Raw genomic sequence first — 144,179 nt, forward strand, 5'->3', positions numbered from 1 at the left:
TCCTGACTTCTCTGCATCCTTTATGGCCACTAAAGCATCTTTAGCATTCATGTACTTTTGTGCTTTCAGGAGCATTTCTGCCATCATCTTTGGTGGATTCTTCGCGAGGGAAGCCACAAGATCTCTGGACCTCAGTCCCGCTTTAAAGATCGTCAGCTGCACCTTGTCATTGGCTTCATCCACCTCTAGAGTCTCTCGAGTGAAGCGTTTGACATACGACCTCAGAGTTTCCTTCTCTCCCTGTCTAATGGTGAGTAAATAGTTTGCCGGCCTCTTTGGACGTTGCCTCCCTATGAAATGGCGCAAGAAGGCATTGCTCAATTGCTCGAAGTTGTCTACGGACGAGGTCGGCAACTTCATGAACCATTCCCTTGCAGCTCCTTTGAGAGTGGTGGGAAAGGAACGACACAGTATCTCGTCAGGTGGTTGTTGAAGACCTAGAGTCGTCTTAAAGGTATTAAGATAATCTTGAGGGTCTCTGAGTCCGTCGAACGGCTTAAGTTGAGGTAAGCGAAACTTTGATGGTACAGGGCATTCAAGCACCGCCGTGTTGAAAGGCGAATCAGTGGCCCTTACCATCCTATCCACGCTTCGATCCGTCTTCTCCTTAATGGCGTTCCTCAGTTCGTCCATCTCCTTCCTCATTTCTCGAAGGAGATCTGAATTCTGCTCGTCCGGAGTGGTTGGCCTCTGATAGGTACTCCTCTTGTGGCTGTCCCCTTCTCCCTTCGGGTTACCCTTGGACCTGTTCTCTTCCTGTTGGGCCTGTTGGACCTGTTGGAGTCATAGCTTCATTTCCTGGTTTTGCTTGGTGAGTTCTTCAATGGTGGCTGCAAGGGCTTGAACTTGCTGGGCCAAGGCTACTGAATCTGGATTGGGTTCCATCTGAATGTAGAGGGTTGATGGAAACTGTGTTTTCAAATATAAATCTGAAAATGTCGTTCTCCACAGACAACGCTAAACTGATGAAGCGTGACTTCGTCAGTCGAAATGGGCAGATGAAACCCCTCGTCCACACGAATGTATCTTTTAAGAGGGTCACCGGTGTGGTGCCTGCCACAATGCCTTTAATGCCAAAGTTAGAATAGAGAAGCAAATTATGAAATGGAAATGAATGAACAAGAATAGTAATGGGTGCTTTCTCAGAGTGTCAGTATTTGTACCTTCTGCAGACAAGGCGAGGGCTTTATATATGTGGTTTTGGTTGCTAGCCGTTGGAGTGTTAATGCCTTTCTTAGTAACGCCTCCTGCCCAATAATGGGGCTTTTAATAGGCTCCCAACGGTCTGTTTTGCTGGTTTCGTAACTGCTCGAGTTATTGGCTGGCTTTATTGAATGATTTTCCTACACTCTCGTCACTCCCATCACAGACCATGCAAATAGTTCATCCATCCTCTACCATCACCAGAGAAGGGGAACTCAGTGGCCTGAGTAGACGCAATCAAATCACGAGGGAGAAATGCACTCGTTTGCCTATCAATGAAATACCGTAGATGGCTACAAAACCAGAGCTGAAGGAGATGAACACAGCAGTGAGGTGAACCATTCCCCTTGACCCTGATGAAAGACAAAGATTGGATGGTTTCACACAAGATAGCAGATACAAAAGAGTATGAAGGTAAATGACGCACCAAGCTGACGACTGCCAAATCAATATGACCAGTAACTTGTGGGAACACGATTAGCCCAAAGATGTCTAGGAAGAAGCTCTAGTGACTGTGAAATAGCCAATCAGATTTAGAGGAGAACTCATGAGAAAGATGCAAAGGTTCCCTCTCCAAGGTAGACCGATCCAACAAGAAGCTTAGAGGAATACCCTTTAAAGAGATGGAAGGTTGAAGACCCTCCACTATACAGACCATCAAGCCCAAGAGGCAACTCAAGAGGCTCAATAAGTGAGTCGGGACTGAAGAGCAACAGATATCTCCAAAAGAAGAAGGTAGGCCCAGAAGGCTGCAATACTCCTCCATCGTGGGAACAAGGTCCACACCTCCTATAGTCACACATCGTAGGGAGGGATCCCAAAAGGAAAATATGGCCTACAGAAGCCCCACATTCAGCTGAAAGTGCATCAGGAGAGAAGGAATGTTTCTGCTCACAGCTCGTATCTCCCTTTGTTTCGTCAGGTCAAAGAGGTTCCACCACCGCTGAAGATCGTCGGTGTCTTTGGACTTAAGGCGCAACACTGAAGCAAACTCAGCCATAATGCGAAGGAGCCACTAAGAGCTACACAAAAGCCACTATGGCAATTTTTAATTTGGAATCACCCCGGCTTGCCTACTTTGTTCCCAACAGATCTGTAAGTAAGCCAAAGTGCATACTGGGGTAGTTATATTTTGGTGCCATAGTTCACCTGCAAAATAATTCACACATTAAACCAACAAGGTATACACATGGTTATTCATTCATCATATTTATGCAATGTAACACATATTTCTTACACATCTCACATATCCATGCATAATTATTCCTACATGTTCGTGCTTACACATTTCACTTGTCCATGCATAATTCTTGCTATATGTTCATGCTTACACATTTCACATGCTCATGCATAATCCTTGCTATATGATCATGCTCACATATATCTCACATTTCCTTGCATAATTCTGGCTATATGTTCATGCTTACACATCTCACATGTCCATGCATAATTATTGCTAAATGTTCATGCTTACATATTTCACATGCTCATGCATAACTCTTGCTATATGATCATGCATTTTTCACATGTTCATGCATAACTCTTGCTCTATGTTCGTGCACACATTTCACATGCTCAAGTATAATCTTTGCTATATGATCATGCTTACTTATATCTCACATGCTCATGCATAATCCTTGCTATATGATCATGCTTACATATATCTCACATGTTCATGCATAGCCTTTGCTATATGGTCATGCTCACATATATCTCACATGTTCATGCATAACTCTTGGCATATGACCATGCCTTTTCCTCACATGCTCATGCATAATCCTTACTATATGATCACGACTACATTTCACATGTTCCTGCATAATGCTTGCTATGAATATATCACTCATATCACATGTTCATGCATAATTCTTGTTATGACTATATCATCCATGTCACATGTTCATGCATACTTCTTATGCATCCATATTCATCCACATATCCATGATCATAATATTTGCTCATTCATATACATGTTTATGCATGATTCTTGCTATGACCATGTTTATGCACAATGTTTGTTCTCATCTATGATACCTACTTGTGCATGATGCTTGCCATATGACCATGTTCATATATCATACTCCCCCCCCCCCCCCCCACGATACATGTTCGTGCACAATGCCTGCCATATGATCATGTTCATACACATTCATCCCATCATCATAATTTAATCATGCTCATCTTGCTACACTTGTCCTTTTTTTTTTTACACATACATTTACCTTTTATTTTCAAGTTTCCATCATGAAGAATAAAAAATAAAAATGCCCATAATAGTAAAAATACAAAATAAAAAATCTGCCCATTTTCCTAGCATGTTTTCTAGCATCTATATATACACACATAAGCACACACATAAATATTGTTCTTGCAACTAACAAAAATGTAGGAAAGTTCAAGAATTACCTCAAGGATCCAAATGGGCAAAGGTTGGAAGAACAATGGTATGAGGAAGCCTCCCTCTAAAGACAAAAATTTTTGGAAAATTTTCTTGGGTAGTGTTTGGTTGGTGACAAAATGCGAGAAAAAGCAAGAAAATGGAAGAACTTGGAAGAACAAGAGAGAAAAGATGAGAGAAACCAAAAAATGGAGAGGAAAGAGAGAGAGGGGTTTAGCCAGATGGCCTTGGGAACCCCTCCTCTTCCCCTTTTTTAGCTACATTACTCCACTATCCCACTCACTTTTTGAATTTTGAATTTTTCTCTCCCATGTCCCCCATTTCGTCTTTTAGTGCAGTTTTACTTAATTTTGCCCAATGGAATGGGATTTTTATAAAACGAAGTGCTACGAGCTCTATAAAACTTCAAGAAAAATATTTTTAAAATAAAACTCATATGGGTTGGCCCAATGGTGATCCAAAAATGTCCAAAATGCCCTTGCACCCATTTTTAGCCAAAAATCAGAAAAAATGGATTCATTTACGCTAGAATCGGGAGGGAAAAAAAATACTTTATCTAATTCTTTGTCTAACATTTATTGTGCTAATAAATGTTAAACAAAGAAGTGGCAGCTATTGATATCATATTTTGTGTGACTCCTATTGACTTGTCAAAATAAAGACCAAAACCAATATTAATTAAAAAAGGTGAAAAATCATAAATTCAAAGCCAAAAAGGGTAAAAATGAGTACAAAATGTTTGAATGGTAAATCAAAAAGTCACAACATTTGAAAAATCCATTTTACAGCAATTAAGATCAAAACCCTAATCGGTATGGTCAAAAAGTTGACTTTTTGATCCGACCGTTGGATTGTGTGGAATTTTCGACCACCTTGTAGGGAAAGTTTTTCCCTTCGAAACGATAGTTAACAGGACGAAATTGGAGTCAAAACATATGAGATATCACAAAAATACCGAAAGCCTAATAAAATCTTCACTATATTTTTCAAGAAACTGACAGTTTTTTACCTGACTTCGCACAATAAACTGAACCGATTGGGTGAGAACTGGAACAAGCAGGTTGGACCATTTTGAAGAACAAGGTCTTAGCTAATTTTCACCAAAAGGGCTCAACAATATTTGCTTTAGATTAGAAGTTATGAATTTTCAAGAAAAAAACGTCCAGAATTTTTCAGCTTTGTGTCACCTTCCTTTCGAGCGTGATATCTCAACAATCGTAGCTCCAAATCAAACGAGGCTAGAACCGTTGGAAAATATAAATCCAGATATTTCCGTGCATGTAAAATTTGAAGAAAATAGAGCCCGGAAAGGCCTCCAAACAGCTGCATGAAGATCAGGCTAGAAGTTAGAAAAATGCAAGAAAGGCTGATGACGTGGCAAAAAGTGGAGGCTAGCATTGGTGTATCAGGATACACCAATGCCCATTCTTCACCTCTCCCTATAAATACCCCTCCCCCCATTTTTGTGAAAAATAAGAAGAAAAATAGGATAAAAAGTATGGAAAATTAGAGAAATAGTGAGGAAAATCAGAAAAAAAGTGAGAAAATTCTGAAAAATAGCCTTAGAAAATAAAAAATTCTCTCTCTCTAGGAAACCCTGTATAAAAAAGCCTCATCCTTTTTCTTTGTTGTAATCTTTGTGCGTAAGGCTTTTGGGATGGGTTAGTTCCTTAATAACTAAACCCACCACCCCTTTTACCATATTGTAATCATCTTTTCCATATATATAAAAATCTTTTCTTTACTTTGTTTGTGTTCATAGTTACTTTATCTCTACCATGTTCTTGTACATATTGTATTTATATCTATCTCATTATTTCAAAGTTCATATTATTATTGTTGCTTTATATTATTGTGTTGGCATCCCTAGATGAGTATTGGACCATCTCCTAGGCTATGTAGGGGAAGTACCCTTAGGGGGAAGAAATCTCATCCCACCTAGGCATCTAGAGGTTTTACTTTCAATGCTTTTATTTTATGTCATCCCATTTACTTTCAAGCAATCCCCATCCCTTTTTGTTTTATGTCATCCCATTTACTTTTAAGCAATCCCCATCCCCTTTTATTTTATGTTATCCCATTTAATTTCTTGCACATCCCCTACACACACACACACACACACTATATCTAGACACCTAAAAAAAAGATTTCTACTATCTCTATTAAATGGTTTTCAAATCTCCATTAGAGCTCAATATGCGTATGTCTCATAAGAATGGTGATGGCTTAGAACTCCCATTTCTTTATGTTGAAGGATCCATAAAGCTTGAAAGAGATTAAAATCTATTGAAGAGGGAAACAAAAAAAAAAAAAAAAAAAAAAAAATCAATCTTAACAATATTCCAAGTCTTTACTTTTATGTCATTTAAATTTGGCGAAAATACACTTTTGGTCCCTACATTTTGGGCCAATTTCCATTTTGGTCCCTAAATTGATTTCACTACTAATGTAGTCCCTAAAAAAAGAAATTCAGTTTTATTTTGGTTCTTGCCATTAACCCACTAACAGAAATATCCTACATGGCTGACGGAACGCCACGTGTCAGGCCCACCAATTTAAATAATAATAAAAAAATCCTATGTGTCTAATGAAAGTCATGTGACTAGCACGTGGCTTACACCTCATCATCCACCTCAACTTCCCACCACTCAGCCCCACACGTGACCCCACGTGACCTCAAATCAAGAACTACCTCACACTTTACCTTACCTAGACACACTTGAAGAACCCTAAAAAAAAGCTTTGCCTCTACATCACCAAGAAGAAGGCACTCCAAACCGAGACGAAGGCACTCCAGACCGAGGGAAGAAGAATGGAAGCTAGCTCTGCCTCTGCATCATCCAAGGAAAGCTTGAGGAGGAGAGCACCATGCATGTGCTTTTGCCCTTCCCCTCAAAAACCCATGCTAGTGGTGTCTTGGATAGAGAGCAACCTAGGCAGAAGGTTCTATGAGTGTCCCAATTACTGGGTAAATGGGGGTTCTTTGGGTTATTGTTGGTTTGGAAGTAAATGGGGATTCTTTGGGTTTTTTTGTTTGCTAATTGTGTATGTTGATTTGATTTGAATTTGGGTTTAATTTCAGTTTCGTAGGAAATGCAAATTCTTCCAATAGGTTGATGATGAGATTTGTGAGTGTGGTAAGGTGCTTATCCTAGAAATGAGGTAGACTATTCTCAGACTACAAGCTGAGATTTCAACTTGCAAGAAAAGGGAGAAGTTTTTGACAGTGTGTTTAATATTGACACTGGTGCTGTGTGGATCTGCCTTTATGTGATTCTAGCTTTGGTGGCTTAGATGGGTGGATTATGGTGTAGCATGTTTTGGTCAATGTGGCTTTAGGCAGGGTTAGGGCAAGGTTATGGTGTATGGTGTAGTGTAGTATGCTTTAGTAAACTTTTGACCATTTTGTTATCTTATGTATCCTAATCACCTTGTAATTTTAATATGAATGAAATATGCAATGAGATAGTTAGCTTGTTAAATTGGTGTGTAATGGATTGAAGTTAACATCTATATGGATTGTTGTAGACATCGTATTTTTTTTCCCTCGATTTGAGTGCCAGACCCTAAAAATTCAAAAAATATTATCTTTTCTCCACAGGGCTGCGGAATCATCTAGATTGACATGACATAACCTGTTCAGGCATTGGAGCACTCGAAGTGTCATTTCAAGTCAAATTGACCAAAATGCCCCCGGTCAACCTTGGGTTGATGTGGACACCACATTTTGTACCCCTTACGACTCGGGCCCCCGTTCCCCAATGATGTTCAAGCTCTAAGGCCCAAGGCCAGTTTAGAGCCCAATTAGATATTAAATTGATTTCAGAAGTGTTAAAATAGAAAATATAACCTTTTAAATGAGCAAAAATCTATTTTTGGAAATAATTGACCAAAGTAGCCCTCAGCCTGCGTACGCGAGCCAATGCATGTGTATGCAAGCACATTCCTACGCACGCAGCTAGGGTTTCAAAAGCATAAGAAAGACAAATTTTCTGCAATAATGGATGAGGTTTGGAATGAATCTCACATCGTCTGAGAGCCGTTCTAAACCCCATTTTTCCACTATATAAAGCCTTACATGGTACATTTTCAAAACACATAGAAATCCCATGGGAAAAACCTAAGATTCACTAGAAAATAGAGAATCAAAAGGGAGTTTTTCACAAAACACCATCAAGTCATTTTTTATTTGATTAGGACCTTTTCTGGCCCAATCCTTCAAGTTTAAGATTGCTAATCACTATTTCATTGAATTGTGATAGAGTCCTCTGGAGATTAAAAGTGCCAAGTAAAGTCAAGACTTTTGCTTGGCACGCTTGCACTGAATCCCTCCCTACTCTAAATAATTTGGCTAGGAGAAAGGTAGTTCAATCCAATGTCTGTATCAGCTGTAAGAGGGAGCCCGAGACAGTGGTTCATGCCTTGTGGGGTTGTGAGAACATACGAGTGGTCTAGGGAACTAACTTTGATGAGTTGCGTAATGCGACAAATCAATTTTTTTCTTTCTGTGATCTTTTCAAGTTGGCATTGTAGAACCAAAAAGGAGTTGAACTCTTTATCACCTACTGTTGGTTTATTTGGAATCATCGAAACAAGATAAGAGTTAAAGAAGCAGTAATGCCTCTGGAGAAGATTGCGGATTAAGCTCAACAATACCTCTTGGAATTCCAGCAAACTCAAAGCAAACCTACCACCAAGAAGTTACCGAAAAAAATCATTTGGAAACCACCTGATCCTAGTACCCTGAAAACAAATTTTGATGGTGCTGTTTTTGAAGATTTGGGAGCAGCGGGCATTGGCGTTGTGGTCCGAGATTCCTTCGGTACAGTCATGGCAGCCTTATCCAAGATAATTCCTTGTCCATCATCAATATTGGCATTGGAAACTGTAGCAGCTCGAAGGGCAGTCCACTTCCTCCAAGAACTCAATCTACATGGTTCAATTTTGGAAGGTGATTTAGAAACCTCGATCTCGGCAATCAAAAACCAATGTTTCCATCACCCAGACGTGGGTCACTTGATAAAGGACATTATGTCTTTAGTTGGTTCCTTTCAATATTTCTCTTTCTCTCATACACGACGGCAAGGCAATGCTCTAGCCCGGAGAGCAAGACTTTCTTTTCCTATTTCAGTCTGGAAGGAGTCTGTTCCTCCTGACATTTACAAGGTGTATGTTTCAAATTTCCTTGCAATACAATAACGGTCCTACTTTTTGACCGGTTTCTCAAAAAAAAAAAAAAAAATCTAATTTATGTGAGAAATATTAGAGTGTGGCTTGGACTTCATAAGGACCGTGCACCCAACCTAATAAACATTAATAATTGATAATGTGTTTTTTTTTTTTTTTTTATGTTAATAATTGGCAATGAGTTTTTTTTTTTTTTTCTTAAATGTTTGTTTAATTAATCCAATAAATTATCATCAGTAATTTTATTGTGACTTGTGCGATTTGTTTGGATTTTTTTAAGACTAATTTATGACACAATAGAACTATTTAATATAGAATAATCAACATTTATTTGATTTGTATTTGTAGATTATGAGAAAATTAATTGCAATGTTTGATTTTTTTTCAAAATACAAAATAAAAATTATTCGCAAGCCAATTTTGATGTTCGAACATTGCCAAACTCTATTATTAATGTCCCAATTTTTGAAAATTCTTCAAAGAAAATTGAAAAATCACCACGGCACCAAGTCTTAATCTAACTTTTGTCTATACTTAATTCGCCCCCAAATTCAAATCCTAGTTTCGTTCCCGCTTGATTGTCTTGTTATATGGGAGGGAGGATATGAGGTATGTTTTAGGCCATGACATTTTTGTGCAATACGTCTAATTAGTGATAATTAATCCATTAATCCACGAGAAGTCTCTTTACCTGAGGTTACAAATCAAAAATTAGTTGAAGGTTTAGGGGGTGTTTGGTTTGTGTGTTTAAACAACCATTTTCAGTTTTTAAACAACATTTCACGCATTTCAACGCACTTTTTCACCCACACGTATTTCCACAAATGTTTTTAAACAACAATTTTCAGTTTTTAAACACATGTACCAAACGGGCCCTTATTTCTTCCTTCTTTATCTGACCTGAATTTTCGGCCTAAAACTTCTTTTACTGATAGACTGATCATACAAAAGGTTTGAATGATGCACATATGGAGAGTCGCAACCAACTTCATTACTTTCGTTGTTTTCTATTTCTCTTTGCTTTGAAGCAGTTTCGTTCTTAGCGTATTGTGATGATTATGGAAAGGGAAAATACTAGTACAGCTTGTTACACACATTCTTATATACACACTTGAATTACATTTTAAATGTGTGTAACATGGTGTATATAATAAACAGTACATGACATGTCACACTATAATCATCACCATTAACAATGGGCAATCTACCACCGTGCATCCTTAGTGCGGTAGTCACTCCACAAATATAAGTGCTTGTAAGGTGTGGAGGGTAAGGGCCGGGGTTCAAGTTTCCAGGAGAGAGTTTCACACACATGTACATTTAGATTAGGTTAAAGTAGAATTTCTATCTTGTAAAAAAAAAAAAAAAAAAAAAAAAAAAAAAGCAAAACAATGGGCAATCTCCATAGCATTAAAGAGCACCAATAAATTCTTCAGTAAGACAATAGGCAACATACGAATGACCAACATAAGCCATCAATAACCTTTAATCTAGCCTGAGGTCTAAGGTGAAAATTTTAAAAGAATCTTTCTATATCTACATATCACTTAAATAATATTTAGTTTAAAAAAAATATATTATCTATCTATCTATCTATATATATATATATATATATATATATATATATATATATATGTATGTATGTATGTATATTTTCAAATATTTTTTTGAGGGGAAAATTTATTATTAATTCTTACTTATTAACATTACTAATTCACCCAAAGTGAGCTAGTGATACTTACTATACGGGTTTTACAAATTGACGTGTCACCAATAAAAAAAAGTTATTCAAATATTCATTTATTATATTATTTAAGTGACACTGATCATATTTCTGCCAAATCAGTTTATAAGTTTTTTGTCGTAAAATTTGTATTAGCTTTTGCAGTTCTCAGTCGCTTAATGGTGATTGGGTTGTATTTCTATTAATTCATAAATATTTTTGGAGAAAATATTAAACTTACTACAAATTTTACTACAAAAAGCTTACAAATTGATGTGGCAGTGAGGTGATACTTCAAGAAAAGGATAAATGAGTATTGAATTACTTCTTGTGATTGGTGACATATTAATTTATATGATCTATGTAGTAAAACTTGGAATATACTAGAATAACTCTAATATTTTAGGCCTTTTTAAGAGTGGGAAAAAAAAAGTACACCTTTCTCACATTTTTTTTAATTAAAAAAAATAACCCTTAAGGCATATTTGGGGGCTTTCTATGTTAGGGGGCTTTAGATTATGGCTTAAATGGCCTAGGCCTAGGGTCAGCCATGATCACCACGAACGTTACAACCGCCATATAAAAACAAAATAGTTATGCCTCTATCGGCTAACCAAAACAAAAGGCTTTAAATACAAGCTTCCATAGATAGAAGGAGGTACACAAAAACACTATCACTTAACAAGTATATTTGATACCCTATTCTCTTACTCCTAGAGTCTAATTCTACCATTGGAAGGTTTTTGGCCGACACCACACTAGCGTCTCTACCCTATAGTTCTTTTCTTTCTTGCAGGTCTCATTTGGTCTTCCAAACAGTCCAAACTAGGAATTCAAATGAAAATCTTTGACATCATTACTACTCACTCCCCGTTAAGAAAACTAGTGTGTAACCTTGTGCGTATGCACGAGAACATTTAAAAACAATCACAATTATATATATACTAGAATTATGCTTGTGCGATGCACGGCTTAATAAAAAATATTTTGATAATATAATTAAATTTAATAACAAATAAAATGAAAAAAGAATTAATTCAAAATTTAAGATTAAAAGATAAATTGTACTTGTACACTTAAAAGAAATTTAATTTTTATTTCTTAGTTTGATATTTAAATCATTTGTTTCAATGTTGATTTCATTCAAATAGTTATAAGTTATATCAATCCAAAACTAAATTAATAATAAATAAAAATATAATACTCTAACTTAATGTAACATTCTAACTTACTAATAAATAAATATAATACCCTAACTTAAAGTAATGTTTGTAATTGTATTGTGTTTTAGCTTTTAAGAACACACACATATATATATATATATATATATATATATATATATATATATATATTTTTTTTTTTATCATTAAAAAAACATAGATGTTATTATTACACATGAAAAAATAATGAATTCAATAATTGAAATGGTTGAAAACAAAATTAAGCCAAAACCTCAATTCATTAATGAAAATATATCCAAATTTTTTAACCTTAAAAAAAAAAAAATAGAGTTAAGTAAAGATAGACTTATATAGAAATTTGGACAGATAGATTCTCTCGTATCCAATTTCATGTTTGATAGCAAATTTTCCATAATAAAATATTGATGTCAACAACAAATAATCATGTAATAAGAAATTAAAAAATACAAAAATATTGCTTGCTATATTGACTTCTAAAAAAAACACTAAAATGTGTGATCAAACATAGAATTTCAACCTATCTATAAAACTTGTTGATAAAAATCATATTATATATAATAAAAAGGCAACAAATACACAAAATCTATTCAATTTGATGAAAGAAAAAAAAAATACCTGCAAGGTTATAGGTAGGGTAGAGAGGAGAAAGGAAGAATATAGCAAATAATTGTAAAGTACATAGTAGAAATAATGAAACACCAAAAAAAACTGTGTATATATAGTGGGAATTTTAGGTTGTGAAGAAGATATGAACAAAAAGAAGTAGTTTAGATGAAACTCAAATACTTTTTTTTTTCTTTTTTACTTTTTACTTTATTATTAGGAAAAAGATGACATAAGATGCAAATTTATCCAAAAAAAAACAAAAACAAAACGTAGGGAAAAAAAAAAAAGCAAGTTCCATCTTCTTTTTTTTCCTTTTACGTTTTTTAAAGAAACATAGGAAAATTTTTTTCATCAAGATCAAGATGGTGTCAACTAAAACCATAGATGGCAACAGTAACCTCTTTCTCTCTTTTATATATATTATAAACAATCTCTTTCATATATATATATATATATATATATATATATATACATATTATAAACAATCTCTTTCTCATTATGATGGGATTTGGATTTTACGCGTGGGAGCTGCGATCATTTATTAAAAAAAATATATACATTTTATTTACTCATTATTTGCTGTGATGTACTGGCATATGGAGTTTTCATCATCTTGGCTGGTGGAGTGTCAATGTCAACACGAATCTGTTTCGTACTCATTAAAATTTCAACAAATTAAGAAGTTATATCCTTATCAAAAACAAAGATTTAAAATTGATCTCTCTCTAGATTTTAGAGTCCTTATTTAATTATTCTTTCACTTAAACTACTTTAATTTACCTACTCTATGTATACACTAAATTTTTTTTATAGAAATTATAGATAAATTAATAATAAAAGGATTATATGAAGAATTTAGATTGTAATCAAATTAAAAATTTTATCAACTTAGAAATTATAGGAGAAAAAGATAAGGACAAAAAATATATATCTATTTTTTTAATTTAGGGTTTGTTAATAATATTTTAGATAAACACAACTGTTATATTTGTAAATCAAATACTAATTTCTTTCATTACTTGATTTGTCATATTTATCCAATATATATATATATATATATATATATATATATATGTGGGGCCAGAGAGTTTGTGACCCCAGCCCATTTCATGTTAAGGCCCAAGGCCTGCGCCGAGGAGATACAGGGCCGAGGACGCACCATGAGAGTTGAGGACGGCCTAAGGAAATGGCCGAGGACGAGCTCCTGCTCGGCATGCCATAAAGGCCCCTAAAAGGAAGAGTGATCATAGTGCGGAAACAACACAAATAAAAGGCTGTCAATACTGCAATAAAACATTCTGCACCTGATAGGACCATACTCTTCAGCTTTTTGCAACCTTCCCCCAACCACTTTGGATATGGGCTGATGGGACAAGTATCAGTCCTGGAAAGTCGATCCTACACGTGGACGTAGGGTAAGGGATACAGGCTACTATAAAAGGAAAAGCAAGCAATTCGAAAAAAGGGGGCTGGGAAAAAAGGCCAAGAACCAGAGCCTCCCAGACCGCCTCAAGGAGAAAGACTCCTCGAGCGAACACGGCCTAATTCTGTACGAACAAGACGACTAACCCTCGTCCGGTGACCAAGGCTTAGCCTTTCAAACCCACGCTCTATAAGTGATATTGTTTGGGCCCTCTTTACGTACGAGCCCAATATTATCTTGGGGTCGTTACGAATTGAGTCCTTACAATTGGCGCCGTCTGTGGGGAAGACTTGTGTGTTGGCACAGGTGGTAGGTTGAGACAGTCCCCTTGTCATTTCCAACAGCCGGTTGTAGTGTTCTAGCATAAAGTTCCACTAGGGGCTACGTTTCTTCACTAGGGGCTGCGCTTCGTAGCGTCAGCAGCACAGATGGTTCTAGGGGCTTGGCCGAGGAGGTAATCCCCCTAAACCAAGGTCCCACGCCACAGCCGAGGGGTTAATTCCCCTAACTACTTAAAAAATTGAGTTTTGGACAGAATTAAGGTATTGCATGGTCCTCAGACTCAAACCTATGGGGAAACCAACTACTTAAAAATTAAGTTTTGGACAGAACCAAGGTATTGCATGGTCCTCGGACTCAAACTTATGGGGAAACCAACTACTTAAAAATCAAGTTTTGGACGGAACCAAGGTATTGCATGGTCCTCGGACTCAAACTTATGGAGAAACCAACTACTTAAAAATCAAGTTAGGTTACTCAGACCTACAGGAAGATCATTTACTAAAAGTCGGATTAAGTCTTAGGCATAATGAAGATCCCGATCTGTCCTTAGAGCCTCAGCTCTAAGGGAATTGATGCAAACGAGCGTTTGAACTCGGCATGATCGTACCTCGGTCCTCGGACTGGGTACCAAAAAAGGACCAAGGCTACAAAAGCCATTAGGAAGGCGGCGAAACACTCTAAGTACTTGGCGGCCCACATGGACGGTCCACCTTTGAACCACCCATCCTTGGATGGTTACCTCCTACACCGCACCGAGCATTCAGCTGTCATCTCGGCTGTTTTGGGGTATGTACCGCTTTCTCAGGTTGGCATTGTTGTGCCGAACAGCTCTATTAAGTTCATAATAGCATCTTTTTCTTAGCAAGGGTTTCGACCCTAAGTATCGTTTTTTTTAGGTCGGCATTATTGTACCGAATAGCTCTACTAAGTTCATAATAACATCTTTTTCTTAACGTCTTTTCCTTAGCAGGGGTTTCAGCCCTAAGTGTTTTTTTTTTTTTTTTTTTTTTTTTTTTTTTTTTTTTTTTTTTTATGACGGCATTATCAAGCCGAATAGCCCGATAAGTACAGAATTACATCTTTCTCTCAAACAAAGGTTTTTTCCCTAAATATCATTTGTTCAAGTCGGCATTGTTGTGCCGGATAGTTTCATAAGCACAGAGCAAGGTCTTTTTATTAACTAGGATTTCGGCCCTAAGCATCGTTCAGAATATAAAAATAAAAAAGAAGTCATATGGTAGTACGTCTATTCACGGCATAACCATTTCTGAAAGAAGAGGTAGAATATACAAAATAAAGCAATGTTGACTTTTATTAATATAAAGAGGTATTACAGCGTACAATGAAGGGCTTAAACAAGCCTATACAGAAAACGAATTGCAAAAATAATAATAAAAAAAAAAAAAACAAACAACCGGAAGTCTTTTTAAGCTCTGCTCCAAAGTCTTTCCAAATTCTGCCCCAGTAGCACCCATATTGAGAGGAGGACCTCCCTTGGTGGAAGAGGAGAAGAAGAGGAAGAAGGAAAAGTACCAGGATGGATCTGGTGATGGGAAAGAAGAAGAAGGGGAGGCAAAAGGAGGCACCAGTAAAGGAAGAGAGGAAGAAGCAGGGATACTTTGTCCCTGCGTCAGTCCTGATTCCTAACACGCTGGTGCCATGTTAGCTATGCTCATAAGAGAGCGGCTGGTACTGATAATGGGTGACCCCAGCTCAATCGCACTAAAAGTTTGACGCGACGAGCCCTACTTCGGATTTTGACTGAAGGGAGGATGAGAGGTATCTTGAGTCTCTGTCATCCCTGCCCTAACCGAGCTATTTTGAGTTTCAGAAGAACATGGCATTTCTGGGAAGGGTATGGTCTCTTCATTCCCGCTCTTATCTAGGACATATCACGATTCAAGGTGTAAGCGAGCGGATAAGGGAAACTCTGGGGGAGGCTAAGGGTTTCAAACTTTAAAAGGATTAAAAGGTCTCTGTATAAGAGAAGTAACCTCTTGTCTTTCTTCTTATATGAAGGGCAAAACGGGAGGCATTTAATCTATCCAAATTTCCAAGAAAATCTATAAATGAGAATATACCCACTCCACTTCCCCACGCCGTCAATAACCATCGGATTTAAATGGTCTCGTAAAGGGAAATCATTAAAGACGCGTCTCGAATACTGAAACGGCAGGAGTGCATCGTGAATGAATTCAGAGGAATGTCTCGTAGTCCGGCGTGTTTCCTAGATAGATGAAGAGACACCCGCATTGATGAAGGGCAGATCTAAGCAAACCGCAATAAAGGCGTGGCATCGCCAAAACCCTCCTCTCCGACCAAGAGGTCGGACAGCAGGATTTTGAGGGGCTATTGTGGGGCCAGAGAGTTTATGGCCCTAGCCCATTTCATGTTAAGGCCCAAGGCCTGCGCCAAGGAGATACAGGGCCGAGGACGCACCATGAGAGTCGAGGACGGCCTAAGGAAATGGTCGAGGACGAGCTCCTGCTCGGCATGCCATAAATGCCCCTAAAAGGAAGAGTGATCACAATGCGGAAACAGCACAAGTAAAACGCTGCCAATACTGCAATAAAGCATTCTGCACCTGACAGGACCATACTCTTTAGCTTTTTGCAACCTTCCCCTAACCACTTTGGGTATGGGCTGATGGGACAAGTATCAGTCCTGGAAAGTCGATCCTACACGTGGACGTAGGGTAAGGGATACATGCTACTATAAAAGGAAAAGCAAGCAATTCGAAAAGAGGGGGCTGGGAAAAAAGGCCAAGAACCAGAGCCTCCCAGACCGCCTCAAGGAGAAAGACTCCTCGAGCGAACACGGCCTAATTCTGTATGAACAAGACGACTAACCCTTGTCTGGTGACCAAGGCCTAGCCTTTCAAACCCACGCTCTATAAGTGATATTGTTTGGGCCCTCTTTACGTACGAGCCCAATATTATCTTGGAGTCGTTACGAATTAAGTCCTTACAATATATATATATATATCTATCTATTCTTAAAATCTAAAAATTTATTAAAATTTCTACAATTTGGTGCGGCCACTTGGCACAACCACGACGTCTAAGTTCATCAAGATCAAGATGGTGTCAACTAAAACCATAAATGGCAACGGTAATCTCTTTCTCTCTTATATATATATTATAAACAATCTTTTTCTCATTATGATGGGATTTGGATTTTACATGTGGTAGCTACGCTTATTTATAAAAATAAAATAAAATAAAAATAATATAAAAAAAAAAAAAAAAACATTTTATTTACTCATTATTTGCTGTGGTGTACTAGCATATGGGGTTTTCATCATCTTGGCTGGTGGAGTGTCAGGTCTACACGTAGCTGTTTCATACTCATTAAAATTTCAACAAATTAAGAAGTTATATCCTTATTAAAAACAAAGATTTAAAATTGATCTCTCTCTATACTTTAGAGTCTTTATTTAACTATTCTTTCACTTTAACTACTTTAGTTTACCTACTCTATGTATACTCTGAATTTTTTTATATAGAAATTATAGATAAATTAATAATAAAAGGATTATATGAGGAAAAAGATAAGGACTAAAGATAAGGACAAAAAATATAGGAGAAAAGATAAATTAAAATTTTTATCAACTTAGAAATTATAGGAGAAAAAGATAAGGACAAAAAATATATATCTATTTTTTGATTTTAGGGTTTATTGATAACATTTTAGATAGACACAACTGTTATAGTTGTAAATCAAATAATACTTTCTTTCATTACTTGATTTATCATATTTATCCAAAAAATATGTATATATTTATTCTTAAAATCTAAAAATTTATTAAAATTTTTGCAATTTGGTGTTGCCACTTGGCGCAACCACGACGTCTAAGCCCAACTTTTATTATATATAATATGATATATATATATATATATATATATATATATGTATGTATACTAGTATTATGCCCGTGCGATGCACGGCTTAATCAAGAATCATGTGTAATCTAAAGAAAATAATAAATATTTTTTAATTTAATTAAATTTAAATAATAACATATATTTAAGTGGTAAACTCAATTTAATAGTTAAGGATTATGAACAACCCAAATTACTAAACAAAATAAATGAATAAAAGTAGTGAGATTTATATAAGAATTGAATTTTTGTATTTGAAAGCGATGGAGGAGGCACCAAATTTCAACCTATCAAAACAAATGTGTAAATATAAACTTCAAGAAATATTTTTGAGAAATACTAAGAGTTAAGATCTTGGCAATAAATTTGCATTGATAATTGAAAATAGCTTCATTAGCATTGAGATGTCATAAGAATTAAAAAGAAATACCTTTTTGTGAGGTTTGCACATCCTCCTAGGCTATAACTTCAAGGTGTTTAAAACTTTAATGGGTCATGCCATATCTTGACCAATATCCTTTTTTAACCCTACACCTTCAATAAATCTCATTTTAGCAATTATTTTCTTATCCAATTCCAGTGTATATTTCAATTGACCCAAACTAGCTAAGCCAACTGCACCTTAATTTTTGAGATTTTTATCTCTCTTGAGAATCCTTTGTTGTGATCATATCCCAATAGATTATGGTTGATGAAGATCTAGTTAATTAAGTTCCGACAATTCAAGCTTATTGTAAATAATCACTTTCAAAATTCTAATAACATGAATACTTCCATTTTTTTCTCCTTAGAAAATTTAGGTGAAAGAATAAAGAATACATACCAAAAGTAATGAGGATTGATCATACTTACCAATTATGGAATAAAAATCTTTATGATACATGAAAATAGCATCCATGACTCCACAAATGAGTACGTGCCTCCCTCCATGGCCAAATAGAGATGGTCAAAATAACTAAGCTTTTCAAAGTTCCCTTCAAACTCTATAGCTTTAAAGAGTTCCAATATAGTTAGTTGTAGTATAAATAATATGATGTATTTTATGAACATAATGAAACAAAAAAGGAAAAAAAAAAATTACAAGATAGAGTTAAATAACCTTGGAGAGGAAATAGAACCTGTAGCTTTCATTGTAGGCATCCTTAAAAGTATCCACACAATTTGACCTAGTACAATACACTGTGGTACTTCCATTATAGAACAAAACCATACATCTAAAAATATATACAAAAAAAAAAAAAAAAAAAAAAAAAAATAAGAATAAAAAAAATATAAACATCATGAACAGTCCGAATGAGAAGTTTGAGGGAGGCGGAGCAAAAATATTTATGATTTTTTTTCCCGATTGATTTTTATTCCCTATGATCTAATCGCAAGTTTTAGATATACTTGAAGGTAAGCAAAAATTGCAGCAATTTTTTTAGATACACAAAATCTTAATTGTTCTTATCAACTTTTCCTCTACTAATCTTTGGATAAATACAAAATTTTACTTTTTCTTATCAACTTTCCTCTATATAGCTTAATATTGATATCAACATTTTTTTTCCTTAACTTTATGAATAATTGTAACACGGTGGGAAAGATTAATTATTAAGAGTTTGAGTTTGAGACAAAGAGTTTAATTAGAATTAAGGATTTCAATCTTTGTATATCTCCATATAAACCACAACATATAAAGCACTTCAATTATAACATACAGATTCAATGAAACAACACATGTTCATAATTCCAGATTGAAATCTATTCAATCACACGTATACGTCCAGCCAAAAACAAATTAAAACAACTGAAAAATGTTATAATAAAGCTTTAATAAAACATCAATTCTACACGTCCCTTGATTGGCAATGTTATAGATTTCAATCTATTCTATAATTATGGTTTGACAATGTTGGATTTTTATCCACTTAGAAATTATAGTTGAAGAAAAATTATATCCACTTAGAAATTATAGTTGAAGAAAACTTATATATATTTTTTCCTTAAAATCTAAAAATCTAAGAAAATTTCTGCAATTTGGTGTCCCTTGATTGGCAATGTTATAGATTTCAATCTATTCTATAATTATGGTTTGACAATGTTGGATTTTTATCCACTTAGAAATTATAGTTGAAGAAAAATTATATATTTTTTTTTCCTTAAAATCTAAAAATCTAAGAAAATTTCTGCAATTTAGTGTCACCACTTGGTGCAATCACAACGTTTAAGCCCAACTTTTATTATATATAATATGATATGATATGTTCAAATTAAACTTGGTGTAAGAATTACTACTTACACATTTTTTAAGCCATGAATTTCTATATATGTGTGTGATTTAGAATCTAATTAGATCTAGACTTTTCAGTTTTTGCATTCAATAACTCACTTGCCACAAAAATTAAAATATTAGATGAGACACATGACGCAAAATTGAACTCCAATTAAAATTCAATTTAGAATCTAATTGAGTTTAGACTCTTTGATTTTTGCACCTAATAATTCATTTAACACATAAATTTAAAAATTAGGTGAAATACGTGGCGTAAAATTAGATTCTAATTTATATTTTAATTGAATTTTCTCTAAGTTTTGATTATTAATATATATATATATATATATATATATATATATATATATATATATATATATATATATATATAGAAAAGATTTACGTCTGCCTCTAGGGTAGAAATAAATAAAGAAATTTATTTTCATCAAAAAAACAAATAAAATGTTGATGATGAGATGGATGGTAAGACAAAGGTGGGAGGCAATCCAAAAAGGTCAGTATCATAGTGTGTTCGGTTCGGTCCCAATCCGGATCATGAAATCTCACTCCCATATTTCTAGCACTCGGCCTCGGGGTTGTCTTATCGTTTGGGACTCTGTTATTGGTTTTTGCTTTTGGACACAAAAACAATGATTTGATTGGCTTAATTGCCATTGGTTGGACCAATTAATATTTGCCCTTGTGTTGGCGTTGTTAAAACTTTTCTTTAAATTCCCACCAATAATGTACCATAATATACTCTATATATGTAATGACTAATCAGCACGTGTAATACACTCGAAAAGAAACCCTATCTATATCCACACAAAAAATGGCTGACAAATGTGTAAAAAAGAATCCAACTCTAGAAAGTTATGTTTCTTTTAATCTATTGTTCATTTTTCATTAGATTTAGAGTACGGGTACGTCTAAATAAAGAGAAAAGAAGCAGAATATAATACCGCCCCACTTAATTCTGCTACGTGCCCAAGATGGTCCTTGCCGGAAGCTTCGCCTGAAACTCGATCAGTCCTTATATTAGTGGCCATTAATTAATTGACCTTCATATTTAAATTTTTAGCTATATATATAGTTCGAGTGGTCTTTTACAATTGCTGCAACATGCTGAACCACGAGTATCATCGTGTCCATTAGATTACAAACTATTGAGATTAAACTATCGTTAAAGGGTTTCTAAAAAAAAAAAAACTATCCTTAAAGTTGACATATACGTTATCATCTTCATGTTTATGTGATCTTTACAGAATTACGCTTAATTAATTGTTTGTGAAGACAGCACTATAATGTCACATTTCATTAATCAAATTCATACTTAAATTAATTCTTTATATAATATATATATATATATATATATATAAAGACTAGAATTTTTGGTGTTTTTAATAGAAAAGTTCAGCGTTTAAATCATCTCTCTTCACTTAAGATCCTCCAAGCTTAAGATCATGCCTGGTGGAGGAAGGGACCCCTAACATTTTAAAAGTCTCTCTCTCTCTCTCTCTCTCTCTCTCTCTCTCTCTCTCTCTCTCTATATATATATATATATATATATATATATATTTTTAAATAATGAATAAAAATTTAACCATTGCCCCCCCCCCCCCCCAAAAAAGTGCATGCTACATTTATATAAATGACTAATACATCATTTTTTTTTTCTTTTATTACTCTTATATAATACATAGCTCATCAAATAAAAATGTATTCTAGATTTTTTTTTAATGTAAGTTTAAATAAATAATTAATGCATTATATTTTCCTTTGATTAATTCATTAAATTAAATTAACATTTAAGGTATATATGTTCCTAGAAATAGGTAAGTAAATCTTTTTCATTTTTAATAGAACTTTTATTAATTTATTCTTATTGTTATTTTGAATTTGGAGAATTAGAGATATGAAAATATATATATTTTTAATTTTTTTTTTTTTATAAAAATTTAGATGAATTGAAAATTATGAATTTTGAGGTCAAGAGTTAGAAATCCATATTATATTTGGCATCTAGAATGACATTTATTAATTTATATTATTTACTAATTAATGATTAAATTTTTATATGTATCATAATTTTAAGAACTATTATTATATTCTAAATGTGTAATCTATAAATTATTTTTTTTTTAAATTTCCCTAAAAAAATTATGTTGTTACAGTAAGACCCCTTCATTGACTAGATTGGTGAAAGATAAATTCAAGGGATGCATCTACACTGGCTAAAATAAAAGTTTAGGAATATAAATGCAACTACTTCAAAGTTGAGGGCGTGTTAGGGCATTGTCCCCAAAATCTTGATCTAATGTTTAAATGATATAATCCCCCTCCCCCAACTATCAAATTATCCCCCCAAAAAATTATTATTTAAAAGATAGTTCATAGTTTTCAAATTAACAAGATGAAAAAATAAAAAAAAGTTAGGTACATTCTTTATGTATGACTAATATATATAATAGGTTATTCTTTGGATTTTTCCTCTAACATTTAAAAAAAAAAAAAAAAAAAGTTATTCTTTGAATTAAAATTTTTTGCCCCACTTATAATTTTTTTTTTTTGGGTCCACCGCTACTTAAAGAAGTATTAATATGAAACAAGAATTCCTATAAAAAAAAAAAATGAAACAAGAAGAAAAAAACTTCAATAAAATTGAAAAGATTATACTCTATATGATACAAATTGTGAACCTTAAACTTTTAAGTATGTTTCATATAAAATTTAAAGTTTTTACAAAAGTTTCATCTAAACCTTATACTTTGAGAATTTTTTTTTTCTTCTAAATCTTAGGATTTTTGGGCGTGTTTCATTTAAACCTCAAATTTTGAGTCATTTGACTGAAAAATAATATGTTAATAAAATAGATTGAAAATATTGGATTTTCTAAAACTTGACTAAAAATTGGCACACTTAAAAATTTGTGTTGAACTTACAAAATCTGAACTCATGGGTTCACCTCATGAATTTAAGTGAAATCATGAGTTGAACTTATGATTTTGGACTGATATCATATGATATATGATGAGTTTCAATTTCACAATTTCAGCTTTATTTCTTAAAATATAGTATTTTCAATTTTTTATATACCAAAAAAATTTTAAATACAGTTTTCAGCCAAAACAGAAAACGCAAAATATTAATTAACAAGACCCCATATATATATTTTTAATGAATAAGAATATATTAAAGAGAAATAGGAAACCCCCCCTCCCCACAAAACCATCTCCAATGAGAGGGACAAGAACTCAAAAAGGAATAGAGACTCTGATGATTTATATAAAAATGAAAAGGTTGCTTATTCTTGAACATCAACAAAGTATTTGGGTAAGCGAATTCATTTTCATAACCAAACATATTTCTCATATAAAATTTTCCATACATCTCTAATAATATTTTTAGTCAAATTATGATTATCATACATTATTAATTATTATTATAATGTAGATATACATATACACGTATAGTCTACCACCTTCGTAAAAGAAATGTCCTATCTGGGAGGAAAAAAAACAAAACAAATTTAATGGAGACTGAACTGATGGATTTTCTTTCTTTTGTCTGGATTTATATTGGTGTAAAATTATGAACCACGCAAATAGTGAAGAAACTTGTTTGCATGAAAACAGAAAAACGTAAAGGCTTAAGAGAAACGTGTCACGCAACAACACAAAATTCATGGATGGGCCACCAATCCTTTGATCAAGTAGCCAATCTGGCCACAAAGCATATCAAATCAAAGATTTTGCTTTTTATTCAATTGTGCATTTTTGTCATTATATATTACCGTGTCTGAAAGCAAAAAGTAATTTGTGGGAGATGACTTTAAATAATCAAAATTCAGAATTTCAAAAATCAATTAATTAATTAATATGAGGATGCTGGGAATTGAAGGGTCTGTGTCAAAATTATCCATTGAACTTTGAACATCAGTCTCAGGGAATTTGGTGGTGGGTTATCCACGCATTTGGTAGTAGTAGTACACGACTCATTCTATAGTCTCTGAGAATGTTCATGCTGAATCTTTTGTCTCTGTGTATATATTTATTTTCTATCGCTGAATTATAAAATACATATGCAAATGAAAATATTTGATTTGTGTTGATAATAAATACAGATTGTGCAAGTCAAATATTTAAATAATTTAAAACAAATAATAAATCTCCTTTTAAATACAATATATTTCTAAAAGATAGCGTTTCAATCTTATGAAGTCTACTCCATAAAAACTATTCATTATCATTAAGTCAATAGGATATCAATTAATTTTTGGTATAAGTGAGGTCCGAACTCCATATATCTTATTTAATAATTTTTTTTTAATCAAGTGAGCTAATTTTTTGTGTGAGAAATATCGATAAGAACAATTTTTTTTAGAAACTATATATATATATATATATAGAGAGAGAGAGAGAGAGAGAGAGAGAGAGAGAGAGAGAGAGAGAGAGAGAGAGAGAGAGAGAGAGAGAGAGAGAGAGAGAGAGAGAGAGAGAGGTTTTAATCAATAGCAAGAGCTCTCATTTCATAATTGGAATTCCAAAATTAGGGATGCCAATATTTTATAAGATCAACAAGATAAAAAAGTTAGTAGGTTAGGGGTTTAAGCTTAATGGATTTGTGTCAAATTCGGTTTGACTCCAATTCGCTTGTTTAATAAGTAAAGGGTTTAAGCTTAATGAGTTTGTGTCAAATTTGAGTTTGACTCCAATTCATTTGTTTAATAAACATGTCAATTCGAATTTGACACGCAAAACCTGTTTGAGCTTGTTTGACCCATTTTACACTTTTACTAAAGGTAAAATTTTATAATTCACACTTCAAATATTATGGTTGTAATTATATTTATCATAATTGCTAGCATGTCATTCATGTCAATTAAACGTGTTAAACAAATTACATTTCCTATTATCAAATGGGTTGTGTCGACTCTAACACGACTTATTTCTTAAACGCGTTATGTGAGTCGTCTTGTGTCAGCCTGTTTAACAAACATGTTGTGTGAGGTTTGAGGGATCTTGACATAAGTAATAAACTTGTCATGTTCAGTTCGACTTATATGACATACTCATGAATCAACATAGCACAAATATGACACGTGAACATGAATTGCAACCCTTGTCTAAAAATTGACTAGAGAGTTATTACCTTAGTCATTAATTATTATTTTCCCACTTTTCCATTTGCTTGAACTGAAAATTATCTAATACTTTTATATTTTATATTTATATTTTATTTTATGTTAAATACTATATAATTTCAACCTATAACATTCGCTTCATAGTAATTGCTCTTATTTCTTCTTCACGCATTTCCTGCCGATGTTGCTTTGTCTTATTTCTTCTTCATGCATTTCCTGCCACTATTACTTGGCATTATTTCACCGTGTTTGCCTTTGCAGAATTGGAGTTCATCCTTATCCTTTTCAAAGAAAGAGAAGAAAAGAAACCCTAACCTACCATGTGAAGGAAAAACAACAAATGAACATGGAAGGCGGAGACTTATAGGCATGAAAACAACGCAAAACAGAAGCATATTGTGTAAACAGAATAAAGAAACAGAAGCAAAAAAGTCGGATTAGGGTTTCTGGGCACAAGTATGCGTGCGCATACATAGTGCCTACATATGCAACCTAGTTGTATGTGTACACATACTTTGAGTATGCGTGCGCATGTAAAAAGCATGCGTATGCATACATGCCTTAACCCTAATCCAGAAAACAAGAACAAAACAAACCAAAAACCAAAAACTAACAACCTAACATACTTAAAACAATAAAGCAAGGAAAACCTAAACTAAACAAGCATGTTAAAAATATATATATAACAAAAAGAACAAGGGAAAAGAATATCAAAAAAGAAAAAAGAAAAAGAAAAAGAGACTAGAACTTATACCTCAAAGCAACAAAGCTCCTTAGCTTGATTTTGACCGTTCCCCCCATCAATCTATTCACAATCAAACAAAAGATGATCAATAAACTTGAAACTCGAAGATCAAGGTTAGAAAAGGCCTCAATTAGAAAATTACTGACTTGAGGATGTTTTGTGAAAAACTCCCTCTTTGATTCACTATTTCTAGTGAATTTGATGTTTTCCCTTAGGATTTTCTTTGTGTCTTTTGCAAAGATACTATGTATGGCTTTTTATAGCTCAAAAATGAGGGTTTGGAATGGCTCACAAATGATGTGAGATTCGTTCCAAAACCCAAACTTTAATATAGAAAACTTGTATTTCATAGTTTCTGGAACCCTAATATGCATACGCATGCCTGTGTATGCGTATGCGTGCATGAAGCCTGCGTACGCAGAGCTTGAGTATTCATGTGCATACGCGTGTATGCGTACGCATGTCTTAGGATTTCCGTGGTCTTTATTTTCCAAAAATAACTTATTTTATTCATAAAAAAAGTTATATTTTCCAAAAATGCTTTCCTCAAGTTAATTTCAATTTGATTGAGCTTTAAACCAATCTTGGGCTTTAGAATTTTAACATTATTGGAGAACGGGAGCCCGAGTTGTAAGGGGTACAAAATGTGGTGTTTATAAGCCCTATTTTATTTCTCTATGTAGACACCTCATTTTGTACCCGGTTAATAAACTTTAGTCCCTCGTCCCAATGATGAACTTGCTATGTCTACAAAAGGTAATTGAAATTATTTTGACATTTTGGAGATAATCACAACTCAAAAGTATTCAAATTGCTCTGAAAATGATGTTGAAAAATGACATTTACTCACTGTTTTGAGCATAACTTTTGATCACAAATAATTTTTTAGTAAGGTTTATTTTGTTGGAAAGTAGATATCCTGGGCTTAAATTTGAACATAAATTTTTCCTAATTTAGATTTATATTGAGTGAATTATAGCCGTTTGAAGTCGGGCCATCAAAGTTGTCAAGAATTAGGGTTTTTGGGAACATGCGTACGCATGGCTCAAGTGTGCAAGTGCATCCTTGAGTATGAGTGCACACACTCAGTTCTGAAACCTTAGAATTTAATTTTTTAGGGCCCAAAGCTTCCCTCTTTGATGGACTCGGCCCCTAGACCCTTTAGAATGTCCAAAACCCTTTAAATGAGTTTGATAACCCTAGTTTTAATATATAAAATACAACCTTATGCCTCCAAAATCAAACCCTAGCTAGAGAGAGACTATTTTTCACTAAATTCATCCAAGAACACTCTCATCTCTAAATCTTCTGCACTTATAGCCACTATGCATGTTTTTGGTTCTTCAAAACCTCTCTTTGTAACTCATTAGGGTACAAACTACCTATCTCTTTCCAAGAAACGTTTTTCAAATATTCTTTCTAAATCTTTTCAAGAACAACTTTTTATTTTGAGTTGACTAATAGACTGTTATATATTTGATTACTCGTCACGGGAGCTTGCGTCCACACTCTACCCAAGCTTTTCTAAGGGCCATTTTACCCTTCAAGAAGGGTCATTTTACCATGGTTACCTCTTTTGCTTTACTCTTCTCCCAAAAAGGGCCCGTGAGCCAACTTTGGGCCTTATTCTCCATTCTAAAAAAAATACTCTTCTTTTTTGGGCCATTGCTTGGGCCTTGTTTATGCGTTCTTTCCTCTTCGGGCCTTTGGAATATGGCCTAATTGCTATTTCTTTGCTCATGCCCCAACCCGTCTCTTGGGGTCTTCTTGGGCTTTCCTTCTCATTGGGCTTTTGGATATGAATTGCAAAAAACGGGTATCAACAATTATTAGGATAGTCACTTGGTGAAACTACAAGTTTTATTATAGTACATGATATGATATTGAATACAAGATATTAATACATAATACATAACATCAACCTAAAAATTAATTACAAGCAAAATAATTTTAAAATTATACGAATAAGCATAATTGAAGTAAGAGTATAATGACAAATACAAAATAATTAACATAAACCATTGGTCGTGTCTCATCTTTTTCTCGAGGTTTCCAAAGGCTCAAATCCCAAAAATTAAAGTAGCGAGTCTAATAAAACTTGGGGAAGGAAGCTCAAGTCTAATGAAACCTAGGGAAGCTTGCCTAAGTCATGCCATGGGACCAAAGAGACAAGTCCACTAAAACTTGGGGAAGCCAGCCTCGGTCATATCGCAGAATCGAAGCCATGGGCCTAATAAAACCTAGGGAGGCTAGACTAGGCCATGTCTTTTAGACAAAGGAACCCAGTGCGGCAGAACAAAAGGGACACATCAAAGGGAATCCAACCAAAGGAGAACCCAATGGTCTCAGATTTGTCACTACTAGGCCATAACAATACCAATACAAACTCAAATTGGGAGTCACAATTAGTAGCCCAAACTTGCAAAAGGACCTAACCCATAACCATTGAACCTAAAGGAGGTAAAGTTTAGTAGAAAGGGAAGGAGAGATCCGAAGAAGTGGTAACCTGTCACAGCTTTCGGGTGTTGTGTTTGTTGGGAAACACACACACACACACACACACACCACCACCACCACCACCACCACCACCACCACCAACCCCCAAAAGGATGATGACAAGTCTATCACAAGATACATATTAATGGCCTGTTTGGATTGAGAGGGTGGGGCCCCCCCTCAATCCAAACGGATCATAAATCTATTTTTACTCAGTTAAACAGATTTCTCATTAAGTTGGCCCTATAATCATTTATGGCCCTCGAACACCATTTCTCTCTACCAAAGTCAACCCATTTGAACATTCTACTACAATCAGCCTTCCATTTTGCCTAGAAAATGAATCTTCCATTCATGGATAAAACAATAAAAACACTTTCCTTTCTCTAATTATCAATTCTAATTCTAATTTCCAAACACCTGAATACTTTTGTAAAATGCATTTGAAAGCCTCTCAATTCATCTTTTTTTTTTTTTTTTTTTTTGGTTGTAAATTATGAAAAGAGTGCATTTAAATGCACCTAAAAGAGTGCATTTAAATGCACCTAAATGGTAATGAACTCTGGTAGTTTGGCTCAGATGCAATCTTTCCGCCTATAAGAATATGGAAGTTGGTGAAGTTTTGGATTGAAAATCTATTAAGTTGTAGTTGCACAATTAACTTACCAATAAACTTATTAAGTTATACTAGGTATTTAAAGTATTTTTGAGGACCATTAGATTAGATGAGTGCCACAAAAACTTATACTTTTAACTTTCATTACCTTTTTGTAATGAAAATTTTGTTTTTCTAGGTTTGTATACGTATTACACAAACTTCTTTTAGGTTTTTTTTTTTGTTTTATAGGCTAAGTATTGCACAAATTAACCTATCGTTGGTCAAAGAAAGTACTGAATTTGAGGTATGTGATTGAAAGCCGCATTTCAAATTGCAGCTTGTTTAAGCACTTACAATTATGACATAAATTTGCTTGGAACTTAAAAAAAAAGCTGCGAATATAATCGGCTGCACTTAATGAGATTTTGGACTGTAGAATTTGAATTATCATACCTCTTTCATCGTGATTCTTGCTGATGGAATAATGCTCACCATGCTATAATTGCTTTGATGTGTTTGTTAATGAGTAATGACAAATTGACAATACGAGAAGAAAAAAAAACCCAGGCCTAACGTGTACTATGTTACTTTCTCTTCCGTTTGAGAAACACATATTTGAAAATGTGATTCTCGAGTAACGGCTAGGCCGCACAAAAGATGCTTTTACACATGTTTATCAAGGGTTTCCCCCAGTTCTAATAGAATTGACGTATGCCTATTCTTTTGATATGACCTGCGACCCAAATTTCTGGATAGATACATGGGTCCAGCTAGAGCATTCCCATCAAACATGTCAAAAAATATAGCATTTAGTATCTCAAAACGCTACTTTATCAATTTTAACATTTCACTTTATATACACCCAACTTCAAAAGTTTTATTTTTTTTACCACTTCATTAAAATATTATTTATTTATTATTTATAATTTATTTTTATTTTTCATGAGACATATTTGTCTCTCTTTTTATGTGTCTTTCTTCTCCAAGCAAAAACAACTAACCCACCACTCATGGCTACCACCAGGCACCACCCATCCAATGTCACCACCCTCACCCACAACCACGGCCTCAACACCTAGTAATCCACGGCCACATGGCACAACTCATGGCCTCAACCCACGGCACAACCCATTACAAATCATTGGAACCAACCACCGAATCAATCAACCCACACACAACCCAAAGCCACCCTAATAAACTCACACCCAGACCCAGGAAAACCACCCAAGGTTGCCGAAACCCACCCACATCCTAGACCCGATTCTACGACCTAGACCCGATTAACCCACACCCACAACCACAAAACCCACAAAACAAGTCCCAAACTCCACCACAACCCAAACCCTCCACAATCCACAACCTCCACCACAACCCACAAAACCCACAATCCAACCCACAAACACCACAAATCACAAACGCACCTCACAAATCACATACTCACGATGACAAATAGGGAGAGATGAAAGATTTGGCAGAGAGAGAGAGAGACAAAACGAGACGAGATCCATCTCAAAACCAAAATGATGAGACAATGCTCATCTCTATGTAGGCTTTGGTTGGAGTGCTTCGACATTGTCCTCATTCTCCTCCTCTAGCACCACCGCTCCGCTTGGTCCAAGTGGCGTCGGAGGTTGTTGGGTTTTGTGGAACCTAGTTATGTTTGATCCAGTTGACGACCTAACTTGACCTGAAATAATGTTGCGTGATTTTTAATGGGAGATTTTTTGAGACTTAGTCCATGGAGAGTCCGAAAAAAATGCCTAAAACTAGTCAAAATTAGGAACCGGGGGTAAATCTGATTTTGTCCTTGATTTGGTTTTAAAAACCATGAATGCATGTTCTTAGGGTATACGCAAGTAAAACCCTAGATACATTATCACTTGCACATTACCTGCAAAGTTTGGAACAAAAATAGTACTAGTGCACAACATTTTTACAACAATTATTGGTTTTCATCGAGACTTACTATTAATATAATTTTTTTATCTATCGGCTACCATTAATAACTTTCCACTTAAATTTTGTTGTGAAATTTTTGTACTTCTAGTTTTATTATTGGAACAAGAGTTACTATCTATTTGCCACGAAACATATGCTATGTGATTTTGAATCATGTTACTACCACGGTAGGAAAGATCACATTATTCAACAGCTAAGTTCTGTTCAATTCACTTATTTATTTTTGAAAATGATATGTTCACAATATTCTTATAATAAATCTTAAGTTAGAAGTTGTTGATTTTAATTTCAAATAAAATTACTTTTTTTACCCTTAAAAAGAAATTAGGAACGGCGATTGTCTGATTAATTACGGGCTGTCCCAGTTTGTATGGACCCCATGCAGGCAGTGGTCCCCCAGTCTACGCCTTTCCTTTTCCATATAAAGAATAGTGAAGTTTTCCTACCCCAAAATAATTAAAAATATTATACAATTGAGATTTAAAATAATAATATTATTATTATTATATAAAAAAAAAAGAGATTCAAAATAATAATTGAAATGCAATGAAATGAAATAAAATAAAATATCATAACAAAATGATAATCTCTGTGTAGAAAGTAGAAACAGCCATAAAACGCCATATATCATTCTGACTATCAAATCTCCACCCTTCCTTCCTTATCACACATATCTCTCTCTCTATATCTTTCTTCCTCTCTCATTTTTCTTTCTCACTATCTACTGGATAAGAGAGCTCTCAACTCAAACCACCACGTTAATGCTTATGCCTTCTTCATTATCCAATTTCTGATATGAACTCCACCGCTCCCAACACCATTACTTGCACCTTCTTCTAATTTACATTTTTAATTTACCTTATAGTTTTTCACATTGTTGGTCTAGCTTATATTACTAGCTCTAAATTGGTGCTCTTTTACTTCATAACCTTAAAAACTGCATTAAATAAAAGACCCTTTACTCTCAATACTTATAACAAGCTCTAGAGACTTTCTGTTCTGCTACCTGGTAATTACTCCTAAGCTCCATATATAAGCTTTCAAAGAAACTTCCTCCTATACTTTTATTTTTATTTTTTTATATTATATATTATCTTTGAGCTAACTTAATTCTATACTATTTTATTTTGGCATATGACACTGAATATGTTTTTAAATATTATAGGTTTACTTATAGAGTTTCAACTTCAACCCTTCAGCTCCTTTAGTTGAACAGAGGTCGAAAATGTCGCCCAGAAACAGTCGTGGAAAGGCCAAAGGAGAGAAGAGGAAGAAAGAAGATAAGGGTATTATGGTTATGGCTTCTGTTATTGTCTATTGATTGAATTAACTCTTTGCAGTTTTTGAACTAGCCTAGTTTTTCTTGCAGTTCTTCCAATCGTCATGGACATCATCGTGAACCTTCCTGATGAAACTTGTGTTATTTTAAAGGTTTGGTACTTTTTAAGTTCATGTTCTTTCTTCTTTTTCTTTTTGGTTCAATATATTCATGGCTTTTTAATTTTGAATTTTGATAATTCGATAATTGGAGGAGGAGGATTTAAATCGTGATGATATCTGTATTTTTGTTGAAAACACTAAATGTTAGAAATACCAGTTGAGTTACAAGACTACTGGTGGATGTTTTTTTTTTTTTTTTTTTTTTTTTTTTTTTTTTTTTAATTTATTTTATAAAAAAATTGATAATTAGTGGCATGTTTAGATGGAGGAGGAGTGGAGGGAAGTAGAGTAGAGTTGGCTAAAAATAAGTTAATTTTGTGCTAAATCTACTTTACTCTCACTTTTTCTCTCTCAATCCAAACGAACCATAAGTTTTCCAAAAAGGTATTTATTAATTGATATAAGTATCCGTCACTAGCGCTTACTTTTTGTGTATGTTTTATCAATTAGGAATCATTACTGATTGGTATATTGAATGCTTTGAATTTGTAGTGTTATCAATTGAGACATACTGTTGCTTGACTACCTTAATTGGTTAATTTAAGAATCAAAACTAAGCAGTCATAAACTAAAGTCCCTAACCAACTAATCTGATTTTGAAATAGGTTGTTAATAGGTACAGGTATTAATTAATTAATTATAAGTAGTAAACAGAGTTAGCAGCAGCAAATGAATCCAAATTGCAATTTGGCAAATATTAGGTCGGAAAGCTGAGCAAGTTGCAGTTGCACTCCAACACCATGTATGATTGAGTGGTTAAGAAGGTTCCGTAATTTGACCATATAGAAAGAAAGAAAGAAAGATATTTGTATTAAAAATAGCTGTCGTTTTTCTCATATTGTGAATTTTATCTTCTATGTTAAAGATAAACGCTAGCTTATTATTAGTCTTTGATATTAAAATGTTTATATTTATTGACACTGACAGGGAATATCAACGGACAGGATCATCGATGTTCGTCGCCTTTTGTCCGTAAGGACCGAAACTTGCAACATCACAAATTTCTCGCTATCGCATGAGGTAAAAAATTCCATACCAAATGTTTTTTTGTTTTTCCTATTCATCAAATTATATATTAATTACATTTAAAGCCAAATTTGAAAATTTAACCTGAGAGTGCAAAAAATTTAGCAATTTGATATTACACAAAAAATTATTTTATCTATCTTACATTGTTTTACAAAATACCTAACATTAGTAGTTACATCTCAACAGTCAAATTTTTTGACTTTTCTTTTGCAATTACAGCATACTTTTTAATTTTTAGCACCATTAATCACAATGCTAAATAACGTATATGACTTTTTTTTTTTTGACTTTTCTTTTGCAATTACATCATACTTTTTAGTTTTTAGTACCACCAATCACAATGCTAAATAACGTATATGACTTTTTAGCACCTCCAATCACGATGCTAAATAACGTATATCGGGAGGTCGGATTCATCATGTACAAGACATGTTTGTCTGCCATATGTGTTTTTTTTGGGGACAGAATCAAAATCACACGTCTCCATTCCACCGATGGTCTTTTGGGACATCATAATAACTTTGCAGTCACCCCTTCCTAAGAAAGTATCTAATTTTCGTGGACAAACTAAAAAAAAAAAAAAAAAAAAAAAAAAAATTAACATATATATATTTTAAAATTTTAATAATTAGACTGTATATTTTATATATCCCTAATATTTATGTTAATTTTTGTATCGGATGTCATTTGCCATTCAATTCATAAATTTATTTTTTATGCATAGTTTTAAATTACAAAAATTTATAATTTAAACACTTGATTGATAATATAGTTATTAATTTTTGACTTTTTAAAAACTTGCAAGTAAGGACGATATAAGAAGGAAATGTAATTCAATGATGGATTTTGGCAAACTTCTTACCTAATAAATATATATATTCAGTGGAGTTATAACCATTGACTATAAATTAGTTTGTTGCAAAACTTTGTTCTTATTGTGAGTACGATATAACATGCATCCAACTCATATGATACCACTTGCCTGTCCATACAAAATTTTATTGGTTGTTTAGATAGAATCAAAGCCTCCAAATTTTATAAAATGCACTTTTTCAAGGAAGTCTAGACCTACAATTTAGACTAACTAACAAATTATTTTTTTTTGAGAATCTACTAACTAGCAAATTATGACTATTCATGTGTCTACATTGAAATTTATACAGGAACCTTGAATGAGATAAAGATAAACTCTAGCTTCTTGGAATTTATCAATTAAATAAATCATCATAATCCAAATTAATTTAACTTCATCATAATTCAAATTAATTTATTTGTTACAACTTACGACATAATATATTCACCCAATACCAATGAAAATAAATTAGAACCCCACAACTAAGTTCTACGATTTTGTCAAAATACTCATTCTTAATTTGTACTAAGGATCATGCAATGGAGTTGAGTATAACAAAATTTTAAAGGTTCATAATTTGTTCTTTTAATTTCTTTTAATTTTGTTTTTAGCAGTTTTCAAGTTTAAGCTTAATATTGTTGACCTAAATTATGTGTTTAGGCTTGATTTATTTTCTGCCAAACAAATTTGAATTTTAATATGACCTAATGGATTAAATTCTCTTTTTTTTTTTTTTCATAAAAAGTAAATATGACAAAAAAAATTTCCAGTCTATTCATAAATATACACTATTGATTAATAACTAAATTATAGTGTAGATTATCTTATGTAACTAATTAGATAGATTAATTTTCATTTGTTACTCTATGAAAAAAATTTCATTTATTACAAAAATTAAATTTATCAACCTTATATATTTAATATATAAATTCCATAATTGTATTTGTATTATCAATAACTTAAAAATAATAAATTTATATTTATAAACGTTATCAAACTTAAAGAGTATTTGTGAGTATATTTTATACATCTAAACAAACAAACAAACACTGTATATACCCCCTCAAAAAAAAAAAAAAAAAACTGTATATATATATTATACATACATACAAATAGAGTTTGAGGTTTTTTTTTTTTTTTTTTTTTTTTTTGTGTGTGTGTGTGGGGGGGGGGGGGGGAATGAAATAGAGTTTGAGTTTGTTCATGAGTTGTCATATTTAATAATTGGGCTTAGACATGGACTTAAGCTTGGTTTATTTGCTAGAGAAATCATCATAAACAAGGTTTTTATTATTTATTTATTTTTTATTCTTTTTATTTTTAAATTCAAATAAAATTTAAATTATTTATAAACAACTCAATTAATTTAAAGTCTTAAATGTTGGAGTAAGAATGCACTCATAACTAAATAAGCAAATAAGCATAATTATTTTAAAAAAGAACCAGATATTTATTTATTTATTTAAACTTTTACTTTTTGTCACACCTTTAAACAAATAAACTAACAGTTAATAAGTTTAACCAAACGCAAAACCCACCAGATTTTAGTACCAGAAAAATATTTGTGTACCTTAGTTTGTCATTAGTATATGGTTGAGGGGGAAGAGAAATAAGAAATGAGTGCTAATGTTTTTCTTTTTCTTTTTGTGATCATGTAATTTCTTATTTCTTAAAGTGAACTTAAAAATAAAAAACCAAATATATATATATTGATAGTTATCTTTAGAGATGACAATTTTTTCCCGTCCCACTTAACCCGCCTCTCCCCACTTCGCCCAGCGCGGGGCGGGGATGGGGCAAGATTTTAGCTCCGTCCCGCATTGTTAAGGGTTATAATTGTAAATTTCTCATATCTTAAAACCCTACTATTTAAACAAATATATCAATATTATCTTATTTTATTCTATCCAACGTGGTTTTCTCCGTTTATTATATTATGTATTATACTATGAGATTTTTAAATTTTTTTTTTTTTTAATTATGATTGTCTTGTTAAACACTTAGATATATTATTCAATTTTTTCTAAAAATTGATTTGATTTGATGGGATAAATTTAGTTGTACTTTTAAATATATTTTTATTAATGAAATAGGTTTCATTAAAAAAATTATACTAGTTGTAGAGCAAATTAACAAAAAGTAGAGTTTTACGGGGTGAGACGGGAATGAGAGAAGATAAAACCATACGGGGTGGGGGAGATATACCCCATCCTTCGGCCCCACCCCATTGTCATCCCTAGATATCTTTTTTTTTCTTTTTTTTTTTTAAAAAAAGAAAAGAAAAGAAAAGAAAAGACAAGAAAAGGTAATTAATATATATATATATATATATATATATTATATTAGGGGTAAAATAGATATTTGGTAGTTAATCTTTTCGAGCTTGCAGGTGAGGGGGTCACATTTAAAAGACACGATGGACGTTTCCGCACTGAAGCCCTGTGTACTCACTCTGGTCGAAGGTAACTAAAGGAACTTACAAAACTCCAAACGGCGCCGTTTGTCTTTGTTTTACAAAAGCGAGAAACAAAAAAACGACGCCGTTGGTATTATATATAATTATATTCGTGTGAACTGACCGGGGGGGAAATTGCAGAGGAGTACGATGAAGAAGAGTTGGCAGTGTCGCACGTTAGGAGAGTGTTGGACATCGTGGCCTGCACGACCAGCTTTGGCGCGTGGGGGTCGTCGAAGAACAACAGCCCTAAATCCGATGAAAATGCAAATGCAAATAAGTCGAAATCCGATGAAGAGGAAGAGACGACGAGGCATTCGTGTCCAAAGCTCGGAACCTTCTATCACTTTTTCTCTCTCTCCCACCTCACCCCTCCTCTCCAATGTACGTTATTTTATTACACTACTGCTTTACTTACTATGTAACTCACTCTTTCTTTCTTATTTTTTAGTTTGAGTTTCTCTTAATTTTTTAAGATTAAACTACACTTCTTCTCACCTTTAAAAGTTTGATGTACCACCGCCGTGACTTTGGACGACACTCACTACACAAGTGTTTATGGGGGTGTGAGACAAGGTCCGGTGCTTAAGTTTCTAGAATATACATTTAGATTACACCGGAGAATTTCTATCTTGTATTTAAAAAAAAAAAAGTTTGATGTTTTTATTTCATTTTTTTTAATTAATTAATTATTATTATTATTTTTTTAAAGTTTGATTCCGTTTTCATATTGCCACTTGCGGTAACCTTATGTTGACATATAATTAAACCATGGTCACCCATATAAGAGTAATGGTGTCACCAAAATTGGTACAATTTTGTGCCACAGGGGACTCCCCACATGGCGAGTTGTAATTAGTGAAAGTGTGTTAGTGGGTCATATGGGGACAATATGAAGATGCATTTTCACCAATCACAACTTGCCATATGGTGAGTTGTGGCACAAAGTTGTGCCAATTTTGGTGATACTAGCATTATTCCCCATATGATATGGAAAAGGTTTTGAACTGCTTATATATATCTTTATCAGACGTGAATTTTGAAATTTCAAGAAGATTAAAGATCCTAGCAATGTTATTAATCAAACGTTTCAATTTCAAGTTTTTGTAGTATAAAATTATGCATAAAAAGTAATTTTATTGACTGAATAGTAAAAAACATCCGATTTGAACAAAATTTGACATATATGTTAAGAACATAAGAAATATGTAATCTAATAGTTAGATTTTTAAAATTTACATCTAATAAAAAGATGTATGAGATATTTGAAGGGTTTTTCTCCAAACTAGTTTGGAAGAAACTTTGTTCATAATACCGAGTATCACGAGGTTACTAATGGAAATGAACCAATATCAATCTGAAAATGGAATCAAAATGTAAAGAGGCCAAAAGAAAACCAATCAAAGGACAAAAAGTGTAATTTAATCTAATTTTAATTAATTAAAGAATATTGAAGATGATGTGATTTGGCATGAATAATGTGAATGCTGTTGGCTTGGGTGCAGTTATAAGGAGAGCAACAACGAGACGGCAAGTCAATGAGATTAATTCAGCTGCTGATCATCATCTTTTCTCCTTTGATGTAACACTTTCTTCCCATCTATCATAAGTATAGTGTTGCATATATATATTTTTTTCCATTTAGTTTTAGATGTTTGTAAACTTGGATGGGGTTGTGTTTGTTTTGGTTTTGTTATTGGTCAGGTGAAGCTTTGCAATGGGAAGTTGGTTCATGTGGAAGCTTGTAGGAAGGGATTTTATAGTCTTGGAAAGCAGCGAATACTAACTCACAACCTTGTTGATTTGTTACGACAGCTTAGTAGGGCCTTTGATAATGTTAGTTCAGTTACTTTATTTTGCCAGTTCAATCCTTTTTTCATGATAATTTTCTGTTACTTTTATTCATTTTTAGTTTGATTATGTTTAAAATTCAATAACTAAACAAAGAAAAAGATAAAACACGGATCACTCTCTGAAATAGATATAAGCTTTGCAATTGCATCTTGTTGGTATATTTGAACAGCCTATACGTGTTCCAAGTCTAACTTGTTGAAACAGAAGAAAGAAGAGGCTAACAGGAGATGTGCAACTCTCATATATTCGAAAAAATGCTGCAACAATGAGCATGCTGCATTTGAGAAGCTTTTGCTTGATAATGTCAAGTAATAGTGCCTCACTAAACAAGATATAAATATTTGTGTAGTGTTTCTACCAAGTATAAGATGGTGTTGAATTCTCTGTCAAGGATGTTGGGATTTTTTGAATTATAACCATGCATTGTTTGAATCTAAAGGAATGTTGACTTGGTATTTTTTTGGTCATATGTTTTTCATAAATGGAATTTCTGGCTATATAGTCTCTTCTTCAACTTGCAATATATTTTAGTTTATTCTTTCCTTTTGCCGCATTCTTATTCTTTTGAATGGTAAAGAATTTGGTTGTTGCTCATATTACAGGCTTACAATGATCTCATGAAAGCATTTTCAGAGCGCAACAAGGTAACATTTTGAAATTTATTTTCTATTTCATACTTGCTTTGACTGACATTGCCAAGTTTAATGACTTCTCTGCCATTATAGTCAGTTGGTTCCCATATTCTATAAATGAATTTTCTTCTACCACCTGCAGTTTGGGAATCTTCCGTATGGCTTCAGAGCCAATACATGGCTTGTTCCTCCTGTTGCAGCACAGTTGCCCTCAGTTTTCCCTCCTCTCCCAGTGGAGGACGAAACTTGGGGAGGAAATGGAGGTGGTCTAGGAAGAGATGGAAAAAGTGATTTGATTCCTTGGGCTAACGAGTTTCTGTTTCTTGCATCTATGCCTTGCAAGACAATGGAGGAGAGGCAGGTTCGAGATAGGAAGGCATTCCTTCTTCACAGCCTATTTGTTGACGTTGCCATTTTCAGAGCTGTCAAAGCTGTTCAGCATGTAATGGAACAGCCGGATTTAATTTGTTCTGTTTCAAATGGCGAAATTCTTTATACGGAGAGGGTTGGGGATTTGAGCATCATGGTCATGAAAGATGCATCCAATGCGAGCTGTAAGCTAGATACTAAAATTGATGGAATTCAAGCAACCGGAGTGGATGAAAAGAATCTAGCAGAACGAAACCTACTAAAAGGGATCACTGCTGATGAAAACACTGCTGCTCATGTAAGATAATTTCTAAAAAATGTAATTGATCAATAATACTTTGTAAAATTGGTACAATTCAGGTGATTTTTGCTAAAATGATTGAAGAATGGGTTGCATATGAGTGCAGGACATTGCCACTCTAGGTGTTATCAATTTACGATATTGTGGTTATATCGCAACAGTGAAAGTTGAGCAAAGAGAGAATGTCAAGGGCAGCAATCCATCTCAAAGCATTGAACTCCTTGATCAACCTGATGGAGGTGCCAATTCTCTTAATATTAACAGGTACTTTAGCCTTAAAATGTTTAGTACTATCATAATCCATGAAGCCTGTTTGGTACAACTTGATTTTCACCTTTTTGAAAATGGGTTGTTTATAAAAATTGGACCTAGTAAAAAGCGAGGATTTAAAAAGTTGTAATTTGAAAGAGTGCATTTTCAAACTGCTGAAACAAATGGGCCCCATATCACCCTTACACAGTTTTTTACATACCCACAAGTGGAGAATTCATGATTTTTGTTGTGAGCTAGAAGTTCTAATGCTAATGAACTCAGCTATTCCTTCTGTTGAAACATCATGATGGTCTTATATATGAATTAAGGTCTATCCAAGGTTTTGAGGTTATTTATTTAGATAATGAAGGCATGGTAATTGTAAGCCAATAGAAGAAACTGACTTTGCACATATAGCACTGGTCAGTAAAACCCATGCCTCTCTTAATGAGATTAGAGAATTATTACTAACTCTTACATCCTTTAAGGCTTTAGCCTATATTACTTTATTGCTTTTTTTGATTGCTATGTATGTTTAATATACATATTCATATTCTTTATCTCTCTGTCTCTCTCTCATAAATAAAGAATATTTCAAAAGATTGCAAAAAGGAAACCCCTAGTACATGGGATAAAGATGCATATTTGTTCATTTTACAGCTACAGTTCCATATATTGAACCGTACTTTATTATCTGATGGCATATGGTCCTTTTGTGGCTCTCTTTCAGTCATTTGGATGTTGTACAGAGTCTAATTATTACTTTGTTCCTTACAGTTTGAGATTGCTTCTTCACAAAACTCCACCTCCAGAGTACTATAAGCCTGCACCACATATGCAAAGTTTGGAGCATGAAGAGATCAATGCTTCCCGATCTTTTGTAGAGGGGCTGTTGGAAAAAAGTCTTGCTAAGCTTGAAGAGAAGGAACTAGGATTGGACCATGTTGTGAGATGGGAGCTTGGAGCCTGCTGGGTACAACATTTGCAAGACCAGAAAAATACAGGTAAGGATAAGAAGCCATCTGGTGAGAATGCAAAGAATGAAATGAAGGTCGAGGGACTTGGGACAAATCTTAGATCCCTTAGGAACAACAGGAAGAAAACAGATGGAATCAATCTCAAAGGGCAGTTTGAAAACTCTAGATCGAATGCAGAAGGTGTTATTGGGGAAGCTGAACATTCTATATTGCCTTCCATAGAATCTCAGCTTGAAACCAATGCAAAAGAAAATGAGCTTGCCATGAAGAGGGTGTTGTCTGAAGCAGCCTTTGCTCGATTACAAGAAACAGAAACTGGCCTTCATTGCAAGGTAAAATCTTGTACGTGTTTTTGAAGAGCATATCTCTCCTTGTTTGTACCTTAGGGTCTGAACTAATCTACAATATGTCATTGACAGTCTTCTCAAGAACTGATTGACTTGTCCCAAAAATATTACACTGAAGTTGCTCTTCCAAAACTGGTAATTACTGAATATTATTTGTTTGATTGTTCTAATCAATCTGCCTATTAATATGGTTATGGTGATTTACTTCAAGTGTTTGTCATGCAATTCAGGTAGCAGATTTTGGTTCATTGGAACTCTCGCCAGTTGATGGCCGAACTCTAACTGATTTCATGCATACTAGAGGCCTTCGAATGCGTTCTCTGGGGCATGTTGTAAGTGCCTTATTCTGACCCAGGCTTTTGATGCTTTTCTGTTACATTTCTATCTACCTAAAAGGGATCTATATCCTTCACTTTGTTCGGTATCTTGGGTTCCTATTGCACTTTGATAGTACTCGTTGTACTTAGGGTAATATCCACTTCAGCTTTTTGGAAAATGTTGTGAAAGAATTGAAAAAAGAGTAACAAACCTTGTCTTGGTCTGTAATTTATGTTTGGTCCTCTCATTGCTGCATTACTGACTGTAGAAACAATCTTTACTAGCCTGTTGATGTCTAGACTGCACCAGAGACTGATCTTGCTTCTTCTATTTGCTTCAAAATTTAGCCTTTCATTTTCCTTATTGCTACATCCAAAGTCATTTGTTGTTGTTGTATTTTATTATTATTATTTTTAATCTTTACTCTGGAACTGTTAGAAGATTTTGTATTCTAGATAAAAAAGAGAATTTGACTATAATTTATAACTTTGAGATCAAATTCTACATGTTTTTCCTTACTTAAAGATGCTCGCCTCTTTGTTTTCTTTGTAGGTCAAGCTTTCAGAAAAGCTACCACATGTGCAGTCACTGTGTATTCATGAGATGATAGTACGAGCTTTTAAGCACATTCTTCAGGCAGTGATTGCTGCTGTTGACAACACAGAGAAAATGGCAGTATCAATAGCTGCTGCATTGAATATGATGCTTGGTGTTCCTGAAAATGAAGAGTCAAACAAATCGTGCAATGTCCATTCCCTTGTCTGGAGATTGCTGCAGGTCTTCTTGAAAAAGAGATTTGAATGGGATCTTAGTAGCTTGAACTACAAAGATATTAGAAAATTTGCAATTCTACGTGGATTATGTCATAAGGTACATAACACTAGACCATAAATTCCAGAGTTTGAGCAATATCCAGAATTTTATTTTATTGTCTGTGAATTTGCACTTCGTTAATTTATAAAAGGTTCATATATTTTTGGGATTTTTGCGGTTGCATTGGATTGAATTGTATGATATATCGTTGGCAATTTACACCTTTTTTTTTTTACTTGAATGCTTCAATCAGTAACAGGGGGAATGGAAAGAGTTGGGACACGCATAGGTCTGTTTGATGTGCATCATGAATTGATGATTGTGATTGCTTACTCTTAAAGCCTTTTAAATTATTCATTATAGTGTAGTGCAAGAAAGCACGGACATGGCAATTTGCCTGCCTTGCCTGTGTCGGATGCATACGGGACATGGCGTACGCCTGGGACACAGCTGCACGCGTGCCCTTTTTATTTTATTTTATTTTAATAATCAGACACTGCTGGGACATGGACAGGACATGGCGAGGAGGGGAAAAGAAAACAGAAGTAAAAACCCTAACTTGAATTTTCTTGATCTCTTGATCTCTCTCCTTCTCTCAGTCTCACACTCTCACGCTGATCTCCTCTTGCTTCTCTTCTTCTTCTTCCACTCATGCCGATCTCACCTCTCTCAGCTTATTCTTCTCTGCACATTGTTTCTTCTTCTCTGCCTCACTTTGCCGTTGCTGCTTTTTTGTCTTTTTCATCCCATCTGTTCCTTCTTTCTTGTATTATCTTTCACTAACCCATTTTCTTTGTTTTGTATGCCAGCTACCCTCTGTCCCAGCATGTGACTGACAATTTATTAAATAACCTTAAAGGTTGTGTGCAAAGTTTGAATATTTTCAAAGCACAGAAAAATCTGCCAAAACATTAATTGTTTTCTTTCTTTTCCTATAAAAATTTCCTGAAAATGGTTCATTAAAAAATGCCCTAAGGGCATCTGTTAACTATTCTATTTTTACTATTATTGAATTGAAATGTTGGGTTAAGGCCTGTGTAAAAATAAACAAAAACATTGAAATGATTTCAAGAGAAATAAATAATTTAATAATTTGATCAAATAATAAGATTACCATGGTTCAAGAGAAAGTAATAGTATTGACTCGGAGACTTTAATATTTTAAATGAGACATAAATTTATAGGTTTATATATCCCTGTTGCACCCGTATCCTACTTTTTCAAAAATTTCCGTGTTGCTGTACCATATCCGCACCCGTATCCGTGTAGGTGCTTCCTATACGTGCTACTGAATTTGATGGCCATGTGCATCTGATTAGATTATTTTTGGCTGGGTGGAATGATGGCTACCAACTACTGTGATGTGTTCCTTAATTCATGAATTATGTTAACGCATTTTTCTCCCTGACTCCATTTTTTATATGTAACTTTCTATAATGCTTAGGTTTTATCTAATGTATAAATAATGCAAAAAAAAAAAAAAAAAAAAAATTGATATTTTGATCAAACTTGGGGAAATCATGGCTGGAAAACAATAGGTATAGTATTTTCCATGTTTCTAGAAGTTGATAGATCATAGGTGTTATAGATATCAATGGAAGATGAATGCTGCATCACTAACAGTTCTTCTGTCCCTCACCCTCCTTTTCTCTCCCTTTATAGGTGGGTATTGAGCTGGTTCCAAGGGATTTTGACATGGATTCTCTGAACCCATTCCGGAAATCAGATATTGTCAGCTTGGTCCCAGTGCATAAGGTGATGAAGTAGACAAATAATGGAAACATGTTCTCTTTTATTGTGTGTCAGAATTGATTTTGTTTCTACAGATTTTGTATTCAAGTGCATTTTCTGCTTCTTTGCAGCAAGCAGCATGCTCATCAGCGGATGGGAGGCAACTCCTGGAATCATCAAAAACAGCTTTGGATAAGGGAAAGCTTGAAGATGCGGTTTCCTATGGGACAAAGGTATAAGGTTTCCAAAAGCACATGGATATACTTTTATTGCATGACACTATATATAAGGTGTATCAGAAGCTATTCTTTGTCTCTTCCGTATCAGTATTGTAGCGTGTTACCTGCTTTACTTTTCTGATTTTTGCAGGCTCTTACAAAACTGGTAGCAGTTTGTGGTCCATACCATCGAATGACAGCAGGGGCTTACAGCCTCCTTGCTGTAGTTTTGTATCACACTGGAGATTTCAATCAGGTCTTTTTGTAGTCCCTTTTGTTTTGCTTTTGCTGGGACATCTCTGCATATGTATAAGTTTAGTGTTACTCTCCCAAAACATTGTTGAAAATATTCTTAAATGCCCATAATAAATTTGTGCTTTAGTCTCTGGTATACTACATACTCACCTGAACTACAAAACACTTTATATATACATTTCTTTATAGTAGTGGTTTTCAAGTCATGTTAATTCAACAGTTTGTCCCAATCTCAGGCCACAGTTTATCAACAGAAAGCTCTGGATATCAATGAGAGAGAACTAGGTCTTGATCATCCAGATACAATGAAGAGTTATGGAGATCTTGCTGTCTTCTATTACAGACTTCAACACACAGAGCTGGCTCTAAAGTATGCTTTGATCTTGCATATTTTGATATTAATGTCTAAATCTATGTTATAATCTTTGTGGTTTGTACTTTTCAGTTTTCAATCTGGTATCTGACTCACTGTTGTGTAATGGTTACCCTTCATGGTCTATGTGATGCATTCTCTACTTTCTTTCTTATGCTGATAATGTATAAAATTACTATAATAATTATTGGAATTGTCATTTCCTTTTTTAGTGATTTATGCCCTACATGTTTGGTATAAATTAGCTGTTTGGGCTGGTCTCTATCTGTTATGTTAGGTTTTGTCAAATGTCAACATGGTTTACAAGTGTTGTTCATCAGGTATGTAAAGCGAGCACTGTATCTTCTACATCTCACATGCGGTCCATCTCATCCAAACACTGCTGCAACATACATCAATGTGGCTATGATGGAGGAAGGCCTAGGGAATGTGCATGTAGCCCTCAGATATCTCCACAAAGCTCTGAAGTGTAACCAAAGGTTACTTGGGCCAGACCATATTCAGGTTTTGTTTGTTTATTTTCTTTCTTAATCTTGGCTGAAGCGTAAAGTTCATTTAATATATAATTTCTTAAACCGATGGCAATATTAGTCTATTTAATGAGATATGGTACACCTGTTATCTGCAACAATAGTCTATTTAATCTTGGATTATTCTGATATCTGCAATGAGATATGGTACACCTGTTAAAATGTGTCAACAAGGGGATAGGCTTGCTATTCAAGTGAAGATCCTAATGCAAAGTAGGTTCCCTTTCAACCTATCAAACATGAATGAAATTTGTTAATTATCATCATTTGCTAAACCTGGTGTTTCTCCGCAAAAGGGGCATATCAACTCGTTTAGGTACATTGGGCAATCTTTTCGAAAACAGAGAAAATCATTTTTGTGCCTTAATATTCTAAAATGACAACTATTACATTTTTCAAAACCTAGATTGCGAATAATATCTGCACTGGTAATTTTTTTCTTAATAAGTTTTGGCTCCAAGGGGAGGGGGAAGGGGAGATGTGAACTAGCGACCTCCGCTTTATGAAGCAAGATTCTTATCTCATTTAATGATAGCCCCATCTAGATACCTTTTAACTAGCGCCATTCAGCATTAACTTGTATTTTTGATTGTTTTTCATTCTTATCAATGAAAAAGCATCTCTTATGTGATCAAAATCATGTCAAACATTTTTCTACAAGGGGTTTCTGTTAAAAGACTACTTAACTGGACAACAGAAACAGAGAGAAATTCATTACGGGCACTCAAGTAGTAATAATCTTGATGTCAGGTGGTAGGCAGTTGAACAACATACAGGGGCTATTTCTACTGGAAATGCATATTTTGTTGTGGACTAATGAATGGCCTCTGAAACTCCATTTACACTTCATCCATGCTTGCAAACTAATTGTTTTACTCTACCTCTGGAAATTTTATTCTACACCCAAAATTTACATAATATTTTCTTTATACCTTTTGAGAAGTAATTTCCTCTTTTGATTTCACTCCAGACTGCAGCAAGTTACCATGCAATTGCAATAGCACTCTCATTGATGGAAGCATACCCTTTGAGTGTTCAGCATGAGCAAACAACCTTGCAAATTCTGCGAGCAAAGCTGGGTCCTGATGACCTTCGTACACAGGTATCTTCTTAGGTTCTGGCCTTTCCCCTGTAGTCATTTAGTCATTGTGGCTACTTTAAACTGCAAGTGCTCATTGACTTAGAACATCTTGGCCACATTTCATAACTACTAAAATATACAGGAAATTTTACTAGCATCCATTATTAGTGAATTTTCTAAATTTTCTATTTAGTTATTTAATTATTTTAGTTTTTCCCTTCTTTTCTCTCTGGTAAACTGTTTTATAATTTGTTTATATCTCAATTTTGTTATCCATAGTAATTTTATATTTTGTAATCAAATACTGCAGGATGCTGCTGCTTGGCTTGAGTACTTTGAGTCCAAGGCTTTTGAACAACAAGAAGCTGCACGAAATGGTACTCGGAAGCCGGATGCATCCATAGCAAGCAAAGGCCACCTTAGGTAAGTTAGCATTGTCCTTGGATACTGATAATTTGACCCATGCCAATTACTATTAATGTGTCATGCATGCAGTTTACTCTGCTACTTTATTGACTAATCAGTCCCTTGTGATGCCTGCTATTGGTATGGTTGCTTTCTTAATTACACCATTGGTATGCAGATTCCTTGATAACATTGAGCTTTATGCAGCTGTTCTAGTTTATTGGCTAGTCACACTGATTGGATGCATTGTTATCATGTAGTTGCTTTCTTAATTTTCCAATATATATAAATTACAAGCAGGAACTTTAGCCATAGTGATAAAAAGTTCTGCCAAGTAGCGTATTCCTAAAAAATTCTTTTCATTTAGTCTTCAACATCATCAAACCTTTGAATTTATGTCAAAGTATTAATTCATTATCATGTGTTAATGGCTAGATAGATGCATTTATTTCCATGAGTTAATTAATTTGTCCAGGTATACATGCCGAATTTCATGTTAATCAGATGTTATTTACTATTTAATCAAATATTTTACAAAATAAAAAATATAGATATTTTTTTAAATCTCTAATCGTCTTAATATTTTTTTGCAACTATGGAGAATATAAAGAGGCAATGTAATATCTAACCAAAAATTTACATTTTTTTAAAACTCATTTTAGTGACAAATAATATACAATTGAAATTCATTTCCCAAATATAATTGATGACATGTAATATAATCAAAATTAATTTCTGAAATATTATAACACATAATGAGTATTATTGAACCATAAAAATAATTTCTTATTAAGATTTAAAAAATGAACTAATAGCGTACACGCACATTCCGCAGAACATCAGCTAATTGATATTAAAAAGTAGAATCTATTCCAAAATCTTAACTTTGGAAATGTAAACATGGAAAAAGAGTGGGACCAGGTAATCTAACAGTCAATTGCTTCCTCGAGGATAATCCAGTCACAAGTCTTTCATGTTGAATTGATTGAAAATTTCCTCTGTACATTACTCATTTCGGCTTTTCTGTGAATAATATACTTTTGAAATACATATTTAACATAATTAATCAGGTCAAGATGCTGCACTGGAATATTTAGCCAAGCGAACCTGTTGAAGTGTCACTATCATGCATATGTGCTATAATGAAGTTTGCTAGAGACTGATTATATGACACTTTCTTTGCTAACACACACATATTCTTGTTAGTAACTAATGATATGATTTATAAATCTGGCAGTGTGTCAGATTTGCTTGACTACATTAATCCAAATCACGATGCCAAAGGGAGAGATGGAGCAGTAAGGAGGAAAAGCTATATTGCAAAGGTATGTTGGAGCCTAGATCATGTTTGGTCAAAATTAATTTAACCCATCATTGAGCAAATGAAATCTGGAATAAACTTAAACCTGTTTTCCTTTCCACACTGATAGTACGTGAAGAATTCTCCTAGTGGTGCTGTTGACAGATGCATTTTCAAGGAAATGATTGCTTGTCATGTTAACAGCACCTTTCATTGAATGGTTAAGACCCATTAAAAAGGAAATAACGAATGTATCTGGCCCAAATCTTAAATTAACCAAGCAGCGGTAAAAATTGAGTTTCCCAGAAGTGAGCTTTGGCTGAAGCTTCTCATCTGGCCTAACCCATAGCACCAAACTTTAGTGGTCTGAATCCTGAAATAGATGGCTCTCTATTGTACTGTACAAGCCTGTGAATTCTTAAATTTTACACCCGGTGATGTAGAGGAAGGATATTAGGAGGAAACATTCTCTTCCACAAATAGGTACCATCTCTTTTGGCTAGAAGGGACAACTTTTCCACCTTTTAGGTACAATAGAAGTTGTAGGAGGCAGAAATTTCCCCTAAAAAGAGATTCTTTTCTTGCTCCTGGGCATGAGCATAAACTTCTTAGCCCATCAAGGGTGAATGCCTCTAAATTACCCAGCTAGCAGGTGGGGTCAGCTGCCCATGGTTTTATTGGCTAGAGGTGAGTCCAAAGAGCTCTTCTTTAGAAAGGTTCCCTACATTATTAAAAAAAAATAAAGTAAAACCTTTTTACTAAAAACAGATGAGGATGGGAATGCTCCAGTCTAGATTGAATGAGCTTCAAAATATATTTAGCTTCTATCAAAAAAGAAGCCACGATGGCTCATAGATTGAGGGGATAGTTTACTAGGCAGACTGACTCATCTGTATGGGAACCCTCTGCCTGTACCTAAGATGTATTTGCATTCTTCAAATGACTGCCAATATGCAATGTCCCTTGTATGTATACACCTCTGTACTCACCTGTCATCAATATATTCAAACAAACTCAATTTTCTTTTGCAGGTGAAGGGAACATCTCATCAAGATTTAAGCCCACGAAGTTCTGATGAAACTACCAAAGAGGAGATTTCAGATGAAGAGACGCCTATACCTGAAACGGAAGTTAGTGCAGATGCTAACCAGGAGATTAGCCCTGTCCCTGTTGAGTCCCAACAATCTGTCATGGAAAAGACTGTAGAGGAAAATCCAAATATTGCCCACGAAATCTTTTCTGAAACACATGCTGAAGGAGAGGATGGATGGCAACCGGTTCAAAGGCCAAGATCAGCTGGCTCATATGGTCGGCGACTGAAGCAGCGGCGTTCAACTATTGGAAGGGTCTATAGTTATCCAAAAAAGAATGTGGACACAGATATAGAGTATTCTCCGGTCAAGAATACTCATAAGACCAGTAAGTATTACCTATTAAAGAAACGAACAACTTCACATGGGAGTTATACAGATCACCAAACATTGAACCCTGCCCAAGGCACCAAATTTGGACGGAGAATAGTCAAAACTGTAACATACAGGGTCAAGTCAATGCCTTCATCTACCAAAACTGCTACAACAGAGACCCCTGGAAATAGTGGTGAGCTTTTCAGTTCTCCGTTATCTTGTCCAAATTCTGCGCCAAATGATGTTGGCCCAGTGAAAAATTCAATTGTCAGTCTTGGAAAATCACCTTCGTACAAGGAAGTAGCATTGGCCCCACCAGGTACCATTGGTAAATTGCAGATCTGGGTGCCCCAAAGTGATTTTCCGGATAATCGAGAACTTGTCTTTGGAAAACATGAAGAGGAAATGAATGACGTAAAAGGAAATGACAAATTAATTGGATCAGAGATGGAAAGTGTATTTGAAGAAAAAAAAAAGAATTCTATACCAAATTCCACAGATCACTTAAAAGAGGAAATTGTGGTTGTTGAGAAGAAAGAAGACACTCTGTTAACTGATGCAATGGAAGATAATCCTTCTTTGGTGGCATCAGAGAGCGTGGAAGGACTTGAATCTGGTAGAGTTGAGGTTCAAGAATTGGTAGAGACTGGCATAATTGATGGCATGCCAAATGGTATTGATTCTCTCAAAAGGGAGATGAGTGAGAAGGATTCATCTACCAGTTCTGAAACCCAACAAAATTCACAATCTACCTGTCAAGGAGTAGAGGATCTGCAGGAAAAACCCTTGATTCTAAATGCAGGTGATGTAAGAGGATACCCCAATAAGAAGTTGTCTGCATCAGCAGCTCCATTCAATCCGTCACCAGTCATTACACATCCGGCAGTTGCCATGAATATCACTCTTCCTTCTGGTCCTCGTGCTGTTCCAGCTATTGCACCCTGGCCGGTAAACATAAATGTTCACCGTGGGCCTGCTGTCCTACCCACAGTTAATCCAATTTGCTCCTCCCCTCATCATCCATACCCGTCACCTCCACCAACCCCAAACATGATACAAGCATTGCCCTTTATGTACCCTCCATATACTCAAAGCCAAGCAGTACCAACCAGCACATTTCCTGTGACGAGCAGTGGCTTTCATCCTAACCATTTCACATGGCAGTGCAATGTGAACCCCAATGTTTCAGAGTTTATTCCTGGTACAGTTTGGACTGGCTGCCATCCAGTGGAGTACTCTGTTCCTCAACCTGTTGTTGAGCCGATATCTGATCCCATGTTGGAGACAAAACTGCAGCCTGATGATTCTGGAAGCCCAAGCTCATCTTCGATCCCGCCAGTGGACATTGACAATGTGGGGGAAGCTAGGAAAGAAGTGAATCTTCTAGCATCAGAGGAAATGCAGAATGGAAATGAAGTTGCTGAAATCGGACTGGAAAATGATAAGGAAAATGGTCACCCTATTCTGTCTAGGGTTGAAAAAAATGCTCTGAGTGAACCAAGTCAGAACAATAGCTCAAATGATGATGCTGGAAAAAGCGGTGAAAGTAAGATTGATGGTGAAAAAACCTTAAGCATTTTGACTAGGGGGAGAAGAAACCGAAAGCAGACTCTTAGAATACCAATAAGTTGGCTCAATCGACCATATGGCTCACAGTCTTTTAAAGTTATTTATAACAGAGTACTCAGGGGAAGTGATACCCCTAAGTCTTCCAGCTTTCCTTCAGGAGATGATTGTACAGCTAGTGCCTCATAACCCCATCTTTTCTTGTTTGTCAAGTGTAGCAGGATTGTTGAGAAAAAAGAAGATAAAGACCTTTGTGTAATACATGAAAGGGACAAGAGTACCTTGGATCTACTCTGGCTCCTATGATCACAATATGCCTTGTCTTATCAGTTCCTGATTGCACCACCTTTCCAAAATAATTTTAGGTGAGTTCCCAATGATCCAGATTCATAATTCTATTATTATTAATTTTCTATAATGCTAATTTATTAACACTTGGGAAAAAAATTTCCGATGCTTTTATCTGAGTCAAGTCTACTGCCTACCTTGGATCTACTCTGGCTCTTATGATCACAATATGCCTTGCCTTATCAGTTCCTGATTGCACCACCTTTCCAAAATAATTTTAGGTGAGTTCCCAATGATCCAGATTCATAATTCTATTATTATTAATTTTCTATAATTCTAATTTATTAACACTTGGAAAAAAATTTTCCGATGCTTTTATCTGAGTCAAGTCTCCTGCCTGCAAAAGGACATTGATGATGAAGGAACAAAGGCTAATTCCCTACATAGGTATTGTCTCATCAATTGTCTAGTATGTATGGGCCTTATTGAAGAAATGAAAGCCATCATAGGCTAGGTCTTCTCATTTGGTGGAAATTAGTTTTCATTCTTCTATCCTACAAATGATTCCATAAAGCATTATGAATGTATCACGCTTTTATGCTTCTGTTGAGACCTAACTCATGTCATTTGAGGTAGCATCCTGTTAAGTTTTGTTAGTCTTGGCCAAATGCAATTAAATTATAACAAGAATGGAATCAATTAAGCTTTTTTAGGACTAATGTATTGTTTGAATCAATTAAGCTTGTACTTTGTAATATTGAACTTGTATTTTCATGGTCTGATCATTGGTTTTGCTTGACATGCAGGTTTACAATAGGAGAAATTTACCTTGGGAATTCAATGGGCATTTTTTTGAGGTGACAATTTTGGTTTCTAATATAGTTAGGAAATTTTGACAAATTTGGTTCACAGCATCTATAGACAGAAATCAGTACTTTTGCCCCTCCATTCCAAACAGCAATGTTTTGATAATTAATTTGGTAAATTATATATGACTTCATTTTTTAATGACTGGGTTTTACTATTGTATTTCTTTATCTGAATTCTTAGTCTCTATTTCCTTTAGTTCTTGATTAGATTGTATTTGTTTCTTGTTCACAGTGTTCACCATTGTGAACATGATGTTCAATTATTTTCAATAAAAGTCTTATTACCTATCAAAAAAGAAGAAGAAGAAAGATTCCAAACTTCTAAATAGAATCAAACTCATTTAGGGTTTCTAGACTGCATATTCTCCTCATGAAGATCATAGTTAATTAGAATTCTTTAATTGTTCACAATTTGGTCCCATGCAGTTGAAATTTTCTGAAACCAATCCCCTTCTATCCCTATTTCTCTTTGGAAATCATTTCTTTGTATTGAATGTGTATACTGGATAATTGACTTCACAAATTTTATTGTCGGTGAAATTTATTTTATTGAAGTAGTTGACACATCATCTTTTGAAGATGGTCATTCAACCAATCTTTGCCTAATGCCATTACCCCTCATTTCTTCTCCACAATGAAAAAAAAAAATTTATACGGCCTGTGAGGAAAGAAGCACTCAAAATGGCCATACATAATAACTCTTGCACTAGCAACCAGGCTTTCATAATAGCAAACACTGACAATGACAAGGAAGGAGTATATGCTCACTTGCTAATTACATGGTATTTATATAATTTGTACAGAAAAAGAAAAGAGTAAAAAAGCTCAATGTATCAAAATCAAGACCCTCTATTGGAGAGAATACAACGACATAATATCAAAAAACAAGGAGGGGTGGGTTCATCACTCTGTTAGTTTTGGTTGAGGGGGAAGCTGACATTGGTATCCACACATTAATCCAGCTCTTAATCAATTCTCTAGCATCCGCACACATTGACTGACTTGTACAATAGGATCAAACTCAAGTTAGGACCAAGTTCTGTAAAAGTTGACCCAGAACGAGATTCAATTCAACAAGCTAGCCCCTTTTTAAAGAGGCAAATCAGCGCAAGTGCAAATGTTTTCAGACCCTTTTCTCAGAGATGCAACATATAGCATCAATTATCAACCCGTTTCAGTATAAAGGGTTCTTGAAATTTTGGAACGCTTTTATAAAGAAAACAAATAGAAAGAGAAAACCAGACCTTTAGTCAAAGTACTTGAATGTAACTTATTCAACTGGATTCATTTGGAAGGATGGATCCAAGGGAGTAGGCTTCTCAGACCTTCTCAAATATGCTAATACTTCCAGAACAATGACCGTAACAATAACTATTCCGAGAAGAAATCCATAGCCAATCTTCCAATCACTCCCTGCACCTGCAATTTGGATTCCCAATACTATGTTCAAAGCTCCAAAGAAAAGGGCAAACCTTCCAACCCAGTGGTGGTACCAATTCCAGAACTTGCGAGTCTTGGCGTCCTTGTTCGGGCGGAGAAAGAATGCTAGAATCTGAAACTCAAGTATATAATACTCAGTTAGATTCTTGACATTTAATGTATGAGTTCTATTTTACATAAAATGGTTGCATGAAATTTGCATGTGTAACTTGATATGTTAACGAGTAGAATAATAAGTGTCAATTGATGGGCGAACCTGAAGAATACTAAGTACTAGAACAAAAATTCCTATGCCTCTATGACTTGGAAAATCAGCATGTATTATATTATAAAGTCGTTGTCCAAGTATCACGGTAGCAAGTCCGATGGCAAACCCGATGAATTGAAGAACTGAATGAAGGTAGTACCAAAGGGGGTCCTTATGCTTGAAGTATCTTGGGACAATTGCCCCAATAGGAAGGATTAGACCCCATCCGATTATACCCAATACACCGTGATTCTTTTTCATCTGGCCAAAATTAGTGGATGCCGCAGATACATGTGAACCTGTGGAGTCGAAAGAGTAATATCATATCAGTCTTGTGTGATCTGTACTGGAAAAGGAATCAGCAAAAGTCAGCAGGAACAAAGAGCTAAACCTGCAGAGAAGTCGAATAAGATTGTTGTTTTGTCATCGTGGTGACTTAGGTGGGAGTGCTTTGGAATTCTGGTTCCGAAAGCCAATATAATGGGTTGGCGAGCAAGGTGATTTTCAAATTTCAACTGAAATGCCAAGTAAATTGAAGGTCCATGAATCACAAGAGAAGAAGGAATACCAGTGAGTGGCAATTCACCTTTGTCTGGTATGACTTCCCACTCCTTGGAACCTTGCAAATAGAACTGCTTTATTTTTGCATGACCTTTTCTATTGATCCATCCCACCATGGCACTAGAACCAACCATCTTACCATCTTTGGAAAATCCTATTCCCACCCATCCAGTGGTGTATACAGAAGATAATATAATGTTCACCACATTATCTTCATCATGGGAGTACTGCAACATGTGAATATTATGTCACTGTGTATTAGTATTGTTGTGAATTTTTGTCAGCATCTTACTAACATTCGATGACAAAATGAAACCATTTGGAGAAACCTTGAAATTATTAGTGTTTCTTTACTAACAAAGCCTGACACGTTTAAATACTTGCAGTATTTGTTATATAAAACCAACAAAGAGGGGAAAACAATTCTAAATCATATAATCATTAAACCTCTAAATCACAAGTTGACATTGCTCAAAAGCTGATTGTTACATAATAAAAATGATATCAATGGTGGTTCTAAATGAAAGTAATATTGTTCTAATCACACAACATGTTATATCCGCAATTGTGAAAAAAATTGTGTCCCGAACATTATTTCTATAAACCCAACAAGGTTCAAAATAAAACTTACCCTCAAGATGAAAGTATTCCAGATAGGCTTGCAGATGACACTAGATAAATTTCCATATGGGGGAGGAAGGAAACTCCTGGCATCTATGTTACAAAGCTCTGGTACTCCACCACCTCTGCCACTGCCTATGCCGACATTACCACTGTCATCGGCTAATGCAGGAAGCTTAGGTTCCAAGACAAGAATCAAAACACAAAACCCAACAAAAGATCTCAAATTGGCCATGTAGAGGGAGAAAGAGAGTTGAGATCTAAGGTTTCTGTTCTAAGAAGCAAGTTCCAAGGAAGCACAAGAAATGGAAACGGGAATGCGAATGTGAAGGCATGCATATGCAGAGGCTGTTGAGAGGTCGAAATCCCTTGGGTTTTAAGATTAGAATTTGGTAGGTGGGTAATGGTGGGGATGGTAGTTGGTACTGAAGGCTAATCATCATTCCCGCCATTTCTTGCAAGTTCCGCACTCCATTTCTCTCATTCTCTCAACCTTTTTAAAAGTTTTTCTCACTAAACTTAGCCCTGTAAACACTCAACAATTTTTTCTAACTTATCTTAAAAGAAATTATTTTCTTCAGTGGGTTTCATTAGTTTAATTGGTAAAGTCTCTTGTTACTGAATAAAAAAAATCTAGAATTCAAACCTTGCTTGTACCAAAAATTAATTAGTATTTTAATTTGATGACAAAGTGCAATTATTTCTGTCTACATAAAAAATTAATTAATATTTTAACCTTGATGATAAAGAGCAATCATTATATTATGGAATTGATATTATAGGTTGAAATTCTATGGTATCTATAAAAATAAAATAAAAAAAATTTCATTTTCTATCATTATATCATACGGACATTATTGCTACGTTAGTTTTGTATAACTGTTTTTGGAAATTTATATATATATATATATATATATATATATATATATATATATTTAGGGACACTTTTGGAATTTTCATTTGAAATCAATTACTATTCTTATAATCTCATTAATTTATTAGCTTCATATTAAGGTGAACCTGGCTCCTCAAAAAAAAAAAAAAAAAAAAAAAAGAAAAAAAAAGAAAAAAAAGAAAAAGGTGAAAATTATCGAAAGGCTTGATGCACACACTATTAAATGCTATCATTAGTTTTAATCTCTCTCTCTCTCTCTCTCTCTCTCTCTCTATATATATATATATATATATATATAAATAATATTAAAAATAGATTAATTAATAACATGAAAATGGTAAAATATCCCAATTAGTAGGTGGCCTATTATAAGATTAAGATTAATATGAGTCCAAATCTTCTATCCCACGTTTTTTACTTTACTATATACTCCACAAATAAAAACAGACCACATGTCCATCTAATTTATTAAATGCTAAATTTATGCCTTCTATTATTTCAATTACCTAAATATGATGGGATATTTATTTATTTATTTATTTTAGGAAATAGAAAGAACATAAGGCATAATAAATTTAGCATTTAATAAATTAGCTGGACATGTGACATGTTTTTATTTGTGAAGCATATAGTGGAGCAGGAAAAGTAGGACAGAAGATTTGGACTCGATTAACACAACTTGCAAAAGTTCAAATTATTAGTTTTGTATAATTATTTTTGGAATTTTTATTGAAATCAATTACTATTCTTATAATCTCATTAATTTATTAGCTCCATATTAAGGTGAACCTAAACAGTAGATCCAAATTATCGCAAGTTAATATCCAAAGGCTTGATGCACACACTATTCAATAAATGCTATCATTAGTTTTAAATTTTAATCTCTCTCTCTCTATATATAATATTAAAAATAGATTAATTAATAACATGAAAATGGTAAATATCCTCTTCTCAAAAAAGAAAAAGAAAAAAGAAGGTAAATTTCCCAATTAGCAGTTGGCCTATTATGAGATTAAGATTAATACAACTTACAAAGATTCAAATTAAATAATTCATACAAATTACAACCAATGAGAAGAATGCCTTGAATATTTACAGTAGTAGTTGTGAAAACATGAATTGTATTGTAGATAGATCTTTATTTATTTTTTGGTTTTACTCTATAAAGTTTATAAAAATAATTATATATAAATTTCATGAAACCGTGAAAGCAGAAGGAATAGAAATAAGAGATACACACACCAAAGGGTTGAAATGAAAGAAGACAAAAAAGAAAAAGAAAGTATTCAGGTGTTGCAGCTTGTAAATTCTCATAAAAAGAGCAAATCACACATTTTTACTCGAATCTTCACTCCAAATGCATTTAACTTCTTGAATTATCGAAACACACCATTTACAACCCATGTATGTATGACTGAATAGAAGATAAACACATATAAAGTGATTCAACACGATCCATATAATATACACATGAGTTGTACGATACATTTGCATCCAAAATATAATACATCTCTTTTTGCTCCAATTCAAATATAGTATGATAGTCATGGCCACAAAAAAATAAAAATATTTATGGTCTATCGAGTGGGGTCCTGTGTTGACCCTTTACATAGATTGGATTTCCTGTTGACCCTTTTCATGTGTTGGGTTTCACTCGACCCTTTTTTAAATATGTTATTGTAAACACAAAATTTTCTCAAAGTTTGAATATCAAACAATTGAAATGTGTTTTGCAAATATAAATTTGTATTGATTGAATAATGAGAAAAATTCTATGTTTTTGATTCTTTTACAAAAGAATAATCCTCTAATTCTATCTCTTTTGTAATCTTGACTCAAACTCAAAATCTTTTTTACTTTGATTGGAAGATGGATTGAACGATATTTTGAATGAATCTTTGGCTTTGAGCTTGTTAGGGGTTTGTTGTTCTTCAAGTTTTCGAATGTTCTTCAAGTTCTTCGAATTTGAAGGATTTTAGGTTGAAGTTCTTCGGGGCTTTAGAGGCTTGATCTGTTGAACTTCAATGATTTACGGCTTTTTGAAGTTTATTTAGGCTTTTGCAACTTGAGTCCAATAGAACTTCAAATCTTGGAACTTCACATCTTGGAAGAAGGATTCAAAGGATGAGTCTCAGTTTAAATTGATCTTATTGAAGATAAGTAGTAGATTTTAATTGGCTCAAAGTTAAAGAGTCCCCACTAGAACTTGTTACTTGTACAAAATTATCTATATTTTTATTTATTTTAATAGAGATAGTTATTAACTAATATCATTCCAATTTAACTAGGATATTTATCTCTATTTAATTAGGATAATTATCATCTTGAATGACACATGTTAGCACTTGATTTATTTAATTTAATGACACATAAATTTAGAATTTGTCACTAAGTTTTGATGTGGCATTTTATAACTGGCTTAATATTTTACCTCCTATAGTCATAATTGGCTTAATAGGTCTGAGTTAAATTTTGTGAACTATTGATCACCTTGTTCTTTATTAATTAGTTTTTCTATTTACAAATTTGAGTTGCAACAACCAAAGTCTTTGATTCAAACATTACTATAATTAGTTATATATATGAGTACCAACGTGCACCCTGTTGTATATATGTGGGGTGTGTGGGGTAAGGGTCGGAGTTTAAATCTCCAAGAGAGTTTCATACACATATACATTTAGATTATGCTAAAGTAGAAATTCTATCTTGTATATATATAAAGGTTATATATGTGAGTATATAATGTTTGGGTTATTCATTTATTTATGGAATTAATCTTTTTTTTTTTTAAATTAAAATTATTGTTAATTGAATGCTTTATGTTTGATATCTTTATATTATAAACTTATAAAGATTTAACCATTCTTTCTATTTGTCTATGGAGTTTTACTAATCTAGATAGAAGTTGTAGATTTTTAAATATACAAACTAATAACGATGCAAATAGTAACTTGATCATAGATAAAGGATTCCATCGTTATATATTGTGTATACTTGTGGGATCACGTTTTGTAGTCCAAGCCCAAGATGTATGGGATCTTGGACTAGTGAACCCAGTACAATAAATTTGTAGAGAGTGGGTCCAAGATCTTGGCTTTAGTGCATGGACAATAGTTAACATGGTGTTTTTCATGATCAAGCAAGGACGAACTGGGTTTATTAAAGAGGGCTGGTCCTCGGCACGGTCCGAGGAGTTTTTTTCGGTGCCTCTTGTGTGATAGGGGTTTCAGCCCCCCTCTTTCTGTCTCCCGTCACCCTCTTTTATAGTAGTTTCCTTTCTCCTGAATTGGGTTCCTAGTGTTGATACTTGTCCCATCAGCCCTTCCCTCAAGTTGTTGGGAGTGGTTGTAAAGGCAGAAAAGCATGGCTATGTCAGGTATAAGGCATTGAATGCAATAATGACAGCTTCTCCCCCAGACATTTCTATTTTCTCTGTTGTCCTTTTCTGTTTTAGTACTTTTCCTGTTCCGTGGAATGACCCGGAGTGTTACTACCAGTAGTAGACTGCTCCCTTTGTCCTCGACTACACCCATGGCCGAGGAGGGCTCTTCCCATGGCCGAGGAGGGGTTCTTCCTTGGACTGGACCCTTGGCCCAACGTAGATATTAACAGGGGCTTTCCGGTCTTTTACCTCCCACAATACTATTTGACCCAAATTTTGAAAAGTTATTGATAAAAGTGTTGGTTATGAAATTTAATTATTACCATGTACAAGTCGAATTTTAAAATTATATAGATATTTAATAAAAATTATAAAAGGACCATGTGCGTGGATTACATGTAAGAGTATATCTTCTTTGAATTTATGCGGCCCACATTTGAGTGATAGATGAAACTCATGTCTTAATTAAGTTTTCTATGTGTGAAAATTACATGTTAGGTGTAAACATCCTATAGGTAACTTTCAATTGGTATAACCCCTATGGTGAGTAAATACCATGGAGTTACAATTGGTTAAACTCCTTGATGGAATGAGAGTTATGGAACAAATCTTAAACCAAAAGGGTTTCCAGTCTAGCATATATATATAACTTGTGTCTTTATCAAAAAGATATATGTGAGGTAATGACCATAGACTAGAAGACCATTTATATATATACAATATCATATAGTTAGTTTTCTTTTTCTCTAAACACTTAAAAAATTATGGTTGGAGGTGTGTTTATTTTCTTCTGCAGCTCTAAATTTATCTCACATTACAAACTAATTTTTTTTTATAGATACTATAAAACATGACAAGACACTTTACAAGTTGAGTTAACTAGAACCTATTACAAGATAATTTTACTACAAAGATAATATATACTTTTTTTGGGGGTGCAATGATGGAAAATTAAACCATAAAACCTATCATAAAAAAAAAAAAAAAAAAAAAAAAAAAAAAAAAAAAAAAAAAACCATAAACACTACTCCCTCCATCTCAAATTGTTTGACCTGTATTTCATTTTGGGATATTCTAAAATTATGTTCTATTTGAAAGTCAAATACCATTAATTTATTAACATTCACTTTATGCCCTTAATTTATTTGTGGGAGCATTTTTTTTAATTAAAAAAAAAATTAAAAACCTAAATTTTGAAATCCACTATACATGCCATCTTTATTCAAATTAAAAAATTAAAAAAAATTCAACAAATAAAAACAAATTTGTTTAAGGGTAATTTAGGAAATTTCTAACTTTTTTCAAAGAGATAAGGTAGTTAATGACGTTTTCCTAAATAACTGGAATTTTCTAACTAAGCTAAACAATTTGGGACAAAGGGAGTATAATCTTGATCAATAATTATAAAAGAAAGGAGTTGCCTTAAAAGTCGGAAAACTTATTTTTTACTTTTAGAGTGCAACCATGTGCCTGTTGATCACATGAATTGTAAATCTTACCTGTTTGTTTGTTTTGTTTTTTTTTTTTTTTTTTTTTTTTGTTTTTTTTGTTTTTTTTTTTTTTGAGAATCCAAACACGTTAGCATTTTATTAAGATATAGGAAAATCAGCAGATACAAAACGATAAATATCTGGTGGAACATCCTCCATCCAGATTAAAACAGGAAAAGAAAGCCTCGCCCTCTGTGCTAAGGCAAGGGCCATGGTGTTTCCCTACCTCCTAACATGAGAGAAGGATTTGGTTCATAACAAACCACTTACAGACTCAATGTCTTTTACAATGTGACCGATACTAGGGATTAAAGAATTTCTATCAGCAAGTGCTTTAATAACAATTTCTGCATCTCCTTCAAAAATGGAATGCGTGAACCCTAGCTCATGCACAAACTGAACTGCGCTGCGTGTTGCTAGAATCTCTAGTATTTCTGTGGATGCTGGTTTTGGTATTTTTTCTGCTAAAGCCGCCATGACCTGCCCCCTGTTGTTTCGGACAAACACCCCTATCCTTGCCTAGTCTGATTTAGCAAACATAGCCCCGTCAAAATTTGTCTTCACCACCACTCCTTCTGGTGGTTTCCATTTGATGCTTCGCTATGTTGAAGCTTTCACACCAAACCGAGAAGGGCTTTGAAAATCTCTCAGTAGTGAAGCAACTCTCTCTAGGATTTTACCCAATAGTGTACTTGGTTCATTACACCTCACCTTATTCCTACGGCACCAAATGAACCAAGCTATTGTAGTAAAAAGCTCCAGCTGATTTACATGCTTGCCAACTAAAGCAACTAGGTCTGTGAACTGTGATATACTTGGATGGTCCTTTAAAATTCATCCAAAAACCTTTTCTCATACCGTGCATAGCTGATTGCACTCCCATAACACATGCAATGTGCTTTCATCTCCAATACCGCATTGTGGGCATGTCGGATCCTCTAGCACTTTCCTCTGGAATAAATTGCATCTTGTGGGCAAAGCTTTGGAGCACGCATGTCATAGAAATTTTTTAATCTTGTTTGGTATCTTCATCTTCCAAAGGCACCTCCAAAAAACTCTCTTGCTTATCATATCTAACCCTGATGCTCTGTTCTGAGTGTCCAGCTCACAAAGTAATTGGTATCCGGTTTTCGCCGAATAAACTCCATCCCTGCATCTTGGCCAAATAATGCAATCAGCCTGGTTAGTGATACATATAGGAATGGATTTTATTTTTGCTGCTTCAAATGGTAGTAAGAGGTGATCAATCTTCGCACAATCCCATTGCTTTGTATCTTGGTCAATCAAGGAAGCAACATGCACATCTGCTAGAGCACTTTTTTGAGGTGAACTGATCTTTGAGGGGAAATTTCCAAGTAACAATTTATCCCAGTAAACCCGAATGGTTGAGCCATCCCCCACTCTCCACATGGAGCCTGCTTCAATGACTGATCTAGCTTTTAATATGCTCTGCCATGCATATGACCCGGATGATTTCTTTGCTTCAAACACCGTCCCATGGGGGAAATATTTGGCTTTGAATACCCGGAAAAATAGAGATGATCGATCATGTAGCAACCTCCAAACCTGTTTAGTAAGCATCACCTCATTGAACTTTACCAAATCTTTGAAACCCAAACCGCCTTGGTCTTTTGGTTGGCACATTACCTCCCAATTTTTCCAATGAATTTTCCTTTGCTCCCCTCTTTGCCCTCACCAAAATTTCCTTCTCAACATCTCAATATCATGATAAAGGCCCATCGGAAGCTTGAAACAAGACATGGCAAAAGTTGGAATGGATTGAACCACATCTTTTAGAAGTACCTCCCTACCTGCTTGGGATAAAAGTTGCTCTTCCACCCTTGCAATTTATTCCATACTTGTTCTTTTATATAGTTTAGGCTTGCTCTTCTATTTTTTCCCACCACTGCCGGTAAGCCCAAATATTTTTCATACTCTTTCTGCACCCCCAAAAAATTTGAGATCTCTTCTTTTCTTTCCTTAGTGACAGCCTTGCTAAAAAAGATTGTCGTCTTCCCTCTATTTATTTGTTGGTCGGAAGCTTGTTCATATAGAGTCAAAATATCTTATATTTTAACCAAATCTCCCATTACCGCTTTACAAGAGAGCAAAGTATCATCTGCAAAGAACAAGTGACTGATCTGTGGTCCATTCCTACAAAAAAAGAAAAAAACGCCTTATCTCATCCTCCCTAATTACAGCCTGAAGCAACCTATTTAAACCTTCAGCGCACAATAGAAACAAATAAGGTGATAGAGGATCACCTTGTCTTATTCCTCTAGAAGGTTTAATATCAACATTTGGTTCTCCATTCACCAAGATAGAGTAGGAAACCGTACTAATACACTCCATGATCAACTTCACCCATTTTTCACCAAGCCCATCTTCTCCATGACTTTTTTTAGAAACCCCCACTCAATTCAATCGTATGCCTTACTCATGCCAAGCTTTAAGGCCAGGAACCCCATTTTTTTTGACTTATGATTCTTCATATGGTGTAAGGTTTCAAAGGCAACCAATATGTTGTCAGAAATGGCTTTATCTGATTGAAAAGCACTCTGAGACTTCAAAATGAGGTTAGGTAAAATTCTTTTCAACCTATTTGCCACAACTTTAGACATTATTTTATAGAGGATATTACAAAGAGAAATAGGACGAAATTCAGATACAAGAGTGGGGCTTTTTACCTTAGGAATAAGTGTGATGAAAGTATTATTTAAAGATTGAGGGAAGGAACCTGAATTCAAGCAATTTAGAACCGCTGCCAACACTTCATCACCAATAAATTTCCAATAGTGCTAGAAAAACAATGGAGGAGCTTCCATCTGAAACACTGCCCTATCCACCTCATCTTGAGTAAACACCTCCTGAAGCATGTTATTCATTTCGGTTGTGACTGAACATGGGATATCTGCCACGGCTTGGTCCAAATTGCATGGAAAGGCCGAAGTGAATAAGTCTTGATAGTAGCTAATTAAGATTTGTGCAATCCCTCCCTCATCCGTGCACATCTGCCCCATTAAATTTCTTAGCTCACAGATTTTATTATGTCAATATCTATGAGTTGCTTGGCTATGGAAGTAGCATGTGTTCTTGTCACCTTCATGTAACCACAGTGCCCTAGACCTCTGTTTCCACATTTTTTCCTCTTTCACCAATAAATCACTGATCTTCCTCTTTAATTTCAACACTCCCTCCATTGTTCCACCCCTAATCGCTGCCTCCTCTTCTCTTCTTAATTTTTCTTTCTTTTCCTTCAGCTGTTTTGTTACATTGCCAAATGAGTTCCTACTCCACCATGTCAAATTCAGTTGGCACTTTTTTAATTTGCCTTCCACTTGCTCCATTAGATTCCCACATATTGGCTGTCTCCAAGCCGACTTCACTGAATCTTGGCACCCTTCCTCATCAACCCATATTTGTTCAAACCTTCATGGACTTTGAAGTTTCTTTGGTATACCTGATGGAAAAATCACAATCAGCTTATGATTTGAAGTACCACACTCTAAGTGCACTATTTTTGTATCCGGAAATTTTTCAATCCAATCAATTGTTGCAACCGCCTTATCAATCCTCTCCCAGATTGTGTGTCCATCCCTTTGTCCGTTGCACCATGTAAATTTTCCTCCCACATACCCCAAATCTCTAAACCGACATTCATCTAAAATGTCTCTGAAATCTTGCATCTGCCTAAATGGACGTAGTCTGCCTCCTAATTTTTCATGTGCTCTTGTAATTTCATTTAAATTACCTGCGCAAATCCAAGGCAAAGAGTGTCTGGCTTTTAAACTGCGTAACTTTGCCCAAGAAATATGATGATTTCGTGTATTCGGTTCACCATAGAAACCTGTGAACCTCCACGCGTCATCTTTTCCTTTATTCACAATGGCATCAATATGCTTGGGAGAGAATGTATCCATTGAAAAATCAAAATCTGTTTTCCAAAAAACTACCACCCCTCCTCCTCTAGTTTCTCTTGAAACTTCAATCATACCTCCAAACTTGTAGCATGCTCGAATTTCCTCCAGCCTAGCTTTTGTCAGCCATGTCTCGGCCAAGAACACGACTGAGCGATATTGTGCCCGGATTAAATCTCCAAGCCCTTGCTCTATTTTCGGGTTCCCAAGCCTGTGACAGTTCCAACATAGAAGACTTATTGGGATTGGTGGGGCTGTGAAACAGCCTTCGCCAATAAATCTGTTGTTGCCCTTCCATTCGGTAATTCCAACTTCTTCTTCTTGTTTTGATCTTTTCGTACTCCATCATTCTCAGCCAGGATTCTTTTTGCAGGCAAAATGGCATGCTCTATAGAGTTGTCGTTGAATTGTTTCTTGGCAAATCATTTTCCACGTTTTCTGTCTAGGGTTTTTTCCTCGGATTACCTCACATGGGCTCATGTGATCATTAATCCTAGGTGGCACGTTGATGCATGACCCACTTTCCTTCAATTGGCCAGCTAACTCCTCGGTTTGAAATTCAATATTTACCATTACTCCTTGAGCCTTAATCGGGTCAGTAATATCACCAGAAATAATTTTCTCATTTATATCATATTTCCTTAATTCCTCATCAATTTCCTTTAAATTCCTTTCTAGGCTATCCCTTTCCAAATTAGGTTTTGGTGTTTCTATCTTTGAGGAGGCAGAGTTAACTCCACCAAAATTAATGCGCTCATTAAATTCCTCCGCCAAATCCACTTCTATCTCTACCTATGGCATTTCCACCGTGACTGGCAGTTTTGATCGCCCCACTGCTACTCTTGAAGTGTCAGCCCCACCCCTCTGGCCTATTGGTTGTTGCTTCTTCTTCCTAGCTTCATAGAAACCTAGTACACGGACGACGAATTTTTTGTTTAGTGTTGCCGCGGTGGTTCATATCCATGGACCATACTTTTTATCTTCATCCTTGAGGCTTCCATCACTCTCTATCCACCAGTCGCAATCCTTATCGCTATGGTTTAAGCACCCGCACCAATAACACATACTGGGCAGCCTCTCATACTTAAAGGACACCCACCTTTCCTCCCCTTCATCGAAGGAAATAAGCCTACCTCTACATAGGGGAAGAGAGACATCAATTACCACTCGCACCCTCATGAAACTCCCGCCCACCATCTCTGAGAGATGAGTTGTCTTGTCCACTATTCCAGCATTTCCACATAAATCTTCAGCCACCTCTCATGTCATATAGGGTGCTGGGATGTCATGAATTTGAATCCATATAGCTACCTGGTTAAATACCAATTCCCGAATTGGCACTTTTTTATCGTAGCGTTGCAGTAGAACTATGTGCCTGCCAAAGCTCCACGATTCAGCCGCTAAAATCTTGTCTACCTCCTCCTTATCCGAGAACACAAATAGCATTATATGATCACTTGCATTTTGAACTTCAAACCCTTGTTTTGATCTCCATAACGGGTTGAAAGTATGAATGATTGCATCAATACTTAGTACTCGTTTTGTTAAAAACTTCACTACAATTATAAACTCACTCACAAAGCCTTAAATTTAATTAGTGAAACCCATTATTATATAAAAGAAATAATTGTCACATCATTATACTCTAGAATTACCTAATAATTACTCTTAAAAATCAAGTATAATTTTTTTTTATTAATTTTTTGTTGAAACTTACATTTCCCTAAAATTTTCTCAATTTTTGCTTTTGTCAATTCAAATTTAAAAAAGTTGTTAGCTTATCCTTCTTTTTTTATAATATTTTGATAGTCACAACAATGAAAAATGGGGGATTCAAACTTTGGTTCTGCTTATAAAGGAAAGGAAGCATGGCCACCAAGTTATAACAAAGTTGGCATAATATTAACAATTTCATAATTTCCTCTATATTCAATTAAATTTATTTTGTGGCATGATAGTTTTCAAAATGTGATACTCTATTCATTACATACCTCTCATCTACCATTTCTTTAATGACAGATGGATGGAAAGTTATTTGAGAGAAAATTGAATTTGGTCCAAATTTAAAGTATGAAAAATTGTATTTTAGCAAAAAAGAAATAAAAGGGCTCAATTTAAAGATGATGCAATATTTACCAAAGCCAATATTGGAGATTTAAAAAAAATAAAAATTTAATATCTCATTCTTAATTAATTAGAGTAACCCAAAAAAAAAAAAAAAAAAAAAATCAACAAACTAGAAAGGTACATAGAAGAAGCTCCAAAAATTGAAACTATAACAAGTTATTACTACACATGTTTCCAAAGACTTGTAAGATGTAATTTTTTGGTACGAGAGAGGACTATATTAATGCTAATTGATCTGTAACAAAGAAGCTTGGCCTTATCAAAGGCCAACAATCTTGTTGGGCAAGTTCCTTAAAGAGGCTCTTGCAATCAGTAAGGGTTCCATCTTCATAAGATAAATGCGCCCTACTAATAGATCTTTTATTCCCTTAAGGGAAAGGGCTCCTAATTGCCCGTTTGGCATTGTTGTAGGAGGTAGAGCTCCAGAATTGGAGCTCTGATCATAATAGAGATTCAGTGTTAGAGAGCTTTTGTCATATAGAACTTTAATGGAAAAAGTCTTTAGCGTTTTGAGTGCTTGGCAAATTATAGTGACTTGTATTTTAAAGTTGAATTTATAAAATATAAACGGTAAATTGTAAAGTCCATTATTATTTTTTCTTCCATAAAATCTCCAAATTTCAACTTCAGTATTAAAGTTGTTTTCAGCTTCATGGACTTATAAAGCTTTTTTTAGTGGATTGCCAGACACCCTAATTTATGGCTTAAAGTACTTTTTAGCACAAAAATCTGTTTATGACAAACATGTTTGGAATCAGTTTCAATTTTTAGTTTTTAGTTTTCATGTATAGTTTTTTAAAACCTTACTTTTTTTAACTTTTTCTAATTTTTTAAAATCTTTTCAAGGTATAGGTATATTTTAGCACACTTTTAACGTACAAATTTTTTTTAGCAAAAAGTTAAATAAGTTGTTCTCAAATGAACACTCTACAAGATAGACTCTTCGGTGTTTATTTGGTATTAGTTTATTTGACTTTTTGTTGATTGGTTTTTTTGCTAAAAGTTAGGTTAAAATATACTTGAAAAAGTTAGATTTTATAAGCTATACATATAACAAAATAAGCTAAAAATTAAATAAAAAAGCTCGTTGCAATGCGTCTACTTCTTTATTAATGATCTTTTAAGAAATAGATCACTTCATTTATACAATACATTAATTGCCCCAAGTATACAATGAAAAAAATAATACAACATGGCTTTCATTGTACATAAGATAGGATAGATGACACTGAAATTAGTTCCATAGTCTAGTTGAAACTAGGCGACATGGTTACAAGGTCAAATTTAGTGCTACACAAAACCTAATGAGGCAACAAACATGAAGATTTCAGACTCTGCATATCTCAGTTAAGCCACAAATCCCCTCTAGTCAACAACATTGTTAAAAGGAGGGCTATGCTGATTTCACAGAAAACAATCTACTAAAGCCCATGCTTGTCCTGTATGGCAATGTGGAGGAGCAATGATATTGATTATTAGAATAACATAACTTGAAGCTTACATGCTGCAAAATCTCATGAGAGATTTCAGAGGATGAGAACGATGATAATGTCTCCTACTAGCATGATTGAGCACTTCTTGCCCTGCTATTTCATGATATTAACACCTTAAGAAATATAATTTATGCAAAAATCTGGGGCACAATATTATCATTCCTGCCAAACAAATTTGGCTTAAACTGATTTAGGCACTCTGAAAATATGTTCCTCACCGCTCTCCTCATCAACCTTGACAATCCATTTACTCTTACCGCCAGTTCCCTTCATGGAACGACATGATCTTATTCCTATTCCAGAACGACCAAAACCTCCAACCCCTTCCTTCTTATGAGTCTCTTCCTTTCTGCCTATCATAGTAACTTCCATGCCTTTCCCAATAGGATGCTTCAGAGACCTCACTACAACCTTTTCCTTCATTCCTCTCAAATGGCCTTCCAACCCTTTTTTCTCACCCACCAAGTTGTTTGCAACCACCACTGACCTTCTAGGATTAACAGCTAGCAACTTCAGAAACCTAGTGTACCCGTCATTCTTGCAATCAACAAGAGAGAAATCGATGTTCTCATAGTTGTGCAATAGCTCGGAGGGGTCTCCAGTTCTGAATTCCACCAGGTCCTTAAGACCCAAGTCTTTAATTACTCTTTTTGATTCACAAAGGACTGGCTCTGGAAGAATACACACTAGCCTCCCACCAGTTTCTCGCGCCGCAGCTGCTAAGGCTATAGTTGATGGGGAAACACCAGATGCTACCTCCACTATGAGTTTAGACTTCATGCCAGCTGCTAAGGCTGATACAAATTCACTGCTCCCAGGTTCTGGTGTCTTCCTTGACTCACTTTGTCTCTTGGGATTGTTACACTGAAGGATATTAATGGAAGTTAGCTACAATCCATAAAATTTGTGTGAAGTGAAAAGTAACAGGGTCTAATAGCTCAACTTCAATGAAAAATATTCAGACATTTTGTGCTATTTTAGCTGTATAAGTTGCAAGAAGTCCAAATGTTCAATAAGAATGTGTGGAATTCTAATCCTTTTGCTTTTTAACATAATAATTAAGAGAATCATTCTACAGCTCGTTCATATATTAAAAAAAAAAATGCAGCTAACACCATATCTCAAAATCCAATTTAGTGAGACATACACACAATTACAAAGAAAGCAAAAATTCTTATCATATGAACATGATGGAATAATTTCATCTTTAAGGGACTGCTAATATGTTCTTTCTTGAACACCCTCATCAGGCTGGAAATCACACAAAAAATAATTGAACTTATTCACTAAAATGCTTGGATATATTTCTTTTATAATTAAGATGGCAATCACAATAAGGATTTGTTTGCATACCATATTTTTTTTTCTGAAAACAAAACGCATAAATAGAACAAGAAAAAAAGAAAGAAAAGACGGATAAAAGTTGATTAAAAACAAAAGAAGGAAGAATTTAATGCTAATTAGGCCTGGCCTTATTTTAATTTATTAATAAAAACTGAAACATTCCATACATATTCAAAAGAACCTCGAGTCAAAAACAAAAACTGCATTGTGGGTCATATTCAAATATACAATAAATTCAGAAAAAAGAAAAATGAAAATTTGGAAAAGAAGTATACCAGTTTAAGGGTATCAAGATAAGCTTTTGTAGCAGATGTAGCAGACCATTCCATCATACCCTTAAAATATATGTAAAAGACTTCTTCAGATTTCGAAGGTTGAATAGCTCAAATAAATAAACACTGTGGATATAAGAAACAATGACAAGAATGAGAAGGATTGGCTGTGTTCCTTTGTTTATTGGATACCGCAAACTGTAATAATACACTTCCTAAATTTCTTTGTGTTGTTTAAGAAATGCAATAAGACATGCAGGGATCTCCGTAATATTACTATTAGTGCAGGCTGGTTATTGCCAAAGACAGCTTATAAGTCAAACCGCGGAAGTTTACAACTGTGGCCCAAAGAACCGGAAACTCACTCCGTGAATTTCTACGGTAGATATTGAAACTTCTACAAGAATATTATATGCTTCCTTCTGACTACGCGTTGACGCTGCTGAAGTTCTTCTATTTTTTAAGCGCGTTAAAGTTCTTTTATTTTTTTAGTAAAAGTTAATAATTTGCATCTATTATAATTTTAAAAAAAATATTTTTTATTTTTCAAACAAATAAAAAAGATCAACTTTAGCGATAAGCAGTAATTGTAATTTTTTTATAAAATAAACTTTCAAACACTAGCTGCCAGCTTTACTGTTACAAAGGGTAAGACTTGGTAAAATTTCATTATAGTGCTTTGTCATAATAGTGCTATATATGTCTTACTAGTCTGTAATCAACGTAGAAAGATTACTAATATATCTTTTTTTTTTTTTTAAAGAAACAATTTATCAAAATATATCTAAATATGAAACATGATAATTAATAGACATTTATAATGATTGTATTTGAATATGAAACTTCCAATTTTATCATTCAAAGAAAATATGAGGTGATAAGATTTTAATATATATATATATATATAATATATAATAACGGAATTTTGATAAGATTCTAATTTGATAAGATTCTAATAATAGAATTTGATAACTTATCAAATTTTGCTATTATATATTAAAATCTTAGGTATAATAGCTTATGAGTTGTTCCTTGGGTTCTATAATTAAATTTTTAGACACGATCAATTTATCCAAGTCATTACAAACCGTGTTAAACTCATAGGTAGGCATGCATATACAATCATTTAGTGTTTTAAATTGAGCTTTTATTACAAGTTATGTTTCTAGAACATCCATCATAGGTAGGCATCTAGAACCTTTAGTGAAGTATATACCAAAACACAGAGATGAGATGATATAATTTTCCTTTTTCTCATCCATTCCATTTTGGTGGATGAAGTCTTGTGCATAAGGTATCTTTCTTGGTTTTACTGCCTCTTACCAAATTGGTTACTCTAGCCACTATCTCACCAATGATTTTAATTTGTTGTGCCATGGTTCTAACTTAGTTTGCCAGATCCTTTTCATTTGTATTGGGATAAACTAAGCTATGAACCCTTTGTAGACACCGTATTTTGTTCTAACTTATATCCAAGCCCCTCAGTCCCAATGATAAGAAATCAAATTGCTACCAAAATGATTAGCATCGCATGTGGAACCCAATAAGGATGACAAACTTAAACATGACCCAACACAGTCCAAGCCCAAAGCCCAACTATGAAAATAGATAGAAAGCCCAAAGCCCAAAAGACAATTTTAACCTAATTTGGCCCTGGCTTACAAAGAGTGCATATGCTGGGTACATGATGCACACGCACTCTCTAAATAGAAAGCCTGAAATCACTCCATTTTCATTTTGATAAGATTCTAGGTCAACCAGCATGATCAACTGGTTGCCCAAACGTGTCATTAAATCCTAGCTACCCATTTCCCCTATAAATACCCCCATTATCAACATCCAAGGGGGTTAGAAAATCAAGCCTTATTGAAAATCTGCCAAAATTCCTAGAGAATACCTAAACTTAGAGTTTTAAGGCTAGAAGGGCAAAAGGGCTGAGCAATAGATTGATTTTTAGATCCTTATTGATTTGGAGGTAGTCTCTACCTCATCCACATTCAAATTCTAGTTTGGTTCAAGCTAGCAAATACAATAAATAAGGTATCCCATTTGACCCTAATAAAGTAACATGACTCATTCTCCAACACACACAACTGTAGTAGTCCATTTCAGCCAAGTGGCTGGTTAAACTACGTCACTGTAAGTGCTATGAGGAGGAGATGTGGATCTCTTCTATAACCCACATTCTCTTTCTTGATTCTTGTTTCTACTATATATATATATATATATATATATATATATATATATATATATTTTTTTTTTTTTGGTATTTTTAAGCCTTAATATGTTGTTTTTCATATACATATTTCTGTTGTTTGTGTCAAGAACAAGTAAGAACCCTAATTTGCCTTGAGATGTGTATGCATAGGACAAGACGCGTACGTGTCCATATCTTGGCGTACGCACTTTTTATGCAGCTAGAATTCTTGTTTTGGTTGTTTTCTGGAAATTTGCCTTATGTCTCAAGTGCCTACACTAGTAGAAGAGTGTGTACACATCCTTCTTATAGTGTACGCCAACTTGGGCTCAACCAAATTTCTTGCATTTTTTGTTCATTTATCTTAGATGCTATGTTTTATTATCTTTCCTTATCTGGTTTTACCCATTTTTTAATGAGTATATTCTGATTATCTTGGTTTCCTTTTTTGTTTAACATTAATTGTAAAATACCAAAGATATTTCTTTTTCCTTCCTTTTCTACCTCCAAACCCTAATTCACTCTCACTCTTCTCTCATCCAATCTTTAATGCTGATTCAAACTCAATAAGGCAACTAAAAGTCTTAGAGATAAATAATGCAAACTTTTCAAATATAAAATGTTTAAATACTTTCTAAACATAAAGTCAATAGTTATTTAGCATTCATTTCATTTGAGTCTAATTAGCTATTCAAATATAAGGAAAGTGTATCAAATGAGGCTTTAATACAATTAAGGTAATTGATTGGAATCTAAGTGATAATATCATAACTTTATATATATAAAAAAGTGATAATATCAAAAGTCAAGTCAATCAAAACCCAATTAATCAAATCTTTATTAAGCCTTAAAAGTCATAAAGTTCTTAATGTCAAATCAAGACAACTCAAGTCTAATAAAGGGAAATCACTCATCAATTAAAGAAGCTTTCACTTCAATTAATAATCCTTCCTCAAAGACTTAAACACCCTTTTAGAGTAAGACTCTCAGTTCTATTTGGTGGAAAATTATTAGGTACTCCCGAAGTACCATAAATACGTACTTCCTTTTCTTACATAAATGGTGGGTCCCACCATGAATTTAATTAGTGAGATCCATTATTCATGTGAGAGGAGGGAGTACGCATTTATGGTACTCTGGGAGTACACAATAATTTCCCTTATTTGGTGCCCACATGCATGTGTCGGCACACATGTATAATTGGATATACGAGGTATTGTGCAAATCAGCTTCCTTCAACCATTCAAATTAGTTAGTTAGGCACGTTTTCAAACAATTTAGAAAACTAACATCTCAAGTTTTTGAAACTCGAGATCCATATTAGAACTCGAGTCTTAAAGACTCGCTTTAGATCTCAAGTCTTTAAAACTCGAGTTTCATGCAAAAAAAATTTAACCTATAGTGGCGTTTTTAAGACTTACAGTGACGTTTTAAAACCCTATAGCGACGTTTTCCTGCAAAAAAAAATTTTATAAGTACAGGTTTAAGGAGTCCTATAGTGGCGTTTTTAAGCCCTATAGTGACGTTTTATAGACCTATAGCGGCGTTTTTTGCAATTTATGAAAATCGAGTCTCTAAAACTCGATTTTCAGCGCAATTTTTTTTCTCCAAATCGAGACTTAAAAACTCGAGTTCCATCTGGAACTCGAGTTTTAGATACTCGAGATGTTATTTTTCAAAATTGTTTTGAAATATGACAATTAACTAAATAGTTTAATATTTATTGTTATTTTAAAAAAAAATTCTTGGATATACATATGCACACACTTGGATGTTGTTGTTTTGTCGCCTATCTCATTGCCTCCTTGCACGCATGTCTACATCGCTTTCCATAATTGTTTCACATGACCCGTAAATTACACCTAGGTCTAGATGCAAACACACACTTTTAAACTTCTAGGATAAATCTACCTCCTATCTAAATCAAGCAACGATATATGAAGCCCAACTACAATTGAGCAGGCTTGGGGTGCCTAACTTCTTCCCTCTTGTACCCTAACTCCAAACCTTGTCTGGTAGAAAGATCTTCATGGAGTCATTTTTTGGTTCCTGGACCTATAAGCAGGTGGTGACTCCTCTTGCCTCTTTTTAAGAGGCACCGCGTACTCTCGGGCTCACACTGATTTTAGCTTAAAACCGTTTCTAGGGAGAATAAGTACTACGCACCTTGCCTTTGCGAGAAGGAACCAACATGCTAATATGTCATCTAAAGGGGGTACGAATCACAGAACTTACACCCTTTTCATTTGTCTTAGGATAAACTAAGCTATTTGATAGGGATGGTCCTTTTGGTCAACATCAAGACTCGTCCAATTCAGTCCAAGGCTTCTCCAATAAAAAGGGAATTCCCAATTTGACTCATCCAACAAAGGAGTGTTCATATTATTGGCACCTTAGAGAATCTCCAAGCTTGATTCATCCAATTCTTGTTGTTTGAATAGTAGAGTGACTGAACAGTAACAGGAGCATTACTCATAAAAACTCCAAACTCCAACTTAGAGATATTCGTGCACCAACATTCTTAAATTATGGGCATAATTTCCAAGGATCTCGCTATCATTAATTCAAAATTTTCATCACACTCCCACTACGGAAAGTGGCAAAGGTCATGGGAGGCGGTTAGCCTAAGAGTCATATATAAACTCAAAGCCTCCTCCATTTAGAGGTATGAGTGAAAAACCATAAATCCACTACTATTTGAGTTCTATTGGGTAGTAGTTTTTGTATATGGTCTCAAAAATATTTCTTTTTTTAGGTATCAATCCGAACAAGTTTATGTTTTCTGTTCTCCCAAAACTTTTTTTCCCCTTTAACTAGTTTACCAAACGTGTTTCTAACTTTGAAAACATAATAAATCTGTTTTTATTTTTTTCTCTTAAGAACAAGTTTCTAAAAAACAAAAGTAGTTACGAAACATGACCTTACTATTTCAATCACTTTTGCTCCTCCTTTGATCATTCACCCATATTTTTCTAAGGTTTGGTCCAATCTTCCTCTACAAACAACCACACTTTTGTTGTCTATGGATTTTAAGAATGCTCTCATGCAAAATTTTCAATAAGTATAATTACTACTATCAAAGTATGATTATACATTGAGGTAGGGCTGTCCACGGGTCAAGCTGGGTTGGTTTTGGGCCTAACCCGGACTCGACTTGCCAGCGTCAGGTGGAGGGCTAATGAACCCAAAATCGACTGTCGAAAGAATCGGTTGAGTCAGTTTCCGATGAGGGTGAGCATCGGTCAGGCCTAGTCGGTCGCTGGAATAATAAAAGGGCATCGAAATCTGAGAGAAAAAAAAAAAGTCACCGGAAACTGGAAAAACCCGCTGGAAACTGGGAAAAAACCGCCAAAAATTGGAATATTTCACCAGAAACTAAAAAAACTCACTGGAATCTGCATTTTTTCGCTAAAAATTTCTTGGATTTTTCTAGATTTGGCCAAATCCCAGCAGATCTAGCCGGATCTGGTTGAGATCTCACCAGATCTAGCTTGTTTTTGCAGGATTTGGCCAGATTTTTTTTTATAGCTCTGGTCGGGTTTGGGTTGCTTGGGTTTTGGAGATGCAAACCTGCCACTCGACCGCTGGTGTCGGTTTTTGAGAATGGAAACCCGCCGCCTATCGATTGGACCTTTGATTCGGGCCAGAATCGGGTTGGTGTCGAGCGGTTTGGCCGGATTGTCGGGCTCCGGTCGGGTCTGGATAGCCCTGCATTGAGGGACTGTGCTTTATTGATGATAATGGGGTTAGACATCACACTAAAGATATTGAATCATACGAACACTAGTTGTAAAAAACAAGAAGGAAATAAAGATATTCCTTAATATTTTATATTAGGAAGAAGCGAACATTTCAAAATTTCAACAACAGTTACCTAATCTAAATAAGCAATAAAAATAAAAACACTAAGATTTGCTTACTAAGTTAGTATGGTTTTATATTACATTATTTATGGATGTTTGCCAATTTAAAATTTTAAAATGCTAACACAAAGTCTATTGCCTAGTCTAACATTATTAATGTTTATATATATATAAATAAATTATCATTAAAATTTTCTTAATAAGAATGTTTGTGCAAATAGGTGGTATTAATTATATGCATCAGGTGTGTGTATCCACCCTCTGTTCTCTATCTTGCATCTTGTTAGCCCATGCCCACTATTTTAAGGCTTACAAGAATACTACGTCGAACAAGCATACTTGGTTAGAATTGCAGGAAATGAATCTCATATACTAGAAGATACAATGATCGTAAGTAAAAAAATTTGGTTCTATGCCTTGACTCTCATAAAGAAAATAAGTTCCTATTTCCTTCAATTTGATTTTGATTTTTGTTTTGATGTTGTTGATACCCAAAAAATCGGAAGAACAAGCCTAACCTAAAGAACCAAATCATGGGACTTATGTGAATACAAAGGAGTAAGAGGACTCATGGTTCTATGGAAGCAAGCTTACGAAAGAGATTGAGGGACCATGAATAAGGGGCAAAAGCCTGACAGTAAAAGGAAAGGAGGAAAGAACCTTGAATAAGTTACAAATGACCCAATAAAAAGGGTTGCAAGGGAAGGGGTCCTCGAATGAGACTAGTATGGCAAGTCCGAGGGCCCACAAGGATGAACGACTACGAAGGACCCAGTTGCCTGGTAGATGAGCTTTAAAGAGACAAATGACCTCACCACAGAAAAAATAGATTTGGAAAGTCTTAAACTCTCAAGAAGAAAATGATATCATGCAAAAACCAGCCGACCAATGAAGAAGGAGCCATGGAACTTTGGCCAGAAGAAAACTATGAAATAGTAAAACACCTAGTGACTTTCATGGGTTATTCAACAAAAGGAGTATCTATACCATTTGTAGGTAGGAAAAAAAGATTGTGAGGTCACTTTCATAGCCTAGTAGCTTTGCAACGTCACCTTTACAGTGTAGCTATAGGACCCATGCTTCGATGATGTCGGCAATCAAACCCAATGACCTCAACGATTGCATTGAGGAATGTTTCATTGAAGGAAGGCAGCAAAGATGCTTTTCTAGAGGAAGCTTACAAAGATAATGAAAGGGGCAAAAAACCTTTATAGGCAAGCCTCCTAAGGAGGAACAACAAAACCAAGAAATAAAGGGTCAAGAACGTAACATCCATTTTCCAACCATAGGTATAAAAGGAAGGTACTAGACAAGGTAAAAGGGGGAGAGGAAGTGAAATACTTAGCATCTAAGATCTATAGAATCCGTTTAGATTGAATTTATTGTTGCTGAAACTGAAAATTGAAAACTGAAAACTGAAAATACTGTAGTAAAATAATATTTAAATGTGAGAATAGTACCGTGGGACCCATTTTTAATATTTTTAAATGCGTGAACAGTGCATGCATTGTTCATAAACAGTGAATTTTTTCTCTGAAAGTCAATAACTATGGCTTAAAAAAAAAAAAAAAAAAAAAGAAGAGAAAACATGCATTTGTAAACGCAAACGCCCAATCCAAACCCCACCATAGTATAAAGAAAAATTAGCAAGCAACACAAAACTAGGTTGAGGTCCTAAGGAAGAAAATATTGTAGGAATAGCAATCCCAACTTGGAGAAATACCTAGGGGCTCCACATTGATCCTAGGTCCAGATCTCACAAGTCTTATAAAGTCTCAAGGACCTACTTAAGTCTATGAAGTTTGAGATTGATAGGCTTTGTGGCTTTTACTCTTGGAGAAAACTATGCTTGAGTTCCATAGCAAACTAATATTGTTCATGAAGACTCTCTAAGAGCATCCACAACAGTGGAGCTAAATTTTTAGCAATTTAGTTCCACCAAAAGTTACTTTATCTATTTTACCTACACACATGCCGCAGCAGTGGATCTATTTTAGCTTTTAACACAATAAAATAATATATTCATCACAATAAAATAATATTTCTACTACAATAAAATAATAATTTTTCTATTACAATAAAATAATATATCACCACCACCACCACCACAGCACAAACATCCTCCACCACCATCAGCCACCAGTCCACAGAAAGACAAAAAAAAAAAAAAAAAACACCAACCCAAATCGAACCCACAAATCCACAACCACCACCGACCACCAGTCCACAGCAGGAAAAAAAAAAAAAAAAAAAAAAAAAAAAAAAAACCCAAATCTCCAATCTTCTTTTTCCTTAGCCACGACCACAACCACAGCCACCACCACCACCACCACCACCACACCACCACCAGTCCACAACAGGAAAAAAAAAAAAAAAAAAAACCCACGACGAGCAAGCACCGATCATGTCGGCGAGCTGGGTCGGCAGAAGCGGTGGATCGGCGGCTTGGGTGATCGGAGTTGAGAGGGTCGGAGTTGAGAGGGTGAGAGATCGGAGTGACAGAGCGGCGGCTTGGCTGATCGGAGTTAAGAGAGTGAGAGATCGGAGTGAGAGTGAGAGTCTGGCCGGAGTGAGGGAGTGAGAGGCCGACCGGAGTGCGAGAGTGAGAGACTGGAGTGAGGGAGTGAGACCGGAGTAGTGAGGGAGTGAGACCGGAGAGGGACTGTGAGAGACCAGATTGAGGGAGAGTGAATGTTCAGACTTCACAGAGAGAGAGAGAGAGAGAGAGATTGAATGTGAGAGAGAGGGAGAGGTATTATTTTAATCATCCGGATGATTAAAATAATATTTTTTTTTTTGCTCCTCATGAACAGTGCACATCTATTTTTAGATGTGCACTGTAGCAGTGGAGCTAAATTTTTTAGATTTAGCTCCACTGCTACAGCAAGGTTTTTGTGTCTGTGGAGCTAAATTTTAGCATTATAGTATTATAGCTACACTGCTGCAAATGCTCTAAGAAAGCGAAGTATTGTAGAAATGAAAATTCATACTTATAGAATGTGTATTTGGGAAAACCACATTGATCTAGGATTCTAAGTCTCACTTGTCTTGTGCACCTTAAAGGGTCTATTGTAGAACTTGGGGTTTAAAGGTCTTGTGGCTCTTTTTCCTAGGAATCTATAATTTGTGTTCCACGATTTAAAGGTCTTGTGGTTTTGAAAACCGGTATTTTAGGTTCTACGATTAAATGTCTTATCGCTCTAGGAACTAGAAATTTGGTTTCCATGGAATAAAAGCCTTGTTGCTCAGGGAACCACTATTTTGGGTTCACAGATATATAGTAAAATTAATTAAAGTACTTATTTTTCTTTCTAACTTTCTTAATTCCTTTTATATGCATATAGGTATTGTTGTGTATTGAGTTTCCTTGTGCACAAGTTAGCTCCATAGAATGGTCTATTTTCCGTAATGGAACCAAACCCAACTCCACCCATAACTCCATTATGACCTTGAAGAGCCTAAGTCTTACAAGTAGAATATGGGCCTGACAAATGACAAAAAAGGCATTCAATAGATGTCTATATTAGTTGCGTTATATTATTCGTGCACCTCCCTATTATTTTTATTTACCAATACAAAACATATTTTTGACAAAATACTCCATTTGAACTCTAGAATAAGCTATCTTTGATACCACATTTGACATACATGCTAAATATTTGAACATAGACCACCAATAAAATTGTTAAGATTTAAGCACATTTATGGACATCACGAGAAAGCCTAAACAAATTTCTCTATGTTCTCGTACCCGTAACATAGCCCAACCTTAATATATATGAAAAAATCAATCTGTTATGTATCACAAATCAATCTGTTATGTTTCTGATTGTTGAATAAGAGATCTGAGGGTCTATCCCCTCCTATACTAAAAACCAACTAATGTCTTGGTCTAATGATAAATGATAATTATTATGAGCAGGCATCATAGATTGAAACTCTACTTCTCCAAAAAAAAAAAAAATTACACTTTTACACAATTTATTTTGTAATCAAAGTAGGCACATTATATTTAATTATAACAGCAAACCATTAAGAAATGAGAGGAAAATATAGAAAGATGCGAAAAATAGAATCAGCAACAAATACAATAATTAATCTATGGAATAAGTGTTTAAAATCGATTGAGTTGGAAATCTGTGAATAGGCTTCATATTTTGTTTAAGTTATGATCTTCCTTGATGAGGCCTTTTTGAATGACGGCATCCTTAATGAGTTGAAGGGAATCAACAATATCGTCACGCAGCTGTTTAGGATCAGGAATAGTATCTTCATCAACTGATAGCACAATGGTCATCTTGTTACTATAACTTTGAAAATTTATCATCAATGCCTGCAATTGTCAGTTCAATCTTAAATTATTATCAACACCAATATTTATTTATTGTTTACCATTCATTTTCCTTTCAATTTTTGAAGATAAAAAAAATTACTTACATGTGGTTGACCATAAGATGTTGGAGCTAGGTAAGCCATTGGATGTCCATAATATCCAATTTCTTCAAGGGGTCCAACTAGATTGGAGAAGCACATGGTTGTGCGAGTCAGAATACTGTGAGATAGAGCACTCGCCTTCTGTTTTAGCATTTCAATAATTAACACCCACGTTTTTTAAACATTAATTTGCATAATTATTTATACTCATACACTAAACTATGACCGAAAGTTTAAACTGTTATTGAAAATAATATTGAATAATATTAAATTTAAACATTTAATCTAAAACTCTTTTATTTTTTTTTTACGTGTGGGCTGTTTGAGTTATTCTTATTAAATGGGGCCCAAGATGTGCATTTTTTTATTATTATTATTTTTATATATTTTAAATAATAATAAATAAGAAGTAAAGTGAAGATAGGTGATTAAATAAGAACCTCCTGCTCTAATAGATTAATACTAGAAAAAATTATTGATTGTCACAAACATTTAAAGGATTAGAAATTGTGATTTAATCATTAAATCTAACAACAACAATATATATATTCATCAAATTTTTATTTTCAGTACTATATATTTATATGTTCTCTCTTATAATATATGTGTGCGTAGGTTGGTGTGATAATAAGGTCTAAAAATGAGGAATAATTGAGAACCTTGATGCCAAAAATTTTGAGGACCAACTCAGCTACGGAGAAAGTGAAAATAGCTTCAAAGGAGTGCTTCTTTCGGTCAATTGTGGCCTTGGCTTGGCGAACATAGTCTAATGGGTCTTCCCGTAATCCAATGGTGAAAGGGAGGAGGACATATCCAATCCAGTTTCCCCACTTTGCTTCAGTGTCTTTCTCCATCATATCAGATAAAGCCTTCACATAATTATTTAATTATATTACAACTACAATTTAATTTGGTCATATTCTCTCAATTAACTGTAAAGTAATAATAACCTGAATCCCTGCAGTTGGTCTCAAATTTATCAGCAAAGTTGATCGGAGGCGAATTTTCTTCGGAAGATTATTTTTCGCCTTATTTGCTTCATCATCTTTCTTACTATCACCTGCAAAATGCAATAATAAAACATGTTGCACTTTGGCTAAATTTCAATTTAGAAAACAAATATTCAAATTATCAAAATAAATAATATTATGGTTTTCATCTATTCCTTCTGACACCAAGGAATTTATATTCTAATTGAGAATTATAATTATAAAATTTTCCTAACAAAAACCAATTTTTTTTTTTTTTTTTTTTTTTTTGGGTTGCGAATTCCTTGTCTAAAATCCTTAATAGAATGGATATAGGGAGCAATGCAGAGTTAAACTGAAAATTGAAATTTACCATATCTCCTGTTGAGATAACGGGATAAACCAGCCTGTGTAATTCCAAGAGCAACATCATTAATGGTCTGCAAAACACATAAAAATGTCAATATAGACTAAAGGCAGTTGTTTTGTCTGCTTTCTAGTATTTCATCCATACAAATCCTCAATTCACATGTGGGTGTTTCATTCTATACTCTATCAGTAGTAGTCAGTTAAGTATCCTCTTTCTTTCTTATAAAATCACCAAAATAAATATTAAAAAAAATCAAATACATGATATATTGTAATTAGTAAAATATAAAGTAAAACATTAAGAGATAAATGATTTTTATTTACATACAAATGTAGCTTAAAATTCTTTTGACATTAGTTATAGGTTTTCTTTTTTTCCTCTCAATAAAATGAAATAAAAGCTACATATTAGTTTAGTCTAAAAATGAGGAAACTATCACCTCTCGATGTTTGGTATACCATTAATATTTTATTCCATCACCATGAGCTTCGTGACTTAATGGCATGGTACAATTTCCTAATGAGGAGAAAATGAGTATGACTTTTTCTCTGACTTATTATATACAAAATGAAAATTACTATTTTGAATTACATACCTTTTTTTCAATGCTAATCAAGGGTAGGGGAATTCTACCACTAGAGAATCAAATTTAGCAAAAGGAAACTTATATGATCATTAGATCATAAGCTCACTAACATTTTTACATCACATATATTAAAGAATTTGCAGTGTTTTATTGGAAATTAAATCAAAATGACAAATTACAGAAAAACAATTCTTTCTCATTTTTCTAAAAAACTTATGCGAACTTCTATATCTTTAGTCTCAAATCTAGCGGCAAAACCGCATAACCGCATATTAGCTACCATTTCTTAATAACATTTTTTTTTTTTTTTTGGTGTTTTTGGTTTTATAATGATTATTCTCTACCATTAGATCAAAACACTGATAAGTTATTTCTTTGATATATGTGGAATGTGAACATAGTTTTTCTTATTTAAAGATGAGATATTAACAGTTAAAACCCATAATTCCTTTTGAAATATGATTGTTATTTTCTCTATGTGTAGAAGGATAATTATGTTTTGATTTATAACAAAAAAAAAATCATTAATTATTTTCTCTTTTGGAAATTTCTTGTGTACATATCCGGGGAAAACTAGAGTTCATATATATATATATATATATATCTTCATAAAAGGAAAGGAACACAATCAGTTTCCTTTAATATATATATATATATATATATATATATATATGAATTACCACTTATTTTGATATTAGAAAAATAATATTTTCAGTCAAAAAAGAAAAAAAGAATTTTTTTTTTTTTTATACACACTTGTCTATATACGTGTGTTAAATTTAATTTCATAGTTTGTCTCCCCAATCATAGGCTCTGCCATTGCTCAATTAAAGCCCCCAAGAAATGAAAAATAAACAAATTACTGAGTTTTAGGTATAGAAAACTACCGTGTTCATGGCGTTCTTCACTAACTTGATATCATCCAAACTAACCGTGCGGTAAACAATTCTTCTCGGAGTGAACTCAATGCCTGGTGGTCCCTTGAGAGGCGTTTCAGTGTCCTTCAAGAACAAAGCTGTGACCATAAACATGAAAGCATCAACCACTGTGTTCCAAAAGAGCTGCCAACCCCACCAAAACCCAATCAAACAACGCCAAATCCACCAACTACTGCTTCCATTCACAGCATTTTTCTTCTTCTTCTTGTACAACACTCCTGGAACCGTTGGCAAAGCCTGAGGGTCAGAGATTTGGCGTGTACATGCGAGTAAAAGTGACATTAGAGAAGTGCCATCTCCAAGAGAGTGGTGAACCCTGAATATTCCAACTCCCTCTGCATCTGAGGTTTTAACGTTTAAGAGGTGGAGATCCCACATCGGCTGGGTCTTTTCTATGCTGCTTTTGCTCAGGTTAAACACATAGTCTTCGACATATTGGTCAGCGTCATCCATGTTCGGATTTAGCTCAGGAACTATAACGTGTTTCTCCAAATCCACCTTTGTTCGAACCCACTTCATCTCTCCTCCATCCCCCACAACCTATATGTTTTCTTTTTGTGAGAAATATGGAAAAATAATAATTATAATTTTACAATTAACTGGTAGATATTATGAACTTTTGGATGGCAAAAGTAATTCAATATTTTCCTTTTATCGTATGAATTTTATGTTTCATTATTTATTTTAAAGTCCATGGTTGGGTCATAAAAAGTTAGATAAAATCTTCCATTTTTAAAGTGGACTTGGATTGTACTTAAACAGATCTAAATTAATCAGCATAAACAGGCTTTCATAAAATTTAACCAAAAAAAAAGGGAAGAAATTAATTTGGACTGTCAATAATTTATTAAAAATGTACCATAAAACCTATATAAAAGGTGATTTAATGAAGTTAATAGATACTAGTATATAATTTTCTAAATGTTCGGAGGATATCCATTATATTTTTAGTACCTGCAAGCTAGAGAAGCGAGGGTGCTTAAGCAAAGTGTGAACCAGGTTGGCTTTAGCGATGTCCGGATAAATTTGGGTCTTGCAACCCATGATGGCTATGATGTAGACATTAAAATGTGGTTCGTGGAACAACCGAGCTGATGGACTCAATGGCTCTTCTTCCACCTGATGATTAACACTGTCTTCTCCTTCTTTGTTTGCTGTCTTTGTTTTGATAGGTTTTAGAGCTTGCTTTCTCCGCCTGAGACCCTCTTCAGACTCCATTATTAAGCCAAGCTAGCTTTTCCTGCAAAAAGTAATATATCTACTATATATGGGTTTCTTGGTCGTTGGGGGTAGTATGATACTAGAAATAAGTGGGAGGGTGAGGAACATGTCTGGGCTAAGCCAGTCCTGACATTAATTTATAGGACAGACTTAAAATGACCCTACGGTTCGAGAAGGTATAAATGCTTAATCATCTGAGGTAAGCGCATAGCAAAATATTTTTGATTAGCAATAAATTTATGTCTATAGACAACAAAGTTTATCTCATTTTTCATAATTGTTTAGATAACACGACACCTTGTTATTAGCATATTATTTTTTTTAAGAAATAATTACAATATGTTTCTAATCCCACAGCTCAAACCTTTTTTCTTCTATACCCATAAGCACTATGTGTATGGCTTGTTATTAGCATATTAGAAAAGTAATATAAGTAGTTGTTTTACGTAAAAATGATTTGATATTAATCACAATGTCTATGGAACAACCGTGCAATGCATATTGCATCATCATGTGTCATTATTTATGATGGAATTTTGGTGGCACATGCATGTATACTTTTTGGCCGTTGATGGACTACTATTTACGGATATCAAATTTTACACCGATTGAGAGCAATGATTTTTTTCACGTCCTAGGCTATATATGTACAATGTTTACGTTTTTACATTATGTCTATGTTCTTTCATATTTATTATTTATAAAATATAGGCATCTGATCTGATATATAATTGGAGACATTATTGTGTGAAACATCTCACATCACAATATTAATTTTCATTTAAGATATAGCATTCATGATCACTTCTAGCTACTTTATTTTCTCATCTCCCTGCTCCCCTTTTCCCTGGATACAATCACTGTTTTCTGTCAGTTTGTAGCCTAGAGAACACAGCTTTTATAAAGGAATAAAAACAAAATATATCATACAACTAATTGTGAATTATATATAAGCTTAGAGGGAAGAGTTTGAAGTACTCTATTTGCAGATTGGCCCTTGTCTGCTTCCATTTATATACCATATTTGGAGGAGGGATTGAAATGAAGGAGCTGAGAGTAACAAATTAATTAATTAGGATAAAAAATGAAGTGCACATTCTGAAAACTATTATTATGACAAACGTGAGGTACAGGCTTGCAATAAGTAAAATCAAAGTTAGAAGCTCAAGTCAAAATCAAGCCTTCAGCTCTGTTTGGAAGTCACCTAGTTCAGTTTTGCTAAGTTTAGCTAGATTTGGCTGATGAGTCTATTGTTTTTGCAGTTCTACTCTTTTTTTTCGTTGTTGCTAAGTTACTGCTTCTGCTTGTTGTTTACAGTTTTATGCTTGTTTATATAAACCGGTTCTGTCATTTGATTGAATATATTTCTTATTCATAAAAAATACATATGAGCTAATTAAAAGGGAGGGCGGGTGTTTTTTTTTTTTTTTTTAAATGACCGTGTAATATAGTGACCAAGGATGTCAATACCGTACTGGAAGCCGTATCGGTTTGGCTACTGGTACGATATATTTCGGATACCGGTCAATACTGGTGTACCGTTTCGGGTTTACCGCTATTTTTTATATTTATAAAAATATATATATATATATATATATATATATATGTGTGTGTGTGTTTGTATATATATATATATATATATATATATTATAATAAATATAAAAATTTACCATAAAACATTTCCTTAATTCAAAACTAATTATTCATGGTTTTAAACTTTAGTATCAATTAAAAGGGAAAAAAAATAAAAAAAAATAAAATAGAAAGCTTAAAAGTTACCATTGCATACTAAAAAAACAAATAATACTAATAAGTTAATGCAAATAAGTTACCATTATTTCCTAACAAAAATTCAAAAATTACAAAACTTAAAAAAAAAAAAAAAAAAAAAAAATTTCTGTACCGGCCGGTATTGCCCGGTATTGGCCGGTATTTTTACCGGTACGAAACGTAGGGGTTAACCGTACCGGATCACCAGCCGGTACGGTATATTCCAGCCGTACCGACCAGTACGGTACGATATCAACAACACTGATAGAGACATTCAAGTCTCTCTTCTTTTCTTTCTTTTTCATTTTTTTTTTCAAAAAATCATTTTTTTTAATTCTATTATTTTCCGATAAAAAATCTTCGTTTTTTGATAATCAAATATGAATTTAGTAAGTATTTTATGTTGGATTATTTCTAAGTTGCCAATGACTTTTTGGTCAAATGGCATTTTTTATTTTCTTCAATACAAATAGTCAAGGTTTTATCTCACACCCCCCCCCCCCCTTAAGATGTATAAAGAAAAAAAAAATCCAAGTTGTGCTCCCAAATTATGCTTATTGAATTAATTCTATAAAGTGAAATGTACGTTGTAAATTAAACATTGGTTAATGGTAGGCATGCATCTAACTTTGACAATGGGTCAAGCTTAAAAGGATTGCAAAATATATGACCCTTAACCAGTTTTTGATGGATCAGATAAACCTGATATGATCTTTATTGTTTTCACATATATGTTTTTTTTCCCCCTTTTCAATTCAAATAAGAGAACATAAAACAAAATTAGATAAAACTAAAATTTAAATAATATATAAAATTTAAAATTGAAGAAAGTTATTAGCAACAAAATTGGTTGTAGCCTTAAGTTACAAACTTCAATATCTTTTTATTGGATGTGATTTTTGACAAATCTACCATTGGATTAGATATTCTTCTTATATCCTCTATACTTGCAAAGTTTCTAGAAAATTAAAGATCAATAACTTTGTCATCAATAAGTTGTTTAAATTGCAAATTTTTGTAATTTAAAATTATGCATAAAATATAAACTTATAAATCATATAGTAAATAATATCTGATTGATACAAAATTTAACATGTATATTAAGAGCGTAAAGAACTTATAATTCAACGGTTAAAATTTTAAAATATGTAGTAATGTGTAAAGTTGTGATTTACAACTATGTTTTTGTTGGTTTTAATTCTGTATCAAATTTGATTGTATTTTGTCCAATCATTTCCATGTATGTTTGTGGGATTTAATGTAAGGGTTGAGTGTGAAAGTTTGGTGAAGAATTGTGAAGATAGTGAAGTTCACAACTTGCTTGCGAGTGGACGATCCGTGAAAGGCCACGTGAGAAGCACATGTTGGAAGTTGAAAGGACCATTGTTGGGCTGTATTTCACTAGTCACTTCACGACTTGGCCAACTCGCGAGTGACCTGCGAAACTCTCTACCTGGAATTTTTAAATTGTGTTTTTCTCATTTCTTTACCAAGACGATAAAAAGCCACATTACCCACAAAATTGCAATGAGAGTTTGAGAGTGAAAACCCTAGCAAAACACTTAGGAGTTAGAGATTGTAAACCCACAATCATCTACACAATTTCTCTTAGTTTTCCTCTGCTCTTACCTCTCAAATACAAATCCTTGAGAGGTTCTTAACCCAAACACTTACCTAACCCAATTTGAGTGTTGAGAAAAGTTTTGGCGAGTGTGGGAAGCATTAGAAGAAGCCATTGATTGGCGGATGCAATTTGGAGTTAATTGCAGGATCCAGATAACTAGTGAAGACATGGTTCGGTGAAGCCCGTTGGTAGTTAGAACTTGGAGGGTTCAAGTATATTGGGTAGACTAGGCTTGGAGGGTCTTTTTGATATCCTTGTACTCCAACTTTATTCACTAGTGGATTGATTCAGCTTGAAGGGCCACAGAGAGGTTTTTCGCAGAGTACTTTGGTTTTCTCTTCAATAACACACCTCAGTGTTATTTTGTGTTTGCATCTCTCTTCCCTTACTCTTTAAGCTTTACTTTTATTGTTTATAGTATTTGCTTATGCCTTAGAGAGTTGTTCCGGTTTCATTGCGTTACATTTATTCTTATTCCACACTTAGTTAAGTAGGGTAAAAGCAATCTAGCCGTATGTTTTAATTTGAGGGTTTAAACAAGCAATAGTGTCTTCACACTATTTGAGCTTTCATAATATTTATTTTATTGAGTAAGATTATAGTTTTAGGCTACAATCAATTTTGTAGTTAAATTTTGTCCTTTAAAATTTATAGGCCAATATTCATTAGCTAATCATTTCACCAAAGAGTAAAAGAAAACCATATGTGTCATCAGTGGCGACTCTAGGAATTTTTCCCAGGGTGTTCCTAAAAATTTTTCCTAGGAAGTTCTTTTTTAGGCACGTGGTTTTCTTATCAAATATTTGTCCATAATTCTAGTAAAAGAATAAATAATAAACTATAAGTTCATTTGAAATATTAATAAAATTATTAATTATTGTTGTTTAGTTGTTTCATTAATTTGTTTGTCTTTTATAAACTATAATTTGTTATATTGTTGTTTCATTAATTATAAAATTATTAATTATTGTTTAGCTTAACATAATTTAATTTGTTTGTCTTTTATAATGTATTGGTTAATTATACTGCTTTAATTATGTTGTTTAGCCTAACAATAAACCATATTGCTTTAATTTATTTGTCATTAATTATATTGCTTTAATTTGTTATATTGTTTAGCCCCATGTGTACATTACACTAAAAGAGTCATTGATGTGCACATTACACATGTAACACATCCCATGTGCAGCACAAATGCACAATAATTAAAGCACTAAAGCAGTGTAATATGCAGCTCGGCCCCCCATGTGCCCATCTACCCCCACCCCACTCAACAAACAAGCACGCCTCATGCCTGATGAGTGATGTCCCCTGCCAATTAGAAAATTTCACAATCACACATTACACTAAAAGATAATTAATATCTCCCCAACACCAACACACTACACACACCAACAACAAAGGATAAGATAAACTGATAAAAGGCAAATTCAAAAAGTCAAAAACAGACAAAATGACAAAACATTAATAAAGTTAAAGTTCGGCCAATCAAGAGAGAGAGAGAGAGTTAGTCTTATTAAAGAATAAAGAGAGAGAGAGAGTTTAATTCATTTTATATTTTTCATTTTAGTTCAAATAGAGAGAGAGAGAGAGAGAGAGAGAGAGAGAGAGAAAATGAAATACCTTGAGTGAGGGAGCACCAGAGCAGCCAAGCAGGGAGGCCTGAAGGCTGAGGAAGTGACAAGGTGATGTCGCGACGAGCGATCTGCCGATCTCCGTCCTCCGATGAGGGTTAGCGACGAGTGACAACGACGATTTGGACTGTGCCAATCTCTGATGAGCGAGCTATGATCGATCCGATCTTCGTCTGTTGGCTTGAGGCTCAAGCGGCGTTGCTCTTAGGGACTGAGTTTAGGTTTGCTTTAGGCCTTTAGTGGTTTCCCTTTTTTTTTTTGATAAAGCCTTTAGTGATTTTTGATTTAGACCTTTAGGGACTGAGGCGTTGCTTTGTTTTTTTTTTTTTGGAGAATCCATGGGTTTGTAATCTGTTGGACTTGTCATAGGCTTGGCTCTGTTACAAATCTTTTTTTTTTTTGGGTTTTTTTTTTTTTTTTTTGGCTTGAAAGTAGAACATATAATTTTTTTTTTTTTTTTAATTTGTGGGTGTTCCTAATTCTGTGATTGAGAGTGTCTCTAATACAGAGCAAATATAAAAAATTAAAAAAAAAATTCAGGTTATTTTTCAGGTCAGGGTGTTCCTAGGAACACCCTGAGTTGCACGTGACATCACCACTATGTGTCATATACTAAATATCAACCTCAGGTGAATCTAGTATATAATGTGAGAAATAAAGTTAACAAAATAATATGATAATATACACCATTTCAAATATTACAAAAAAGGAAAAAGAAAAAAAAGAAAAAAAGAAGATGAAGAAGAAGACATGTTTATAAAAAAAAAAAAAAATTAAATATGAAAATTTTTTTCTTTTATAAAATTTGTATAATTTGTTTTAGTGCTAATTATTTCCTATGAGATATAATTGTCCTTTAAAAAAAAAGAAATACTATCCTATACCACTCGTGCATAATCCTAGGTATGAAGTAGTGGGAATGCAGTACACCGGACATGTGAAATCTATTGCCCCCGAAGTTGATGAGCTTTCAAAGTATGAAGTAGTGGGAATGCAGTACACCGGACATGTGAAATCTATTGCCCCCGAAGTTGATGAGCTTTCAAAGTTCCAATCGCGAAGCCATAGGGCCTGTTTGGTTTGAGTAAAAAGAGGGTGTATTCTATATTCATTTTTAGTTCTTCATGGGATTCACCGTTATAAAACTTGTTTGGTTTTATATTTGTATTCAGTTTTCATTTTCAAGGTCTGTTTGAGATCTATTTATTTTGCTGAAACTGAAAACTTTTTGCTGAAAGTATTGTAGATAAAGGTAAAAGTTAGCTGAAATAATATAGTAGGACCCATGAATAGTATCAAAAAGTGCAGTGAAGCCCATAAATAGTAGCAAAAATAAGCTGAATAGTAAAATAAGCTGACTTTTTAATTTGGAGCCAAACGCACACTCAATATGCGTTTGGATTCAGATGTTTTGGCCTGCGTTTGCCTTTTTTTTTTGTTTTTTGTTTTTTTTTTTTAACTAGCGCCTCTTGCACTTTTAGGCAAATGAACAGTAACCCGCGTGTGAACAATAACTTTTTTAATTATTTTTTTTTATTATCAGTTTTCAGCAAAATAAACGGTATCCAAACGGACTCTCAGTATCAAAAAATTAAGATTTGAATACAAAAAATGAATACTACTTTTTAGTGTTTTCATTTTTTTGAAAATGAATACAGTGGCATTTTTGTAAAAAACCAAATCTGTGGATCCCACTAACATTGACTTGTCTTATCAAAAAACACAAACACACTCTTTCTCAATTTGTGTTGAATTTTTAATTGAAAAAAAGAAGAAGCAAAAACTAGACCAGAAAATAATGCCAAACATGAAATGGATTGGGTAGAGAAATCGAATATAAGATTTGAGAAACAAAAAATGAGTTTAGAAAATGAAAAGAGAAAATGAATCCACCCCCATTGATAACCAAACAGGGCCAAAAATTCTTTCTTGCGTGTTTTCTTCCACTTCCCATTTATAAGATTGTATTTGTTTTTAGCCAAAAATAATAATTAAAAGAATTAACATTTGGGTGGTCTAGTTGATAAGATATCGGACCAACAAGTCTTAGGACTTGGGATCGAGTCTCAAACAACTAGCTGTGTGTTGGTGTTTCTTATATCACATTTCTATCCCAAATAGTCGACCTAAAAAAAAAGTGAATTCTTCACACAAACCGGAAGTATGAGGTCTCATCTAAGAGCAAGTAAAGTGCTACTAAGGTGCTACTATGGTTATATTCAGAAAAGTCACACTAGTCACCCCCTCTACTCATTTTTTATTTATCAAAAAAAATTAATAATTAAAAGAAGTTTAAACAGACATACATTTTAAATGACTCCATAATTTAGGGTGAACAGTTTGAATTAATTAGTAGTATAGTACACAGATTCATTTTGAGGTTTTGAAAAGTCTAGACCCCAGCTATACAGTTAGTAGTGGTTAGCACATAGAATTATAAATGGTTTTCATATATATATATATATATATATATATAGACAGTACGTAGTTGAAGAAAAATGATGACAGGTTAATTTGGAAGTGCGTGAGGGTTTTTGTTTCCGTTTTCTTGCTGAAGACCTGGCCGACTGAGTTGAATCATGAATGCAACAACCAGGGTGGTAGCTCGATCTTATCATTATTAGATTTAGATTTAGATTTTTAGATGGCTATGCGGTTACAGAGCATTTAAAGGAACTGTTTTCCCACCTATATAACTAAATGCACCTCATCAATCATTCATGTCCTTTTCTTTTCCTATCAAAATCAAATCAAATCACAAAACTCTGCCACTGTTCCACTCTCTCAACATCTAACAATCAACTTCCCAAGCCCAATTTATTAAAAGTCTTTACTATTTATATTTACATATATATATATATATATATATATATATATATACTGCTCTCTTTTTCCTTTTTCTCTTTTCTTTTTTTTATTATGCGGAATTGTTATACATGCACTTTATGGTTCTAAATCTAGCTGGCACACGTACGTTGTTTTAATCTATAATCTCACTTGCTATATATCCAATTATTCCAGGAGTATTTTCATTTAAACGAGCACATTAATTGACCATAATATGTAATCAATCTCCACCATCCAATAAATGAGATAAGATCAAGCAACTATTTCTATGAAAACAAGAAAGAACATTGCATGTTAATTGTATTAAAATATGCTTAAGTATGACATCTCTAATGCAAAATTAAAGGCAATGGACGATCAAACTATACTGTTTATTCATTAAGTATACTTGTTTAATTATTGTTGCATGTTATTTCCTTTTAATTTTTTTTTTAATATTTCTTATACAATAAGTCATTTGCTTACTTATTCTTCAAATGTTTCTTATCATAATTGCCCGAATAATAATAATAGGGGTAAGATTAAAATACAGTACTTATGTGTTGTTTTTTAGATTCTCATCTTAATATTCTGTTATGTAACATTTTTCTTATGAAATAAAAATATATTTTTTAGTTAAGTCATCATATGATAGAATCTTAAAAGGTTCTTAAGAATTTGTCTTAATAATGATACATAATAATTGTAGAATAAAGACTAAAAAAAAAAAAAAAAAAGATCATATCATTAATGCATAATAACCATCATGCACGGAATACAAAGGGACGTGAGTCCGTGATCCTATATATTAGCATCAGTCAAAGGTCGCTATAATTAAAAGTCACTATATTTAATTAATAAACCAACACTTCATATGAAGAAAATTAATGGTATGATAAGACTTTTTTTTTTTTTTTTCATGTGGTTGCCAAAATCCTGCAACACGGTACGCAGGGGTAGTAAATAAGCTAGGGTTGTAAATCAACTTGGTTATATTCATTAAGTACTTTTTTTTTTTTGTTGAGGGTGAAAACTCGAAATGCTTTAATTATTCATTAAGTACTTGGTTAATTATTGTTGCATGTTATTTCCTTTTAATTTTTTTTTTTAATATTTCTTATACAGTAAGTCATTTGCTTACTTATTCTTCAAATGTTTCTTATCATAATTGCCCGAATAATAATAATAGAAGTAAGATTTAAATATAGTACTTATGTATTGTTTTTTAGATTCTCATCTTAATATTTCGCTATGTAATATTTTTCTTATAAGATGAAAATGTATTTTTTAGTTAAATCATCATATGATAGAATTTTAAAAGAAAAACTTAAGAATTTGTCTTAATAATAATACATAATAATTGTAGAATAAAGACTAAAAAAAAGAAAGAAAAAAGAAAAACAAAGATCATATCATTAATGCATAATAACCATCATGCACGGAATACAAAGGGACGTGAGGCCGTGATCCTATATATTAGCATTAGTCAAAGGTCGCTATAATTAAAAGTCACTATATTTAATTAATAAACCAACACTTCATATGAAGAAAATTAATGGTATGATAAGACCTTTTTTTTTCATGTGGTTGCCAAAATCCTGCAACAAGGTACGCAGGGGTAGTAAATAAGCTAGGGTTGTAAATCAACTTGACTGAGTTTCGTCAAAGCTATTAAAAGTTCATAACTAGTTTATTTAATTTTATTTGAAAATATAAATGGAGTTTAAATCAGGGACGAAGGCATAGTTGGACCAAGGGGAGCAATGGCCCCCTAATATATATATATATATATTTTTAAAATATACTAGTATTATATAGGTACTAATTTTAGCAATTTTGTTCTATAAAATTATACTTTGTCCCCTTAATAATAGTATTAATTCTTTTATGAGTAATGCTATAACCACAAAATTTTCCACAACATTTTTATAAACTACTGAGATAGTAAATTCTTATTGGTTCACATTTAGACTTATCACTTATATCACTTTTTAACTTACCAATAATCACTCACCATATTAGCAATTTGTAAAAAAAGTTTGTAACTCTAGCATTTATCTAAACATAATATACAAGTCCAAAAAAATTAGCCAAACAACAAAATTACCAATAGTAAAACTACAAAAAATTAAGCTTAATCAATAATTTTACTCAAAACAAATAGCCCAATCCTTTAAAAAATTTTAAATGAAATAATTTTGTCCTTATTTAGAAGCAAGACACACATCAAAAACACACAAAAATAAATAAATAAAACCCATTAGTAGTTAAGCAGCAAAGCCAAAATCTAAAACTTTACACGCAGTTAGTAGCAAAGTTGCCCTCCCATATTCCAAGTCTTGACTCTGTCCTTGGTTTAAATATATCAAAGTTTGTAACTCTAGCATTTATCTAAACATAATATACAAGCCCAAAAAAATTAGCCAAACAACAAAATTACCAATAGTAAAACTACAAAAAATTAAGCTTAATCAATAATTTTACTAAAAAATAGCCCGATCCTTTAAAAAATTTTAAATGAAATAATTTTGTCCTTATTTAGAAGCAAGACACACATCAAAAACACACAAAAATAAATAAATAAAACCCATTAGTAGTTAAGCAGCAAAGCCAAAATCTAAAACTTTACACGCAGTCAGTAGCAAAGTCGCCCTCCCATATTCCAAGTCCTGACTCTGTCCTTGGTTTAAATATATCAAAGTTTGTAACTCTAGCATTTATCTAAACATAATATACAAGCCCAAAAAAATTAGCCAAACAACAAAATTACCAATAGTAAAACTACAAAAAATTAAGCTTAATCAATAATTTTACTCAAAAATAGCCCGATCCTTTAAAAAATTTTAAATGAAATAATTTTGTCCTTATTTAGAAGCAAGACACACATCAAAAACACACAAAAATAAATAAATAAAACCCATTAGTAGTTAAGCAGCAAAGCCAAAATCTAAAACTTTACACGCAGTCAGCAGCAAAGTCGCCCTCCCATATTCCAAGTCCTGACTCTGTCCTTGGTTTAAATATATCACCAAACTAAATTATACTCACAAGAATAATTTATGGAGTGTTTGGTAGGGGTGTTTAAACAACAATTTTTAGTATTTAAATACTGAAACACGTATTTTCATAACACTTTTTAACTCACATGTATTTCCACAATACTTAAATAATGATACTAGAAATCTTTAACAAAACGGACCCTCATTTTCTTAATAAAAAAGATCAAGTTTATTCATTAGGCACTTAATTAACTAATCTTTTCTCCCAAATATATAATAAACGAACACATCTATTTTTTTTTAATCTTTTGACAAATCTATTATAAAAATTAATATGCTAAATGCAAAGTGCACTCTTTAAGTTTAACTAAAATTCATTTTGGCTCTTTGACTTTACTTTTATTCAATTGAGTCCTCTAAGTTTCAAAGTTATTTAATTCAGACCTTTTGTCAAATTTTGTTTTAAAAATTTGCCCTTAATTGTGTAATTAACTAATGAAAAAAAAGTTTGTTTGAATTTTATTTTATTTTATTAATTTTCATAGATTTTTTTATGTGAAAATAATATTTTTAAGGGAAATGTTTTTAACAAAATTGGACAGAAGACTTGAATTGAATAAATTTGAAACATAAAGGACTAGATTGAACGAAAATAAAATTATAAGACTGAAATGAATTTCAACCAAACTTAGAGAGTTTAATTTGTATTTTAGCCTAATTAAAAATAAACTATTGTTTTCATTTATAAACTTATATAATTAGATTCACTAATATTATATTATTAAAAATTTTAAATTTTATAATATCATTCCTACTCCCTTTTATATGCGTTAATTTGTTATAAAAAAAAAAAAAAAAAAAAAAAAAAAAAAAAAAAAAAAAAAACACCAAAACAACAACTTAAAAATTTTAGTATGAAATTTGATCAAATATATAGCAAACATGAGGCACCACCATTGAGTTATCAATTAAATCCCAACTATTTATATTATTAAAAAGTCATAAAAATAATAATTTGATATTTTCGAACTTAAATACAACCTTACACATTTCAATCTCAAATTCATATATATATATACTAAAAATATATATAAGCATATTGTTTTTACATGTATACTTATAAGCATATAATTTTACATATACAAAAATCAATCCTTGTACTCAAGACTTTGTTCATTGTGAGTGCCCTATGTTGTGGCCCACGAATGCCACAATGCACAGTTGCCAACTGAATAGCTCTTTTAGTGGTTGTCCGGTTTAAATGCATCCTACACTCTGATCCAAGATTGCGTCACTAACTCTAGTTTAGGGTGGAGAAGGGGGTCGTCACTTGATTTAGGTTTTTTTTCTATTTTATTTTTTTATTTATTTTTTATTTTTTATTTTTTTTTATTGCTAATCTGCAATGTCATTAAACTGAAACAGAAGGAATCTTCCTTGCAGATAGCCTTGATAGAAGGGTGGGGGAGATTACCCTCATTAAAACAAAAGGACTGGTTGGCGTTTAAAGCAAGACTAGCAATTAAATGTCCTGCTGCATGGCAGTTCCTCCAACCCCAACAAAACTTAAATGAAACAAAACAATCAGATACTACGGATATTACTAATCAATGTGCTTATACTTTAGTCAAGGGTTTGATTTGGAGATGACAGAGCGTCCAAGATCCACTCTTTTTGGCCCTTAAGCAGAGGTTTACGTGTGACGAGACCAAAGATTTGAAGTTAGGGTATGGGCCAGCTTGGGAATGTGTTTGGCTTCAAAGCCCACCTAATCGAGTGGATTCGCCTCCATTTATGGCTTATACACACTTCCTAACGAGGGTTCCATTGAGCTGTATCTCTTACGAGCATGCAAATTTAAAATTAAAATAATATATAACGAGGGTTCCATTGAGTTGTATCTCTTACCTAGGTAGTCATGCTAGCTAAGCTTACTGTATGAGACTTGGTCAAAAGGTGCTACCTAGAATCCTAGAGAATGGGGACCTTAGTCATTGTATTCCGCCCTTCATAGATGTTGTGAAATAGAGCGGATCCAAGAGGAATCATTTCAACTCACCTCCTCGACAACATAGATAGTTATAAGGAGGATGTTTATTTTGATTCCAAAACAATCAAAGGTAAGAGCTTTTCAACTTCACCTCGGGCTCGCGTTCGACCCATGACAATGAGGGACATGTTATGCATTTTAAAAATTCAAAGGGGAAAGCTTTTTGGCACAAGCAAAAAATATGTATACAGAGAGTTGCATGAATTAAATCTCTAACTTATAGTTTTCATACAATAAGTAAAGCAAATAAAATACAACACATAACATGTGAGCAAGATATGTATATGTAAGAAGAGAAAGCATGTATATGTTATACAAAAATAATAAGTCAAAAGCCAATTATAAAATTTATTTCACGAAATGATAACGTTGGAATTAAAATTAAAAATCTTAGGCCTGAATTCACTAATCATCCCCAGTGGACTCGCAAAGCTGTGGACACCCCAGAAAGGAAGGCTTTTTAAAGGCCTTTCTCATTCTTGGTGATTCATTTGTGTGCACGTGTTTCTAAAGTGAGGTGTGTGTGCACATGCACGAGTCTCTTTTTCTTGTTTTATTAGGTGTGATTGGTCACCTATTTGTCTAGTTCTTTTTTTAGTTACCTAATAAGTTAAAAACCAATTGAAGGGTAATTAATTAATTAGGTAAACCAAAGTCCCGAATCAAAGATCTTGGACTCGAAAGTTTGGTTACGGGTGAGGAAGGTGTTAGGCATCCTACACCGCCTATCCAAAGGATAGTACCCTATTTTAATTCCAATGTTAAAGTTTTAGAGAAAAAAATTAAATACTTGACATTTGGTTTTTGAAAAGGGTTTTGTACAAACAACACACACACATGAGTATTTATTTGCATATAACATATCATGTAAATATTTACTTCAAAGAGTATTTAAAATCAAAATATGTGAAATATATGTACATAGCATGTGAAGGCTAAATTTAAATATGTATTACTAGCATGTGAGTATAATATTAATTACATACCTAACATGTGAATATATACAATATAAAATAAAAGGAGAGGGAAGGAAAGATGTCACATTTTAGCAAATTTATCCTTTATTTTCTCATTCTCATGCACAAACATAATAAACCAAAACCTTAGTGCCAAGGGAAGGGGGGAATATGTTAGCTTGATTGGTGTCTATTGGTTCAATAAAAATGAACAATAGACACAAACCTAAAAAAGAACACAATTCCAAAAGAGTCAAAAAAATGCACATGAAAAGACCTTAAAAACTAACCTTTAGAAAGATGAGTAATTTCTTTTAGGAAAACTCATGACTTTTGGATAGGTTTTGTGGGGGCTCAAGGACCGAAGAAGGGATTGTTGGGCTGTAGTGTTGGCAGTGGGGCATAATACGCCTGAGGAGGGAGTTCACCCAAGAAGGGAAGATGAAGAGGCAAAAGGCTTTCAGGAGCTCCAGGTGGGAAGAATTGGCTGAGGTAAGAGAATCATGAGTAGTAGGGGAAGTTTCTAGAGAGAAGTAGTCTATTGCCTCCGCATTAAATGGTTGGCAACAATTTTATCAGCCATATTGATGAGGAAGTGACCTGAACAGTGTAATTCATAGCTAAGCGAACTCCATCTACCACATTTTTCAGATGTTTAAAGGGACAAGTGTCATAAAGAGAAATGGGGGAGGTAAAGATGGAAGGTCAGGATACAAAGGAAGGGGGAGTATATAAGAAAAAGATGGTTTTCATAGAAGGGGGGGGGGGGGTCAGACACAAGTATCGAAGAAAAAGAGAAAGAAACAAGAAGAACATTTAGAGAAGAGAGTGAACAGTGTAGTTTTTTGTATAACATTGGCCTTCTCGGGTAGGCTTGTAGGGAGACATTTGCTCATCTATTCTATAATTTTGGCCCTTTGTACAACCCACTATTCTAAGTGGGCTTTGGCTGCAAGATTTTTTGGTCCTTATAATTGACGCCGTCTGTGAGAACATCAAGGTGCTGTGGATTTTTCTTGAGTAGTTATGGCTAATGTAAGCCAGGATAGGGAAGAATTGGTTGGCTCACAAAGGGAGAACTAGTTTTTTAACTTGGGGCGAAGGAGGGATAGGCAACATACCCCAAGCGTTATGGTAAAGTCTTACCATACTGAACGTACTGAGCAGAGTCACTCGGGGATTAGGAGTTATGTTTCACATGATCAGGAGATATGGAAGTTGCAACATGAAGTAGATCGCCTACGCAGGAAGTTTAGGTGCAGGGAGCGTGATAGAAGGAGTCCATCTTCCCCATCAAGTGAGGGTTCAAGGAGAAGCAGGGATCGCTCATATCGGTATAGGTCTAGAACTCCATATAGTAATGTAAAAGCAAGACAATAATGTAAGAGCTTGAATTTAAGGGAATTTAAAGACAAGACAATATTGTAAATGGGTTGATTTGAAATTCTTTTTTAAGAAATTTCTCCTAAATAAGCCCTAATCTTGTCACATCCAAGCTCATGAGTTCTTTTCCATGTTGGAAAATGGGACTCATGAAGACCTCTACCATTTTCCTAGAAGCATACCATATTATGCTTAAGAATAAGGTTTAGAACTCATTTAAGAGAAACCTATCTATGGTAAATCACCATCTTCCCACTAAGGTAGGTCGTGCACGAGGAAAAATCCTCCATAAATCTTCTAGTTAGGAAGATGAGGATTTATCAAAGATTTTGGGTTGTTTTCTCTTTGGTCAAACTTTGCCAAAAATGACATTTTTGGGATTTGGAAATCTTGGATAGTTTGTTCTGACACTCGATCAAGGTAAATAAATATATATATTTTTTTTCATACAGTTTCCCATTTTCTTGATTATTTTTGCCTTTTTAGAGCTTAAATCAGCATTTTGACATGTTTATCGAAATGGGACAAAATACGGTGCCAACATTAAGTATAAATATTAGAGCATTCTCATCAGGTGTGTCAAATGCCAAATATTTGGCATTTGACACACCAAACACTAAAAAATCACTCTCATGAGGTGTTCTAAATGCCAAAATATTTGGCATGAGTGAACAGTTCCGTCTTAAATATAGAAGCGTACGGACAACAATTGTATACATTTTATTATTTTTTTATTCTCTTTTCTCTCTCCTCTCTCATCACTTTATTCCTCTTTTAATTCTTACTTTTCTCTCTTTCATTTGCCTGAGTCTCTCTTCCTCACTGATTCTTACTCTCAGCTTCTCCTTTCTTCCTTTCTCTAGAGCACACCGCCGTCCTCATCAAGCCGCCGCCGATCTCACCAAGTAGCAGACCTCACCAAGCCACCACCTAGCCATGACCCACGAACCCGACCACCAATACAACCACACCGACCCATCCCAATTGCCACAAGCCGACCCACCACATCCACAACAACCCATGGCCGGAGCTTCAAACTAGGCCGATCTCTATGGCAATGGTTTTTTTTTTTTTTTGGTTTTGTTGTGATTTGATGGTGGATTCGGCAGCGAGTGGTTGTGGGTTGATTTTCATGGGTTGTGATGGGTTGATGTTGGTGGGTGGCGGCAGTTGTGGGTTGATTTTGGGTTTTGGTTATGGTGGGCGGTGGTAGATCCCTCTTCCCTCTTCTCTCTGTTCGCCTTTCACTCTACCTCTCTCTAGTTGTAGGTTTTTTTTTTTTTTTTTTTTTTTTTTTTTTTTTTTTGGCAATTTGGGTTGATCTGATATTGGTGAGTAATTGTAGTGGTTGTGGGTTGATTGTGGTGGTTATTTTTCGAGTTGTTATGGAATTTTTTTTATTTTTTTATTTTTAAATAAGGTGGTGTTGGTGGATGTGGGCTTGTGCCGGTGGTGGCTATCGGTGTTGTTGCGACAGTGGTTGTTGGTGGCTGTTATTGCGGTAGTGGTGGTTGTGCTGTTGTTGTTGTTGTTGTTGTTGTTGTTGTTGTTGATGATGATGATGATGATGATGATGATGATGGGAACTGGGTAGGAGTTTAATATATTATTTTAATGAGTTGTAAATATTATTTTAATATATAGAAGTGAAGAATAAAACATCTGATAAATGAGATGTTGTAAAATGATGTGATAAAATAGTAAAGTAAGCTTTTGGTGTGTCAAAATGACATTTTTTATAGAAGAGCTGATGAGAATGCTCTTATAAAGACTTAACATAAACCAAAAGGAATGAATAGGTGACGTCAATGCCTCATTCCTCCCTCAGGAAGTGGTCATTTGATGGAAAAAAGAAAAGAAAAAGGATTAATTTTATGCATTAATTTTTTATCCTTCATTTTTAATTAAAAAATATTGTTGATGTTTTTGCTTCATTTTCTTTTTGAATTGCTTATATGGACTGAAAATTTCATAATTTCAAATATCATAATATGTTATTTTGATCATCCAAGGCATTTAGCAATTGTGTTAATGACAAGGACAAAAGGTTACCATTAACGCTCCGTTTGTTTCGATGGAAAACCTTGTGTAAAGATAGTTTTCCGTGTTTTCCAGTGTTTGGTAGCGTAAAAAAAGATAAGTCAAAAGAAAACTATCTCTGGTCAACATAAAAAGTATGGCTTATTTTTAGACATTGTTTTCCATTAAATTTTTTTGGAAAACAATTTTATCTCACAGCAAGCTAAATAAGGGAAGTTAGAAAATTGTTTTTTAACTCTTTTAAAATTACTACCAAACATTGGAAAATGAGATAGTTTTATAAAAAATAATTTTTGAAAAATGACTCATTTTCTAGAAAACATCATTGCTGAAACAATCAGAGCGTAAAAATACAAACACTCCTAAATGTAAGGAATAAAAATAAAAATTTACCAAAATTTAGAGGATATCTCATGTATTTTAAAGGAATATTTAAATTATAAGTAAAATACTATTTTGGTTTCTAAAATTTATCAAATGTTTTTTTTTTTCATCCATAAACTTTGAAAGGTTCTTTTTTTCATCCTTAAACTTTGTAATTTTCCTCAATAGTTTAGACACAAAAATATGAATGAAAAATAATTTTTTTTTAATAGTTTAGGTATAAAAAATGAAAAATGATCTTTTTTAAAGTTTAAAAACGAAAGTGAAATATTTTCAATAGTTTAATTATGAAAAACGAACTTTTTAATAATACAAGGGAAAATAAAATGTTATCTCCTCATTGCATGAAATTTGGTCAACACTCTTCATGGCTAAAATTTATTCTAAACCAATATTTAAATGTAGCTGTGGCAAATATGCTCCCCAGTCATCCCTCACACACCAAGGTATTGTGTTGGCATTCAAGAATTAAAGAATCATTACCAATCCTATCCCTAAGATCTAACTTCCAAAAAAAAGACCTTTCAAAAATCCAAGATCCTTATAACTTAATGGCATTACCAAGCATCCTCCATAGAGAGAACTAGGGTCCCTGACTTGTTGCAAGAAAAAAAATAAAATAAAATAATGGAAGAAAAAATAAAATCCAACTTCTAAGGAAAAGTGAAATCTGCTTCCTTCTACTTGGACCAAGCAACTGCATCAATCTCAGCTTGGGCATTTCTATATAATTCCAGCCTTTTTGCAAGGTTGGTGCGGCGTTGCATGATTGCTGGATCCTCATCGAGCAATTTGGCCAAATGTCTTGACTGCAAAAGAAAAAAAAAGTTATAGAAAGTACTTGGAATAATGTTTTATTTCTGTAGAAAAGGGTAAAGGAAAGGGTTGGGTAAGTCGGAATTGTCACCTCCTTTGTACCCAATTCTGTGAAGAAACGATCAAGTAAGCTGCGTTTCGCCTCACGCACTTGACCATGGACAACAGACTTAGGAATAGAGTTCCTCAAACTTGCACAGGCCATATTGACATAGGACAAGACATTGGTTCCTGTATGGTTGCAAGAAATAAATAAGAACAAAAAGGGAACCCTGATTATTACAGTGTGAATATAACACAACCTGCAGTTTTTCAATGTATCAAACTCTAAAGATGTCATACATACAATACATCTATAATTGAATTTTATCATACTCCTTTCAATATGCAGAGAAGAACCTCATCAAAAGATTGAACTATGAATGCGCGAACTCCTCAAAACCACTCAAACCAATTAAGCTAAAGCTTATTGGTTCAAAGTAAAGGGGTTAAGTTTAAGCCAGACCCTCAAGTCAGGGAATTTAACACAAATTTTTTTTTTACTAAAACTTCTTAATTTGGATCAAGTCACCCTTACTTACCAATTCGCCGGAGATATGAATCATTATATCTATCAAAAATTGAGTGCGTTGGATTTCCACCCTTCTCAATATCTTGGGGAAGTTTGCGAAAAAAATCAACAGTTAGATAACAACATTCCATATCAACCAACTGTAATGTTGCTTTCTTGCTTTCTCCCCTCATCCTGTCCAATGAATCCATAGCTGCAGTTCCGACTTCCACTCTCAAAGTGGGATACTGCTTCAGCTCCTATATGCAACAGAAATAAACATATACTTAGCTATCTGAGGGGAAAAAGAAATTCTAGGAATTCATATTTCCCCTACTCATTGTTTTCCAACACCACCGTTTATGATGCATTTAGATAGCTGATTAGGTGAAGCTCACAGATTAAGTTACATGCTATGAACCAAGGACAAGAACATGACACAACATGAACCACGACAACATGACAATTTAGGACATGACATGGTGGAGAAACCACAGTAAAAAAATACCAGTTAAAACTCCCGAATGCTTAAGCATTTTTTGCGCCCCTAATTAGCATATAAATATGCATTACTAGAACAATATTCAATATTACAACAGAAAAGAAAAGGTAGCAATGTTGAATGACTTGCCATAGTTTCAGCCATAGCCTTGTGAACCAGATCCTTCAGTATAGCATGAACCTGAAATTGTGAAATAATTGAATGAGTATAATAAATTAATTTGCAACATTACTATGCAACAAATCAAGCAGAATAAACAATCTGATAAACACAAACATAATCCATACCAATTTGGTTTAAAAAGATATTCAATGCTTAATATAACAAATTTAATAAGCCTTATTCTGAATGCTTCTCTAAACGCTGGCCTCCTATTGTTCTAAGGCAGCAATCCATGATGGTTGAAACTCAAAACTGGTGTCCTTCGCAAAGTATGACCGAATAATAGATAGAACTTACAGAAATAGAAAGGTTAAAATTTTAAATGCAGAAAGAAGAAGGTAAAATCACTAGAGTAAAGCAACAATAACATGATTGAAAAGACGACAGGTCTGTCAAACAGCATGTTGTCAGAAAAAAGAAGGTAGAACTACCTTTTGTAGGAATACCATAACCTCAATTATGAAACTTGCCTGCTCTGTGCAAGTACACAAAACAAGCACAGAGCATCACTTTTCCCAAGGTAAGAAAGATCAAATTCAAACCTTTTAACTTATTTCAAAAGAATTCAGTAAAAAGACTGCTTTGGAATGGTTAAAAGTGGGAGAATGATTTTGCTCAAGGTACAACTACCACATGGCATAATATGAGCAAACAATTGTGTACATCTGAATGCATACCGCATCTACAGCAGCCTCTGCAGGACCTCTAATAGTTACCAAGGAAGATTCAATAAGACGACGATATCCTTGTTCTGGAGCAATTAGATGAGGTTGATACCCATCTGCTTCAGTGATTAGCTTTCGCACATTTTCCATTGAAAGATGTTTGTCAAATTGCAACCTCTTCAACGCAGCTGGAAGTTGATTGTCAAACACACTATATATTTTATCACCACCAGAGCGCCTGCAGTATTTTAGGATTGTTTAGAAGCCAACAGGAAATGAACAGACCACATTCCAATTAACGTGTAGAATAAAAAATGTTATTATCAAAAGACATACGTGCCATCAAGATGTTCTTTAAATACTTGATCAAAATTACGACAAATTTCCATGATCATGTACAATTTTCCCTGCATAGTGAAAAGAAAACAGTATTAACAATGCATCGTATAACAAAAAGAAAACATAGAGCAAGATCATGCATCCAAAATGTGAGCAAATGATACAAGATGGGGAGAGAATTACCAAAGCCTGAAAACTGATAAGTTATACTTCTCAAATTTACGTTATTGTATACATCAAGACAAAAAAAAGAAAAAGCAAAAAAAAAAAACAAAAACAAAAGCTTACTCCAGCATCAGATGCAATTGGCTTCCCTAGGCGGCTCAATTCTCCTTCTAGTTCATTAATAGTTTTGTTGATAAGAGACTGAAGTCCTGGAATTCGAGACTTGATAACAGTTTCCAAGTGCTGTGAAATTAATCATAGGATATTTAGAGAGATTGAATTTCCATGAAAATTTTATACCCTCCAAAGAATAATAAGATCGTAAAAAATCTCCAATCCAGTCAAGGGTACCATACATACCTTAGAAAGCATCTTTCCTAAATGTTCAGAACCCATCCTGTGTGCAAGATGCCTATACTCTGGGCTATTAGCAAAGTACTCATATTCTCTACGCCGAGCAGCAATCATATCAACACTTTTGTTGATATCAGCTTGAGATCGATTAACAACACCAATCCAAGGGAATTGTAGCTTATATGATCTTCCTTCTAGCATCTGAAAAACCAAGAAAAAAAAAAAGTCATTCATGAATTTGAATACTTTATGTCAATAAGCAAATCCCAAAATGCATCAAGAATATGGATCCAAGATATGAAAATCCTCACTTTTTGAAACCTCAAAAGCCATCAGGTTCATAGAAAACATTTCTTCTAATGTTCCATCGCCCCTGCTTCTCCTAAATCTTTTTTCTTTTGTTCTTTTTTCTGTTTTCTCTTTTTATTGGTGAGTCACACATGCATCCTATAGGTTGTGAACCCATGACCTCACCTTCCACCCTGCTCTTACAAGGGGAGGAGGTGCCATTTGTGTTAGACCTCAATGGCCACCTACCTGAATTTAGAAATACCTCTCTAAGTTCTAAAGAAAAATTTATCCACACTTCAATTTTTTCAAAAGTAATAGAATTTTGTAATTAGTAAATAAAAAATGCCATCAACTGATGCTAGAAAAAAAAATTAAGGCAAGAATATATTACTCATTAACCTGACAATGACAAAACAAGAGAAACAGACTTTGAACTAATGCAGCCAGTTAGATAAATTAAACCAATCAATACTACACTTCATAAAAACACATTCATTAGGTTTGTTTGACTCTTTCAGAAATTAATGCATTTATAAAGAGAAAAATCCCAACAATATTAGTTATTAATAAGAACAGTCTTGAATCCAAAACTGAACAACTTCCAGTTGAAATAATGAAACTTACATCAACCGCATCAGTACCCTTGTCCATAAGATCAATCTTGGTCAAAACACCAAATGTTCTCTCCCCTGAAAATTTTGTATGTCAAATAAACTGAAATTCGATGTCAAATACATAAAAAAGGAAATCTACTTCCAATTAGAGTGAACCATCAATATGCCTAGTTAATCAATTCATCAAATTCCGTTAGTACTTTCAGGGGAGATAAGAAAGATGGTCCTTGAGAAAGTTGATTAATGTCTTACCTTTAGGGTCTACTTCACGAGAGATCTTAATTGCATCAGATGTAGCAAGATCTTGATTGGCAGGAGAAATTGCCAGAATAATACAGTTGGGCTGCAACAATAGATAGTTATTGTCCAATAAAAATCCCACCGGAAAAATTTTCTTCAATTTAAAGAAACATGAAAAATGACAAGTAAAAGCAAAAAAAGAAAAATAACATGTAATTGAACTTGAAAATTATTTACATAATTCCATAAACATCCACCAGGAGCTAGTTTCCTGAGGTCATTAAAACTAATTAGCATTTAACATTGACATATTTATAAAATTCCAAAGTTATTTAGAAAGTCCAGAGCAAGCCCAGTGAACACCGTTTTTCATTAAATTAGATTAAAACTCAGAACTCAGAAGAATCTTGAAATATATATATTGATAAGTAAGAATCTTAAAATATCTTATAACAATTACCTTCTCAATGAAGGATCGAACCATGTTCTCAATGTCTTGGACAATGCTTTCTTGCTGACCCTCTACAATACCCCAATTAACAAAATAATGCTCAATTATTATGGTATTATCTATATGGAGTCAGAGCCAACATGCATAGTTAAAGAGTCACATAACTTACCAACGGCTACTTTTGTAAGCCCAGGAAGATCAACTAGTGTCAAGTTCACAACTGCCAAGATCAAACAGTGAACAATATGTTGAAATAGCTTTTACAAAAAGATTATGTACTTAAAGATAAGGAGTAATTCCTAACAGAGCAAAATTGTGTACCATGCACCCAATGAAGGGAAAGTCTCAGTTTAAAACTTTAATTTACTTGAAAACCAATCATAGATGCATAGACCTAAAACACTGAAAAATTATGTCATTGATCCTCAAATTTAACTCAATTTGAAAAGTGGAGCACACTGATCTACAATTAAATTAATGGCAAAGCCACATTGATTAACACCTCACTTTAACTCAAGTGTAAAATATGAGACACTTAACATAAGGTATACTATAGCCCAACCATTGCTATAGCCTAGCCTATAGCTACTGCACATAAAAATCAACAAAGCATTTGGAGCTAAATCTAAAAGTAAAAATCTCCAACTAGATAATGATGCTAGACCCTTTTATGTTGACATCAGATCAACTGAAAAACCATTTTGGTTTAAAATCATACTAAATCTTATCTTACACCATATTTTTTACAACAAAAAGTATAAGATTATCATAAGTTCTATCTCACCATTAGGGGAGTAGATACTAAGATGGATCGGAACACTAGAAATTTGTTTACTTCGGCCTGTCTCTCGATCAGTCTCATCAGAAATCTCCTTCCTCACAGCAGCTACACAGAATACCCTTAAGATTAGCATATGAGAAGGATTAAGAAAACTTAGCTCAGTTACCAAACTACTATTACTATGACAAAATGTAATAACTTGTCAACAATAACAAGTACTAAAAGACCTCTTTTCTGAGAGCGGGGAAAGAAGGATACCGAAATCAGTGAATCTTTTTCTAGGGAGGTGCATAAATTCTGCATACTCTCTTCCTTCATTGATCTTATGAAGTTGCAAGACAAGAGGACGCCTAGTAACAATCCCTGCACACAATCGCATTTAGATTTTCAGGGTGATAAACATTGCCAAATTTTATATTTCTAACTGTAACAATGAAGATAATAGACAACATAATTACCAGCTCCACGAGGTAAAAAGTCTTTTCCAACGATACTCTCCAACACAGAAGACTTTCCAGAGCTCTAGAAATAATTAAATTGCAAAGATTATTAATTCAAAACAGTTTAGTTTCAGCAAGCAAAAAGGACAAAAGAAGAATAATTGATGAAAAATATAAGTCCAGACAGACATGAAATTATTCTGTACACCAATTGTGCTTACTACACTTTAGCATATATATATATATATATATATATATATATATATAAAAGACCCATATTTATGCGTGTAGTACATGCATGAATTGCCATGAAACTAATAATTATTAATAATTGATGAAAAACATAGCCTAATAGACGTGAAATTATTGAATGCACTCAATGCATTACGTATTCGTTTCACGTAAAGATAGTCCCCACATGTAATTCAGAATATAGGATCCACATTTACGTGAAAGAGAATAAATCTCATCAAAGATATTAATTAGTATGAGCATTAGTCAATATATATAGCATGATTATCAATGAAACTGACAATCATTAATTAATATCACGAGTCCAACAACTACATGTTTTAATAAACCATTGTAATACGTTCACCATAAGCAATGTCTTCTAATTACTTGTCAACTCAAAACCCTTTTTTTGTTGTTGCTGTAAATGCGCACGTGCTCATGCAAGATAGAGACATTTCTAACATTCAAACAATACTATGTTGCGAAACACCTAAATCTAGGATTTAGACAAAAAGAAAAAAGAAAAAGAAAACACAAATGAATACTAAGATGAGAAAAGAAAAACAAAAGAAAAGCAAGACAATGCAAAGTTGAGAAAGAATGGAAACCTGGCCTCCGACGACGGCAATGGCGGGCAAAGCGTCCCAGAGAGTGGGCAAAGCACTCTCTTCGCCGTGATCGCCTAGGGCCGTGCAGGCCCTCTGTATTTTGTTCACCAATGAGATCAGGTTCTCCATTCAAACTTACTATTCAGAGATACAAAGAAACGAGGCCTTTCTAGGCTTTTTCGGTTTTTTCGAGTTTTGTTGAGATCGTAAAGAATGGCAGAGTTTGGCGAAAGAGCCGCGAAGCGAAAGGTTCGTACGTGCCATACTTCGGAACTTTTCCAAGTGTTTGTTAGCTTTGAAGTTTCTTACTAAAAATAAACAAAAAGATATACTAGATCAAATTTCAATTATGTATTGGTTATTACATTTGAGAAGTGCTACATCACTTAAATTACATTGAGAAGTACTCAGTACCACATTTTGTGTGCACTCTATATTTCACAAATCATTAATTATTATGTATGTGATTATTTTTTATTTCAAACTTTAGTTATTTTATAAGAAAAGTAAAATCAAAACATAGTATGTCATGATTGGTGAAATATAGAATGGCACGATCAAGGGAGCAATTTTTTTCATTGACTTTAAGCTTATATATGATATTTTATTTTTCGTCAACTTGTGTATGCTTTCTTACTGTATCAAATAGCTCATTCTGTCTCATCAAAAAAATAAATAAATAAATGCTCAATCTGTTTGTGAGCGGTGTGCCATCCAAAAACTGACAGAATGTTCAGCAAAAACTAAAAAAAAAAAAAAACAAAAAACAAAAGACAAAAACAAAAACTAACAGACTAATGCAGATGCGAGCATGTAGCAAAAAAATAACAAAGCCATCGTCTATATATAGTTCATCCCTCGAGCTGGGGAGCGAAGCAGTCGGTGCCCATTTTTAGAAAATTTTCAAACTAGTAGCAGTGCACTAGCATTGGATGCGCTCAATTTTAGCATTTAGAATACTAAAAACCCAAAACCTAACTCTATTGGATTTGTTAAATGCTAATTTTATTTTAGCATTGCTACAAAGTGGACAGAATGGACCGAATAGGACCAAAGTGGACAGAATAAGGCCAATGTGAACTGAATAGACTGAACTGGACCTAAGTGGACTGAATAAGACCGTATTGACTGAATTGGACCAAATAGAACTTTAGTCGACAAAATGGACTAAATAGGACCGAATAGGATCAAATTGGACCAAATAGTTGGACCAAAGAGGACAGAATGGACCGAATAGAACCAATGTGGACCAAATAAGACTTTTGAATATTTTTCTTTTTTATTGCATTTTAAGGCTCATATTTCTAATTTCTAGTGTCTATTTTAGTATTTTCTTTGTATTTTTTAACTCAAAACTAGCTAAAAAGTTTAGCCAAAATATAATAAATTTCATACTTTTCAACCCAAAAATTAAGAAAAAAAATTTTTTTGAGCTAAACTTAAAAAGAAAACCTACAAAAATAATAAATTTAAGGTCCAATTAATCTAAAATGGACTGAAGGGGAACCGAAAGAGACCAAGTGGACCGAATTGGATCGAGTGGATCAAATTAGACCGAATGGGACCAAAGTAGACCTAATTGGACCGAATAAAAATTGTTTAATTTTTAGGAAGAACAAATTATTGTCAAAAATTTTTAGAGAAAAAATTATACATTATATTATAATACAAAATAATTATTTATTCCCACACATCGCGTGGATTTGCGACTAGTTTTTTTAATTTCTCTCTCATAACTAAGAGTTAATTGCATGGTGCAATAACAATATTGCACCAGATCTCAATTCACTATCGTCACGTATACAAATTAATAGATTCTATTTGGAAGGATTAATTTCATTGATTTTATGCTTATGCATGTAATTGAAACAAATTCTTTAATTTTAGAAAAGAATGATGGCACCACCACACACATTTGGCGTGATGGTCTCTCCACAAGTTGTGGAAGAGGGGGGGGGGGGGGGGGGGGGAAGGGCCGGACTTGAAGTCTCTAAGAGGAAATTTTCAACACATATACACTTTAGATTAGACCAGAATAGAATTTCTATCTTATATTAAAAAAATAATGGGCACGTTAATAATTTGTTGATTCTATTAAATTGGCTTCCATGTATGTTGATACAAATCAATTTCCGAATCATACCACAAGTGCAAGTTATCATGCCAATTATCAACTTATCCGGAAATTATTAACTTTATCATCGTAATGACAAGGCAAATTTATGAGTGACAAAAGGTCATACTGTAATTCTTTGCCCCATTGCAACTATAAATTGGAGGTTGATTATCACCTGGGGATAGGTGTGGGCAAGATTGCATATTTTCTTGAAGCTAGTTGAGTACTCATTAGGCTGGCAAGCCTGTGGACTACTATAATCCCCAGTGCAACACTATTTTGGATCCTTTAACGCATCACATGCACTATAACAACCAACATATTGCCCATCCTTGTTTGTGGCCACTAAGTTAGATGGACACACATTGCTTATAGCTAGAACACAATCCACAATAGGGCATGCATGGCCCTGACCCATCAACTAGAGTCCCACCAATGGGTTCTATCCAGACTACTTTAACCATTGCCTAACAAAATCCAAGAATATGCATAAATTAAATGTATATTTAATACAGAAATAATTAATTTTTTATTTTTAAGAAATAAAGTCAATTTGTTCATAAATATTGCAAAATAACACAAACAAAACAATCATCTTAAATTTATCCATACCAACCAATATATCATTAAAATATTTGACACATATTATATAGTTCATAAGTGTAAATTGTTGTATATATAGGTATATACAAGGATAGGTTGTAATAATGATATAAGGTTGGAGAGTATTCATTTGTAAAATGAATAAAATGGAATTTCGAGATATGGAATTTTCTTTGTGAAAATTCAAGTTTCAAGATGTTCGATCGGTTGAAACTTTTGCTCGATCGATCAAATTGATCAAGAAAATTGATCTGAAGCTTTTGGCTGACTCGATTGATACTCGATCCCTGTTCAATCTCCCCAAAATAGTAAGTTACAAAGAAACACAAGAAATCCTGTGAGTATTCTCCAAAATTACTATTTGTAGAACCCAATAAACTTGGTTATATCTTGAGGACAAGTTTGTACAAACCCTTTAACAACTTGCATGTTCATTTGTTCTTCATTATTACTCCTTAATTTGATGAAATCCCCAACATAACTTAATATCTATTTATTACTACTAAGGAAGAGTTGGCTTTATGAATTTCAATTAGCTCAACTAGTAAAGTTTCTAATGGTTGAATAAGAGATTTGGGATTCAAGAGCGGATCCCATAAACTCTCTTCAAAAAAAGAAAAAGAAAAAAGGAAGATTCTTTAGAGTTTTTAAGGTAATTGTGATTGAAAAGCATCTTGTAGTTTTTTCTTTTAATTTGTTGATAATGTTTACAGCTACTAATCCTATTTTGCTAAGTAATCCATTGATCGAGTGTTCATACCATACATTCTTTCAATTGAGAAGCATGTTTTTCTTGAAATCTCCACTCAACTAGTTTGTGTAACATCACTGGCCCACTGCTTACAACCTTTCTTTCGGCCTTCAATTATTTCAGAGTATCCAATCCACACAGAAAATGTAAATCATTAATCACTAGTACCTTGGTACATTGATTTGCTTGTAGGAAGTTTGTTTGTGGACTCAACCAAAGAATGAGAGTGGACTTTAGCTTTGGCAAAGGAAGCTTTTCTTTTAATTGTTCTTTTCAAAACCTTACCAACATCTTTTTGATCTTACATTTTTATATTTTTTATGTTTTTGGAGGAGAGAGACATAAAAGTATAACAAAATTACATATTTAACCCTGTTTTTAACAGAGGTGGGTTATTGAACCTTAATTGAGCTAACCTCAGGTGGGTAAAGTGTCAAATTTCAAACCATAGGTAAACAACTTAAATTTCCACCAAACCACAGGAGGGCAAGTTATAATTTGCCCTATTTATTTATTCTTTCTCTTTTCTTTATTAGCCCTCTCTCCTTTCTATCAAGTGACCATTCTCTCTCTCTCAGACTAGTGTTTCTTCCTCTCGTCCTTGTCTCTCCAACTTAAAAACTCTCTCAATCTTTTGCGCGTGGACATATACTTTTATATTTTATTTTATTTTTTAAATGTCAATAATTTCAATTCATTCTGATTTGAGGTTAATGCAAGTTTCAATCTTCGAAATAACTCCGTGTGTGATGAGATTTATGCATTTAAGGGTTTGTTAATTTCTGTTGGGGGTTCTTTTAAAAAATATTATATTTATTTTAATACTCATTTATGTAAATTGAGGAAATCAATTACCCTTAATGTTAGATACGTTAATTGCTAAATTTTGAAATTCAAATATAATTCAAAATTTGAATAGCTATTGTCAATGGTTTTAATTATAAAATTTATGAACATTAATGTGATATTAATATCATAATTGCCAGCATATTTGGTTTTATTACAAATATATACTTTCCATTCTAAATGTTTTGTATTCAAATGTTCTTATTTGAATATGACATAATAACATCATATATAGAAGATATTTCAGCACTTAAATGTACAACTATTGCTAAATTATTTTATGTTAAAATAAGTTATCATATATACACAAGTGTTTACTATTTAGTTTAAGGAAAGTTAAAACAAATGGCAGTATTTATGCATATTTTGAAATTGTATTAAACGGATTGGCATTTAATCTTCAGCCACCTTTATGGGACATTTAATTTCATGGCATAATGCTCCTTTCTTTTTGTTCTCAACGTACAAAAGTTTGGCAAAGACATCTTCTTGAGTCGGTCTATATTATATTATATTATATTATATATATATATATATATATATATAAAGAAAGCTATTGATTATATATATTAATTTCAATAACTTTATGACCATTTAATTGATATCAAACCCTTTTGATTCTTTGGCTAAGGACAAGTCATAGGTCCGGCTATATATATATATATGGAAAGAAATAAAAATTTAAAAGATATACATTATTTTTGAATTACAAAAGCTACAAACTTTCAAAAACAATTTTTATTATTGTTCTAAACACTTACCATCTACTACTTCTTACTATTCACAAAATATATCTTTTACTAAATTTTCTGAGAAAAGAAAGTATTATAGAGAGCTTATATCCTATGAGCAGTGTAAGCTCGCAAGGATAATCAGAAAAAGTGGCTGGGTTGTTATATCCTAGGGACAATGTGCAGAAAATATTTGACTAACTACATCGAATATACCGTAGACGGCACGATTTGTGTCAAGATAGTGACTTGGTCCACGTCTCATCTCTGCCACCTCTTTTTGGTAAAATCAAATTGTGTAATTTTCAAGGAAAATTCAGGTATTATCTCTCCTTTATTTCCAACAATTTGAGACAAATCGATATGGAGAACACAAAATCATCCTTGGAAAATGGTAATGTTATGTCTAATTCCTCTGAAGCGGGTGATCTTAATAAGCCATTCTGCTTCCGCAGTGTTAACTTTAAGAGGTGGAGACAAGAGACTTTATTTTATCTTACTCTCTTGAATATTGTGGCTTATGTGTTAATTGAGAAAAAACCAAAGAAAAAGAAATCTGAAAAATTGACTAAAGAAGAACTTTCTCAACATGAAAAAGATGTTAAGAAATGGGATAAGGATCATCTTTACTGTAGAAATTATTTACCTAATTGTCTTTCTAATGATTTGTATGATTATTATGATCAAGCTTACAAATTAGACAATAAGATATGAAAGGCATTGAATCAAAAATATGATACAGAGGAAGTTGGATCCAAGAAATATGCATGTAGTCGATTTTTCAGGTTTCAGATGGTTGAAGGCAAGTCCATGGTGGAACAATCCTATGAACTCCAAATGATTTCACATGATGTTCGATCTAAAGGCATTCGAGTAGATGAACAAATGCAAGTTTCAGCCATCATTGACAAGCTGCCTGAGTCTTGGAAGGAGTTTGCCAAAGTCCTGAGACACAAGCAAAAGGAACTCTCCATTGAATCCCTTATCACACAATCAAGAGTGGAGGAAGAGGCAAGGAACCAAGACAAAGCTATTGAACTCCATGGAGCAAGTGGTCCGAAGGTAAATTTTATTTCTTCAAATGAAAGCATGCCAAAAGCCAATGCAAAAAATAATGACTATGTAAGGCCTAAGAAAAGAAATTTCAAATGTAGGCCAAATGGAAATCAGCCTCAACATAAGACCCACTCTAATCAAAGAAAGAACCAAGCACACCATCCTAAGCATACTCCAAATAATGGCATCCACCCTAATAATAGCAACTATGTATGTTTTGTATGTCGAAAGCCTAGACATTCGGCTAGAAATTGTCGCTTTCAAAAACATGGGCCTATGGCTCAAGCCAATGTCATTGAAGAGCCTCTTGTGGCTACGGTTATCGAGATTAATATTCTTGAAGGCTTAGGAGGGTGGTGGATTGATTCTAGGCAACCAGACATGTTTGTTATGATAAAAATTGGTTCAAGACCTACACCATCTTGGATGAGAAAAAGAAAATTATGCTTGGTGATTCTCATACCATTGAAGTTGTGGGTATTAGAGAGGTTTTTCTCAAATTTAATTTTGGAAGAGAAGTCACTCTCAAAGATGTCTTTCATGTTCCTGACATTAGAAAGAATCTATTTTCTAGTTTTTTGTTGAATAAGACTAGTTTCAAACAAGTTTTTGAGGTTGATCAATATGTACTCTCTAAAAAGGGCATGTTTGTTGGCAAAGGCTATGCTTGTGATGACATGTTTAAACTTAATGTTGAGATGAATGAAAATTCAAGTTTTGCTTATATTGTTTCTTGTGTGAATGTATGGCATGGTAGATTATGTCATAATCTATTAGATTATTGATTGCTATAGCAGCTATTCATAATTTGATGATACATCAAATATATGTAAAGACGACATTTCTAAATGGAGATTTGGAAGAAGAAATTTACATGGACCAACCAGAAGGTTTTACAATGCTAGGTAATGAGCACAAGGTATGTAAATTATTAAAATCTTTATATGGTTTAAAACAAGCACCTAGACAGTGACATGAGAAATTTGATCAATGTTTGCTTTCTAATGGTTTTAAAACAAATGAAAGTGACAAATGTATATATTATAAAACTTTTGATGATGCTCATGTTATAATTTGTTTATATGTTGATGATCTTCTAATTTTTGGTCCTAATATAGATATTATAAATGCTACCAAAATGCTTCTTAAGAATGACTTTTATATGAAAGACTTAGGAGAAGCTAATGTGACATGAAAATTTCTAGAACTTCAAATGGCATATTTGTAGATCAATCTCATTATATAGAAAAATTTTTGAAAAAATATAATTACTTTGATTGTAAACCTGCAAGTATTTCTTTTAACTCTAGTGTGCATCTTTTTCCTACTAAAGATGGAAATGATATTTACAATCAAAAGAAATATGATAGTATCATTGGTAGTCTTAGATATGCTACTAATTGTACTAGACCTGATATTGCTTATGTCATAGGAGTTTTAGTAAGATTTACTAGCAAACCTAATTTTGAGCATTGGAATGCCATGACTCACTTAATGAGATATTTAAAAAGAACTGCGCACTATGGTTTTCCATATCAAAGATATCCTGCTGTTTTTGAAGGATACAATGATGCTAGTTGGAACACCTTATCAGGTGATTCTTTGTCTACCACTAGCTACGTATTTACAATAGGTGGTGGAGCAACAAGTTGGAAATCTAAAAAACAACAAATTATTGCTAAATCCACCATGGAGGTAGAATTAATTGCCTTATCTTCAGCTCGTGAAGAAGCGAGTTGGTTACGAGATTTATTATCTGAAATTCCCATGTGGGAGAAACCTATTTCACCTGTCTTAATTCATTGTGATAGTACTGCCACTATCGGTAGAGTGCGCAATAAATAATATCATGGTAAATCCAGATCTATTAGAAGAAAACACAATACTGTGAGATCATACATAAACAATGGTACCATAAATGTTAATTATATTAGTACAAATGATAATATTGTAGATCCATTAACTAAAACTCTAGCTACAGAAAAGATTTGGATTGCATCGAGGGGAATGGGACTTAAGCCTAAAGAAGAGTAAACTACCTATGAGGATACCCTACCTAGGGACTGGAGATCCCAAGAACTAGGTTCAAAGGGAAAAACTAATCATAGAATAGTTTGATTAACATGCACTAAATATATGTATGAGTACTAATACTCATGTCCCTCCCTATTGTGTGCGTGCATGTATCTTGTAACATTATATAGGATGAGTTTTTATTTATTAAAAAAAAAAAAAATCTTAATGTGGACTATAGCTCTTATGAGTGGGATGTTAGAGTTACAACAACATCCTTGATAGCCACACCTAAGTGAGCATGGAAGTGAGGCCGCTTCCTTTGAGAATGGGGCTAGTTCTCTAAATAGCTTATGGATGCTGGGATTAAGCACAAGGCCATAATGTGCTAGCTTAGAAGCTCGTAGTAGAGTACAGGAATATTATGTGTGTGATGTAATGTTTTGTATCCATAGAAAAAGTTATAGTTCAAGACTTAGATTACCATTAACTTTGGAACAATGTTGCTAAAACACTAAATGAGGGTTCAAGCCATTGGCAATCTAATTATGCATAATGTTCTACTTAACCCAGAACAATTATTCTTATATATATGTTTACCTATTTATTTTTTATAAAAATAAGTGGGGGATTGTTGGATATTCTTATAAAAAATATTATATTTATTTTAATACTCATTTATGTGAATTGAAGAAATCAATTACCCCTTAATGTTAGATACGTTAATTGCTAAATTTTGAAATTCAAATATAATTCAAAATTTAAATAGCTATTGTCAATGGTTTTAATTAGGAAATTTATGAACATTAGCATGATATTAATACCATAATTGCCAGCATATTTGGTTTTATTACAAATATATACTTTCCATTCTAAACGTTTTGTATTCAAACGTTTTTATTTGAATATAACATAATAACGTCATATATGGAAGATATTTCAGCACTTAAACGTATAGCTAGTACTGAATTATTTTATGTTATAATAAGTTACCATACATGCACAAGTGTTTACTATTTGGTTTAAGGAAAGTCAAAACAAATGGCAATATTTATGCATATTTTGAAATTGTATTAAACGAATTGGTATTTAATCTTCAGCCACCTTTATGGGACATTTAATTTCATAGCATCATGTTCCTTTCTTTTTGTTCTCAACGTATAAAAGTTTGGCAAAGACAACCTCTTGAGTCTTGATATCCGGTCTATATATATATATATATATATATATATATATATATATAAAGAAAGCTATTGATTATATATATATTAATTTCAATAACTTTATGACCATTTAATTGATATCAAACCCTTTTGATTCTTTGGCTAAGGACAAGTTATAGGTTTGGCTATATATATATATATGGAAAGAAATAAAAATTTAAAAGATATACATTATTTTTGAATTACAAAAGGTACAGACTTTCAAAAACAATTTTTATTATTGTTCTAAACACTTACCATCTACTGCTTCTTACTATTCACAAAATATATTTTACTAAATTTTCTGAGAAAAGAAAGTACTATAAAGAGCTTATATCCTACGAGCAATGTAGGCTCGCAAGAATAATCAGTAAAGGTGGCTGGGCTATTGTATCTTAGGACAACGTGCAGAAACTATTTGACTAACTACATCAAATATACCGTAGATGGCACGATTTGTCTCAAAACAGTGACTTGGTCCATGCCTCATCTCTGTCACCTCTTTTTGGTAAAATCAAATTGTGTAATTTTCAAGGAAAATTCAGATATTATCTCTACTTTATTTCCAACATTTTTAATTTTCAATTTTCAATTTTTTCGTTGATTGGAAAACGTATCAATCTTGAATTAGAATAAACCAAAAGTGAATACTAGTTTCTATTATGAATAAAGGGATAAAAAATGATAGAAAAACTTATCACAATTGCAATGCATAGCTACAAGAAAAAAAATTCATCACAAAATTTACTACTAATACTTGATTGTTTATTTATAATACATAATCAATAAATATCAACAATTTTTAACCAAAAATATATGTATATATATATTTACAATTTAAATTGAATAGCAAATACATATCAGGCATAATACAGCACATGGGTCCATTGGAAGCAAATGACTTACTTTTTTTGATGAACTGGAAAATTTTTATACAAAAGCAAAACTAATTATAAGGAGAGCAAATTAGCCTCCAATCTAATTACAGATACAAGACAGGGAGAGCCATTGTCGAAATCAAAAGAAGCATATACACTATTCAATAAAGAAAATTTTGCCCAAGTTTGAGCTGCATTATTTGCTTCTCTAGAAACCCAGTTAACAGAGCAATGAGTGATTGATGAAGGGTACAAGAAATATTGGTGCAAATGCCCCTAATTCTCCAAGGAACTTGTTTTGAACAAACCAAGGAATCAACACTACTTTTAAAATCACTTTCTACATATATGGCTAAAGCTTCCAGATTTGTTTGCTAGAGGTACAGCCTACTTAATAGCTTTAACCTTTGCCTAAAGGAGGATGTTGTTTACTCTTTTTGAGCAAGCAATTACCAGCTCCCCTCTTTAGTCTCTAGCAACCGCTGCAATGGAAGAGCATCCATCTTTGAACCTAACATCAACATTAATTTTGATCGAATCCCTTGGAGGGTTAGACCACCTTTGCAAGCACTTCGACAATTAGGGGCCACTTTGACTGTCAATAAACGACTTGAACTCTGCTATGGACCTAGCAATTTTCTGTCAAAGCTTGTAAGGGTTGGGGACTATACCTTCAAAAACAGCTAGATTTCTGGCTTTCCAAATGGTATTACAAACAATACTTCCAAATAAAAGTAAATCATCCCTCTTGTCACCATTAATATTAGCTCCAAAGGGGGGTTAAGGAATGCCCCAATGAGTCGGGAGAGGGAATTTATTCCCAAATTCTCTAACTTCAAGCCCCTCTGACAATTAAACCAGGCAGATCAAGCACACAGGCAATAGACAAAAAGATGGAGGCAAGTTTCTTCATTAGCATTGCAGAGCAGACAAATGATATTGCCATTATATGTGAATCTTGCGAGAGTTGTTTTGGTAGGAAGATAGTCCACTGCTACTCTCCAAAGATACATTTTAAGCCTATCATGGATTTTTGACTTCCAAATGAGGCCTCGTGTTGCATCTTGATTAGAGGGAGGACTAGTATTTTTGCACATCCTATATGTTGACTTGACTAAAAACTCACCATTGCTGGTGGCGGACCACATCTAGCAATCATTTTGATCATGTAGACGTAGTGGAATTTTCTGGATAAGCTTCATTGTAGCCTCTTCAAAGAGATTCATAATTTTAGCAAGGTCCCAGGCTCCCTAATTAATTAACTGAGAAACCATAAGAGCATTATCAGGATTAGTCCATTCTTTAGGCCTTAGAATAAAGTTGGGGAGATCAATGATCCATGGTGCTTCCCATATTCTGATAGAATTTCCATTTCCCACCAAAATGCCTACACTATGGCTGATAAGATGTTTGATACTTTCAGTGCTTCTCCATATCATTGATGGACTGCCCACTGTCTGATGATTTATCCAATTCCTCCTCACTTTGTATTTAGCCCATTTTGGATAAGAGAGCATGGTTGAACTCCCATGAGCTTAAGGCCAACGTATAAATGACCATGCCATAGGTGTCAAATAAGACCTAGAGTTAGATTTTTGGTTCCACCAGAACCGTTTGATGACAACATCCAACTGATCACAAAGATTTCTAGGGAATTGAATGGTTGACATTGTATAAGCTGGAATTGCTTAATCAACAGATTTAATTAGGGAAGCAAATGTCTTACTTGTAATGGGTCACCTTGTCTTTCATGGTTCTTCGTCTATTTGGAATTTTGAATAACAGTGCCTAGCATTGTATTGAACCACTACTAATTTTGGAATAGATGGCATATGTACACTAGGCCACTTCTCTAGTACTTCACTATCATTTTCATTTGAGTAGCAAACCCCAAGTAGTTGGATTCTGCATGTTTCCACAGTTAGCTTAGTTAGTAAAGTCACTAATAGTTGAATAAGAGATCTAAAGTTCAATCCCCACCTACACCAAAAACCAATTGGTGTCTTAAATGACCATGAGCTTAAGGCCAACGTATAAATGACCATGCCATAGGTGTCAAATAAGACCTAGAGTTAGATTTTTGGTTCCACCAGAACCGTTTGATGACAACATCCAACTGATCACAAAGATTTCTAGGGAATTGAATGGTTGACATTGTATAAGCTGAAATTGCTTAATCAACAGATTTAATTAGGGAAGCAAATGTCTTACTTGTAATGGGTCACCTTGTCTTTCATAGTTCTTGTCTTTTTGGAATTTTGAATAACAGTGCCTAGCATTGTATTGAACCACTACTAATTTTGGAATAGATGGCATATGTACACTAGGCCACTTCTCTAGTACTTCACTATCATTTTCATTTGAGTAGCAAACCCCAAGTAGTTGGATTCTGCATGTTTCTACAGTTAGCTTAGTTAGTAAAGTCACTAATAGTTGAATAAGAGATCTAAGGTTCAATCCCCACCTACACCAAAAACCGATTGTTATATTAGTCTGATAATAAAGAGATCTATAATCATAAGTGAATGCTATACATTGAAACTCCATTAAAAAAAAAAAAATCTAAAATCAAAATTTAGTAAAACCTAAAAATGTAGTCAAGTGTATGTGAAGATATGTATCTTGTTCTTATTGCTTTTTAATAAAATAAATAAATTAGATATCAATAATAATAATTTAATTCATGAGCAACATCGTTCATTCTCTATTTTTTCGTTCAATGATTTGTAGAAAACATTTGCTAGTTGTTGGCGCCCAATTTTTTACACATTTTGTGGGCTAATAAGTAAGGCCTAAAGCCTAGCATACCGAGCCTTGAAGAATGGTGGAGCATGAGAATAAATGAGCCCATGAATGACCCAAGAACCTTGCATAAGGGAAAGATATGAAATAGGCCCAAAAAGGCCCAATGCATTTGAATGAAAGAGTTAGAAGATGCTAGAGGAATCTAAAACCTTCACAGTGCATTCCAACGAAGAGATGAGAAAAGAGAGAAAAACATGGTAGAATGGAGGAAAGCAAGTCGCGAACAAAGGGAAGAATTCCCAGGAATTAAGCGCTGCAGAACATCCAACGACTAAAGCAAGGCATGCGATATTAAATATGGTAGAAAGATAATTTCAGGTTTAACACCGCAGAATAGAGAAATTCCAAAGTGTAAAGCTGTAGGATAAGAACCAATGAGTAATGCATGGTAGATGAATGGTTTCACTCAATTTGTATCCTAGACGTATAGATGAGGTTTGACCTATCATTATAGAGATTCAAGGAGGTGTTGTTTGGTGCAGGGGAGGAAGAAGATCCTAATTGTGATAACCTACCACAACTCTTTGAGAGTTGCTTTCGCTGTGAAAAGCACTCATACCAAAAGAGAAGTTGCGGGTTATCATGAGGTGTAATGTCATAGGCCCAAGCCTAGTAGAGAAAGCCCAAGAAGAAGGACAAAAAGGCCCACTAAAAGGGGATTTTGCAGAATGACCCATGTGGAGGCCTTGAGCATTCTCGTGAAAAAGAAAGAAAAGAAAGGAAGAGCAGCAGAATACGAAGACGTACAAGTGCTTTAAACACACACTTAAATTATGGGTATTGAGCAGCACAAAGGGGAAGCAGCTACTTGCTTCGCTGAATCCCAAACCCAGAGAAAAAAAAGGATAGACAGTGGGAAAAGAGTATCCTAGATTTTGAGGAAAAGAAGACCCAAAGGGAAACAAGGGAAACCATGGATTAATGTACCACAAGAGAAAAACTTAGGTATAAATATGGGTATTCCTCTTTCACGAAGGGGGAACGTGTAGGAAAAAACATAGTTTGTATCACATACAAAACATACATAGCTGAGATTAACGGATCTATTTCATTCGCAATTGATAACATGTACTATATAAATTTTAGAATTTAAGAAAAAGAGAGTGTACCTTGGTGCAGTGAAATTCAAAACCAAATATTAGAAGTAATTGTGAACGCTTTTAATCTTCACTCCAATCCCACTTATGCCCAAGAAGTGTAGTTTCTTAATCAATTTACACGTATGTGTTCAAGGGAGGATAAAAGAGTGGCTTACACTCACATACACACCATTTCATACCTTACTAAATTCTGTATGTTTCTCTCCTTATATATAACTGATTATCTCATAGGGCTAACCTTTTGGGTCATTCCTATTAGGCTTTAGTATGTGGCTTGGAGTGGGACCAAAAGGGACAAATAAGACACTAGTTCCAATGGGTTTTGGACCTTTCTATAAACTCTTGACAAGCCCAAATTTATCATTAATTATATTTAATACCACTGTATAAATATAATTTCACTCTAGGTCTTATTAATAAATTATATCTCAAGACTTTATTATATATACAACTCCTTCATTAAAATATTCGTAATAATATAAAGTCATGAATGTTGACTGCCACTTTGAAGATTACTACATCTTAATTCTTAAGTACCCAGTTTAATCCTTTAAGTTATTCATCATATATTTATGAAATCCAATTTCATGAATATATACTTTAGTAACTTCTTACTAAAGTGGTTAGGCCTAACACTCTGAATAACCAAACTCGTTAAACTTATCTTAAGGGAATATTTCATATTTTTGTTATGAGATTATGAATTCTATCTTTAGAATATATGTTCTTTCAACATTAAATGTGACTGCCCAACATACTCAGATTTTGATCGTGACTTTATATCTCACTCCTGATATATCAAAGCAACCTACACTTCATAATCAGGTTCATCATTCTCTCAAGATTGAGAGTTCATGTAAATAGAAGTCGTAAGATTTATTATTCATTTGACAGTCGTTAGTAGATTAATAAATCACACAACGGTCAAATTCAATATGTCTTAACATTTAAAACATATCAACTAGAAGTCTTCACTTCCATGATCAAGACAAATCATCTTAGTTGATATGTTATAGTCTTCGTAGATAAAATACCCAATTTCATCACCGACTATAAACTAAAATTCTGAGTTTATAAAGAACTTGTAATTTATATCTTTTGTGACTAAATCACATACTATGCATCTCATGGACTATATAATAATGTCTAAATATTCATGTTGTCATTATTTTAGATAATAATAAAACAACTTTATTAATCACAAAATAATATCATACATAATGTCATCACACAATAGGATTTAAAGGGCACATATCCTAATAGAACGGGGGATAGAATAGAAAGGGAGAGGGATAATTGAGAACAGATAGGGAGAACGGAGAACAACATAGAGAGAAAAGAAACAACACAAAAATACACGAGGGAACAAATGAGGGAAAAGATAAATATAGAAGAGAAAAAGAGAGAAAGTCAGGAGAAAAAAGTTGAGAATATGTAGAGAAGAGTGCCTAGTAATGTAGTAGCACACTCTGCAAAAAAACGCCTGGAAAGAAAGAGATTATGGCAGAATAGTAGTATTGACATGCACCACTAGGAAAACTTCCTCTCTCCGATGAAATCAATCTCACCTGAATCTCTTGAAAAGAGATATTCAAGTAGCGGCCACTTTGATTTGAGTTCCAAGCCTCATAGTTTGTGCACCCTTGGGTTAAAGCAAAAAGGTTGTGAGAGTTGGGATCGAAAACCTTGTGGCCCAATCTATTTTATGAAGTATATGTGAATATATATACATATATGTATATTTGTGAATATGTGTACTAACATGTTGTGAACTAACATCTACTTGATGAGCATTTTCTTTGGAATTTAGTGTTTTGTGTGCAAACTTGTAATAGCAAAGCAAGTAGAGTAATGCCTCATGTTGCAGGAAATGCCTCATCCTACAGAAAGTGAAGAAGTAATCAGCCTCCAATAGAAAATGGAGAAAGCCATAGTAGAAAGTAGAGTAATTGCCCATCCAGCAAAAAGTGAAGATGTAATCTTCCTTCAGCAGAAAGTAGAGAAAGTCACAGTAGTAAGTAGAGTAATGTTCATTCCGCAGAAGTGGAGAACAACATTTTTTAGCAATAGAAGTAGAAGAAAACAAGCTCATTTTGTAGCAGCACTCTTTGGACCGGAATTGTGCATGTGCTAGCATGGTAGAATGGGACCCTAAAAGCCCATTTTCTGAGGGTGTCAAACCATACTTTCATCTTAGAAAAAAGCCCAGACTTAATGATGTCTAATAGTATCAAGACACGTGTCTAGGGTCTATGAACGTAAAAATAATAAAAAAATAGACCCACAACACTAGTCCATCCACTATAATGTTGCCTATAAACCTCATTTTCCTCAAAATTTAAACCAAATTATAGTAGCTAGTAATTAAAAAATCTACATTTTTAAATTACATTGCATTTATAACAAAGATTGAGGAAATAAAAATAAGACAAACAATAAAAAAAAAAATTATATTTTTTAAAAAGGTAGAAAAGAAAAACAATTATTTAAAAATTATATAGCTATTAAAAGTGGCTAATAAAATAAGATAAATTAGATTTAATTGCAAATTCAATTGAATATTTAAAAAAAAAAAAAATACATGTGATAAAATGCTCATTTGAAACAATATTTGATTGAAGATAGAGAATGGAGAGTAGATATATGTGGGTCAAAAAATATCTTAAGGTTAGAAATTAATTAGATAACCGTTATGACTTATTTGTTAAATATAGGTCAAGAGCTTAATTGAATAAATGAAGAACTCAAAAATATAGAGTCACTCTTTATCTTTCTAGGATTCACACGTAACACCTTTTCTCTCTTCAATAATTCTTCTAGATCCATTATGCATGAGAAATCCATGCCTATTTATTCTTGTGGAGGATCCTTCCATATCATTTACTTGTAGGGTGGATATGGAGTGAGGAAGATACTTGTCCCATCCTCCACCTCTCCCTTCTTTTGATGTAGATATGGGTGGAAAACAAGTTGCTTAGCACTGTTCTAGTGAGTCATTCAGCCATAAATGCGGCATTGTTGATGGGTGAAGCGCATTTAATGTGGAAGGGATGATTGCTTTCTTGAGAAGCTTCCTTCTTCAGGCTTTTGGATTCGTCCACTCTTTGGTCTACATGGCTCCTTGTCTATATTCTAGGTGTTAGGTAAGTTTCTAGTGTACTGCTGAGGATGGGATGCTCCTTAGATACTTTCAAAGGAGTGGATTTTCCTTGGATGGTTCTTCACTTCTTCTTGGAATTTGTGATGATTGTCTCTTCCCCTTTTTTTGAGTTGGCTCCCAAATGGAGGAGGGGGGCATTGGGGCCCACCTTCGTTAAGTCCGTTTTGGTTGGTTCAAGTTTTCTTCCTTATTTCAGCCCTTTGGGCCTACTAGCTTAAACCCATTTGTCATAGCTGGATTCTCCCCCCCTTGGGCCCTTTATAATTTTCAACAAAACACAGTAATTTTTTTTTTTTTTTGGAAAAACAGATCATTATGAATATTATTAGGATGCTGGTAAATTAGCAACAACAACATTATTTAGGTTTGGAGGAACAGGCTCCATCCTAACTAAAAGTGGAAAAGAAAGCCTAGCTTTTTTTTTTGCTAAGGTATGAGCAACAACATTACCCTACTGTAAGGACACGATTTGTGACGACCCATAGAAGTGTTGGGTTCGCACGTAAAAAGGCCCAAACAATATCATTTATAGAGCGCAGGTTTGAAAGGTTAGGCCTTAGTCACCAGACGGTGGGTTTTTTGTGGTATTCGTACATAGTTAAATCGTGTTCGCCCTAGGACTCTTTCTCCAGGAGGCGGGCTGGGAGGCTCTGGTTTCTGGCCATTTTTCCCAGCCTCTTTTTTGGCGCACTAACCTTTACATTATATAGCCCTTCTTGGTTGATCTTAGCCCTCCACTTGTTAGTCAAGCAGGTGCCCACTTCTGTACCTGTCCCATCAGCTGTCCCTCCTTACTTTCTGTTAGTTGCAATGATCGAAGTCACCCTGTCCAGGCGTCTTTTCTCATTAAGATGGTCAGGACGCTGGCGGGTGCATTTAATGCGGAGGGGACGTATTTACCCTAAACCAGTTTTGCACCGTACCCCCACGTGGGTCCCATTCTACTCGTACTTCCTTCAGGGGGCTTTTTTGGGGGCAGCCTTCATCGAGACGTTGCTCTTCCCCCTGAAGTCCTGGAGTGTCGAGGACAGGGTCATCCTCAGCTGTCCCCCTTGACACTTCGAACTTTCCCCATTCGTCCTCGGCCCGCACCCTCCTCGGCATGGGCCCGAGCCCTAATAGAGCGTGGGCCGGATCATAAGTTCCCTGGGTCAGACCATAAGTTCCCTGGCCTCACAATAACCCCTCAAAATCCTGCTATCAGACTCCTCGGGCGGATAGGAGGGTTTTGATGACATCAGATATCTGTCAATGCCTATCAATCCTTGTCACCTATCGGTTCCCGAGACTTTTCGTCTGCCCGAGGCACGTTCCTGGAGCCCTTGGAAGGTGAAACGTGGCCTCATTAAATACGGGCGACTCTGTGTTTCCCACGTTCTACGGCATGATGAAGATCAAACGGTGGTGATTCCTTGGTCTTTATGGGCGGGAAAACTTGTGCAGTTACCCTAGAAAGTATAAAAGATTTTTTTGGAACGGATCCGCCTCTTCAGTTTTGCACTTAAGAGTTCTAGTGCGTACACCCTGGGTTCATCTGAACTTTCGTCCAAACTCAAGTCTATCTCCAGCACAAAAAGCTTATCCGAAGCGTCTTTCCTCTTTTATGTAAGTTCCCTGTCTCCATTAACTCGTACTTTTTCTTTTCTGGGTTTATTTTTCTTTGGTTCCCTTTCTTCTCCCGTCGCTGGTTGAGTCTGTATCATAAATCATAGAGATGGCTAAATCGAGACTGAGGAAATTAGTCGATACTGAAGAGGCAATGAATAAGTTCATCGCCGATTACAGAATTCCTTCCAACGTGAGTCTGAGGCATTGTAAGATGGGGGAGTGACACTATAAGAGGGAAACGGGCGAGGTAGTAATTCTCGTCCTCGCCTTTATGGAGGGGGGTATGAGAATCCCTTTGGGGCCGATAACGAGGGGTTACCTCAGGCACTTCTGATTAGCCCCCACCCAATGCACCGGCAACATGTTTAGGATTCTAGGTTGCATGGATGCTTTAAACGAAAAGATGGGGTTAAGACTGACCCACCATGACGTGAATTGGTGTTATAATCTCCAAAATTTGAAGGAGAAATCCTACTACATGAAGACGAGAGACGAAAGGGTTCGACTAATTCAATGCCTCCTTGATTCCAACAAGGGGTTAAACAAGGATTTCCTTATCGTCTCCGGCGAATGGCATGATGGCAATCCGTGCCCCGTAGTAGAAGGAAAACCAGGTGGGGTATAGGGAATGGAAGGGCGCTGACCCTTTGTGCCATTCTAATCTGATGTGGTTCGGTGACTAACCATGCATATGTGTTTTTCTTTTGTAGATCCACACGCTTATTAACGGCATTTTCACTTAGTCAACCGGGTGGACTTGGAGACTATTCTACAAGCGGCAGTTTTCGTAAATGACGGAGATGGTCAAGTCCGAGCCGCTCACAAAATATTAGGGTATGCTCCCATTCAGAAGTCATTTACCGACCCTAGGCACGTGATCAGCAAGAGCCGCCCTCGGCTGCCAAAAATTACCGTGGTCGAGACAGGATTTCTAATCTCCGAAGTACCATCTGTCCCAGAGAGCATCCCACTGGTGGGCCCCTCCTCATCTCGTCAAGTAGCGGAGGACGAAGGCGAGTTAGATCAGTCCGAGGAAGGGTTTGGGGTGTTTGACCTAGCCAACCAATCCGAGGACCCTTCTGGTGATAGAGGTGACCCAGCCTTGTCCGAGGCGGAATTGTCGTCAGTAGGCACATCTTCCCAAGCCGAGATGGGACTCAAGAGAAAGCCCCCGACCACCCTGCTCGAACTCCTCGAGGGTCAAACAGGGAAGGATGCGCAGGGAATGCCATAACCCAATGCTCCTTCCCCACCACCTCAGCCCCAGACTGTCCAGACCAGGTCATCTTCCACCAAGTCACAGCCACAATCCTCCGCCCCAAACTTCCTGTTCTTTCCCAACCAACTCTGCCTCCTCGGCCGGAAGGCACTGATTCAAAGAGAAAGAGGAGCCCCAAGGGTAAGGAAACCATGGATGGGGGAAAATCCTAACCTTTTAAGGAGAGGGAGGAGGCCCTGCGTGCAAAACAACTGAAGATTGGGCACCAAAGTAAGGGTAAAGAGACTGAAGTCCAATCTTCCCAAGGTAAGAGAAAGAGGATCGAGGCCTAGTCCTCGCCAAGGGCCTGGCTTCTTGCCCCAATGCTTCACGGGGGTCCACTGTTGGAAACTGCATCCATGAGGGACCTTGGAGATGGCGAGGGTGGCTACGTGGTAGACGCACTAGGGAGAACCATGCTACTTCCCACTGACGTGGATGGACTGAGGAAAATGAGGATGCAGGAGGTCTTCCTCAGTACTAAGAGGTACTTGGGCATGGTAAGGCTCTTGAAACTTAAAACTTTATTAACTCTCACTCCCGGTCTGTCATTCACGGTGTATTTATTTCCCTTGACAGGCTCTCCAGGCGCCACCTATAGGATGGAAGAAGAAGTGAATAATAAGAGTAAGGCGGCCGAGGATGAACGCTCCAAACGCTTAATGGCCGCGCGGACTCTCCAAGCTTCTGAGGAGGACCTCGCCAAGGCCAAGGCTACCCTAACAGACGCCATCCGAGAGAGGGACAACGCCTCGCCGGGTTTGGCTAGCACTCAAAAACAGGCCGAGGATCAAACAAAATGTCTGCTAGAAGCCGAGGATCAGTTGCGAATAGCCCAGGAGCTGATCGAAGATTTAAATAAAAAATTGGTCACGGTAGAGCATGACAAAGGTGTGGCGGAGTATGTCCGTGACGAAGCCAGAAGGGCCAGGCGGGAGGCCGAGTTTGCCAGAAACGAGGCTAAGGCTGCCAAAGGAAACGGCCGAGGATGATGGTTATAATGCGGGGGTAGCTGAAACCCAAGCCATCCTTAAAGCCCAGATTCCTGGAGTATGCAGGCTTTACTGCTCCCAGGTTTGGGAAGAGGCCTTGAAGCGAGCTGGGGTGGATGCTTCTTCCGATTTGTGGAAAGCGGAAAACATATTCTACCCTACAGCCATCCGTGAGGCCACCTCCACCAATTCCATGGCTGTGAACGACCAACACGAGGAAGGGGTCACTCAGTTGGAAACCATACAGGTCGGCGCCTCTCCTGGTGAGCTGCTTAAAGAGGGAGAGCTTCAGGATGTGATTGGAACATCTCAGCGTACGAATCCTGAGGTACCCAAAGAGGTTGCTGAGCCCGTGGTTGGCATTCAGATGTCTAACGCCGAAGAGCCAGCTATACCTGCTCAGCCCCTACAGGCAATTCCCCTTGTTGTGGTCCCCTAGAGCACCGACGCCGATCCTGTTCAGCCTTCCCTAGAAGGGACTGTCCTCCAAGGCACCGAGGCTGATCCCGTACCTCCTTCCTAGGATGTGGCCAATGCAAAATTAAAGAAATAGAAACCCCGGCCAGGCTTCGTACTTGTTTTTAGCTTAACGATTAATTTGTTTCATTTTCATTTTGAAAACTTTGTAATCTGCTAGTAGATTGAACCTGTTGAATACGTATATGAAATTCTTTTCTTCCTTTTTCCTTTTGGTTACTTGTTAGTCGCCCTTGTCGATACTTACTATTGTTTATGAATTTTGAACTAATTATTTTAACACATATGAGCAGTTGTGCATGCGATATATTTAGACTCATGTTTCAAAACGTTGGCTTACCTGCACTTATAGAGCCTTGAACTCATGTCTAACCCTCATTCAATGGAGATATAGGCATCATCCGAGATGTCACGTGTAGTGTAAGGTCCTGCTTAGTATCCAGGTTTCTTTAAAGTAGTTGGTTCCCCATAGGTTTGAGTCCGAGGACCATGCAATACCTTGATTCTGTCCAAAACTTGATTTTGATAAGTAGTTGGTTTCCCCATAGGTTTGAGTCCGAGGACCATGCAATACCTTGGTTCTGTCCAAAACTTGATTTTGATAAGTAGTTGGTTCCCCATAGGTTTGAGTCCGAGGACCATGCAATACCCTGATTCTGTCCAAAACTTGATTTTGATAAGTAGTTGGTTTCCCCATAGGTTTGAGTCTGAGGACCATGCAATACCTTGGTTCTGTCCAAAACTTGATTTTGATAAGTAGTTGGTTTCCCCATAGGTTTGAGTCCGAGGACCATACAATACCTTGGTTCTGTCCAAAACTTGATTTTGATAAGTAGTTGGTTTCCCCATAGGTTTAAGTCCGAGGACCATGCAATACCCTGATTCTGTCCAAAACTTGATTTTGATAAGTAGTTGGTTTCCCCATAGGTTTGAGTCCGAGGACCATGCAATACCCTGGTTCTGTTCAAAACTTGATTTTGATAAGTAGTTGGTTTCCTCATAGGTTTGAGTCCGAGGACCATGCAATACCTTGGTTCTGTCCAAAACTTGATTTTGATAAGTAGTTGGTTTCCCCATAGGTTTGAGTCCGAGGATCATGCAATACCCTGGTTTTGTCCAAAACTTAATTTTGATAAGTAGTTGGTTTCCCCATAGGTTTGAGTCCGAGGACCATGCAATACCCTGGTTCTGTCTAAAACTTGATTTTGATAAGTAGTTGGGGGAATTACCCCCTCGACTATGGCGTGGGACCTTGGTTTGAGGGGAATTAGCTCCTCGGCCAAGCCCCTAGAACCATTCGTGCTGCTGACGCTACGAACCGCAGCCCCTAGTAAAGAAACATAGCCCCTAGTGGAACTTTACACTAGAACACTACATCCGGCTATTGGAAATGATGTGAGGGATTGTCTCAACCCATTACCTGTGCTAAAACACAAGCCTTTCCCACAGACGGCGCCAATTGTAAGGACACGATTTGTGACGACCCATAGGAGTGTTGGGTTTGCATGTAAAAAGGCCCAAACAATATCATTTATAGAGCGTAGGTTTGAAAAACTAGGCCTTAGTCACCAGACGGTAGGTTTTTCGTGGTATTCGTACATAGTTAAATCGTGTTCGCCCTAGGAGTCTTTCTCTAGGAGGCGGGCTGGGAGGCTCTGGTTTCTAGCCATTTTTCCCAGCCTCTTTTTTGGCGCACTAACCTTTACATTATATAGCCCTTCTTGGTTGATCTTAGCCCTCCACTTGTTAGTCAGGCAGATGCCCACTTCTGTACCCATCCCATCAGCTGTCCCTCCTTACTTTCTGTTAGTTGCGATGATCGAAGTCACCCTGTCCAGGCGTCTTTTCTCATTAACATGGTCAGGACGCTGGCGGGTGCATTTAATGTGGAGGGGACGTATTTACCCTGAGCCAGTTTTGCACCGTACCCCCACGTGGGTCCCATTCTACTTGTACTTCCTTCAGGGGGCTTTTTTAGGGGCAGCCTTCATCGAGACGTTGCTCTTCCCCCTGAAGTCTTGGAGTGCCGAGGACAGGGTCGTCCTCGGCTGTCCCCCTTGACACTTCGAACTTTCCCCATTCGTCCTCGGCCCGCACCCTCCTCGGCATGGGCTCGAGCCCTAATAGAGCATGGGCCGGATCATAAGTTCCTTGGGTCGGACCATAAGTCACCCTGTCCAGGCGTCTTTTCTCATTAACATGGTCAGGACGCTGGCGGGTGCATTTAATGCGGAGGGGACGTATTTACCCTGAACCAGTTTTGCACCGTACCCCTACGTGGGTCCCATTCTACTCGTACTTCCTTCAGGGGGCTTTTTTGGGGGCAGCCTTCATCAAGACGTTGCTCTTCCCCCTGAAGTCTTGGAGTGCCGAGGACAGGGTCGTCCTCGGCTGTCCCCCTTGACACTTCGAACTTTCCCCATTCGTCCTCGGCCCGCACCCTCCTCGGCATGGGCCGGAGCCCTAATAGAGCATGGGCCGGATCATAAGTTCCTTGGGTCGGACCATAAGTTCCCTGGCCCCACACCTACCTAATAGTATGTGAAGGAAAAACTAAAGAACTAGCAAAATATACAATTACCTCATATGATTTCTTGGTATTAAAAAAAAAGAAAAAAAAAAAAAAGACATACTATCATGGTAACATAATTCTACAAATTATTAAACTCCTATCTAGACCTATATTTTAAGATTTTTTGAAAAATATTTTCCCATTTTTAGGTGTTTGTTTGTAAGTAAAATGTAGTCAAACTTGTAAAATATTTTTTGTTGACCGTAAAATCATTTTGTAAAAAGTTGCAAAATGTTTTACCTTTATAAATTTGGTAAAACATTTTACAAAAATACATAGTGGCTTCCCCTCCCCTTATCTGGTGGCTAGGTCACCGATTTAGTGGCTGGATACACCATTCTAGTGACCAATATCAACAATCCGATGTCTTGTGACCGGAGACTTCGCTCCAACGACCAATGTCGATGGTCTGATGGCCAAAAAAGTTGTATTGATGACCATTTTCAAAGGTTTGATAATAGGAAATGTCTTTTTGTTTACTGGTGTCGGCGATCCAGTCACCGAAGACATCACTCTGACGGCAATGGTTGGCAGTCTGATGGCCAGAGCCACCACTTTGATTGTCGATTCCATTGGTTCGATCGCTAGAGCCACCATTCTGATTGCCGGTTCTAATAGTCTGGTCGCCAAACCTTTGGCACTAGCAGCTTAGGTGGCTGAGCCACCAGTTTTGGTGGTTTGCTTGAAAATTTGTATTTGTCATACCAAACACTTGAAAATATTTTACATGTAAAATATTTTACGTTTGAAAATATTTTATTTTAAAACAAACAGAGCTTTTGTTTCTTTTAGATACTGCATTGTACATGTGACTACCACCTACTTTGATTTTTGGCACCATAATGATTGGCCGAAAAGTAAGGCTACTTTTTATTTTAGACTGCATTATCTATTTAACGCTAATGTTGTGTAGTATTTTTTTGTTTTTTTTTAAACAATACCAATGAAAGTCTTAGTCCCAAAATTTTAGGGTCAGTTATGAATCATCAACATATTAATTATATTCTTTGCTTCCATTCTACTATATCCAAAGTCATATTCTTTGTCACTCCCTTAATTGGCATATTCTTTCTTATTGCTTTTATTAATGTGATTTTTGGTATTCCTCTACCTTTTTCTCTACCCTCAGTTTGGATAAACTCACTCTTTCTTATTGGTACATTAGTTGCTTCCTTCACACATGATTGAACCATCTTAAACAACTCTTCCTCATCGTTTCGTTACAGAAGCTACCCCTATTTTTAGGCAAATTTTCTCATTTTGAATTCTATCTTTCCATTATAAAAAGAAAACAAAATAGAATAAACCATGCACAAACTAGAAAACTAGTGCTTTTTAGGCCAACTTCATATGTATCTTTAATCCATGGCCTCCATCATGGTGACATTAACAAATTCCTTGCATCACAGCATATAATTTTAGTCAGAGTAAAAAAATTTTAAAAATGTGAGAAGTTATGAGAAGTAAGGAGTAATTTTTTGACAAACAATGGTATTTAGACTTCTTAAGTGTTTGATTTTTTTTTTTTTTTTAAAGGATAAACGGCAAATTTTAAGGCCTTGTTTGGATTTTTTTTTTTTTATCACTCACTTGTCATCACTCAATATTTTTCAACTGTTTGTGGGACCCACCCACTAACCCAATGTCAGTTGACTTTTTTCTCTCTCATTTTTTTTCCTTTTTCCCCTGCCTCTCCCCTTCGTTTTTCTCTTCGTTTCCCCTGCTTTTCTCTTCATCCATGTTAACACATATTTTAATCAAGCCCACCATGATCCTTATATTCATACTTTTCCTAGATCTACAATATAACCAAATGGCTATCTAGTAATTTATTAGGATATCCAGTATTTTTCTTTTCCAAAAACCCAAAAAAAAAAAAAAACCACCGCCGTAGCCGCCGCTACAACCCACAGTGACAACAATAGCAACAACAACATCAATAGCGGTGACAACTTCGACATCAATAGCGGCAACAACTTCGACGAACTCGAGAAGAAAAAAAAAGGAATGGAAACCTAGTGGAAAAAAAAAAAAAAAAAAAAAAAAAAAAAAAAAAAAAAAACCCCAAGTCCAGAAATCAACGTGAAAAGAAAAGAAAAGAAGAAAAAAAAAAAAGAACCAAACCCAAAAAGTGAAAAGAAAAAAAAAACCTAAGCCCAGAAACCAACGTGAAAAGAAAGAAGAAAAAAAAAAAAAAAAAAGAACCAAACCCAGAAATTGAAAAGAAAAGAAAAGAAGAAAAGAAGAAGAAGAAGAGGGGAATAGAGAGAGCCAGACCTGTGAAAGACAAATAAATAAAAAATAAAAAAAAATAAAAAAGATAAAGTCGGTGCAAAAAGTCTGACTGTGGGATCCATATGTAATTTTAATTACAAAAATGCCATTGAGTGATGAGTTATGGAAACTGAAAACAGTTAAAATGAGTTTTCAGTTTTCATAACTCATCACTCAAAAATCAGAGAATTGAGTGATGGAAATAGAGTTATGGAAATAGAGTTATTGAAATCCAAACAACCTTTTGAGTCATGGTCCCACCATTTTTGAGTTATGAGTTATGGAAACAGCAAATCCAAACACTCCTTAAGGCTGTGTTTGTTTTGGGTGAAAATCATTTCCGGAAATGAGGCTGTTTGGTTGGTCCGGAAAATTCTATTTTCCGGAAATTGAAATCCGTTGACCCAAAAAAAAGGCCTTTGACCATGGAAATCAATTACCACTTCCATTTTCACTTCAAAGGATTTTCGGAAAGAGAGAGAGAGAGAGAGAGAGAGAGAGAGAGAGAGATCGCGCCGGATCGAGATCGCGATCGACGGCGCGATCTTGCGAAGCGTCGATCGCGATCTCGCGAACGCGAGATCGCGACGTTGATCGCGATCGCGCCGGCGCGAGATCGTGACGTTGATCGCGATCGCGCCGGCCCGAGATCGCGACGTTGATCGCGATCGCGCCGGCGCGAGATCGCATGATTTTTTTTCTGGGTTGTGGTTTGTGCTTTTCTGGATTTGTGTTTTCCTTCTTCTTTTCCAAACACCAGAAAATATTTTCCGGAAAATTTTTTGAAATGCAACCAAACACATAGAAATATTTTCCTTTTCCGGAAATTAGCATTTCCGGAAAATATGTATTTTCCGGAAAACGTTTTACAGCAACCAAACACAGCCTAAGTGTTTGATTATTTCTTCAACTATATGAAGTCCCTTTGTCTCACACACACTATATTATTACAGGGAGAAATCCTTAAAAATGGCTTCAAATGCTGATAAGAGATTTCGAATCTAAAATCTCATGAATACCATGAAGCCTTAGTATTCACTAACTTGTCACTAACCATTTAACAATTGCTTTACCCTAATCTTTTCACTAACTTGTAAAGGCACCAAGATATATATATTGTTCTCGTAATCAATTAATATTCATAGATACCTTTAAAAGAACGCTAGGGAGAGAGCATAAATACTTTTTTTGCCTATAAAGAAGTGAGAGAGCATAATAGATGGATAAAAGAATGAAAACTTAGGAGGAAAGAAAATTCCATGGCATTATAGCATATTCCTTGCTGAAATGGCAATTTGGTTAAAACAAAATAAAGCAAGGGCTGTTGTCCACCACACATTGGAATGAAATATAAATAATAATATTGGTGGTCAATCACCAATGAAGTTTCTCAACACTTCTTGCAATCACAATCAGCAAAGCATCAACAATCAACATTAAAAAGAAACATAAGCTACTGCTGTCTGCAGTCTTCATGCTTTCCTTTCTGCTTTCTCTCTGAAATGCAGACTGGAGTTATTAAAGCACAGAACCGAGCTCTCTCTCTCTCTAATGGACTCTCTGACAATAAAACCCACACTTATTAGTTCTTTCAGCTTCAACCTCTTGAAGCTAAAACCCCAAGCCTACTCCACAACCCTCTCCTTCACCCACTTCAGAAGATTCACCACCTCTTCAATCACTTACTGTTATACAAATACAACTCCTTCAAATCCCAAAAACCAAAATTCCAAGTTTAGTAATCAATCTTTCCCCCCAAATCCCTTCTGGGTAATCCTGCAAAGTATCAAAGTCTTAGCCACTTCACAAACCCAGAAATGGGCGTCGTCTGTGCAAGCTTATAGTGATGCAGTTTCAGATAAAACTGGTGGCGGTTATTTACAAAGTGGAGGGCTTGGAGTAGCTTTATTGAGTGTAACTTCGACTGCAAAGGTTCGGATTAGTCCCTTTGTGGCAACACTAGCTGCGAACCCAACCTTTGTGTCGGGCTTGTTCGCGTGGTTCATGGCGCAATCGATAAAGATTATCTTGAATTTCTTCGTGGAGAGGAAATGGGATTTGAGGATACTGTTTGCTTCGGGCGGAATGCCTTCTTCGCACTCGGCTTTGTGCACGGCTTTGACTACTTCGGTGGCGCTTTGTCATGGTATAGCGGACTCACTGTTTCCAGTTTGTTTGGGATTCAGTCTGATTGTTATGTATGATGCAATCGGTGTGAGGCGCCATGCTGGGATGCAAGCTGAGGTAAGAGAAAAGAAACTAATTTTCAAATTTTGTTTTTAGGAAATATAAAGAAAAAATATTTTTTTTTATTTATTTTTGAAATAAAAAACACGTCGGTCAGTTGAAATTAAAAAAAAGAAATAGTTTTTTTAAGAAAAGAAAATACTAAAATATGCTGTCTAGTCATTAAATGAGACGTATTCATTAAATTAAATATATATTTTTATTGACTTTTGAATATTAGAAATTGAAAATAATATTTTTTATGATTTCAGTTTCTTTCATAAATTGAAGATTAAGAATAGTTTTTGCTTTTTTTTTTTTTTTTTTTTTTTGTCCATTTTGAGTTACAAGGACCCGTTTGATATATGTATTTAAAAATTGAAAAATATTATTTAAAAATATTTGTGAAATTACGTGTGGGTGAAAAATGCATTGAAATACATAAAATATTATTTAAAAATTGAAAATGATGGTTTAAAAACACAAACAAAACAGCCCAAACAAAATTTTTTTTTTTTTTTTTTTTTTTCCTCAAAAATAGGAAATTGTTTTTGAAAAAAAAAAAAAAATACAGTTACCAATCATATAGTATGTTTTTGTTTTCACTCTGTTGTCTGTACAATAAGGCTGTATTTTTTTCTTTTTCTTTTTTTATTAAAAGAAATAAACAACAAACATCCGAGCCTTAGTTAGTCCCAAGTTTTTGTTATGCTCTATAAATTATTAGTCATGGGTATTTATCAAAATGCTATAACAGTCTTGTGACTAAGTAATGAACATTACATGCAAAAAGGGGATTAAATGGGCAACAGATTGGTTAAGGACTTCATTTGAAAATTTGAGATTTGTAATTCGGTCAAAGCTAATGCGAGGGTTATAATTTTAATGAAATCCAGTGCAAGTTACTCAAATAGAGTAATGAATTAATCATATCTTCACAGGCCTAGGATACAAGAAACTACCTCTACTACTACTACTACAACTCTGTGTCTAACTCAGTGGAAAAAAGTGTTTGTGATAGTAATGCCAAGGCAGTTAGTTAAGATGTTAACTTACTTAGTTTAAGTCAAAAATAGATTCAGTTCAATCTGTTTTATCTGTTATAAGTTTGTTGTTATAGTTAGTTGGTCTCAAGAGATGTCCCACTTCTTGTAAACTGACTACTTGTATAAATACTGTTGTAACTCCTTGATGAATTTAATCAATGATAGAACTTCATTTTCATTCCTAGACTTTTCTCTCTTCTGCATAATTTTCTTAGTTCTTTTGTATAACTTTCAAAAAGAACTCTTTTGTGTCTAGTCTTCTAGATGCAGTTAGTTTTAAGTATATTTTATAGAAGATAAAGCCAATGTTCTCCTCTCAAACTACTGAGACGTAACTAAAAACTGCAGAGCTTGTTGAATAGCCTGGTTTGCTCTATCAGGTCAAATGTTATATTAGCAAATCTCAAAAAGGTATTACAGCATGTCTTAACATAACAGTTGAATGATGACCCAGCAATACTTAATCCTGCCGAAGCTGTAATAAGAGCCTTGGGTGTATTAGTGAGCTATAATCTCATGTTTTGGGGCCTATATGAACTTACAAATATTATTTTCATTGTGGATGCTTCTAACCCACCAGGAGCCATTTCAATTCTCTGCATCTGCTGATGAAGCTCCCATTGTAGTTTATGTTTTCAGTTCTCATGGCTTAAGTTTAAGTACTAATTTTAAATTTTGAGAATCCACTCATTATCATATACTTGTGCTGCTGTTATTAAAAAGTTGTTTGTGAAGATTTAGACGATTTATTTATGTAGCAGTTATTTCTTGTAGTCTAAAATAAATAGTTAAATATGAGTATTATGTAGCTGGAGAGCTCAATGATGTGTAAATTTGCAAATTTGATATCTTAGAGAACAAGGCCTAAATTTAAATAGGACTATATTACCGTTTGTTCTTCTCAGTGCGTGCTTATATGTTCTTACTCTCTGTGTGTGTCTATATATATATGAACACACACTGATAGTAAGAAAACCAGTTGTGGAGTCTAGCCCTACAGCAATGGATATATATTTTGTGGATCTCAGTCCTTTAGTCTAATTTCCCCTTACTTCTTGGAAGTAGTTCTGTTGGAGTTGGCTTGATGAAGAAACTTTAACCCCCAATTTTGTAAGAATTAGATATCAATCTAATTGATAGATGGTATTTGTTTCTTATGAAATCCCCGTTCCCTTAGATATATGGTAATAGGTTGATTTGCTTGTTGATGTCGCATTGATTTTGAGGATCTTGACTTTAATTCTACCATAGAAATATGGGATCTTTGGTTAAGCCTCTTGTCTTGAGGCGTATCTGTTTGGCACAACTTATTTTACAAAAAAATGAGGCTTTAAAGAGTTGTGTTTTGAAAATTACCGTTTTAGACCACCCTACCAAACAGGGCAGTTCACTATAGATGTTCAAACATCATAGCTTAGAATGGCAGCTTCAGTAAGCCCAATCTAGGTTATTGCCTGGGAGTTCATTTTTCATTACTGTGACTTACAGTGACTATTATAATTTTCTTTGTTATAGTGACTTATGGTTACTTGGCCTGGATAATGATCTCTCTCTCTCTCTCTGTCTCATACTGGATGCTTATATTCCTTTTTTTTTTTTTTTCTTTAGACCTGATATTTGATTTTCTGTTATGCACTTCTTGATTTATAGTGAATTAATATGACTGCTGCAATACAGGTGCTTAATATGATTGTTGAGGACTTGTTTCAAGGGCATCCTATCAGCCAAAGAAAGTTGAAGGAACTTCTTGGCCACACTCCGTCACAGGTCCTTGCTGGAGCTCTGCTTGGCATTGTAGTAGCATGTATCTGTTCCCAGGCTCCCTTGGTTCCAACCTAAACTGCTTCTGCACTCCATAGGAAATTTTGGTCAGATTGTATTGTTCACAATTTACAAATGTTTGACGCGCCATGATTCATTTGTATGACCTGCAGGGTTAATAATGTTTAATTGTTCTGTAGTAACTGATGGACATTCAATTTATGAAAACTCAAATGTGAAGATAGAAATGTATTCTTCCTGTAGCCAAGATTGTTTCTCGATTTCGTGTTTCTCTACTCAATCATCCCACTCTTGCTGATTCATGGTAAATGATCGTAGGAAGGTTTAAAAAATGCAGAGTTGAACTTAGCTCTAACATCTTAATTTATCGTGAAAATAGCAAATTCAAGAAACTCAAAGTCTCTTTATTGTTGTCCTGATTTGTTCCATATAAAAAGGGGGTTAACTTTGATAATTTCATGAAGAAAATATTTCTAGAACTAAATTATTAAGAGCATCTCCAACAAATTCATCAAATTTTTGTATTGTTTGAAAAATGAACAGTGATTTTTATCTTTTATCTACCTATTTTTTCAAATACACTTTCCAACGGATTCTCTATCTCATTTAAATATTATTTTTTCATTTATTATTTATTCCTTTTTTAACAACTACACATCTTCCAGCATATTTTTATTTATTACCTGATTATTATGAAAGAAAAAAAAAATTAAAAAATGAACAATAGCCCATCAGACTTAACAAGTTACTGTTCATGAGCCAAAAAAATTTTCGAATATAGGAAACCCGTTAAAAAGTGCTTTTATGGTCCCATTATCTATTATAGAAAATTTTATGCTTTTACCTACACAGTTAAAGATGCTCTGAGAGGAATAGATTCGTTGGGTTGGCTATTCTTTAATAAAAAGTTAATCCGTTATTTATCAAAAAAGAAAAAGAAAAAAAGTAGAGAGGAATAGGAAACGAAGGAAAAGAAAGAGATCTGCAGAGAAAAGAGAAAGCAAGTGGGGTATTAGATAAAACTCATATATTCTTGCATAATGATTATCATACCCATTGTGATTAACTGGTTCCATAAATCGTGAATCGCACTTGTGTAACAGTCTAGTAATAGAATTTCATATTTTGGAGGGAAAGCATAACAACCGTTAAATACATAAAACGCTGTCGTTGTGTATGCTCTGTTGAAATCAATGTTATTAATTTTGTTTCGTTTCGTTCCGGCATGCAATCCGGTACAGTAATACCACCCGTTCCACCTCGGTTTAGATCCCAGTCAGTTTCAGGACATTCCAGCCATTCTGTAGAATTCCGGTCAATTTCAGCCGAAATGTAAATTTCGGCCGGTATCAAATTTTGGCTTAAAAAATAAAAAAAGTAAAAAACTACAAACCCATCAATCTCAGGTCTCCACCACGTCGCCGGCCGCCATTTTCCTGAATGAACCCCAGCGTCCCATCCCACTTCTTCTTCTTCTTCTTCTTCTTTACCTTCTTCTCCTTCACCGTTTCGCATCACTGGTGAGTGGGACTGGTCTTTTGCTTTTTACATATTTTATTTTCTACTGTCTTGACTTTTGAGTGTCTTGATGTTTCTAGAGTCCAGTCCTGTCCTCTTTTTGATTTTAAATTTCAACTTTTACTGAGCCCATCACGTGATTAACTTTGAACATGACAAAGAAAGTTTTAAAAAAATCCAAAAGCAAATGTCAGTCAGACAACGGTATTATTTTTATTTTCTCCATAGTATACAATGGTATATATTAATATTTATTTATTCTAGAAAAAAAATTATTATTTTTATAATATTTTCACAATAATTATACAACAATTTATAAGTGATAGATTGTTATTGGTAATTACTGGTAAGTAAAAAAATAATTTTAATTGTGAGTTTAAATTAAAACTAATAACAGTAAACACTTATAATTTATTGTAAAAAAATGGTAGACGTATTGCCAAAATAAATTAGTACCGAAATATTCCATTCCACTAGACAAACCGAAACGGAATTCAAAACAGAATTAATAACATTAGTTGAAATGATGTGTGTGGTTTAGTGATCATGTGTGCACGTGCTTGAGCTTGTTTAAGAGAGTTAGGAATGGCAACGGGTCGGGTTCGGGCCGGGTTTCTTCATGCCCGAACCCGACTTGCGAGTTTGTCCCGAAAACCCGAACTCACCCCGTTTAATAAACGGGTTTTTTTTTCTACGCCCCAGACTCGCCCCATTGAGCCCCTTAGACCTCGCCCAGCCCATGCCACTTCAGGGCCCAATCCGTGGCCCGATAAAAAAAAAAGAAAAAAGAATTGTCTGAAGCCCTAAACCTCCACAAACCTAGATCAGAAATCCCAAAAAAAAACCCCAACTTCATTAATCTAGATCAGAAACCCCCCCCCCCCCCAAAAAAAACCCCAAGATGTCAAGATCATGGTCATTAACCTAGATCAGAAACCCCCCCCCCCCCCAAAAAAAAAGGTTATTACTCACTCTCTCTTTCATGATTTTTTTTTTCTTTTTTGGTGGATTTTTATTTTTACTTTTTGTATCTCTGCTTTCGGTTGGTGAATTTTTGTATTTTTTAGAACTTTACTTTGGGTTGATGCAATTCGGTTTTGTGTTTTTAAGTTGTTATCATTTTTCTTTTATTTGATTGTTAAATGTTATCCTATTGTAT

At 34.5% G+C, this 144,179-nt stretch overlaps 7 protein-coding genes across 14 annotated transcripts in view; 2 read left to right on the forward strand and 5 right to left on the reverse strand.

Moving 5' to 3' along the window:
- Positions 1 to 360, reverse strand: part of LOC126721783 (uncharacterized) — a 1,620-nt gene extending 1,260 nt beyond the window's left edge. Inside the window, exon 1 of the mRNA XM_050424840.1 lies at positions 1 to 360. This exon is cut by the window's left edge and continues 105 nt beyond it. Coding sequence (XP_050280797.1) covers positions 1 to 360 — 360 coding nt within the window.
- Positions 361 to 31,753: 31,393 nt separating this feature from the next.
- Positions 31,754 to 52,901, forward strand: LOC126721156 (protein REDUCED CHLOROPLAST COVERAGE 1). 5 transcript variants are annotated; one of them, XM_050424175.1, is made up of 27 exons: positions 31,754 to 32,109; positions 32,266 to 32,386; positions 32,470 to 32,531; positions 33,468 to 33,560; positions 36,812 to 36,884; positions 37,019 to 37,261; positions 38,383 to 38,459; positions 38,582 to 38,713; positions 39,334 to 39,375; positions 39,506 to 40,030; positions 40,140 to 40,297; positions 41,063 to 41,594; positions 41,682 to 41,744; positions 41,840 to 41,941; positions 42,480 to 42,797; positions 44,403 to 44,495; positions 44,603 to 44,704; positions 44,841 to 44,945; positions 45,181 to 45,314; positions 45,638 to 45,821; positions 46,818 to 46,949; positions 47,239 to 47,351; positions 48,571 to 48,658; positions 49,665 to 51,970; positions 52,079 to 52,174; positions 52,283 to 52,340; positions 52,700 to 52,901. In XM_050424175.1, exons 2-24 carry the CDS (start codon positions 32,326 to 32,328, stop codon positions 51,792 to 51,794), a joined length of 5,562 nt encoding a protein of 1,853 aa, XP_050280132.1. In that variant the 5' UTR covers positions 31,754 to 32,109; positions 32,266 to 32,325; the 3' UTR covers positions 51,795 to 51,970; positions 52,079 to 52,174; positions 52,283 to 52,340; positions 52,700 to 52,901. The 5 variants fall into 5 exon arrangements, with proteins under 5 accessions (XP_050280132.1, XP_050280133.1, XP_050280134.1 ...); XM_050424176.1 differs by having other exon boundaries at positions 32,300 to 32,386; XM_050424177.1 differs by lacking the exon at positions 52,283 to 52,340.
- Positions 52,902 to 53,459: 558 nt separating this feature from the next.
- On the reverse strand, positions 53,460 to 55,976 carry LOC126721158 (cytochrome b561 and DOMON domain-containing protein At3g61750). Its single transcript, XM_050424180.1, has 4 exons — positions 55,642 to 55,976; positions 54,841 to 55,237; positions 54,459 to 54,748; positions 53,460 to 54,314 (listed from the first exon to the last, which is right to left on the reverse strand). Exons 1-4 carry the CDS (start codon positions 55,864 to 55,866, stop codon positions 54,033 to 54,035), a joined length of 1,194 nt encoding a protein of 397 aa, XP_050280137.1. The 5' UTR covers positions 55,867 to 55,976; the 3' UTR covers positions 53,460 to 54,032.
- A 12,634-nt stretch (positions 55,977 to 68,610) lies between these two features.
- Positions 68,611 to 70,709, reverse strand: LOC126724435 (uncharacterized). Its single transcript, XM_050428968.1, has 2 exons — positions 70,555 to 70,709; positions 68,611 to 69,772 (listed from the first exon to the last, which is right to left on the reverse strand). Exons 1-2 carry the CDS (start codon positions 70,609 to 70,611, stop codon positions 69,116 to 69,118), a joined length of 714 nt encoding a protein of 237 aa, XP_050284925.1. The 5' UTR covers positions 70,612 to 70,709; the 3' UTR covers positions 68,611 to 69,115.
- Positions 70,710 to 80,566: 9,857 nt separating this feature from the next.
- LOC126721159 (wax ester synthase/diacylglycerol acyltransferase 11-like) lies at positions 80,567 to 85,241 on the reverse strand. Its single transcript, XM_050424181.1, has 7 exons — positions 84,862 to 85,241; positions 83,857 to 84,447; positions 82,387 to 82,453; positions 81,996 to 82,105; positions 81,705 to 81,914; positions 81,049 to 81,186; positions 80,567 to 80,944 (listed from the first exon to the last, which is right to left on the reverse strand). Exons 1-7 carry the CDS (start codon positions 85,123 to 85,125, stop codon positions 80,762 to 80,764), a joined length of 1,563 nt encoding a protein of 520 aa, XP_050280138.1. The 5' UTR covers positions 85,126 to 85,241; the 3' UTR covers positions 80,567 to 80,761.
- A 17,963-nt stretch (positions 85,242 to 103,204) lies between these two features.
- LOC126724436 (dynamin-related protein 5A) lies at positions 103,205 to 110,135 on the reverse strand. Of its 4 annotated transcripts, none has more exons than XM_050428972.1 (16): positions 110,007 to 110,135; positions 109,183 to 109,246; positions 108,983 to 109,087; positions 108,728 to 108,829; positions 108,113 to 108,163; positions 107,953 to 108,014; positions 107,505 to 107,595; positions 107,263 to 107,327; positions 106,354 to 106,548; positions 106,117 to 106,236; positions 105,826 to 105,896; positions 105,502 to 105,727; positions 104,792 to 104,824; positions 104,192 to 104,420; positions 103,702 to 103,841; positions 103,365 to 103,603 (listed from the first exon to the last, which is right to left on the reverse strand). In XM_050428972.1, the coding sequence occupies exons 1-16, from the start codon at positions 110,133 to 110,135 to the stop codon at positions 103,475 to 103,477; spliced, it is 1,812 nt and encodes a 603-aa protein (XP_050284929.1). In that variant the 3' UTR covers positions 103,365 to 103,474. The 4 variants fall into 4 exon arrangements, with proteins under 4 accessions (XP_050284926.1, XP_050284929.1, XP_050284927.1 ...); XM_050428970.1 differs by having other exon boundaries at positions 104,792 to 104,842; XM_050428969.1 differs by having other exon boundaries at positions 103,205 to 103,841; positions 104,792 to 104,842.
- A 27,707-nt stretch (positions 110,136 to 137,842) lies between these two features.
- On the forward strand, positions 137,843 to 141,762 carry LOC126721160 (uncharacterized). Its single transcript, XM_050424183.1, has 2 exons — positions 137,843 to 138,692; positions 141,398 to 141,762. The coding sequence occupies exons 1-2, from the start codon at positions 138,000 to 138,002 to the stop codon at positions 141,557 to 141,559; spliced, it is 855 nt and encodes a 284-aa protein (XP_050280140.1). The 5' UTR covers positions 137,843 to 137,999; the 3' UTR covers positions 141,560 to 141,762.
- The last annotated feature ends 2,417 nt before the right edge of the window (positions 141,763 to 144,179 follow it).

Source organism: Quercus robur, chromosome 4 (assembly GCF_932294415.1).
Source record: "Quercus robur chromosome 4, dhQueRobu3.1, whole genome shotgun sequence".
Taxonomy (NCBI): domain Eukaryota; kingdom Viridiplantae; phylum Streptophyta; class Magnoliopsida; order Fagales; family Fagaceae; genus Quercus; species Quercus robur.

Excerpts from the sequence above, each read along its gene's own strand:
- LOC126721156 (XM_050424175.1), top strand. The coding sequence starts at position 32,326 with ATGTCGCCCAGAAACAGTCGTGGAAAGGCCAAAGGAGAGAAGAGGAAG. Across the intron at positions 40,031-40,139 it reads ATGAAAACACTGCTGCTCAT|GACATTGCCACTCTAGGTGT; the intron begins GTAAGATAATTT and ends ATATGAGTGCAG. Across the intron at positions 41,942-42,479 it reads TGCGTTCTCTGGGGCATGTT|GTCAAGCTTTCAGAAAAGCT; the intron begins GTAAGTGCCTTA and ends TTTTCTTTGTAG.
- LOC126721158 (XM_050424180.1), bottom strand. The coding sequence starts at position 55,866 with ATGGCCAATTTGAGATCTTTTGTTGGGTTTTGTGTTTTGATTCTTGTC. Across the intron at positions 54,749-54,840 it reads CTTATTCGACTTCTCTGCAG|GTTCACATGTATCTGCGGCA; the intron begins GTTTAGCTCTTT and ends TCGACTCCACAG. Across the intron at positions 54,315-54,458 it reads TAGTACTTAGTATTCTTCAG|ATTCTAGCATTCTTTCTCCG; the intron begins GTTCGCCCATCA and ends CTTGAGTTTCAG.
- LOC126724435 (XM_050428968.1), bottom strand. The coding sequence starts at position 70,611 with ATGATGGAATGGTCTGCTACATCTGCTACAAAAGCTTATCTTGATACC. Across the intron at positions 69,773-70,554 it reads ATCTTGATACCCTTAAACTG|TCAAGGAAGACACCAGAACC; the intron begins GTATACTTCTTT and ends AGACAAAGTGAG.
- LOC126721159 (XM_050424181.1), bottom strand. The coding sequence starts at position 85,125 with ATGGAGTCTGAAGAGGGTCTCAGGCGGAGAAAGCAAGCTCTAAAACCT. Across the intron at positions 84,448-84,861 it reads CTCGCTTCTCTAGCTTGCAG|GTTGTGGGGGATGGAGGAGA; the intron begins GTACTAAAAATA and ends GAAAACATATAG. Across the intron at positions 80,945-81,048 it reads CATCTTATGGTCAACCACAT|GCATTGATGATAAATTTTCA; the intron begins GTAAGTAATTTT and ends TGACAATTGCAG.
- LOC126724436 (XM_050428969.1), bottom strand. The coding sequence starts at position 110,135 with ATGGAGAACCTGATCTCATTGGTGAACAAAATACAGAGGGCCTGCACG. Across the intron at positions 108,164-108,727 it reads TAGTATCTACTCCCCTAATG|TTGTGAACTTGACACTAGTT; the intron begins GTGAGATAGAAC and ends TGATCTTGGCAG. Across the intron at positions 107,328-107,504 it reads TCGTGAAGTAGACCCTAAAG|GGGAGAGAACATTTGGTGTT; the intron begins GTAAGACATTAA and ends CAAAATTTTCAG.
- LOC126721160 (XM_050424183.1), top strand. The coding sequence starts at position 138,000 with ATGGACTCTCTGACAATAAAACCCACACTTATTAGTTCTTTCAGCTTC. Across the intron at positions 138,693-141,397 it reads ATGCTGGGATGCAAGCTGAG|GTGCTTAATATGATTGTTGA; the intron begins GTAAGAGAAAAG and ends GCTGCAATACAG.